This window comes from Sorex fumeus, unplaced genomic scaffold (assembly GCF_029834395.1).
Source record: "Sorex fumeus unplaced genomic scaffold, SorFum_2.1 ptg000081l, whole genome shotgun sequence".
In the NCBI taxonomy this organism is placed as follows: Eukaryota; Metazoa; Chordata; class Mammalia; order Eulipotyphla; family Soricidae; genus Sorex; species Sorex fumeus.
In genome coordinates this window covers 18,356,620-18,478,515 of record NW_026606138.1, presented here as the reverse complement: position 1 = coordinate 18,478,515, position 121,896 = coordinate 18,356,620, and the positions used below count along the sequence as shown (strand labels likewise).

Sequence of the window (121,896 nt, the reverse complement as noted above, 5' to 3'; positions counted from 1 at the left end):
AATAAATTTTAAAAAATAAATGACCCATTTAACCACTTGTCCATTTCCCTCTGCTGTCTCATCACCTCTGTTCCCTTTCTCCCCCTATGTCCCAGGAATGTTTATGCAGCCATCCATGGAAAGTCATTCTTTCAGGGGCTGGGGAAGTCGTAGAACTGGTACTATCTTGTCTTGTACACAGCTGAGCTGGGTTCAATCCCTGGCACCCCATGTGGTACCCTGAGCCCAGAGCCATGGTAAACCCTGAGCATGGCCAGGTGTGCACCCATCCACCCCGAAGGAAAAAAACTTTCAGTGAATCTAAGGAACAAATGATGACTTTATTTTTTTTTGTGGGAGTAAAAAAATTTAAAACTATTAAAAAATTTTAAAACAAATATTGAACTGTTTCTTCTCGTTAATCATGGCAAGCTGTGTCTGATTCAGAAATCTGAAGAGAACTCAATTGTAGCTACTCTCAGGATCTTCATCGGCAGGTAGAGATTGTAAAGGATTTAGATGTAGGTCTGAGTGTGATGGTACATAAAGTGCTAAAAGGAATTTGCTCTGCTCTCAGGTTGAAAGCCTAGAAGGGTTTAGGTCCAGTTTCCCTGGGTTCATGCAGAAACCGCTGCCTGCCCTCAAGGGCCTTGTTGGCATGCAGTCCTGATGGTGGAGGCTCTCTCCATCCTGGGCTCCCACATGGAGGCGCAGAACTGCTGCCTCTGAGAGAGGACGTCGCCTACACTCACCCAGCCCCTGGGTTTGCTGCGGGTTTTCCCCAGACTGTTGTTATCTCCAGCGTAGCTGCACGCGATGTGTGCCAAAGGTGAAAGTTAGCGTTTCTTTCGGGAGGTTGTCTCCAAGTTAGGTTTTCAGACAGGTTGAAAACAGGTCCAGATCTGTCGGGATGGGAGATTTGTGATGAAAGTAGATAATGGACCAAACATGATGACCTCTCAGTGTCTGTATTGCAAACCATAATGTCCAAAAGTAGAGAGAGAGTATGGGGAATATTGTCTGCCATGGAGGCAGGGGGAGGGTGTAGAAGGGGGCGGTATACCTGGGAGATTGGTGGTGGGGAATGTGCACTGGTGGAAGGATGGGTGTTTGATCATTGTGTGATTGTAGCCCAAACATGAAAGATTGTAAGTTTCTCATGGTGATTCAATAAAAATAAATAAAATTTAAAAAAAAATAAATAAATGAATAAATAAATAAATAAATAAAAGAAAACAGGTCCAGCTGCGGAAGGCAGGGCCAGTCCTGCCCTGCTCCGACCACTGCGAAAGCCCAGAGCAGACGGGGGCGGGGTGGTCCTGTTCGGCGTATCCCACTTCCCTGACGGCCAAGGACAGATACCAGAACCAGAATGTCAGGCGCGGGCTTTGGTCAGGAACTCTGCGGGGCCCGGAGGCAGCCTCCGCGGTCCTGAGCTCACTGTGGGTGCTGATGTCTGGCTGTCTCTGCGCTCACGCGCTGCCGTGCTCACCTCACCCTCTCTTTTTCCTCCCACTCCTGCTTCCTTTGCTCTATCTGTGTGTCTTTGATGGAAAGACTAAAGAAACTCTATCCACGTTATAATAAATTTCATATATTTTTTTAGTTTCTAATATTTGGTTCTTGTTTTTTGCATTTTGAAAGGCTGCCCAGTAACACTTTAAGGCATTTGCATCATGACTGAGATTTATTTCTTATGAAAGTCGTAAGGAAAGAATCTGGATAGTGTGATCCTTTGGGAAAGGTTTCTGGTCCCGGACACCTCCCTTCCGGCTCTCCTCCCTCTGCTGTTGCTCATGACACCAAATCTAAAGCGTGTGGCTTTAAAGGGGCCCACGTATTTGTGACTCGGGCATCGGTAAAGAGGCCCGATGTCCTCCAGCCACTTGTGGATTGCACGGTAGAAGTCAGAGCTGAGAAGAGACCAAAGGAATTAGCCGTGAGGACTGGTCAACAGGAGCAGCTGCCGGGGTCTGTTTGGCCGTGTCCATGTAGGGGTCGCCACACGTGCCCACTCGAGGAAAGGCTGCCAGGTGATTGTGCAATGTTCCAGGCTTGTGTCAGGAACGCGCCAAGGAAGGTTCCCTCCCATCCTGCCTTAGAGCTGATGGCTCAGGCTAGTTGGATAGTCCTGACCAAAGAATGGGAATGTGGGACTGGAGCGACATTCCAGCGTGGAGAGCGTTTGCCTTGCACACGGCCAACTTGGGTTCGATCCTTGGCATCCCATATGGTCCCCCAAGCACTGCCAGGAGTAATTCCTGAGTGCACAACCAGGAGGATCCCCTGAGATCTCTCAGTATGACCCCCTCCCCCCAAAAAAAAATCGGAATCTGCTCACGATCACGATCACAACCATCCTGTTGTTCGTCGATTGCCTCGAACAGGCCCCAGTAATGTCTCCTTTGTCCTAGCCCTGAGAATTTTTTAAAAAGTGCCATATTCAAGGCTCTTTCCGCGTTAGTAGAACGAGCCTCATCATTGTTACTGGTATTTGGCATATTGGGTAAGCCACGGGGAGTTTGCCAGACTCTGCCGTGTGGGCAGGTTACATTCGGTAGCCTGCCAGTTTGTCCAAAAAAGAATGAGATAATAAAATGCTTCCGGGAGCTGGGTTTTATAGTCTCTGGGTCTTGGCCGTTGATGGGATTACAGGGCACAAGGGGGGCAGTTGGTGGGTGTAACCCCTGCCTACAGGAATATGGAGGGTCTGAGTGGAGGATGCTCAGCCCCAATCTGAGCAGGCTTGGAGATCTCAGCCCCAGGACACGCATGCCTTTGTTCCTCTGCCAGTACCTTCATGCCTGTGGAGAGTGGTCTCAGCATGGTGGTGGCTGGTTGTAGAGGTCTTCGGCTGCCGGAGCCCTGGTCGGGGTGGGGAGGGAAACTCAACCTGCTCCCCTCCAAAGGGTCCCGGCGAGGACAGCCAGGCGCGGGGGCAGGAGACTCTGCTCATCCTCCTTAAACCCCTTCACTTTGAATAAACATTTAAAATCAGACTTTCTAAGTATGTGTTAGATTTAGAGCAAGGAACTCTTAAAATAATCTTATGGTGGGATCAGTTACCAAGTACGTTTGTTTTGTTTTGCTTTGGGGACACAGTGCTCTTCAGTCATTCCTGCCTCCAGAGACCATGCAGTGCTGGGGACCAACCCAGCTCTCCTGTCTGTGAAGCGTAGACCCCAGCCCAGCCCCAAACACATGCCATAGGAAAGTCAAGATTCCTGACCCACAGGTTCGCATCAGAGATTTCCTTTCCACTAAAACGCTCTTATTTCCACCTAAACAAGATCCTATTCCCTAGCGAGGTGTTGCTCATGTAATAGCTTAACTGCACAGAAGTCCACCCTTTCCGGTGTATTTCCAGCCCTTGGGTGTTGAATTCAGGAGATCTCTATTAGTCTCAGATTCTTTGCTTTCTATTTAATGATCTGGAGTGTAAGTGTGAGCCAGGCGCTGAGAGAAATACACACTTCTCTTTTCATCTCTGTGAGAATTCCCGTTTGCCGTAAACCCATGAGAATTCTGTAATGTGTGTGCGGATATCTTGGGTCTCACTAACCAGACATACATTCTGCCATTTCTAACGTGGGCCTCAGTCTCCGATTCCTCCTGTCAGTTTTGGGAGGCATCTGACACTCGGAACATGCTCTTCGTTCACCCACTCACCCGGGGACCAGAGAGACTCGGCTTGTTGCTGTAAGTTATGCCTCATTCAATGTGTCACCTGCCCGCATCACTGGTGCTATGGCCCAGAGCATGTGATCTAAACATGCATGACCCAGTGCCGCAAGGTGGGTTGGAGGGAATACCCAGTGGCCCTCCCAGTTTCTCCCAGGGGTGCACATTCCCTCCATCCCCAAGGCACACAGATTCGAAACACTGAGTAGGACACGAACATCCACTGCTGTCCTGGACCCCAGACTTTAATGAGATCCCCCACTTCACACGCACCTCTGTCTCTCTCCCAATATGCATCCCACGAGCCACACTTCTGTCCCCTCTCATGTCCTTTCCAGGCTGTGGCATTGCCCAGTCTTGACTGAACGTCCGTCCCCACCCTGTGCTCCCCCCCACACGTCCTTTTGTGTGTGTTTTAATTGTTGTCATTGCTCGGTAATAATTTATTCAAGAAATAGCACTTCTTCCTGGGATTAGGTGTTTAAAAGAATTCTTTTTTGGGGGGGTGGGGTGGGGCTGCAACAAGTTCTTTTTTTTTTCTTTCTGTTCTCCATCTTGCAAAGGTATTAACTTGTTTCTTTAAATTCAAATGGACACAATGATACGCTGGTTCTGGCATGTACACACAGGCAAACTTTTTCTCCCTCATAGTCAGTAAAATTTCACTAAACTTGTGTAAGCATCAAAGCCTGGGCCCCTCCCCCCGCAATAGTCCTGGGAGCCGTTGAGCGGGGGTTCTAGGGCAGTTGTGCACTGGCCTCTCTCTGGGTTGATTTCTGGCACAGGAAGCGAAGTCGAGGCCCCAGGGGCCATGAGGACCCTCAGGGCCTGTGACCAGCAGTCCTTGGCCAGCGGGCCCTAGGAGGCTCAGTTGGCTGGGGGTTTTCCCACCTGGAGTGGAGGGTGCCCCCTAGCAGGCGAGGGGGTGCGTGGTGAGTCTGGGGCGGGGGCGCTGCAGCGGGGACAGCCCCCTGCCGGCAAGTGCGGGCCGCCCATGTCGCCTCTGACCCCCATCTCCTAGACCGCGCTGGGCAGGGTGCCCCCCCCCCCACGAGGGAGATGAGGAGCCCGAAGCCTGAGCCCAACGCCACCGCTGGACCCAGACCCAAAGCCGCACGCCAGGGGCCCCCGCCCGCCCCGCCCGAGGGGCCGGGATCCCAGGCTGCCGTCCAGTCCTGCCGCCCCCGCCCCCGCCGCCAGAGCCCCGCGGACAGATGCCTCAGTTCTGAGACCCCCCCGCGCCGGGGGTCCGCGCCCGCGGCCCAGGACTCGCGCGCCCTGCGCTCCCCGCCGCCCGCCCGCCGCTGCCCCCAGGAAAGACGGTCACGTGGCCTCGGTGTGCGCCTCGATGGGCGCCGGGGGCTGGGGTCCGCCCCGCGCGGGGAGACGGGCGCCGGGGGTCGCCCGCCGGGAGTCGCGGGCCCTGCTCCGGCCCCCGCCAACCCACCTGGCGCCTCAGAGCTCAGGCATCCGGCCGGAGGCCCCCCAGGGACCGCTGCGCGGGCAGCGCCACCTCCTGCGGCTCCGCAGCCACGGGCCGGCCACTGAGGGGCGGGTAGGGAACCCTCGGGACGGGGGGACGCGGCCTGAGCAAGGCGCTGTTGGGTGCTGGTGGGCGGGACCCCCCCCCCCCCCCCCCCCGCCCGGCAGGGCCCCGCACCTGTGCAGTTCGCACAGCGGCCAGCAGAGGGCGCAGCGAGTCGCTCACCGGCCTGCTGGGGCTGCTGGTCGGTCCCTCACTGGGCAGGACCCGGTGATAGCCAGGGGAACCCGAGGACCCCCTGAGACCGCTCCCAGGAGCCGGGGTGGGGCAGGGGGGGGGAACAAGCCCTCGCAAGGCCAGCTGGCAGTGCAGGGGAGATGACACCAGGGCGCCCTTGTTCCCCCGTCCCCAGCTTCCCGGGAGGGTCCCTCCAAGGGAGCAGAGGCAGCGCTGTGCCCCTGCTCTGCTGGGGGTCTGGGGGGTCTGTACAGCCCCCGGGAAGCGCTGAGTCTCGGAAGCCTGTGCCCTGGCTCCGTGGGGCACCCCCGGCGCCCCTAGCGGTATGGAGGGAGATGAGGGGGTGTGATGTCACTATTTTCACGTGACCGCGGCGTCACGTGGCGGCGGGGCCCAGTGGAGCCAAGGCCACGCACCTGTGGTCAGGCGGGTGAACCTGAACGTGCTGCGCGAGTTCCTGGACATGTGCGCGGGCAGCAAGCTGACAGCCGGGGCGGGTGGCGGCCTCTGGGTCTGGGGGCGCCACCCAGAGTTGGCAGCCCCGAGAGAGGGGGCGTTGCACTCCCCGCCCCTGTGGCCTGACTCTGGGAAGGAAAATGGGAGTGACCTGAGTCCTTCTCAGCAGGACGATTACAGCCCCGCGTCCAGGCACTCCCCGCTGTCCCCGTGTGCGGGGTGGCGCTGCATGCTACCCTGGGTACCACTTCTCCCAGCTGCCTGTTCCTCCACGGTTCGTCCAATCAGTTACGCCAAATGGGGAAAAAGGACCCTGGTGTCGCACAGGCGAAATGCTCACAGGCCGCTTGGCATTCGTCCTGGCCCCCAGTGACACCATCCTTGCCTAGGTAGAGGCGAAGGTCAGCTGGAGGCCTGACTCTCTCAGAGGCACCTGACATTGTCCCAGCTTTCCAAATACTCTCTCAGAATTAAGATACCTATGGGATACCTAGACGAGAGGTTTTCATTTGATTGATGCTGGATTATATGACGCCTGTTACATGCTGGGTTGAACGGTTTCCTTGGCAGTTCACCCACGGGGTTCATGACCCCAGTCTGACCCCAGGACACTGCATACACACTCTTTGTGGATGACAGTGAATGTGCTTCCATGGCCAGTAGCGCCCCTTGCCCTGACGCTGTTTTTCTTCAGGCCACAAAATAGGAGTGTGGATAGCTATTGCTAACAGCAAGTTTTGTTTGTCCAGAGTTTGCAAATGACTGTTGTTTGCTGTTGGCCGTTATTGAAATCCCTTTTACTAAAAGAATGGGATGCTTCTCTCTCCCGCAGGCAATAGTTTGAGATGAGTATCTCACAGGACCATTTGGCTTGATTGCACAGTACTCACTTCTAAAGGTAAAAAGGTTTTGGTTATTATTATTTTTTTGAAACTGTCATTCTGGACTCTAGCAAGAGTAATATGATGTTCCACTTCTGGAGTAAGTGGTGTGCAGAGCTGTCTGGTTTTTAGAATCACTGACGCTGTTATGAGTGGTAAATGTTTTATCTTCTGTGGACCTTTTGTTTATTTTTTTTTATTTTTTTTCCCTTTATTTTATTTTATTTTTTTTAAAGTTGTAGATTTACAATTTTTTGTGCTTTGGTTTCAATTATACAATGATCAGATACCCATCCCTCCACCAGTGCCCATTTTCCACCACCATGGATAATATCCCTCCCACCCCCATCCCCCCATCCCCCCTGTCTCTGTGGCAGGGCAATCCCCTGTGTTCTCTCTCTCCTTTTGGGTGTTGTGGTCTGCAAAAGAGGCATTGAGTGGCAAACATGTTCAGTCCATAGTCTACTTTCGACATGCATCTCCCCTCCTGGGAGGATCCTCCAAACATCCTTTATTTGGTGCTCCCTTCTCTATCTGAACAGCCCTTTCCTCTAGGATACCCGGCTGGCCTCTAAGTTATGGACCTTTTGTTTATTTATTTGAAGTAAAAAAAAACATTTTATTTGGTTACCTTTAGGAAGAGGACCAGCGGAGAGAGAGAGTAACATTTCAGGAGAGACCGTGGGCTTCTCCAAAGACAGAGAGAGCCCCTACACACATCCCAACATTAGAAAGGAAAGCACAAAAGTCCCCATCTCAAGGAGAGCTGCGCGCACCGCATTTGCTCGGCTACATGGGCACAAGCAACTCAGGGGCTCGGGCAGCATAGGAGCCTTCAGTGGACCTTTCAAGGGTGGGTGTGCACCCCCCTCTTCTCCTTGACGGAGCGGCATGTCTTCTGATTGTTACTTCATGTGGCTCAAAGTTTTTCAGACACAGGATTGGTTACTTCAGCCTGAATTTATACACCTGCCTTTGGGGAATCTAAATTTTTATACTAAAGTGGTTTTGAATTTTATTTGGGGGCTCGTGCCAGGCAGTGTTCAGGACTTACTCCTGGCTTTGCACTTAGGATCACTCCTGTCAGTGCTCAGTGGACAGTATGGGGTGCTGGGGATAGAACCCCGGGTCAGTTGAATGCAAAGCAAGCACCTTCACCACTCTACTTTCTCCCTAGCCCCAGGTCTCCTGAGCACTGCCCCTGGGCACCTCCTGGTGGTGAGTCTTAGCAGTTCGATGAAGCTTGGCGCTGTGGTGGCAGGGATATCCCAGGCCACTCCAGTGGCCTCTCTTGGGATGCACATGGCAATGCTTGAGACCCTTGTGGTGCCAGGGGGCGAAGTTGGCAGTCATGTGTCAGGCATGTACCGTAACCCCTGCATTCTCTGACTCAACACTAAGTCTACTGTGCTTTGGAGTGGGAGTGTTAGAACACCTGAGTTTTTGTTGTTGGTCTGTTTGGTTTGGGCCACCCCTGGCAGTGCTCAGACTTACCCCTAGCTCTGCACTCAGGAATGACTCTTGGTGGTGTTTGGGGACGGTGTGGGAGGCCGGCAATCCAACCCGGGTTGGCTGCCTGCAGTGATGTCCGTGTTTGGGTCGGCTGCTAAGCTTTAGGGGTTCTGTTCACCATTTGTATGTGTGCTTTGCTAGGAACATGAGGTGGAGAAAATGTTCACACTCAAAGGAAGCCGCTTGCAAGCAGCGGATGTCAAGAATATCATTTTTTTCGTCAGACCCCGGCTAGAACTGATGGATATAATTGCTGAAAATGTGCTTAGGTATCTCAGAACTGATGCTTGGTCCATACGGAATCATTCCTCTAGTGGTTTTAGTGCTCATCAGGACACCTTTGCTTGCCAGCGCTTTAGGAAGTGGATCTTTGGACAGATGTGAGAGTGTGTCGGAGGAGAATGGGGGGTCAGGGGTAGGATACTCTGCAGCCAGACAAGGATAGATCCTCGGAACCCAGTGTGGTCCCCAAGTTTTCCAGGAGTGACTTCTGAGTGCATAGCCAGGAGTTATCCCTGAGCACCTGCAGGTGTGGCCCAAAAACTATAAATAGAGAATGGGAAACTTTGTGGGTTGAGGCTTGGGGAGGCAGGGCAAACCACAGAAACCCACTCTCTCAGGACAGTAGGAAGCTCCGGCCTGTCTCAGTAGAAGGACCCAGATTTTTTTATAAAAAGAAAAACAGCTAGTGGTTCTTTTTCAAGTACTGAATACCATATGCTCAAATTTCATAAGCAACGTCAGGAGAAGCTGATTAAAATTTAATGCTGCAGCATTTATGGAGGAAGTGCACCAGCCCAGTCTGCATTACGTTTGATCGACGTGGCCCCTACGGACGGACTTAAAAGCATGCGGGGTATTTGCGCAAGATCGGGCATGGTGTGAAGCAACCATTTATTTTCCTAGAGACATCGCTTGATGAAATAGAAACATTTTTTTTTTTTCGGCAAGAAACAGATGTCCATTGCAATAACCCTGAGAGGTTTTTGCGGTTTTTTTTTCTCTTTTTGGGTGACACCCGGCAATGCACAGGGGTTACTCCTGGCTCTGTACTCAGGAATTACCTGCGGTGGTGCTCAGGGGACCATATAGGATGCTGGGAACTGGGAATCGAATCCGAGTCAGCCGCGTTCAAGGCAAACGCCCTACCCGCTGCGCTGTTGCTCCAGCCCCAACCCTGAGAGTTTGCATGTCCCATCAATGGCCCAAGAGAAGCAGCACTGCCCCTTGGCAGAGCACAGGTCAGCGGTTTCCAGAAAAAGCATCACATCAAGAGAGCAGGAAAACTCAAAACTTGGGCCGAGTCAGTAGTGGGGGTTTAGCTGATAAGCGTCTCTTTAGAGCCCACTGTGTGTCAGGCACAGGTGGGGCCCTGGGGAGCAGTCCTCGCGTCGGGGCCTCGGGACAACGCACAGTCCTTCTCTTGCAGTGAAGACAGACGTGGCCCCACAAGAGATTTCCACATTTTGTTTGTGCCCCGGCGTAGCCTGCTGTGTGAGCAGCGGCTTAAGGACCTGGGCGTCCTGGGCTCCTTCATCCGTAGGGAGGAGTACAGCCTGGACCTCATTCCCTTCGATGGGGACCTTCTCTCCATGGAGTCGGAGGGCGCCTTCTGAGTAAGTTCAGTGTTTGCCCTTTGAACTTGACACTCGTTTCTGCCTCGTTTGTGATGGTGACACTCACACTGGCATTTTAGTGATTCCTGGAAGTGTCCAGTTTCTTCCTTTTGGGGAGAGATGGGAGTTGGTCCACACCCAGCAGTGCTCAAGGTTTACTCCTGGTTCTGTGCTCAAGGATCACTCCTGCACATGCTCGGGGACCATATGTGGTGCTGGGGCTAGAACCCAGATTGGCTGCGTGCAAGACCAGCGCCTTCCCCTGTGCTGTCTCTCCGGCCGCTGCTCCTCTTGCTTATGGAGAACCTCCTGTTCCAACAAATTTGCTTAAAATTGTCGTTGCCCTTACTGAATACTCAACATTCTGAACATCGAATGCTGTTCGATGTTTGTCCTTGTGCCCGTCCCACCCTGAATTCACTGTGGCTGTGGAGGAAGCTTTGAGAGTGGAAGGCAGGGCCGCTCCAGCCAGAAAGAGTCAAGTCTGTCACTGCGTTTTTCCAGTTAGCCCTTTGTGAGTGATTTTGTTTCCATGACTCGCCTTTCCCCTTGATTGAGTCTTGGCAAGACCTGAAGACTTTTCTCTTACATTTTCATTTTCTAGAAATAAAATTGCTTACATTTTTCATTCAAACTCTTGAGGTTCTGCAGTGTGACCTCAGGGCTGGGTGCAGGGTGTGCGGGAAATTCTGTTTCTCCCACACGCCCGTCCCAGCCCATTTCCTACTGGTTATTTTCAGCACATATTTATTTGTGATTTATTTGAGATCTCCAAGCCTGCACGGTTTGGGACTGGACCTGTCAGTAGCTAGACAGTTACACCCTCCAACTGCCGTGTAAACCCAACAACGGCCAGGATCCAGAGATTATCACAACAAGCTCCCGGGAGCGCGCGGCCGCGAACATTATTTACTTTTCTCTAAGTTTTCAGGGTACCTTAAATATCCAACCCACACGGCAGAGCCTGGCAAGCTATCCGTGGTCTATGCCTAATAGACCAAATTGATATGCCAAATCCAGTAATAAATGGATCTCATTTCCCTAACCCTGAATATGCAGAGTCGAGAAGGATATGGAAGGAGAGGCTGATAAAACACCAAGGCAGACATAGGCTGCCAAAACGCAGAAAAACAAAAATGATTGTCTGTACTTTTAATGCTCGTACGCTGGCATCTACTGCATCCATTGAAGACCTTATGGTACAAGCGCGAAAGATCAAGTACGACATCATTGGTCTGACCGAAACGAGAAGACATCAATCCCATCATGCTGTTTTCGACACCGGAGAAGAACTGTTCCTTGGAACATGTGATAAAAGAGGCGTCGTTGGTGTTGGTATCCTTGTCAATACAAACTTAGTCATGAGCATTGATTCATTCGAATGCCTAACAACCCGAATCGGACGATTACACTTGAATAAATGTGGCTCATTACCGGAAGTTTCTATCTTTGCTGTCTATGCACCAACATCCAGTTATGGTGAAAGAGAAACTGAGAAATTCTACATGGAGCTGGAGAAGTTCTATAAAGAAGATCACACCTTCTACAAGATCATTGTCGGTGATTTTAATGCCAAGATAGGACCAAGAAGATCAGTCGATGAACTGCACATCGGAACCCATGGCCTGGAATGGAACAAACAGGGTGACAGACTGTCTGAGTTCATCATGTCAACCAAAACCTTCCATGGTAACTCACAATTCCAAAAGGCTGAATCTAAACGTTGGACATGGGAGTCTCCCGATGGACGGTTCCACAATGAAATAGACCACATCATATTCAATCGGCGGTTTTGCCTAACCGATGTTGCTGTTGTCCCAAAATTCCAAACGGGATCAGACCACCGTCTTCTTCGTGCAAAATTCTACCTCACAGAACAAGGAGAAAAGAATGCAAGGTTTAAGAAGAGGACTCCCAGAACAACCACCAACTGGGAGCTCTTTGGCTCTATTGTGGCAACATGGGAAGATGCCGTCATTGACAACATTGATGAGGAATACCATCGAATGATTCAGCACCTCCATGATTGTGCAAGGAATGCCAAGAGATAGATAACCACAAAAAACCGTCTTTCTTCGAACACTCTTGAACTTATTCGCCAACGTGGCTTGGCACATGCCTCAGGCAACCACAAGCGAACATCCGAACTGGCAAAACAGTGCAGAGAAGCCATCAAGGATGACCTCAAAAACAGGAGAGCTGCAGTACTGGTAGATGCAGCAGAAGCTGGGAAAAACATTCGTAATGCCCGCCTGTCCTTCACCAACTACAAAACCAAGATGACTGCCCTCCGACATCATGATGGATCTATCACATCTTCCAGAAGGGCAATGGAGAAGATTATTCATGACTTCTACTCAGATCTCTTTAATAGCCACATCCACTTGCCCACATACCACATACCACATGATGGATATGTCGTTCCCAATGTTCTCCCTTCCGAAATCCAACATGCCATCTCGTCGGTAAAGAAACAAAGAGCACCTGGTCCAGACAAGATCAGACCTGAACAACTGAAGAACTTACCATCAGTACTCATCAATACATTGGCTCGACTCTTCACACGCTACCTGTCTGAATGCAAGGTTCCATCCCAATGGAAAACCAGCAGGACTGTACTACTATACAAGAAAGGAGACACCCACGACATTGGCAACTATCGCCCAATCTGCCTATTGTCTGTCATCTACAAACTATTCACTCGAGTCATCCTGAATAGGATTAGCAGAACGCTAGGTGAAGGAAAACCATGTGAACAAGCTGGATTCCGAAAAGGATTCAGTACCATCGACCATATCCACACAATAACCAAGCTCATTGAGGTCTCTCGGGAGTTCAAGATGCCGCTCTGTCTAACGTTCATTGATTTAAAGAAGGCCTTTGATTCTGTTGAGACGGAAGCGGTCATGGAAGCCCTAGCCAATCAGGGCGTACAAACTCAATACATCAGGATCCTTCGTGAGCTCTATTGCGGATTCACTACCAAAATCTCACCATTCTACAAAGAAGCAATCATCCATATCAAGAGAGGGGTTCGGCAGGGTGATACCATTTCACCAAAACTCTTCAGTGCCACCCTCAAGAACATCATGCGACGATGGAATGGGAAAACATGGGAGTGAAGATAGATGGTCGGCAACTACACCACCTCCGCTTTGCTGATGACATCGTTCTAATAACACCAAACATCAGCCACGCGGCACAAAGGTGAACGAATTTGACCGTGAATGTGGAAAGGTCGGACTACAGCTGAATCTTACGAAGACAATGTTTATGAGAAACAGCCTAGTTCCTGGCACTCCATTCGCTCTCAACGGAACCACCATCTCCGAATGCAACGGTTATATATACCTAGGTCAAGAAATCAACATGATGAATGACCTGGCACCTGAGTTGCGCAGGAGGAAGAGAGCGGCTTGGAATGCCTTCAAGAGCATTGAAGAAATAACTAAAAGGACAAAGAACCTCCAGCTACGAACACACCTCTTTGATTCCACTATTCTTCCTGCATTAACATATGCCTCAGAGACCTGGACCCTACGAAAACAGGATGAGAACGCTATTCGGGTCTCTCAAAGAGGAATCGAAAGAACTATGCTTGGAATATCATGATTCACTCAAATGAGAGATAGAATCCGGAGTTCTGATCTTCATCAACGCTCAAGAATCAGGGATGCTGTCTCATTTGCCAAGACATCAAAAATCTGATGGGCTGGACACGTAATGAGGTTTACAGACAACCGCTGGACTAGAGCCATTACTGATTGGATTCCACGAGACATCAAAAGATCACGTGGACGCCCACCTATAAGATGGTCAGACTTCTTCGTCAAGACCCTAAATGATCGGTTTAAGGCTCTGCATGTTGCTAGAACGAACAGATACCATTGGGCTACGCTAGCACGCAACCGGGATGAATGGAGACATTACTGGCACCCGCTCGAATAAATCGATGAATAACGGGGATTAAGTGATTAAGTGATAAGTGATTTATTTGTTTGCTTTGCTTTGGTTTTTGCTTGGGGCCTCACCTGATGATGCTCAGGGGTTACTCTTGGGGGTCCTCAGGGGTCCATATTTGACTCTTTGATGCCAGGGAAGCACCTTCCCACTATACTATCTATCTGGTTCCCGGAGTTTTTCTTTTTTAAATATTGTCTTTTTCTGAAAGGTTGTGTTTTGTTTGCAAATATGATTTTATATGTTTTGTTTACTATCTTTATGACAGGGAGCACTTCTGAAAAATTTCTCTTTCAAAGTGTCAGGTTGGCTCTTAGGGGCGCCCGGGCCAGAACTCTGGCTCTTTCTTCTGTGGGGTGAGGTTTCTCCATGCTGAGTGCCTTAAGATAATCTGTAGACCCAAAAGCATTGATTTATTTGAGTTTTCACCCAGATGTTTTTCCTATGGCACATTCTTCACTGGAAATAGGGAAAATTGGGCATGGCTGGAGTTCTGGCAGAACGAGTGGGGACCCCCCCCCGAAGTGTGTAACCACCACCTAGAGTGTGCGACCCTCAGCCTCAGCAAGAAAGGGAGGGAAAGGGAAAATAAATACCGGAATGAAGGGGAAGATGCAAGGGGGAAACACATCAGCTTGATAATGTCTTCTCAAAACAGCGTACTGGACCAGAGAGATAGTAATGTGGGTAGGGCACTTGCCTTGTCCCTTGCAGACCCGGGTTTGTTCCCTGGCACCCCATACGGTCCCCCAAGCCCCACCAGGTATGACCCCCAGTGCCAAGCCAGGGAGTCAGCCGGAACCCGTGCACGGCCCCAACGCTCCCAGTGCCTGTCTGTGCCCTCTGCGCCCTCTATCATTGGAAGCTTGTGCAGGTGTGTTTGAGACGCGACCACATTTCCCTGCATTCCTTGGGCGTGTGAGTTGATTTGTGGTACTGCTGCTGCTGGTCTCAAGACACGACCTTTCGAGAACGCAGGTGCATCACCAGATTTCCAGGCCCCATTTCCCCTCGGCATGTTGGTCTCAGCAGCACCTTAAGAGAAAGAACCTGGGGCTCGCTTTGGTTCTGGGCTGTTGTCACCCAGCTCCCTGTGGGTTTGCTCACGTCTCTGGGCTTCATCCTGCGAAATCCAGAACTTTCCTGGGCTCCCCGATGGTCTCTCCCCACCCCAGTCATGAAGCAGGGAGGGGCTTGCATGGCCTTGTTTGGTGACAGGACACAGGCCTGCATGCCCCTCTGTAGTAATAGGGTACGGGCCAGCCTGCCCCTGTGTGGTGACAGGACTAGGGGTTGCCTTCCATCCGAGCCATTGCAGGTCTGGGAGCGGCCCCTCTGCTCCCTTTCCCAGTCAGCAGTGCAGAAGCGTTGAGGAAGCGGCTTGGTCACCCCAGCTGAGGATAGGAGCTGTCTCGTTCACACCCAGGGTTGCTCCTGGCCCTGCGTGGGCGGGGCAAGGCCATCCCAACAGACAGACCCAAGACAGGTCCTTGCCACGGGCCCCACATCCGCCCGTGGATGCTGCATTCATGCCTTCTCTCTCGCCCTGAGCCACAACGGCCCCCGAGCCCGCATCACCTGGGGAGCCCCGAGTTCAGGGCAGGAGGGACCCACACACCACCAGTTATGACCCTAGTGGCTGTTAAAGAGGAATTGCAAGGGCTGGAGCTATATACATTCGGAGGGCATTTGCCTTGCACGCAGTTGACCCAGGTTCAATCCCCGGCATCCCATATGGTCCCTGAAGCACCACCAGAATAATTCCTGAGTGCAGAGCCAGGGGTATCCCCTGAGCCTCGCCGGGTGGGAGTTGTTAGAGGTGTCTCTGTAGTAATACGCCGTTTTTCAAAATGAATGTTTTGTTTGGGTGCTCGGGGCTGGGCAGGGCCGGGCAGGAGCCGGCTTAGCTGTCCGCAGGCAGACACAGTTTCCACTCTGAACAGTCACCTGTGCCCCTGAGCAGTTTGAAAGAGGCCCCCTAATGCTTTCCTTCCACTGAATCTTCCTCTCTGCTCTGCTCCAATGCGGAGATTCTGGTCGTTTTCTGAGGACTCTTTGGACATCCCGACCAGGATATTTTGGACTGAAGTGTGAGGCTGCACCCCAGACTTGGCAGAGACATCCTACATGATCTTTGGGGATGTTATGCTCAATCTGTGCCAGGCTCTCTGGGAGGTCTCCCTCTCTACCCCGCCCTCAGTCTGCACCCCTCGTCCTCACGCCTCTGCGGTGCACGCCTGTTGGCTGCTGCCTTAGACAGGGTCAAAGATTCCACGATGAGGGGCTGCAGCAATAGCACAGCAGGTAGGGCGTTTGCCTTGCATGCGGCCGACACGGGTTCGATTCCCAGCATCCCATATGGTCCCCCGAGCACCACTAGGAGTAGTTCCTGAGTGCATGAGCCAGGAGTAACCCCAGTGCATTGCCGGGTGTGACCCAAAAAGAAAAAAGATAAAAAGAGAGTCCCGCGATGGGCACCAGCAGTGCCGCCCCATCAGGTGGAGTGCAGGTGAAGCGCGTTGCGTGATTTCCCTCCTCTGCTCTCCGCACTTGCTGGATGAAGGGATTGAGGCACAGGAGAGATCTTGAGGCCCCGCTGGGGACCATGTGTGCTCTGTCAGCCCTGCTGAACCACCCGGCTGGGCGGCGCGTGCGTGCTCTTTGCTCTTTCTGGGCCAAAGATGTTTCTTTTTGTCTGTGTGTTAAATGGACCTTGTGGCCCTTCTCCGAGACCGTGGCTGCCCTCCTGCTGTCCCCTGTGACACTCGCTGCTGTATGTGGGAGAGGCTGCCTGCCCTTCCACAAGCCCAGAGTGTTCTGCTGTGTGGTCACGCGGGCAGGCGGAGGCCAGCCTTTCCTCGCCCGCCCAGCAATGCTTGCCCCCAGTAGAGATGCTGCCTTGAGGCCTCGGTGCTGACTGAGAGCCTGTGCCCACGCGCCGGGCCCTCTCCCACAGGAGTGCTGCCTGGACAGCGACCAGACGGGCCTGTACCACGCGACCAAGGGCCTGATGAAGCTGCTGGCCTGTACGGGACCATCCCCTAGATCTTCGGCAAGGGCGAGTGCGCCAGGGTGAGCCGGGGCGGGGAGAGAGGCCTCTCTCCTGCGGGTGGGGTTTGGGGCTCCACCTCGCAGTGCTCTTGGCTCTGTGCTCGGGCCACCAAATGAGTCTGTCTGCGTGCAAGGCGTGACCCCTGGCCCCTCTGCTGTCTCCCAGCCCTCTTTCCTTTTCTCTTTTCTGTTCTTTATCTTTTCTTTTCCATCCCTACTCTCCCTCCCTCTCTCGCCCTCTCCCTCCTCCCGCCCTCTCCATACCCTGCAGTGCTCGGGGCTCACTCCTGGCAGGGTTTGAGGGATCTTACGTGGTGCCAGGAATTGAACCTGTGTCAGCCACCTGCATGGCAAGCATCCTACCCACCATACTGTCTCGGGCCTATCTTGCTTTATTTTATTGTTCCATTTTTTTCCGCCTTATTTTTAAATTTTGGATTGCCGGGGTCTTTTTAGCTTCATTTTAAAATCCGCCCATTGCTAAAAAGGCTCTCCCTGACTCTGTACTTTGTTCCCAGCAAGTGGCCAATATGATGATGAGGATGAGGAGAGAGTTTACAGAAAGTCAGAATTCAATATTTCCTGTTTTTGATAACCTATTGTTGCTTGATTGAAATGTGGATTCATTAACGCCCCTTGCGACTCAGCTGACATACAAAGGACTCGTCGATGAAATTTATGGCTTCCAGAACAGTAAGTGAAGCGACATCATTTACTAATAAGTTAGCTGAGTAAAATCAATCTCAAAAGTGTCTGTTTTTAAAGGTGTGGCATTTGTGTATAAGTCAGAATACTTGAAAATGTCAGGCACTGACTTTCAGCCCAAGGTTAAAGAGAGCTCGAGCCAGGACACCATCGGGGAAACTGAGGCGAAGGCCTTGTGCAGAGGGCCATGCGGTGTGCAGCCCCGCTGCTCAGGCCGCCCAGGGAGGCGTGAGGAATAGAGCGTTTCTGAGGGGTGCCTGGGTCTGAGGTCAGGGGACTTTGGCCCCGGGTGTTAGATTCTGTAGCATTTCAGATCTGAGTGGGGGCTAGGAAAGCTCACGGGGCTAGTGCCAGGCGCACAGCCAGCGCTCGATTCCATCCACGCTCCTGCCTCATCCAGTGAGCACTGAGCTGGGAGTAGCTCCTGCTGGGATACAGTCTGAGAAGTTTCCCACAGTCTGATTGTGTCTTTTCTTCAGAACAGGGAGCCCTAGGCTGAAAGAGGGTTAACTCCGGTGACTTCAGGAGTGGCCCTGGCCGGGGGCTGGGGAAACAGCCCTGGGGATAGAGCCCCGGTCTGGAAGGACGGGGATGCAGCTAACTGCATGGGGTCTCTCTGGGGACACAGAGCCCTGCAGCTGCTGAGTGTTGGCCAAGTCCAGACAGTGCTGTCTGTCCAGTGTGCCAAGCTGGATATCGCAGAGTGGATTGCGATGGTGTGTGTGTGTGTGTGTGTGTGTGTGTGTGTGTGTGTGTGTGTGTGTTCGTGTGTGTTAGTGTGTATGTCACTGCAGTGGTGAATGCGTGGCTCAGTGACAGCGGCCACGGAAGCAGAACAGGACCACACATGGAGGCATTTCCACACAACAAAGCGTTTTCCTGCTCTTTCATGATTATGGGGGTGTTTCCGGTTTGTTTTTTACCAGTTGTTCCAAAGGATAACTTCTTAAGTTGCTTCCTTTTGTGGGGACAGTCGTAAGCAGTGCCCAAGTCACTGTGGGGCTGATCTCGGTGATTTTCTGCTCTGTGGGGCCACTCCGTGGCCCTGGGGCCACCGGGGCTGTGCCTGGCAGCGGCTGGGGGTGATGCCACACACACAGTCCCTCCCCAGACTCCTGCTCCGAGCTTTCACTGGCACGGGAGCACCCCGTGCGAGGGGTCCCCACCTCCTGGTGCTTCTGCAAGTCCCTCGAGGGATCTGGCAGAGGTGCTGGGGTGGCTGGTGCGGAGGTGTGAGAGATGGGGCTTGTGGGGTGCCTCCGGGGGGAAGGCGTTTTGGGAGCTCACAGTCTCTTCACATCACACACTTACTTCTGATGAAACATTTAATTAAGGGAGAGGGCTGGAGTGATAGTACAGCGGGTAGGGCATTTTCCTTGCACGCGGCTCAGCCCGGGTTCGATTCCCAGCATCCCAGAGTGTCCCCTGAGCACCACCAGGAGTAATTCCTGAGTGCAGAGCCACTAGTGACTCCTGTGCATTGCTGGGTGTGACCCCCCCAAAAAAGAAAAAATTAAGAGAAATCTGAAAAACAAGGAGAAATTGGGCTTCCCCATAACCCCCCAGCTCTGCGCCCGTGGCTGGACCGAGGGCGATGGCAGGCCCGTGCAGGAGCTGCGTGCAGGCTGCCTGGGCCAGCGGCTGCCCCTCTGCTTTGAGCTGGAATGCGAGGTCTGGCCGACCTCGTGTATCTCAGCATATGCTCAGGCCCCGGGTCCCGCGGCCACCGTGGCGTGCTGTCTCCAGACGCTGGTGCCCGGGCTGTTCCGAGGGGCTTAGGATTTGGAAAGCATCCGAGAAGTATTTTTCTTCCGTCGGTCACTTTCTCTCCCCACATTCTCTGAGGCAGGAGTTCTTGTTGTTGCTTTATGATTCTCAGTACCCACCCCACAGTGCTCAGGGCCCTCACGGGGCAGTGCTCAGAGGAACAGACAGCTGGACTTGAGCGTGCGCTGCCCTCGATGACCTGTCTCTCTGGACCCACAGCAGTGGAGCTGATTGTGTGTAGACACGTCGGGATTTGTGTTGAAAGTGGAGGAGATGATTTTTTGAAAGGAACCAACTTGGAGCTAGAGGCAGTGCAGCAGTTAGGGTGAGTTTGGTCCCCAGGACCGCATATGGTTCCCTCAGTCACTGCCAAGAATTAGCCCAGAGCACAGAGCCAGGAATAAGCCTTGAGCACTGACAGGTTTGGCCCCAAAATCAGAGAAAGGAAACAGAAAGGAAAGAAGCCGTCAGAGCTGTCTCCCGCCCTCAAGCAAACTTCCATGCTGAAATGATTCCTGGGATCTTGTTTTTGTTTTTGTTTTTCTTTTTCTTTTGACTTTTCTTTTTCTTTTTTGGAGAGTATCTTGCCTGCATGGCAAAGTCTGGCAAGCTACCCGTGACGTGTTCTATATGGCAAACACAGTAACAAGTCTCAAAATGGAGACGTTACTGGGCCCGCTTGAGCAAAATCGATGAACAATGGGAGGACAGTGACAGGGGTCACACTTGGCAATGCACAGGGGTTACTCCTGGTGCTGCACTCAGGAGTTACTCCTGGCGGTGCTCAGGGGCCATATGGGATGCTGGGACTCGAACCTGGGTCTGCCCCGTGCAAGGCAATCACCTTCCCTGCTGTGCTATCACTCCAGCCCCATCCTGGGCTCCTCTTGGCTTGTTGAAATGTCGGTATAGACGGCATGCACTTGCATGCGCCAGCAGGACAGACCTGCAGTTAGGCCGCCCTGGGGCATGTTTCCTCGGGTGGCCCCATCCTGAGTTCAGTTCGGGCTGGCAGTGGCAGGAGGTGTCCCGCGGGCCAGGCCAGGGAAGCCGTGAGTGGAAACCGTGAGCGTCCTACGCTCGTGCGCATCTAGTGACTCAAAGCCCAGTGCTCTCCCCTGACAGGAAGTCTCTGGAGTCTCACTTGGGTGTCCCCTCCCGTGCAGGTCATGTAAAGCTGCTACCCGAGAAATTCGCCCTGAAGAGGCAGGGTGACGGGCAGGACCTGCCCACGGAGTCCAAGAAGCTGCCGCTGAACTCAGCCGAGGAGCTCTACGCTGAGATCCAAGACCGCAACTTCAACGCCGTGGGCGCCGTGCTCAGCAAGAAGGCCAAGGTGATCTTGGCCGCCTTTGAGGTGACTGGGGCCTGGGGCCAGGCGGCAGGCGGGCTGTGGGCGCCCGGGGAAAGGTGGTGCCAGGCCCTCTCCTGGTGTCAGGTCCTTTGCCAGTCATCATCTGCACTCCCTGTCCCTCCCACCTTCCTCCCAGCTGCTGGCGGTGGCGGCATCTCCACTAGCTCCTGCATCTAGGGAATCCGGGTTCAGCCGGAGCAGGCTGGGAAGGCGTGTGATAATGAGAGCACAGTCCCCGGCCCCCAGCTTCGTTAGCACCTCGCGCCCTCCTGCTGCTCATTTAGTTTGGGTTCAGCTCACTTTTGAAACCTGAATCAGTAAAATGATAGAAGCTGAATTTTTTAACTCTGGGGGAAGTTTTTAAAAATCACTTTTTCCCTTGAAGGGTGATTTCCTGATTTCATCTTTTTTAGGAGTTATCTCCACTATATCAGTATTTGTATTTCTTTGGGTTTTTTTTGTTTGTTTGTTTTTTGAGGGGAGGCACACCCAGAGGTGCTCAGGGCTAACTCCTGGCTCTGCGCTCAGGGATCACTTCTGGTGGGCTGAGGCAACCACATGGGATGCTGGGGATTGAACCCAGGCTGGCCGCATGCAAGGCAAGCACCTCGCCACTGTTCTGTCACTCTGACCCCATGGTTGTTGTATTTCTGAAGTTGCTTTTGTCTCACTTGGGTTTTGTTCCTCAATTTTTTATTTCCTCACCGTGACTTATAAAGCTATGGATAAGAAGTGTCAGGCATTCACTGTTCCAGCTCCGAGCTCGCCATGGTGTCCAGTTCCCTCCCTTCCCGCTGCCAGTGCTCAGGGCTGGCTCCTGGCAGGCCTCGGGGTTCTGTGGGGAGGCCGGGCACTGAGCAAGCGCCTCCCACACTGTATAGCTTGGACCCAGTAAACGTTTTACACTTGATTTGCTATTGTTGAGGTCTCAGGCTATACGATCGTTAGCTTTTGTGGCTTCAAGGCACAGTTTGCTGAGCTCCACATCCCTGGCAGGAACCATGCAGTGTCAGGTGTGGCCTGCGTGGGCCCTGGGCTCCCTCCCGTCCACATGGTCTCCCAGTGCTGCAGGATGTGGCTGTCGCAGTACCTGGACCCACCAACCTGCCTTTTCTATTTTCCTGTGGCTGTGGGATCTGGTTATAGTCTAATTCGTTTTGTGTCCATTTCTCACACTAAAAATTAAGTTGGAGGAGCCGGAGTGATAGCACAGCAGGTAAGGCGCTTACCTTGCATGCAGCTGACCTGGACTCACTCCCCAGCCTTCCATGTGGTCCCGGTGCATGCCAGGAGTGATCCCTGAGTGCCAGGCCAGGAGTAAGGCCGGGGCACTGCCTTGCACGTGATTCAAACATGCCCTGGGCAACCCAAAGACCCAAATTCTTAAAAATGCACTCTTGGCAACCAGGGCTGGAGCTGGGGCACATTGTGTGTGTGTGGGGGGCGTGGGAGGGTGGGTGGCCTGGGTGCATTCCCAGCACTGCTTTGGCTGTGTCTGGGGCATGCCCCGTGTGTGTGTGTGTGTGTGTGTGTGTGTGCGTGTATGTGTGTGTGTGTGTGTGTGTGTGCGTGTATCTGTGTGTGTGCGTGTGCGCACACGCACACACACAGGTGTGCGAGGCCCTGAGTGCTGTCCCCAGTACTGTCGTTACCTTCTCCCCTCCCTCAGGAAAGGCACAATGTCAAGACGGTGGGCGAGATCAAGCAGATTGTCTCCCAGCTACCCCACATGCAGGTGACATGGGGCTCCCTGGCCAACCACACCTCCATCGCCGAGCTCCTCAGGGACGTAACGAGTGAGTGCCCTGCCCCGGGCTCAGGCTCAGGGTGTGTCACTGGCTCCCTGCTACTTCTGGGGGTCCCGGCTACTGTTTCACTTGTGCATTGTTCCCTGTGCCAGCCGCTGTGTCCTCACAGGAATGTTCCGAGTGTGACTGTTGGGTTCTGCGGGGTCAGGTGGTGCAGCAGGACTCTCCCAGGCTCTGGGTGGTGCCAGCACTGCTTCGCCAGACCTGGCAATACTTGCTGAGGTTGGTTTCAGTCTGATGTGGCAAGGAACTGTAGTTGGAGCGGTACTGCAGTGCCTGGCACACAGCCGGCCCGGGTTGGATCCCGGAGTCCCATATGGTCTCCGAAGCCTGCCAGGCGTGATCCCTGAGCACCACCGGGAGTGGCCCCCAAAGTAACCAAAGTAAAATGCCCTTGGGAAATTGCTTTAATTAGTGTGAAGGGGAAGCTGCTAGGGCCCAGGCCCTGGGGCTCTGTGTCTAGGCGCACCTCGGGGCACAGGCTGTCAGCCTCTCTGTTCTGGAATGTGCCTTCCTTGTGATGACTTAAACTTGGTGCTTGCTTGCTACTTTGCATGCCTTTGGGAGAAATGAGCATTTATCCCACTTCTGAGTTGCTCGTGTGTTAATTATGTTTCAGCATCTGAAGACTTCTTTGATAAGTTAACCGTGGAGCAGGAGTTTATGTCTGGAATAGACACTGATCAGGTACGTGAACACTAAAACTGTTTTAGCCGATAGTTAACGAGATTGGCAAACAGAACTGGAGGTAGGAAAGGAATCGCTTTGATTCCTGTGTCTGGCCTATATACCTGTCAGGGCAGTGCAAAATGTGCGGAAAGAGATTCTGCCAAGGGATAGGTTTCTGTTGACCGGGGGTGGTGTGTGTGTGTGTGTGTGTGTGTGTGTGTGTGTGTGTGTGTGTGCGCGCGCATGTGTTCCATTCCTGTTTGCTGTCCTCAGAGAAACAAGACCCAGCCCTGAAGCCCAAGACTATTGAAGCCCATCACGGATTATTTAAGAGCATGGGTTATATGATCCCTTTTCCTGTCTGCCTGTCAATAAATCCCGCATTCTCACTTGCAGCAAGCAAGCACCCAAATTCCCCACAGTCCCTGCTACTTTACTGATGCTGCTCAGGTGTTGCTGACAAGTGGGACAGTTGCACCCGCCCGTAGCCCCTGGAGCTTAGGTTGTCCAGGGAGTGTGGGCAGGAGCGTGAGCCAATCTCCAGCCTCTCCTTGATTGGGCCTCTCAGGGGCCGGGGAACGCCCAGGACTGCAGGCCCAGACCCGGCTCTCACACATGAATCTGCCACGACTCTAGGTCAACAGTTACATGGAGGACTGCATCGTCCAGAAGCATCCACTCATCAAGGTGCTCAGGCTCATTTGCCTGCAGTCGGTGTGCAACAGTGGGGTCAAGCAGAAGGTTCTGGATTATTACAAAAGAGAAATTCTCCAGGTCAGTGTTTCTAAGTGACTCATTTGCCAAGGAAGAAATTTATCAAAAAGGCAGTTGGCCTTGCATGTGCCCACCTGGGCTCGATCCCCGGCACCCATATGGGTTCCCTGAGCCCCACCAGCACTGATCCCTGAGCACAGGAAGTGGGGGTGGGGCAAAAGCAAACAAAACAAAGGAGACATCTGGACAATAGCATGTCAGGAGGTGTGGTTGGCCTCCTTTTCTTACTCAGTTATTTCAGTACACTGTCATCTATCTTCCTTACGTTGGGCCCATGCATTCTGACTTTAAAGTGAAAATGTGGGGTCCAAAGAGCTAGAAAGGGGCTGGAGCAATAGCACAGCGGGTAGGGCGTTTGCCTTGCACGCAGCCGACCCTGGTTCGATTCCCAGCGTCCCATACGTTTTCCAGAGCACCGCCAGGAGTGATTCCTGAGTGCAAAGCCAGGAGTAACCCCTGAGGATCGCCTGGTGTGACCTGAAAAGCAAAACAAACAAACAAACAAAAAAAACCCAACAAACCAAGAGCTAGAAAGGGGTAAGGCACTTGTCTTGCATGCTGCCGGCTATGACTCAAAATCAATAGTATCAAAATGAGAATGAAAATGTTGGCTCCCTCTTCGGAAGTGGGAGATCTAGCAGGCTCCCCAACTTCTCTGGCAGACATACGGCTACGAGCACATCCTGACGTTACAGAACCTGGAGAAGGCCGGGCTGCTGCGGCCCCAGCAGGGGGGCAGGAACAGCTACCCCACCATCCGGAAGACCCTGCGCCTCTGGATGGACGATGTGAATGAGCAGGTGAGCCGAGTCTTCATGCACACGCATGCACATGCACGCCATCTAATAGACGAGCTGAGCCTTCACGCACATGCATGCGGACCAACATACACACACAGACACATACATAGACATACACACACACACACTTCCCCAGTGGTGTGGCATCCTGCTGGTGGGAAGGCGCTGCCCTTGCAGAAGCCAGGACTGAGAGGGGCTTTTTGGGGGATGCTCTTTGAAAATGGGGGCTGGGGGGTGGGAATCGGGGGCCCTTGTCCACTTAGGCCTCAGGGCGGGGGAGGCTGGTCTGGACTCAAGGAAGCCTCTTGTAAGGGAAAAGGCCAGCCTCAAGTAAGAGGATTGGGGACCAACACAACTGACTCACTGTGGGCAGTTGGGGCTGCTGGATTCAGAGTCACTGTTAGGGGGGGTGTTTCAGACTGGGGGTGACTGTGATGCTGGGGGCTGTCACTCTCACCCTTGGGAGATTTGGGCTTGGCTGTGCCCTGGGGCCTCGCCCCCTGGAAGAATGCCTGAGAGTAGCTTGGCTGGGCTTAGAGCTCTCCACATTCCCTCCCTCCTGTGGGCCGAGTTTCTATAGGAGAAGTTTCTCACCAAATCGATGAACAGTTTTTCCTCTGTGGGGGTCGGATGGAATCTTTCCCGGGCAGACAGTTGAATGTTCAGACCCAGCGGTGCTGGGGTTTGGCCACGCACCTGCCCTCTGCACGGGCTGCCGGGCACTGGCACCTTCCAGCACAAAGGGGCACCAAGCAGCTTTCTGAGATTGGTTTGAGACAGGACTCAGGGCCAGGAGAGGTGAGGGCAGAGCCATGCGTCAGCTCTGCACCACCAGGTCTGATCCATAAAGCTGTAGGGGCGGGGGTGGGGGGAGAGAGAGAGAGAGAGAGAGAGAGAGAGAGAGAGAGAGAGAGAGAGAGAGAGAGAGAAGGAGAGAAGGAGAGAAGAGAGAGATTGGGAAATTGGGTAGAGGGTGGAGATGGCAGGGCTGAGCGGGGTAGGCTGGAGCACACTGTGTTCCTCCCCAAAGTCAAATCCAGGATGGCAGCGTGGAGGATGTTTGCCTTTAATGCGGCCAACCCAGGTTGTGATCCCTGAGTGCAGCACCAGGAGGGAGCCCTGAGCACCGCAGGGTATGGCCTCCGCCGAAACAAACAAACAAAAAGAGATCCCATGGCCCATTGGGCAGAGAGGAGTTGGTTGACTCCAGGTGTCGCTCTCGAATCCTCTGCAGAACCCCACGGACATCTCGGCTATGCCTCCCTCAGCATGCGGCTGGCCCAGGTGCTCTCCCGGCCTGGTTGGCGCAGAATCGAGGAATTTCTGCACATCCTCCCGGGTCCCCACTTCGAGGTGCGGCAGCCGCTGCCCAGGTGCCTGCAGAAGAAACGTAGGTTTGTGAGTGATTTTGTGAGTGATTTTGTTTTCGTGACCCGCCTTTCCCCTTGATTGAGTCTTGGCAAGACCTGAAGACTCTTATCTTACATTTTCATTTTCTAGAAATAAAATTGCTTACATATTTCATTCAAACTCTTGAGGTTCTGCAGTGTGACCTCAGGGCTGGGTGCAGGGTGTGCGGGAAATTCTGTTTCTCCCCCACGCCCGTCCCAGCCTGTTTCCTACTGGTTATTTTCAGCACATATTTATTTGTTTGCTTTGCTTTGGTTTTTGATTGGGACTTCACCTGGTGATGCTCAGGAATTACTCTTGGGGGTCCTCAGGGGTCCATATTTGACTCTTTGATGCCTGGGAAGCACCTTCGCACTGAATTATCTGTCGGGTCCCCGGGACATTTTCTTTTTTAAATGTTGTCTTTTCCTGAAAGGTGGATTTTTGTTTACAAATATGATTTTATATGTTTTCTTTACTATCTTTATGACACGGAGCACTTCTGAACAATTTCTCATTCGAAGTGTCAGCTTGGCTCTTAGGGGCGCCCGGGCCAGAACACTGGCTCTATCTTCTGTGCAGTGAGGTTTCTCCATGCTTAGTCCCTTAAGAGTATCTGTAGACCCAAAAGCATTGATTTATGTAAGTTTTCAACCAGATGTTTTTCCTATGGCATATTCTTCACTGGAAATAGGGAAAATTGGGCATGGCTGGAGTTCTGGCAGGCCGAGTGAGACCCCCCACCCCTCAAGTGGGTAACCACCATCTAGAGTGTGCGACCCTCAGCCTCAGCGAGAAAGGGAGGGAAAGGGAAAATAAATACTGGAATGAAGGGGAAGATGCAAGGGGGAAACACATCGGCTTGATAATGTCTTCTAAAAACAGCGTACCAGGGCCAGAGAGATAGTAAGGTGGGTAGGGCACTTGCCTTGCCCCTGGCAGACCCGGGTTCGTTCCCAAGCACCCCATACGGTCCCCCAAGCCCCGCCAAGTGTCACCCCCAGTGCCAAGCCAGGGAGTCAGCCTGAACCCGTGCACTTCCCCAACGCTTCCGGTGCCTATCTGCGCCTTCTGCGCCCTCTGCCATTGGAAGCTTGTGCAGGTGTGTTTGAGATGTGACCGCGTTTCCCTGCTTTCTTGTGTGTGTGAGTTGATTTGTGGTACTGCTGCTGCTGGTCTCAAGACACGACCTTTCTAGAACGCAGGTGCATCACCAGATTTCCGGCCTCTTTCCCCTCAGCATGTTGGTCTCAGCAGCACCTTAAGAGAAAGAACCCGGGCCTTGCTGTGCCATCGGCCCCTGGGGTTAACGTAAACAAATTTTTTCTTAATACGGAATTCTGGCTGGAGCGATATTACAGTGGCAGGGGATTTGCGTTGCACGCAGCCAACATGGCCGACCCGAGTTCGATTCCTCCACCCCTCTCGGAGAGCCCGGCAAGCTACCAAGCGTGTCTTGCCTGCCCGGCAGAGCCTGGCAAGCTCCCCGTGACGTATTCGATATGCCAAACTCAGTAACAACAAAGTCTCCAATGGAGACGTTACTGGGCCCGCTCGAGCAAATGGACGAACAACGGGAGGGCCTTTACTTTTTTCACTTTACTTACGGAATTCTGGGTGGTGTGGAGATAGCTTAGAGGGCTAGAGCCCCAGCATCACCTGGGGAGCCCCGGGTTCAGGACAGGAGAGACCCACACACCACCAGTTATGACCCTAGGGACTTTTAAAGAGGAATTGCAAGGGCTGGAGCTGTATACATTCGGAGGGCATTTGCCTTGCACGCAGCTGACCCAGGTTCAATCCCCGGCATCCCATATGGTCCCCGAAGCACCACCAGAATAATTCCTGAGTGCAGAGCCAGGGGTAACCCCTGAGCCTCGCCGGGTGGGAGTTGTTAGAGGTGTTTCTGTAGTAATATGCTGTTTTTCAAAATGAATGTTTTGTTTGGGTGCTCGGGGCTGGGCAGGGCTGGGCACAGCCGGCTTAGCTGTCCGCAGGCAGACACAGTTCCCGCTCTGAACAGTCACCTGGGCCCTTGAGCAGTTCGAAAGATGCCCCCTAATGCTTTCCTTCCCCTGAATCATCCTCTCTACTCTGCTCCAATGCAGAGTTTCTGGTCCTTTTCTGAGGACTCCTTGGACATCCTGACCAGGGTGGCTTAGACTCAAGTGTGAGGCTGCACCCCAGACCTGGCGGACCCATCCTACAGAATCCTTGGGGATGTTATGCTCACTCTGGACCACTCTTTGGGAGGTCTCCCTCTGCACCCCGCCCCCAGTCTGCACATCTCCACGGTGTTATATTTTTATTGTTAATTTTTTCACTCGGTGATGCACAGGGGTTACTCCTGGCTCTGCACTCAGGATTTACTCCTGGCGGTGCTCAGGGCACCATGTGGGGTGCTGGGATTCGAACCCACGTTGGCTGCATGCAAGGCAAATGCCCTCACTGCTGTACTATCGTTCCAGCCCCAATACTAGAAGCTTCGGCCTGGGATTCTTGTTCCTTCGGGTCTTTTGCATGGAAGGGCGGGTGTGAGTCAGAACTGAGCGACTGTGGGCGTTGGGGGGATTCTATAGCATGTGGGGTGCCCGTGAGTCTTCCGAGGCATGTGAGGTCGCCCCCGGCAGGTTCTGCAGGGCAGCTGGGGCTAGGACCTGGGTTAGGCCAGAGACCTGCCTCACCTCCGGTCACCTTCTCTCAGTCCTGTTTGCCGGCTTGCTCTTCTCTTCAAGCTCTTGCTAACTCTGATTTTTCCCCCTTACATGTGACAATTTCCTCTATCTGGATATTTTGAAGTTGAATGCCAGCGTGAGGTGGGTGACTGGGCTGGCTGATGACATTGAATAGATGCCGTTTGCATATGTCCTGTGCCTTCAGGCTATATATAGTCTTGAACTGTGTCTGCAGCTCCTGACATTTTGTTTGGAACGAAAGCCTGATTTTTATGTAACTTCCTCATAGAACAGTGTGTGGTGCTGCCCATCACGCCACAGCTCCCAGGGCTGGTGTTTCCCTGTCCAGAAGACGCTGGACAGATGTGAGCCAAAGCTCTAGCTGGGAGGAAGCATTTGTACCGTGGGATGAAATAGAACCGCCTTTGAGTCAAGCTGACATTTTCAAGAGATACAAAACAGACTTTTTTCCCCCCCATTTTTAGTACCAGAGCAGATAATCCCCTAAGGTTATTTGCTTCCCTGAAAGATATTTAGCTTGCCCTTTCAAAGTTCATTTAGAGCAGATCTTGGCGTTCAATCAGAGTTGGGTGGTAACTGAGGTCAGAGTGTTTGCTTATTTGTGGCCTTCTTTGTCTCTTAAGAGGAACCGTAGTTAGAGGCCACCAGAGAAAACAAAACACAAGCACCCGCTTCCTCCCAGCTTGGTTCTTCTGTTCTCAACCCCCGGCCATTTGTCTATACATCTTCCCCAGAACAGGCGGGGGACAGAGGTAGAGGGAAGGTCTGAGAAGCCCCTGCATGGTGCTCCCTGAGCAGTGCTCCCCATCTTTGTGGCTTCTGTTGAGGTTCTGAAATGAGTCATCAGGTGCTAGTGACAAATGTGTCATGTACGGCGTGACACAAAGATGGAGTTTGTGCCATCAGTCCCTAGGGTGGGAGGAGGGAGCATCGGGTTTTGGGGGTCAGTGGCAGGAGGATGTGACCCATAGCGTGTCGGCTTTATCTCGGGTGGGGGAAAACGGATCGTTTGGGGAGAAGTGTGCTTGGGGTACAGATTTGCCGCATTTTTCTGGATTTCTCTCTCTCTCTTTTTTTTTATGTAGGAGTACTGCTATTTATCCAGCCACTGATTAGCTGATTGAATTGTGCATGAACTCCACCTTACTTTTTTTTTTCACTTTTTATGATTTTATTTATTGAATCACCGTGAGAGCAGTTACAAAGCTTTCAGGTCTAAGTCTCGGTCATACAATGAAACACCCGTACCTTCACCAGTGCCCATTCTCCACCCCCAACAACCCCAGTATATCCCCATCCCACACCCTCCCCCTAGCAGTGGGGCAGATGATTTCCACATTACTCTCTCTCTACTTTGATCACATTCAATATTTTGACACCAGACCCACCATTATTATTTGAGATTTTGCCCCAACACTCAGATCTGCTGAAAAGGCAACAGTAGACAATTTGTTTTCTATTGCTGGTTATGAATAACATATGATGTTTCGTGGCTGCAGTACTGGCCGCACGATTTTGAAATTCTGACATTTGAACACTTAAATCTGGAGGGATTTCTGTCAAAACCTGTTGGGTTCCCGAGAATTGCTCCTGAGTCTCTGGGATCATGGTCGTTAAGCAGCTTGATCAGGAGCCAGAAAGGCCGTTCGTGGGCAATGACTTGGGGTCTCTTGGGAACGGGGAGGACAGGACTGGCTCCACCCCCATTCTGTGAGGCCCAACAAGTTTTGTCACTGAGGTCCCAAGTCTGACTGTCCAGTGGCCTCTGGAGGATGGCGGCCACCGGGCCACCAGAGGGAACAGGCCAAGGCACGAAACCGTGGGCCCAGCACTGCAGGGACCAGACGCATTTCTGCCAAAAGCCACTGGGTTTCGAGATTTGTTTCTGAGTCTCTGGGATCATGGCCATTAAGCAGTTCAATCAGGACCTAGAGAGGCCATGCCTCCAATGATACAGCTGAGCCGGAGGTGATTTGTGGGTGTGTTTTCCACATACCTAACTTTTGGCCATTTACTTTCTAGGTAAACTTTGCCCCAAGTTTTTGAGGTCTGGCCAAAGGCATAACAGCAATTTTGGGGTATCTGGAAGTGTGGAGGCGCCATCAGGCTGCTGATGCACTCGCCTCACAGGTACAGTGATTTTTGTTTCATGGTTTGTGTTTTTATGTAGGAGTACTGCTATTTATTCAGCCACTGATTAGCTGATTGAATTGGGCATGAACTCCACCTTACTTTTTTTCCATAATTTTCTTTCTTTCTTTCTTTCTTTCTTTCTTTCTTTCTTTCTTTTTTCTTCTTATATTTATTTATTGAATCACTGTGGGAAAAGTTACAAAGCTTTCAGATTTAAGTCTCGGTCATACAATGATCAAACACCGTCTTCTTCACCCTTCACCAGTACTCATTTTTCACCACCAAGAACCCCAATATACCCCACCTCCCACCCACCCAATGCCTATGAGGCAAATGATTTCTAACTAACTCTTCTCTACATTGATTACATTCATTATTTCGACAAAAGATGCAGCATGATTGCTTAGAATTTACCCCCCAACAATCAGAATGGCTGAAATGGCATTGTGAAATACATTGTTTTCTATATAAGGTTCGGAGTTCCGGGGCTGGAGAGATAGCACAGCGGGTAGGGCGTTTGCCTTTCACGTGGCCAACCCGGGTTCGAGTCCCAGCATCCATATGGTCCCCTGAGCAATGCCAGGAGTAACTCCTGAGTGCAGAGCCAGGAGTAACCCCTGTGAGTGCAGAGCCAGAAATAACCCTTGTGCATCGCCAGGTGTGACCCAAAAAGCAAAAAAAAAAAAAAAAGTTTGGAGTTCCTCCCCTCCAAGTTTCGCTCAGCAAGCAGAAGGAAAGCAAAGAGCTTGGTCCCGGTGGTTGATGCAGATTGCTGGGCCAGGCCGTCGATCAAGGGAGATTTGGGGATCTCTGGGACCCATCCTCGGGCCCAGTGCTCTCCGGGGCCCCTAGCTTGGTCGTGTCCTACGAGTTGGGGGCGAGCCTGGCCTTTGGGCTCGCGTTGTGTTTGGACGGGCAGGTGGGGTGTTCAGGGCCCAGCTGCTGACACCTGATCCCGCCCTGGCCAGGTGGGAGGACGGAGATTGGCGGCTGGCCCCTGAGATGCCCAAGATAACCAGTCAAGGAGATAACCAGAGTCAATCCCAGTCGAGTTGGGTGATAGGCTGAGATGACGCACCGAGCCGCTGAGGCAGATCCTGTCTGGAGACACTCGGGCACCTTGATCGCAGGCAGGCCTGACCTGGCGGGGGGCGGGGGCGAGTGGGCACCAACCTCGGCGTTTCCGTGGCTCGGAGCTTCCGTGCCCTTCGGCTTGCTCTGCTGTAGTTTTGTTTTTGGGTCACACCTGGACGTGCTCCGGGGTCACTCTTGGCTCTGCACTCAGGACTTACTCCTGGAGGTGCTCGGGGGTCCCTATGGGATGCCGGGATTGAACCCGGGTCAGTTGTGTGCAAGGCAAATGCCCTCCCCGCTGTACTAGACTTCTGGCCCCAAGGCCCAAAACTTAAAGAAAAATCCTTGCTGGGGATTCCCAGACCCTGGCGTCCTGTCAGCCTCGTGGGTCTGCACACGGCTTGTGCGACTGCCTCGAGTGGCCAGTGACAAGGGCGCCCGCGTGTCCTCCTGCTCCCCAGGGCTGCTCTCTGCCCGGTGCTCCCGGCCCTGCAGCCCTCAACTCCTGCCCTGTGTTCACTCCTCCTTTCTGTGGTGTCCCCCTCCTCTCTCGGTGGCCCTCCCCCTGGGGTCACCCCCCTTCCTGCGTGGTGCTGGGACAGCAGAGCTGCCGGGTTTGTGCCGGCTTTGTGCCAGGTGCACGGTTGACCCCGGGGGCTTGGATTCAGGACCTTATGCTTGTGAGGCAGTGCTCAAAACCCCCTCTCGTACATTCCTCCCCTCCAAGCTGAAGGAACGGACTTGACCCACGTTCAGGCTCACACTTCTGCTTCCTGCCGAATCACTGCCGGCCGCTAGCAGGCCAGGACCCGTGTGCCACGCCTGTGTGAAGCAGGGACGTTCCAGGGCGTGAGCCTGCTAGCGTCTTTGTCATGGACACACGTGGTCCCATCACAGGATTTAGGGTCAGGGTCCAAACACAGGAGCATGGGGGTGGGGGGGTGGGGGCTTGTTCAGGCCGGAGACTCTACTAGGCTCACACACAGCATTGAGTGCTCAAGTCTCAGGGAGACAGTGAGGCTCAAACACATTTTCTTTTGCGCTGTTTTTTTCTCTCTTTTTTTTTTTTTTTGGCTTTTTGGGTCACACTCAGTGATGCTCAGTGTTGCCTACTGACCAAGTAAAAGAATGCTTGATTTTTCATTCCCCCTTTGTCCTGCTGAAAGCTTGGCAACTCCCCAGTACAGGAGGTTTCAGTTTGGGGAAAATGCACCCTCGTAAATGATTTGTAAATGATGTATGAGGAACAGCACAATCTTTGCAGATATGTCAAAACTATATCAAAGCAGGTCGTTCTGACCAATAGCATTATGCCGAAAGGGTCACCAGGTGGCTGACCGACAGTGCATGGCTCTGCTCATTGTCCCATCCACTGTCCCACGTCCCATCCCCTTTCCTTCTTTTGGGTGGGCTGTGGAAACATACTTAAGTCTGTACTTATGCTCTGAATAAATGCGCGCATTCGTGCCATCTCCTGAATGACGAACCCTGTGTGACTCGAGTGCTGATTTCACCCTGACGGCCCTCCCCTGGCTCGGCCCCGCAGCACCAGACGTGGCACTCAGGAATTACTCCTGGCAGTGCTCAGGACTGGTGATTGAATCTTGGTGAGCCGTGAGCAAGGCAAACCCCTCCCCACTGTGCTCTCACTCCAGCCCCTCCTTTTGCATCTTTTTGTGTTTTTTTCAGAATTGATTGATTTCCAAGTAGCGTTTGCTGGCCCTGGCGTTCTCTGTAGAGTCCCTTGTTGCACACAGTGTTTCGTGGGCACCTTGACATGAAGACTTGGCGCTTGCCTGGTGCATTGCTGACCCCATAGGTCCCCTGAGCACTGCCAGGAGTGATTTCCGAGTGCAGACCCAGGCGTAACCCTGAGCACTGCCGAGTGTCCCAAAAAACAAAAGGAAAGAAAGAAAATACGTATCCTTGCCTGGAAGGGTAGCCCAGGGCCAAGGAGCCTGCCTTGCTTGTGGATGACCCCACCCCACCCTGTACGTCCCTCCTCACCCAGGTCCTGCCAGGATGAGCTCCCATGACTGGATCAGAGTCAGCCCTGAGCACTGTCAGATGTCCCATCCTCAGCCCCCAGATTAGGTCACTCCGCCCTCCCCACCTCCCCCCCACTCCCCGGTTCCCGCTCACTCATCCTCGAGGGGACCCGCACTCATTCAGCTTGTGCTTCCATCCGGAGCAGGCCAGGCCATACTCCTCTGTACAGCTCTCAGGCCTTAGTGGGCTGGGCCACTCCCTAGCCAAAGTGCGGCCGGTGTTGCTCACAGCACTGGGGTCACAGAGAGCAGGGCTGTCAGGGTAGAGCTCAGGGCCCCTGCCCTGTCGCTCTGCCCCCCCCCCCGATCCCCACCCCCAGCGGCTCACAGATTTCCTGGCCCGGCTCCTGAGGAGGGCCCTGGGTAGTGTGACTGGGTCCAGGTCCCACTCGGGGGATGCTGAATGACCTCAGTTGGAGATCTGTAACTGACAAACATTTGTCAAAAGTTTTCTGAAACCACTTTCACAGGGCCCGGGGATCCAGAACTGGGCCCCGCAGGGACCAGAGGCTCGTTGGCCATGTAGTGCTGATGTCTGCAGGGCAGCCCTCCGGAGCCTCAGCCAAACACTGACATCACGAAGGGTGGCGCCTGCCCCTTTAAGAATGGCCCATGATGCCCTCCTCCTTGCTGAATTCTACTTTTACATCAGAACATTCTAGACTCCAACTGCCATTTTCAGTCTCTCCACGAGACTAGCATGAGCCTGTTTGGCAGAGCTCAGTACTGAAGCTGCGAGTGCAGTGTGACACAGGTGAATCTGAGTCTCTGGGCTTTCTGCCTGCGTGCGGGCGGCTTTTTTCTCTAACAGTTCTTTAGTGTATGATAGTTTTTAATCTTTAGTTAGTTTAAGTTTTTTTTAATAGTTATATATATATAATTTTGGGGGTGGGGTGGGGGTGGGGTGGGGTGGGGTGGCCATACCTGGCTGTGCCCAGGGGTGACCCTGGCCGGCTAACGTCCCTGTGCTGACGGACATCGAGCCCAGGACAACTGGATATAAGGCAAGTGCCCTCCCCACTGTCCTGCCTCTCTGCCCCTTGCGGACTTCTCTATTGAAATATGGAAAGACTCTGAAGTCAGTGGGCCCTCATGGGGGGCTGATGAGAAGCAGAGGAGAAGATATCACTCCCCCGGGACTGGCTGGAGCGCTGGCACTGCTGAGTGCAATGAGCTCCGCCAGCCCCACGACGCCCACTAGGCCTTCCCAGGGTCTTGGACCGGAGTGAGGGGTTGCCCTTTTCAGGGAAAGGGAGTCGATCCTCGACCTCCTCAGGCCCCCGGGCCTTTGTGCTTCTCGCAGAAAAGCATTTCAGGAGATGAGCATGAAGCAGAAACATTTTATTTGGAGGCATTTAGGAAGGGGAAGGAGGGAGGGATTAACACGCTCGAGAGAGAGTGCGGCTTCTCCAGAGGTGCAGAAAGCCACTGAACATGTTATGTTGCTAGGTTGCATTCGGTCTGAAAGTCCACACCTCAGGAGGGGAGATGCCCGTGACATGATGGACCTCATAGGCAAGAGCAGTACCTGGGCTCGGGCACACTTGAGCGCCCTCCCTTGGTTCAAGGTGGCTAATCTAGGGATTTCCCCAGGCTGCCCCTGGTGGGAGTTTCTAGCTACCTAGAGTCCGTTGCTAGGGTGGTTGCCAAGGGGGTAGAGTTGAGTGGTCCATGGTCCTCTTAGAAATTCCTTTCCTGGGCTTTGTCCCTATCCCCTCGGGGGGTCCAGCCTGCTCTGGGCCTCCTAATGTGGGTTAATTTTGACCAGACTTTGGGTTCCGTGCCCTCAGGTGGTCTTTTGGTGGCCATGAAGCTTTTGTTGACTTCCTCGGAGTTCCATTGCCATGGCGACGCTTCCCCCATCGACCTGTCTGCCTCAGTCCTGTGGGTTAAGAAATGGAGTTAATTCTGCCTTGTGGTTATCCAACTTGGGCAGCGTCACAAGGAACGTAGGAAACGCCGAAAACTCCTTCGCTCCCTCTGCCGCAATTTTTTTTTTCTTTTTGGGTCACACCTGGTGATGCACAGTGTTTACTCCTTGGTCTGCACTCGGGAATCACTCCTGGCAGTGCTTAGAGGACCATATGGGATGCTGGGAATCGAACCTGAGTCGGCCGCGTGCAAGGCAAATGCCCTTCCCACTGTGCTATCGCTCTCCAGCCCCCCATGGCGCAGTCTTGCTGGCCCCTTTTCCCTGGTAGTTCTCAGCCCATAGAAAAAAGTGTGCCTGTTGCTTACCTTAGCTTCTACGTGTAACCCCGGGCCTCTCACACATACACATACGCACACACGCACACAGAAGACCAGCCATCACTGCTGAGTCGCCTGCTGGCTCGTCAGTGTCTGGACGGGGAGGTAGTCAGTGACACTCGCGGTGCTCAGGGATGATTTCTGGCTCCTGAATGTGTTTGGTGGTGGGAGTGATGGCAGGGAGGGCGTGATGGTCCTCTGCCCGCAGGGCAGTACCTGTCCCCTCTGCTCTCTGGCCCTGAATCTGCAGTTGTTTGTTTGTCTGTTTTGGATTGAGTTTTTGCGCAGGAATGACACTTGGTGGGCTCAGGGGGCTGTGCGGGAGACTGGGGGTCGCACTCGGGGTGGCGAGTGCCAGACTGGCAGCTCTCTGGGCTCCGGAAGCTGCTGTGGTCGCTCGCCTGAGACAGACTCTCTCCTCTGCTCTTCAGAGATTTAGTCCTGAGAACGAGTGTGCCTCAGAAGGCCCCGCAGTGGGCTCGATGGTCGGGGCCTGGTAGTGGCCGCGGCAGCGTCTGACCGCCTGACCATGAGTCTGCTGAGGCCCAGCGGGCTGAAGGCCCCCACCAAGATCCTCAAGCATGGGAGCTGGGCCCTGAAGGCACCCTCGGCCGGTAAGTGCGCTCAGCCCAGGCCAACGGAGACTCATTCCCACCCGGGAACCCCATCCCGAGTCCTCGCCCGGGAAGGGCTCCCTGAGCTGTAGACACGTCCGTGGCTCTGGGGACAGCTCTCACACACGAGTGTCACGTTCTGTGAGTTTAGTGTCACGGCAACCGGTGAGGGCTGAGGCGACCAACACGCTCCCTTCTAACTGGTAGCTCCCTTGCCCAGGCTTGGGGACAGGCTTAGGGAGGTGGACTCACCTGGACTAGAGGGCCTCATTGCCGGCCAAAGCCACAGTACAGTGGGGAGGGCAACTGGCACCCCATGTGACTCTCCACCCTCAACCTCACCATGAGTAACCCTGAACGGAGAACCAGAAATAGGCCCTGAGCATTGGCTGGGTTGCTCCCCGCCCAAAAGAAAAAGAAGATGGGCCAGTGGACACAGCAGAAATAAGACACTGGGTTCGAGCTTTCACCTGGCTTGGTCCGTAGTATCACGGGGTGTATCCAAAGATTTCCCCTGAGCTGCCCAAAATATGACTGCGGCCTGGGATGCAGCGGTAGGTGAGCACGTCCGCTTCACGGCAGGCCCAGCCAGGCTTCGCCACAAGCAGCCCCCGTCATTGGCTGGGAGTAATCCCGAGCACTGCTGGGTGTCCCTCCCCCCCAACCACACTTTAACTGGACCTGCACAGGCCCTTCCTGTCCCTTCTGACCCTTCTGACCCTTTCTGCTGTTCCAGCGGCTGCTCCCGTTGAGAAGACCATGCCTGGGGAGAAAACACCCAGCGCCCCCTCCTCGGAGATGCAGGAGGAGTTTGTGGGCGACTTCCAGGTCGGGGAACGAGTCTGGGTGAACGGGAACAAGCCTGGATTCATCCAGTTCCTCGGGGAGACCCAGTTTGCCCCTGGTCAGTGGGCCGGGATCGTCTTGGACGAGCCCATGGGCAAGAACGACGGCTCGGTGGCGGGTGTGCGCTACTTCCAGTGCGAGCCGCTGAAGGGCATCTTCACCCGGCCGTCCAAGCTGAGTAGGAGCTTGCAGGCCGACGATGAGACCAACTGCCGGCAGCCAGCGCCTGCCGCCTGGGCCACACCGCCCCTGTCGGCCTCCCCGGCCCCTGCCGGCACCGCGAAGGTGCCCCAGTCCCCCGCGAAGGAGTCACCGGCCACCCCTCACATCAGCAGCCTGACCAGGACGGCCAGCGAGTCCATCTCCAACCTCTCTGAGGCCGGCTCCCTCAAGAAAGGGGAGCGGGAGCTGAAGCTCGGGGACCAGGTGCTGGTGAGTGCCGAGGGCAGCGGTCGCGGGTGGCTGTCCATTCGCCTGTCTGGTTCATCAGCTCCTCCAGACTCGCGGTTTGGGTGGAAGCACGAGCAGCTGGGACGCCTGGTCCTGCAGTTTCCAGCGTGATGGATGCGTGCGGGGATGCTGCCAGTTTTACCAGTTTAGCCAAAACAGGGTGGAGGGGTCATGCCGTGGGGAGGGGTCATGCTTTGCACGCCTCTGACCCAGGGTTTAAGTCTTGGTCCCATGTACAGTCCCCCAAGCACATCCCGAAGTGATCCCTGAGCACCAAGCCAAGAGTAAGCCCTGAGCACTCTGACTGTGACTCAAAAACAAACCAATGAACAAAGTTGGAAATCGGTTCTATTTCTCTGGTTTTCTATGTTTCTGTGTGGGGCGTCACAGGGTGGTCGCACACAAAGCCAGTGCCCTTCCCCCGTTGCTCCAGCCCTGTTTGTCAGCATTCCCGTCAGTGTCCAGCGCTGTGATTCTGTTTTGCTCTGTGTCCCGGGAGCCAAGCGTCAAGCCAAGGCATAGTGAAGGAGAACTGGAAGATCGAACTCTGCTAAGATACGAGAACAGTCATTTTCCTTTAGCTGGTTTCTGGCTTAAATGTTCTCCAGCGGTGGGGTTGCCAGTGCTCCACTCCCACACCCAAGGGGCAGCGACCCCCTCGCCACACCAGGTGGCTGGCCTGGGTCAGAGATTCCCGGGGGTGTGGTCAGCCAGGCCACCGGTGACAGCGAGTGGGTGTGAATGCCGCTGCCTTGCCTGGACACTGAGCAGCAGCGTCTGCTCACCCTGTAGGGGTTGCGGGGAGAAATGGCACCTTGACCTTTGGGGTTTCTTCAGGAAATCCCGACTCTGAAGCCAGAATGTTCGTTTGCGGGGGTGGGGGCGCTGTGCGCAGTCCAGGGTGCCTGACCCACGTCCCTCCATCCCTCCGGCAGGTGGGAGGCATGGAGGCCGGTGTGGTGCGCTTCCTCGGGGAGACGGACTTCGCCAAGGGGGATTGGTGCGGCGTAGAGCTGGACAAGCCACTGGGCAAGAACGATGGTGCCGTGGCCGGAACGAGGTGGGTCCCCCTGCCCCCCCAGACAGCCTGGGGCCATGCACGGTGCCCGGGAGGCGCTGAGGGGACTGCAGGCCACTTCTCTTGGTTCTTAGGCGGGGCCACTTCCGTTGGCACTCGGGGACCCTGCAGGGATGTGGGGACAGCCTGGGGCCCCCACATGCAGCTGTGCTCGGGCCGCAGGAACCCCCCGGGCCTGCTGTCGCCCTTCAGATGCCAGGGAGGCTGCTTGGAATCGCCCTTGGTTTGCGTGGTGGGGGTGGGCGGCGTGCGAGAGAGTGTGGGTGTCAATGTATGAGGGAGTGTGTATGTGAGCGTGTGAGTGTGGGGCTGTGAGAGTGTTGGTGGGGGCGTGGGCATGAGAGTGTTGGTGGGGGCGTGGGCATGAGAGTGTTGGTGGGGGTGTGAGCGTGTTTGTGGGGGAATGAGAGCGTGTCAGTGTTGGTTTGAGAGCGTGCAAGTGTTGGTTGGGGTGTGCGTGTGTGTTACTGTGGGGCTGTGGGTGTGTGGAAGTGTTGGTTGGGGTGTGAGTGTGTGTGGGTGTGGGAGTGTCGGTGGGGTGCGAGTGTGAGTGTGTGTTGGTTTGGGTGTGAGTATGTGTGTTTCTGGGGAGTGAGTGTGTGTGAGTGTGGGGCTGTGGACATGTGGGAGTGTCTGTTGGGGTGTGAGTGTGTGTGTTTGACGGGGTGGGAGTGTGAAAGTATGGGAATGTTGGTTGGGGTGTGAGTGTGTTTGTTGGGCTGTGCGAGTGTGGAAGTGTGGGAGTGTTGGTTGGGGTGTGAGTGTAAGTGTGTGTTGGTTGTGGTGTTTATGTGTGGGAGTGTTGGTTGGGGTGTGTGTGTGTTTGTTGGGTTGTGAGTGTGTGTGAGTGTGGGCTGGTGGAGGGTATGATGTTTGTTGGGGAGTGAGTGTGAGTGTGGCGCTGTGGAAATGTGGGAGTGTTGGTTGGGGTGTGAGTGTGAGTGTGTTTGTTGGGGTGGGAGTGTGAGAGTGTGGGAGTGTTGTTTGGGGTGCGTGTGTGAGTGTGTTTGTCGGGGTGTGAGTATGTGGGCATGTGGGGCTGTGGGAGCGTGCTCGTTTGTGGGGGTGTGAGACTGTGGGACTCAGTGGACTTCTGGGTCGGCGCTTGTGTCTCTTGCCGAAGGTGTTTTTGTCCCCCCCTCCTCGTTGTCCGCAGGTACTTCCAGTGTCAGCCCAAGTATGGCTTGTTTGCTCCCATTCACAAAGTCACCAAGATCGGCTTCCCGTCCACGACGCCGGCCAAGGGCAAGGAGGCCGCCGTGAGGTGTATGATGGCCACCACCCCCGCCAGCCTGAAGCGCAGCCCTTCGGCCTCCTCGCTCAGCTCCGTCAGCTCCGGGGTCTCATCCGTGAGCAGCAGACCCGGCCGCACGGGACTAGTAAGCAGCCCCCCACCACTGCGGGGTGCTCGGGCCCCCACAGACTCCCACAGCCCCAGGGGCGAGAGGCGGAGCAGGAGCACGTGGGCTGAGCAGCTCCGGGTGGCAGGCGAGTGGCTTCCCAGCCACCACCAGTGACAGGAGCAGGGATGGGCCTTTCCTGGGGTGCTCAGGGCTCCTCTCTGGCCTCAGGCCACCTTAGGGATGAAGTGGGGTAGCTGAAGGGGGCGCCTGAGGGTCAGAGCAGGGCCCAGAGACTCTGGGGAACGCTTGGCCCTTCATCTTGCTTCTTTGCTCTCTCCGTCTCTCCCTGCTCCCTCCTGTCCCTCTGCACCGCTGTCCACATGCAGAGTGGCCTGGACTTCTGTCCATTGCGGGGCCGCAAGTCAAAGCTGGGGCCTCGTGGCTTCTCCCCTCACGTCTATCTGAGTCATAAACACTAAAGTGTGTCCTAATATGCAAGGGTATCCTGAGATATTGTCCACAGGGAAACGGGCCCACGATGGAGAGGGTGTCCCGGGGGGCTGACTTTGCTGGCGGCTGCGCTTCCTGCCGCTGCCTCTGCTCCGTGCATTGACCCTCGATGCGGAAGAGGAGGGAGTGAGTGTGTGTGCAACGGAAGATACAAAACAGATGACACGGGAACAGAAGCCAGGAGGCCACGCGCCGTGGGCACAGGCCTGGGGCCAGTCCTGTCTTGCTCGACCACCACCAGGTTTCCCTGACCCATGTGCATCCTCGCGTCCGACTCCTCCTTCCCTTCGCCTCACCATTTAGGAGGGGAGCAGACTCAGAAGCCCCTCTCCTTCCCTCGCGAACCAGCCCATTTGTGGAATTCGGTTTTGTTTTTCTGCTTGACTGTGGGCCATACCCTACAGTGCTTCAACGGGCCGTTTGCAGTGCTGGGGTTGTGCCGGGGCCTCCCACCTCCAAGCAAGAGCCCTACGCCTGAGACCTATCTCCAGCCTCCCCCCACTATCTTGTTTTTTTCTGTTTTGGGGTCACACTTGGCAGAGTGCAGGGCTTTCTCCCACCTCTGTGCTCGGGATTATTCCTGGCGGGCCTCCGGGATTGAGCCTGGGTAGCGCTGGGGCTTCGCTCTCCAGCTCTTTGGCCCCTGCCTTGCATATCTTTATGCAGGGTGGAGCTCACTCCTAAACTGAACATCACCGTTAGCGTCTATGACGGGAATATAGAAAGATTCTGTGTGACTTCACGGAAGTATACCTCGACAACATAATTCCATAAGTGCACACACAAGCGTTCATACACACAGTCACTCATACATGTACACGTAGTGCATACCGTATATACACAGGCTTATGGGTATACACACACAGGCACATACATGCATAAACACAACGCACGCATGCACACAGGTGCGTGTAGACATTCGCACTGGAACATACATGCACGCATACATACATGCACACGGGTCCGTGCGTGCCCTGTGGAGGCCTCCCTGTTCGTCTGTTGGCTGAGTTGCTCTTCTGAGGTACCAGGCTCCCACAGAAGGCCTGGCCTTGCTGGGATGGAGCCTGGGGCCTCACAAACCACACGCAGGGCAGAGGATTTGGCATCAGCATCCTGAGTTCAGCTCGTGGCCCCGACCTTGCCCAGCCCCTCAGCACGCGCCTCCCCCCATGCTAGGGGTGCTGCTTTCTCCCTGCTCCGGCACCTGAACCTCACAGTCTCGTCTCCATAGTTGGCTGAAAGAAGCCCATCGCTCCTGTGCTGGTTTCCTCAGGGAGCTGTCTCGGGCCCAGGAAGCGCGTGCGTCTGGCCTGCCCCACCCGCTTAGGCCAGGAGGCTCAGGGAACACCGCCGCCCGCCTTTCCTAGTTTTTATTTTTGCTCTTTGGGGTTCACCTGGCAGTGCTCTGGGACTCCAGGCGTGGTGCTTGGGGGCTGCTCCCGGTGGAGGGGGGTTGAGCCCAGGTCTTCGTGTTAGACCCCCAAGGCTGCCAAGCTCTTCCCAGCCACCCCTTGAAATCTGAGTTGACTGCAGTTCCCGGGAGCACTGCACATGGCTGGCCCGAGAGCTCGTGTGCTCCTAGAAATTTTAGTTATTATTTGGTTTGGGGGGCCACACCCAGGGGTGCTCAGGGCTTATTCCTGGCTCTCTGCTTGGGGGGTGGGGTCACTCCTGATGGTGCTGGATCTTGAACCTCTGCAAGCACCTTCCCCCACCCCCCCAACAGACTCTTTGGCCCTGGGGAGGGCATTTAATCGGAACAGATCTACTTTAAGTGTATCGGGAAATCACGGCCAGGTCCTTACACACAGGCAAGGATGATTCCGCTCTCCGGACAGAACCAGGTGGCTCGAGAGCTCCCAACAGGCAAAGCAGCAGTGGACAGTCTGGGCCCTGCTGGGCCCGACGGTCAGGAGGCATTTGGCAGCAGCTCAGATGATGCGGGGAAGCGGCAAGAGAACCTGCGGCTGGACCGCAGCAGGGCGATGGAACAGGGATGGCCGGGCAGAAGGAGCGGAACTCCTGGCCATCGCTGCTGCAGCCCCCGCCACCGTGTGCCCGAAGAATGAAGATCAGGTCCCGCCTTGCCCCCTCCTGCAGGGGCCGTTGTGCAGAGAGGGATCTGGGTCTGCAGAGCGACCATGAGTGACCACGAGCCCAGGATAGAACGGACAGGACCCCTGGTCCCCGCAGCCCTTCAGCCCACTCCCCTCCCCTCCTCACTGTCTTTGCCTCTTCTCTCCTTCCCTTTGTGCTTGGTCTTTCCCTGAGCTGCCCTTGCTGTCCTGCTTGCTGGGCGTGAGCCCTCACACATTCTCACCCACCACTTTTTCCTTTTTTTTTTCCTGGACTTTGGCCATGCCCCAGCAATACTCAGGACTTACTCCGGACTCTGCACTCAGGAGTCACTCCTGGTGCCCTCGGGACCCTGTGGGGTGGGTACCTGTTATCCAGCTCGGGTCAGCGGCGTGCAAGGCCAGCGCCTTTCCCGCAACTTTATCATTCTAGCCTCTCATGCCCCATTTTCGAAGGCAGATGGCACAGGGGTCTTTTATAGGGTCGCACCCAGTGACCCCCGGGGGCACGGGGCCATTCCCAGAGACAAAAGTCTCTGGTTGCTGCTATTCAGGCATGGGGCGGGTGCCCGGGAGAGCGAGGTGAGCTGGAAGGAAGAGGAAGAGAGAAGGGACAGGCTGCCCAGGGAGACCCTGACGGACCTGCAAGGCTGAAGATGCTGGAGCTGGACTCAAGCTCAAGTCAAGGGCTCATCCTTAAGGAAGCTCAGGCCAGAGCGGGCTGTGGAGGGGGCTGCCTCCAGCTCTGCAGAAGAGCCTCTGGATTCCCACGAGGCCCGAAGCCAGAGGAGCCCAGGTCCCGTCCAAGGATCTTTCGGAAGGTTTCAAGACGTTTCTGCTGAGAGTCGCTGGCCTATATGCAAGGATGCAGCACTGCTGCATGTGCTTTGCCGAGGATCACCGCGTGCGTGCCCGTGTCGGCCGCCCCCATCCCCTTCACGTTTCTTTTTCCTTTGCAGTTGCCCGAAACCTCCTCCCGCTACAAGCACAAGATCTCCGGCACCACGGCCCTCCAGGAGGCGCTGAAGGAGAAGCAGCAGCACATTGAGAAGCTGCTGGCCGAGCTGGACCTGGAGCGGGTGGAGGTGGCCAAGGCCACGAGCCACGTGGGGGAGATAGAGCAGGAGCTGGCCCTGGCCGGAACGGGCACGACCAGGTGACGTCTGTGCAGACGGCAGTGCCGGGGCCGAGAGACGCCAGTGGTAGAGGCTGGGCGCGAGCTTGGTGCAGGCGGTGCAGGGAGAGGCCGTGGATCCCCGTCTGCCGTTGTTGCGGTGGCGTCCGGCGCATGGTTTGATCGCATGCGCCTTCTGCTCGCCCTGTGGGGGTTTAGGGAGTGCCAAGCTGTCCGCGCCGGTGCTTTCGTGGTGTGGTTCCCCTCTGGCCTTCCAGAAACGCTGTAGCTTAGGTGGGAGATGCATTTAGCTTCCGTGGTGACAGGTGGCGATGCCAGCCCACAAAGGGCTGTTGGGGGCGGGCGAGGCCACTCACGGGCCGTTGCCTCTACAGCACGTCCTGGAGCTGGAGGCCAAGAACGACGAGCTGCGGGCCATGCTGGAAGCGACCGACTGGGAGAAGGTAGAGCTGCTGAACCAGCTGGAGGAGGAGAAGAGGTGAGGCCGTGTCCGGAGCTGGGGGCTCCCTCGGGTGGGGCACTCCTGGCCTTCCAGGGCTTTGAGAACCAGAAACCAACGGGTGCCCAGTCCTGAGCACGTCCTCACCGGGAGGGCTGGGGGGGGAGCTCAGTGGAGCCAAGCCACCCCCGGCCCTCCCTGCTGTGTCCACCTGGCTTGGTATTCAGGAGGCCTGTGCTGGGTGGCAAGGAACTGTCCTAACCCAGTGGGACCCTGTGGGAGTCCCTGTGGTTAAGTCCCAGGCGGGAGGAAACCCACAGTACTCATGGGGCACGACAGCAGACAGACAGGGCTCAGGCTAGGCTGCAGACAGACGGACGTGGTGCTCAGGCCGGGGTGTAGACAGACAGACATGGGGCTCAGGCCAGGCTGCAGACAGACGGACGCGGGGCTGAGGCCTGGCTGCAGACAGATGGACACGGGGTGCTGGCCGAGACCGCCTTTTCAGATGGGCTCCCGGCAGTGTGGTGCCCAGGGGCACTGCCAGTGCCTGGCTCAGCCCCTCAGCTCCACATGCCGACTCGACAGTCACTGGGAGCCCCTCCCCCCCCCCCCCCCCCCGCCGCCGAGTCGTTGGCTGCTTCTCCCCCAGGGGCTCAGTTGTTGTCCCAATGTGGGGACAGGCGCTGGCTGGGAGGGACTGGCAGGCGCGCGGGTCAGTTTTAAACCACCTCTGTTAGCTGCGAGGCAGAAAGAGTTGATATGACACTGCACCTGGCATTGGCTTGGCCTAGCTTCCTCCTGTAGCCTGTGGGTCCCACCCAGTGCTCGAAGGTGAGGGGACTCGCTGACTTTCTTTTTTTTCTTTTTGGGTCAACCCAGCGATGCTCAGGGGTTACTCCTGCTTCGGCACTCAGGAATTACTCCAGGCATTGCTCCGGGGTCCATAGTGGTATGCTGGGAATTGAACCCGGGTCGGCCACGTGCAAGACAAACGCTCTGCCTGCTGTACTCTCGCTCTGGCCCTCCCCGACTCTCTCAGCCCTCCTGTGTGTGGAGCCGGGGGCTGGGTCAGGCGCATCTACAAGATGGTGGCCCTCATGGGGGGCAGCAGTGACGCCCCTCACAACGTCTCCCTCTCCCCCACAGGAAAGTGGAAGACCTCCAGTTCCGAGTCGAGGAGGAGTCCATCACCAAAGGCGACCTGGAGGTAAAGCCCGGGCAGGTCCCGGAGGCTTGCAGGGTGCAGGCAAGGATGCGGGGCGGCCTGGCCAACCCCGCCGGGACCACTTCTGCTGGAGACTCCGAATCAGACAGGGATACCTGGGTTCATGCACCTGGCAGGGCCTGGCTGACACATCTCTGCTGCTTGGGGCTGGAGGCTGTTCTTGATGAGCGTTTTTCTCTCGTTCTGACAGTCGGGTCTATGCCTTTGCCTCAGCTTTGATTTTCAGTCGAGCAGCACAAATCAAATCCTTTAGAACCCCATTTTTTGGAAGCTTTTCCTTAAAACAAGAAGAAGCAAAGAGTCAGTTTGGAAAAGAAAAATTTCTATTTCTGCTTCTTTTCCTTCCTGTTTTAAGTTCATGGAAATTTTGTTTTCCCACCAGAAGGAGGTGAAGTCCCTGCAGGCGGCCTCTGAGAAGCTCGGCAAGGAGAACGAGTGCCTGAGGACCAAGCTGGACCATGCCAACAAGGAGAATGCGGACGTGATCGCCCTGTGGAAGTCCAAGCTGGAGACGGCCATTGCCCTGCACCAAAAGCCCATGGGCGAGCCGAAGGCATCCGTGAGCCAGGGCGTGGGCGCCGAGGCGGCCGAGCTGGCCGAGCTCAAGATGCAGATCGAGAGGCTACAGTTCGAGTACCAGCAGGAGGTGGAGAGCCTGAAGGCCCAGCAGGCGGCTGAGCGTGCAGCGCACGCCTCCGAGCTGCAGACGCTCAGGTCGCGGCTGTTCAGGACGGCCCAGGAGCAGAAGAACAGCCTGGAGGCCGCACGGGCCAAGCTCGAGCAGATCGAGGACCAGCACCTGGTGGAGATGGAGGACGCCCTGAACAAGCTGCAGGAGGCGGAGACGAAGGTAAAGCACCTGGACGGGTTGCGGGCCGTGTGTAGTCAGCAAGCCCAGGCCCTGGCCAATGCCACGGCACAGCTGGAGGCCACCCAGCAGAAGCTCTTGCAGCTCGATGGGCTCCGGAAGGCCAGTTCCGAAGGTCAATTGGGAATGGAGAAGCTCAGGCAGCAGCTCCAGGTGGCTGAGCGGCAGATTCAGGAGTTAGAGAATGCAAAGCGGGCCGAGAGCTGCAGGTTGGTACTCGGGCGCCCTCGCCCACTTCCACGCTCGCTCCCTGCATGCTGTGTGTCAGTCTGCTCGCCGCCGTTTTCCGGCTTGGTGCTGACAGGTCTCCCGGTCACGTCCCGTGCGGTTCCCTCTTAGGGGACTGAGAAGGAGTCGGCATGATTCAGGGGCTGTCAATGGTCCCCAGCACCCGGATGCCGTGCTAGCCTTGGCCCCGGCTAATCGGGCCCGTCTGAGGTCTTTCTGAAACAGAGAATTCTTCACGAGGCCATTGAGAAAACAAGATAGGAGCCCCCAGAGCAGACCTCTGCCCCCCACCCCTTGGGCCCGCTGCATACTCGCCGAGTTCGCCCAGACACTTGGGCTCGAGTCAGGCCGCGAGGGTCTTTCCCTGACCTTGCTGACCACCTGCTCGTGTGACGGGCTTTGCCATCCTCTCCCCGAGGCGCCTCAGTTCCCAGCTGGTGCTCGATGCCTCTGAGCCTCTGAGCTCCCTCAGGGCTGGTGACGTGGCCCATCTTGGTATTTCTCATTGCCAGCCCCTCCGTCCCTGCAGCACAAGCCCCCACCCAGCCCTGCAGAGATTTCATCCCTTTCAGCCTCTAAGGGGTGCTTGGGCCAAGTCCGCTTTCCAGCATGGCCCCCTGCTGGCCACAGGCATGGACTCTCATGGTAGCCCTGACCCTGGGGAAGGACGAGACAGTGAGATCTGGGCCAAGCCGAGGAAGCTGCAGTTCTCACCAAGGAGCCCCGAGAGATGCCCTTTTCCTCCTATAGGATTGTGGTGGCAGGGACGTGCCCTCACCCCCCCCCCCCCGCTCCTCCGCGCTGGGCACTTTGTTGGAGAAACTTCTCTGTTGGCCAAGATGGAAGGGCTGTGGGCTTTGTAGACAGGACTGACAGACATAACAGAAGGGCCCCGAGATCCCTGGGAGTTCCCTTCAGGACTCAGGACTCCTTGGCTGGCATTCCAGAAACACCGCCTGAAACAAATGGAATCAATTCCTAGGACACAGCAGGGGATAGCTGACCCACTTGTTCGCATCAAGATGTAACAAACGTCAAGTTCGTGTGACTGCTGTCTAGTGGATTAGAGGTTCTTCATTTTAAATTTCATATTGAAACCCCTCAAACTTTTAAAGTCACAGGAAAGAAACTACAAGAAAGTAAATCTTGGGGGCCGGAATGATAGTACAATGGGAAGGGCATTTGCCTTGCACGCGGGTTCGATCTCCATCATCCCATAGGGTCACTGTCATTGTCTCTACCCTCCCATTGTTTATCGATTAGCTCGAGCGGACCCAGTAACGTGTCCATTGTGACACTTGTTACTGTGTTTGTCATATCAAATACATCACGGGGAGCTTGGCAGGCTTTGCCGTGCAGGTGAGATACTCTCGGTGAGCTGGCCGGGTTACTGACAAGGAGAAATTCCTGAGCATTTAGGGTGACCGAAAAACCCAAAAGAAAAAAAAAAGATAACCTTTTTTTCCCTTCCTCCCCTCCCTTTCCCTTTCTTCCCTGTTTCCTCCCTCCCTCCTTCCTATCCTTAGCTTCCCTCCTCCCTTGCTTTCTTCCTTCTTCCTCGCCAAGCTATGCTCTGGGCTCTGGGGTCCTCCCGCCCAGCAGTAGTGGGGCTTTTCAGCTTGTGGACCGATCTCAGTCTCGCCCAGTGGTGCTGTAGTTCCAACTTGGGCCTGGTGTGTACTCCAGCCCTTTGTGCCGTCTCCCCGCCCCTGGAAAGTCAGTCTTTCTCATAGGCTTTCTTATTTTCTGGTCACGCCAAAGTTAGGTCTAGAAAACACCTCTGTTAGGGCCATTTTCAATAACCACTAGACAGTCATCACCAGAACTGCCGGCGCCAAGGCCTTGGCTTCGCAAGCTTCAGGCAATCACGCTCACCTCACGCCTCTGTTCTTTGGGGTTGTGTTGGGTCATGGGCTTCTCATACGTGTTTTCTGTTTTGTTTTCCCCTTCCCGTTCCTATTTGTCTCCTTGGTCCATTCACTCTATCCTTGTGACTCTGGTAGGCCGATAGCCTGGCCGAGGAGCTGCAGGGGAAGGGGCTAGCGCTTCGTAGTCTTCAGGAGAACTTGAACGAAAGCGGCCGAGCTGAGGGGCCGTGTGTGCACGCGTGTGTGTGTGCATGTGTGTTTGTGTGTGCATGCTGGTGAGCAGAGTAGAGGGGCCGTGTGTGTGCGTGTGTGTATGTTTGTGTGTTTGCATTGTGTTCGTGTTTGTTCGTGTGTGTGCGTGTGTGCTGGGAGCGGGCAGGGGGCCGGCGGCTGACGGTGGCCCCCGGCTCCCCACAGGAGGAGAAGGTGGACGTGAGCCGCAGCCAGTGCCAGGCTCTACAGGCCGAGCACGCCAAGGCCAGCGTGGAGATCCAGGGGCAGCACGAGGAGGCACCGCAGGCCCTTCAGCAGCTGCTGCTGCAGGCGAAGGAGAAGCTGCAGGCAGTGCAGGCGGAGAACGGGAGCCTGCTGCGGGAGGTGGCCGAGCTGAAGACGCAAGCCGACAAGGCCAAGGTGGGTGGGCGCAGGGCAGCGCCGCGGCTGATGGCGGCCGTGGCCCGTGTGTGTGTTGGTGCCTGGCCGCTTTCCAAAACGCACCGCAGCCAGGGCTACGTCTCCTCTCTGGACCACCTGCTGGCCCAGTTCTGTGGCCAGCAGCCTCGTGTGCACGCTCAGGTCAGTCCCATTCCGGTAACATGGCCGTCAGCGGTCAGCTGCCCAGCACACACCAGTAGCCTGCTGCGGCTCATGGCTGCTGAGCTGGACAGAGAAGATAGCCCTTGCTGCAGAAAGTTCTGGAAAGTACATGGCGGTTCAACTGTGGTGTGCATTGAGACTCAGAAATGAAAACGCACAACCCGTTGCTGACGGGCAGGGAGAGCAGGTGAGGGAGACCCTGACCCGTGTGCGGCCAGTCCTCCTGGAGCCCCTGGGCCCCTCCCAAATGACTGCAAACACTGCTCTCCCATTGCTCATCGATTGGCTCGAGCGGGCCCACTAATGTCTCCATTTTGAGACTTGTTACTGTGTTTGGCAAGCAAAAACTGTTGGCTTCAGTCTCCAAAGCTTGGTGGATTCGTCTGGATTTTCTATAAAGTGTATAACTTTGGGGGCTAAGTCCATTTCCTGCCTCTGTGTGTCCCTGTGAAAATCGTTTGACAAGCAGTGGTTGCTTTTCCCTTCCCCTCCTGCTCAAAGTTCCAAAACAAAATACTTTTTGTAGTTCTTTGAATTGTATTGAAAACTAGTTTTTGAATGCATCCCTTCTAGGACAGAGTGATGGATTTTATAATAGAAGAATTGAAGTGGGGGGAAAAATCTTATGCCCCAATGTCAAGATCCAACTGTACTTACACCTTCCGGGGAGCTGTCAGGAATCATTTCAGACAGCATTTCAAAAATCAACTCGGCTGATAGTAGAATGGGTAGGGTGCTGCCTTGTACTCGGCCAACCCGGGGTTGATCCCCAGCATCCCGTATGGTCCTCCGGCCCTGCCAGCAGTGATCCCTGAACACAGAACCCTGAGCGAGACCCGAACACCAGCAGGTGTGGGGCCCCCATCCACAAAATAGGCAGGTAGTTATGTTTACGCTAAGAAGCTAACTGTGTTTGAGCCTCTCCATCCTGCCTGTGTGTGTACATGTGTGTGTGAGTGTGTGCGCGTGCGCGTATACACGCGTGTGCAGGTAAGACTACTCTGCCATTTTCATTTCTGGTATTTAGGCCACATGAAGTGCTTGGCTTGCTTGTGCCTGCTTGATCTCATTCTTGTTTCCATTCTTCCCCGCTTTTTGTTTCTGCAGTCCTTAACTTGCTTATTAAGCTCGGCCAAAGAAGAGATGGAGCTGATGTCAGAGGATCGCAGGGCCCTGAGGTCAGAGAATGAATTGCTGGCGAAGGAGAAGCTCTGTCTGAAGTCCGAGAGAGGGTGGTTTCAATTGAAACTCAGAGAAGCGGAGGCCAAAAACTCTTCGCTGCGGGAAGAGCAGAGGAAGCTCTGGCTGTTGAACCAAGCGATTCGCTTGGATAAGGAGAAGGTCATCGAGGCCAGGTGGGCCGCGGAGAAGCTCTGCCAGCAGGAGCGGCTGGACCGAGAAGCCCTCGAGGCGGAGAAAGAGAAAGTGCTGGAAGAGGGCAGGGCGGTGCAGGAGGAGCTCCAGAGGGTGGGCGCGGAGAAGGACGCACTGCAGGTCGCCAAGCTGGGGCTGCAGGCCCTGGTGGAGGAGCTGCAGATGAGCAAGAGCAGCCTGGTGGCCGAGTGCAAGAAGGGCCTGGAGGAGAGGGGCCAGCTGGAGGAGCATGTCAAGAAGCTGGTTCTGGAGAACTTATCCCTGGCCAAGGACAACGACAACATCATCCAGAAGCTGCAGTGCTCCTACGAGGAGCTGGCTCGGGATCAGAAGTCGCTGGTGCAAGAGATCGAGGAGCTCACGGCTGAGAAGGAGGAGGCCGCCCGCGTGGAGTCGGCCCTGCGTGAGCAGCTGAACAGCCTTGGCTCTGAGAAGGAGCTGCTGGGCCAGAAGGCCACGAAGCTCCAGCGGCAGCTGCACTGGCTGCTGAAAGACCAGGCGCTGCTGGAGGCGCAGCAGACCGAGCTGCTGGCCGAGCGGGAGGCGTCCCTGCAGGCCCTGGCCTCCCTGGAGGACACCAGGAACACCAATGCGATGATGCAGAGTAAGGTGGGTGATGGTAGTGACCAGGGCTGTGTAGGCCCAGCCTCAGCCCTGAGAGAAAACATATCCTGGGCCATAGTGATAGCACAGCGGGGAGGGCGTTTGACTTACACACCGAATTCCCAGGTTCAATCCCCGGCATCCCATATGGTCCCCTCAGCACCGCCAGGAGTAATTCCTGAGTGCAGTGCTAGGTGAGCCAGTGCCCTCTGACCTCACAGCCCCACTTTCCCGGCTCGAGTGACTGCTGACAGCCTGAGCTGTTCCACCCTAGCCAGGAGTGATCCCTGAGCACAGAGCTAGGGTTTTTCCCTACCCCACCGGGTGTGGCCCCAAACAAACCAAACTGACTACCCACAAAGGTTCTAGATAAGCATGTATACATACACAGACATGTATATATGTATATATGCGTGTATGCTTCAAAAGAGTCGGGAAATATCTACCATTTAAAATATCCGAGAATGATGCTGGAGCAATAGCATAGCAGGTAGGGTGTTGGCCTTGCACATGGCCAACCCAGGTTCCATCCCCGGCATCCCATATGGTCCCCGAAGCACCGCCAGGAGTACTTCCTGGGTGCAGAGCCTGGAATCACTCCTGAGCAACGCCGGATTGTGACCCAAAAACCCCCTCCCCAAATTAATTGATTAATTAAAATAACAGAAGCCAAAAAGAGGGAAGCTGAAGAAGAAGGGGCTGTGCTCCCCTGGCGCCCGTGAGAAACAGGGGCCGCGCACATGCTGCCGGAACCCCACCCCCACACGCTCCCAGCACAAGAGGTGATGCTTAAGGAGTGAGAGGCCCCATGGACAAGGACACATCCCTTCAGTCAAGGGGTCATGTCCTTGCCAGAGCCCTCCAATGCCCTTCCTCTTGCTGCTCTCCCAGAACCTGGGCTTCGGGCTCCCATCACATTGGCAAATCTTCACTTTGCCAGAGTCGAACACCACTTTGGAGTGCTTCTTCCCTGCCAGGAAGGTTCAGTCGCAAACGGAAACGCCCACCAGCATGTGGCTTTTCCAGCCTCTTTGCGCATGCTCTAGGCCCAGAGCTGGGGGAGTCTGGTCCTCTGGGCTGCCTTCCTGCTTCTTGCTCCTGTCAAGGGAGACAGCTGGGTGGGGTCCTCCGGGGTTTGCACACTTGGCTGCAGTCCGATGCCCGCACCTACCATCACCAGGCTCGGGTCTGGCCTGCAGCAGGAGTCAGCCTTGGGGCCTCCTTGATGTCTCTCCTTCCCCAACCCTCCTTCCATCCCACCCGTGTCTGCAGCGCTTTATCGTTTGAATCCTCTCCGAGGAAGTGGACCATCTGGGTCCCAGTGCCCTGAGGAGTTCCCGCACACCCTCACTTCCTGCACTTCTGTACTTAACAGCAGGTGGCCCTGGAGGGCACTTGTGGGCTGAAATGAACTTTGCATGTGGGCTGTGCAGGTGGACCCTGTATGGGTTTGTTGGGAACTGAACATTTCCATGTTTTGTTTTGTTTTGTTATGTTTTGTTTTAAGCTGGAGGAAGAGAGATCTGTGTTTCTTGGCTGTAGTGTGGGATGGCCTGGGCACTCTCAGAGACTGGCCATCAGAACTTGCCCTGAGGGAGAAAAAGAATCAGTCTGTTTTTCTGGTTTTATTTACACTTTCTTTGGGGGCCACACCTGGCGATACTCCAGGCTTCCTCCTGGCTCTGCACTCATGAATCACTCCTGGCTGCTCTCCGGTGGCCCCTATAGGATGCCAGGGATCAAACCTGGGTTGGCTGCGTGCGAGGCAAGCACCTTTCCCGCTGTGCTATCACTCAGACCCAACGCGCCTGCCAGTTTTCAAGTGAAACATGAATGTTTGTGCCTACAGTCATGCTTGCTTTTGTAAAGTGGGATTTCCCCCCGCCCCATTCATTTGAAAGAAGTGAGTTTGTCTTTGTAGGAGAGGGAAGACCCCTCTTGACTCCCTGCTCTGAGAAGAACCGAGGGGTACCAGCATCTCCTCCTGGGGTCTTCCCTGGGCACCCGGGAGCTTGCGCTCAGGAAGGGAAAGGGGAGCTCTGGCTGCCTCCAACCCTGGGGTGGGGACTGGAAGCGGGGCCCAGCCTCCTCTGTGGCGGGCTCCCATGGCTCCCGCAGATGGCTCACCGTCTCACGCTCTCCTTGAACACAGATTGATTTCCTGAATTCCGTGATTGTGGACCTCCAAAGAAAGAATCAGGACCTCAACATGAAAGTGGAGATGATGTCCGAGGCGGCTCTCAAAGGGAACGGGGACGACCTCAACAATTACGACAACAACAACTTCGGCCCGGCCACCTCATTCTCTGCACTCTGCAGAAATCTCCAGCAGTTCCTGGATTAGATAGCAAGCTACTTGTGAAACACCTACAATAACCAATTTACTGTCTTTACAAAGTTTACTTTTTTTCACTGTGTTTTTAGATGAATGTATGATGAGAAATTCAACATTAATAATTTTCGATTTTCTTATCAGAAAAAATTAAATGAAGGACCTGAACCATCAGAAGGTGATCATCCAATCTGAATCTATTTATGTTCATTTGAATGTTTTCTAGTTCTGTAAAACGTGATAAATAATGTACCATCAGGGCTACATGGATTATAAGAACTTCTATAATTGTATATATGCTTTTGATGTATTTTCCTCTGGAGATTATCAAGTGTCTCACCAGTGAAAGATCGTAATCCATTGACATTTTGAGTAATAAACACGATTGAAATTGTTTCACAAACTATGTAAAGCAGTATTAAAATTTGAGCAAACAATGTTCTATATCTACTTGAATAAAATTATTTCCTTTTTGCCAGTGATAACTGATTATTCTCCGGTTTATTTATAAAAGATTTTTGGCTAGCAATCAAGAACTATAGAGTCAAATAAGTCAAAGAGTTTCTACAATGGAATCCTGATACACCAATTTCTTTTTGTTTCTTTATGTTTGTGCCACACCTGGTGATGTCTTAGGGCTTATTCATGGCTCTGCACTCAGGAATCACTCCTGACAGTGCTTGGGCAGACTATACGGAACGTCAGGGATTGAAGCCAGATTGGCCAAAGCACATGCCCTGCCAGCTGAACTATTGCTCTGTGCCTGTATACCATTTTCTTAAAAGTGTTTATCTTGGGCTAAAGAGGTAGTACAGTGAGTAGGGTTCTTACCTTGCATGTGGCTGATCTGGGTTCAATCGCAGGAATCCCATGCAGTCATCTGTGCCCCGGCAGGAGCAATCGCTAAGTGCAGAGGCAGGAGTAAACCGTAAGAAGCACTGGGTTGGGGGTATGGTGCCACCAGCAGGTCAGTCTGTACCTGTGAGGCGAGTGCATCAGCAGCCTGATGGCGCCTTCAGACTTCCAGGTACCCCCAAATTGCTGCCATGTCTTGGGCCAACCCCCAAAAATTTGGGGCAGAGTTTACCAAGAAAATAAACAGGCAAAAGTTACATACATAGCACAGAGGGTAGGGCGTTTGCCTTGCACGCTTCCTACACAGCCGACTAGAGTTTGATTCCTACGCCCCTCTCGGGGAGCCTGGCAAGCTACCTAGAGTATCTCACCTGCATGGCAAAGCCTGGCAAGCTACCTGTGATGTATTCGTTATGCCAAATACAGTAACAAGTCTCACAATGTTACTGAGCAAAATTGATAAATTGATGAACAATGAGAGGACATTGACAGTGACATAAAATAAGAAGGGAGCCTGAGGCTAGTCAGGGTCAGATACACAGTATCCCACAGTTTCTTTCCTTTTGTTCCCACCTGCAGTGCTCAGGGCACGACTCTGTGGGTGCTGGGGGCGTGGTTCTGTGGCCTGTGAGGAAGGCTGCGCTCCTGCTCCTCCTGCATCTCTCAGCCTCCTGCCCCCCGTGCCTCCCGCAGCCCTCCTCCCAGTTGAAACTGTGAGTTCCGGTGGCGGGGTGGGTGACTCTGGTGCCTGATCCAGGAGCTTGGAATCAAATCCGTGGACTCAGACCTGCAAGGCCGGTGCTCCGCCGCCCAGTTACACCCCTGCCCCCAAACTTTATCTATTTAGCTTGCCCACTCCTCCAATCTTGTTTTTTTCAAAAATTTTTGTTTGATGTGCACACCCTGGATCTCGGGTCCAACCCCTGGCTCTGCGCTCAGGGTCACTCCCAAGTCCCCTTGGGGAGTCCTTAGGGTGCCCGGGGGGGGGGCGGTGGGTCCTGGTGGGCCTCGTGCAAGACAAGCGCCCTCCCCGCAGTAAATCGATTCTAATCCCGATGCACATCGCTCGGGTGGAAGCTGCTTGGGACCCCACGGGCCTGTTTGGATCCCTCGGGCCCCTACGCAGCGGTTCACCCATTCCCTGCTGGCCGTCTGCGGTATCGCAGTTCGGAGCCCGTGTGGTCTCTTTGCCGCGGTGCGCCCACCCTCTGCTGGCCGTCTGCGGTATTGCAGTCTGGAGCGCGTGTGGCCCCTTTGCCGTGGTGGGCCCGCCCCCTGCTGGCCGTCTGTGGTATCGCAGTATGGAGCGTGAGTTCAAGGTGGGAGGTCTGTGAGTTGTGTGTGCGCCTGCAAACCCACCCAGTCTGCCTCCCATGGGTGCAGTCGCTGAGCCCACCCCTGCTTGCACCTACAGGAACCATAGTGACATTATGGACCTGAAAGGAGGAGACACAGGATGGAAGGACTCTTTCCGTGTTTTTGGGCTCGTAGATACCAGGATTTGCTCGAGCGGGCCCAGTAACGTCTCCATTGGAGACTTTGTTGTTACTTTGTCTGGCATATCGAATACTCTGGTAGCTTGCCGGGCTCTCCGAGAGGGGCGGAAAAATCGAACTCCGGTCGGCCATGTTGGCCGCTTGTAAGGCGAAACAGTGACACTCTCTGTGACTGTCCACAGCGCCCCAGCTGCCCAAAGCTCACCGTGGTTGTCGTAGACTCTTTGAACAATCATTTATACTCTTAGAAACATGGGGCCGGAACGATAGCACAGTCGGAGGATTTAATCCTGACTCTGCATTCAGAAGTCGCTCCTGGAAGGCTTAAGGCAAACCTATGGGATGATGGGGCTCTAGCTCCAGCCAGCCTCGTGCAAGGGAAACCCTCTACCCAATATGCTCTCTCCAGAACCTTCCTACTATGGTTCTTCCTTCCTTAGGAAGGGTTCTTTGGATGTTGTTTTTTTTTGTATTTTTTTCTTTTTTGGTCAAAACTGGCCAAGCTCGGTGGTTCTTCCTGGCTCTGCACTCAAGAATTACTCCTGGAGGTGCTCAGGGGACCCTATGGATGCTGGAAATCAAACCGGGGTTGGCCGCATGCAAGGCAACCCTCCTCGCTGTACCATGCTCTGGGTCCAGGCTCTGCAGAAGCGTCTTCAATATTAGGGGTTAAGAGTCAGCTGAAGGGTTGCAGCAGAACCTAGAAAGGGAAGCCGTCTGAGCCCTGCCCTCTTCTGGCTCAGCTACTTCCCATCCTCTCAAGTCTCCACCCATCCCCCAGCTCAGAGGCTCTCTCAGACCAGACAGTCTGAGTGTTCTGGAGCTTCAGTACATTGGCCCTTGGTGAATTATTGGGTCAAGCCCTGGGCAAATCCAGGGAGGTCTGGAAGATGCAACCTTTGTTTACTTTGGTTTCCCCTGACAAATGACCTTCACAGCCTGAGTGACTTAGCGACTTTCCCAAAAGTGCTTCCTTCACAGAACCAAGAAAACTTCCCAGGGCTTTAGAGATAGTATTGAGTGAAGGTGCTTGTCTTGCTAGTGACTCTGAGTACAGAGCCAGAAGTAGGCTTGAGCATGGCTGGTGTGCCCCAAACTCCCTCCCCACGAAAACCAATCAGACTACAAAAGAAGCAAAGATAAATTAGAAAAAGCCCTTGCTGGGGTTCCCTGTGCTAGGAATAAGGGTAAATAAAGAATACGATTTTGTACTATAAATCACGGTATCAGGGAATTAGCTAAACAGGTTGGGGTGCAGGCTTGCTTCCCAGTATTCATGGTCCCGGAGTATAGCCGGGAGCAGTGCTTGAGCACTAAGTTGGGAGCTGCCACGAAGGACTGCTGGGGGTGGCCACATATTCTGGCCACACCACTGGGAGCTGTGGGGGGGGTGTATGTCAGTATTAGAAAGGAGAGAAATCACTGGGGCTTAGTTGGTAATTTGGGGGAAGGGTCTGAGGAATTGGAGGCTGTGGTTGGTATCAACCTCAGGGGATTGGACCCATGCCGGTATGTGCTCTACGATGAAGCCACACACCCCCATCTCTCAATGCACTTATCTGGTTCTAAGGAGAGGCGAGACTCAGCTATCATTGCAAAGAAGCAGCAGTTTCCGATGTTGGCGGCGATAGAGGGAAAGTGGGCTTTCATCGGTGGCACTAGGCTCCTGTTGGTTTGTTGCTGGTTTGCTGCATTTTTCCAGAGTCTCAGGGAAACATGATCTGGGCTTGGAAGTCTGTGGAACTGTTTATGTCTAAAAGAACAGCATGAGCCAGAGAGGATTACAGAAGGCAGGACTCTTGCTTTGCATGCAGCTGACCTTGGTTCTATCCCCTGCATCATATGTGGTCCCTGATTCCTGCCAGGAGTGATCCCTGAGCACACCCTCCCAAACAAAACAAAACAAAAACAAGACCAAATATGTTTGCTCTGTCAAATAGATTGTTTTCTTTGATAGGTCATTGTAAAAAGTCCAAATCTGGGGTAATTTTTATTCTTGGCTATAGTTGAGGAGTGGTGAAAGTTTCTTCTTTTTTTGGGGGGGGAGGGGAGTGAGCACTCCTGGCAGGGGTCAGGGGACCTGGGGAACCCAATGGATGTGTTCAAGGCCATCACCTTACTGAATGTACTGTCTCTCTAGCTCCCAAAGATTTTTCAGAACTTCTAGGACCTCAAGTAACTTTTGCACCAAGGAAGTCATATGTAGGCTGGAGAGATAGAACAGGGCTTAAGGTTCTTGCCTTATGTGGGCCCAATCCCAGGTTCATCCCCCACGCCTCGTGTGGCTCCCTGGGCATCACCAGGAGCAATCCTTGAGCACAGAATGAAAAATAACTCTTGAGCACTGTGTTGTCAAGTATGGCCCCCTCCACACCCCAAGTGGAAACAAAATGAAGTAGTAGATAGATTGTCAGCAGGAACCCTGGGCAATGACTTCTTGGGAAGTAATGAAACCAAGATGGGGTTTGAAGAAGTGACTCTTTCTCCAACTCTAAAGTAGAAAAACATATTATGGCTGGACCCACTTTGTGGACACAGGAACTAAGGCCTGCTAAGACTCTAAGTGGCACCAGCCCAGGTCCAGTAAAGGCTGGACCCCTTTTCGGAAAGAAGATCCAGCAGGAGAATGTGATAGGAAATGAAGATGGACCATCGAACGTTTCAAATGTTGGGGCCCAAGCTATAGCACAGCGGGAGGGCCCTTCCTTGCACAGGGCCGAACCCAGTGCGATCCCAAGTGGTCATCCGAGCCCCGCTAGGAAAGATTCCTGAGTGTAGAGTCAGAAGTAAATCCTGAGCACCACTGGGTGTGGTCCCAAAACAAAAACAAGCAAACTGAAAATTAAGCAAAACAAACCAAAACAACAATACCAAGGTTTTTTTTAATCTAGTGTGAAAATCCCACACATGGCGGTTTGGGAGAAAACCTACATAATTATTCTGCAAGGCAAACAGTGTGCCCCCAATACTGTGTGTGGGGGTGGGGGTGGGGTGGGGTGGGAAATATAGGGTGACTGACTAAAAAGCCCAAGTTCTCTCTTGAATGCATCTCTCTCTCATTCTCTCTCTCTCTCTCTCTCTCTCTCTCTCTCTCTCTCTCTCTCTCTCTTCTCTCCTCTCTTTCTCTCTCCCCTTTAACTCTAAGTTAAAACTTTTTGACTTCACTATTTGTCTCTTTCTGAAATTCTTTTCTGGGAGGGAAGGCAGCATTCCTGGTAAGTCTGGGTCAGACTTAGGCCTGCCTTTCTTTTCCTGCCAAGAGTAACCCCTCTCTCCACTCTGGGCCCCGCAGCTCCCAGAGCTGGGAGGTCGGACCAAGGACCTTGTAAATTCTTTCCCGCAACACTAATGCTATAGAAAATCAATGGTGATGTGTGTGGTGTTGGAATTATGTGTCCACGAAAGCACCAAGAACAGTGTTGTGAATCATAGAACTATCATCCAAACAAATATATTAACAATAATATAGTTTTGGGCTGGAGTGATAGCACAGTTGGTAGGGCATTTCCTGTGCATGCAGCTGACCCAGGTTTGATTCCCAGCATCCCATAGAGTCTTCTGAGCACTGCCAGGAGTAATTCTTGAGTGCATGAACCAGCATCGCTGGGTGTGACCCCCCAAAAATTATTTTTATTTTTTGCTTTTTGGGTAACTCCTGGCTATGCTCAGGGATTCCTCCTGCCTTTACACTCAAAGATTACTCCTGGCAGTGCTTGGGGAACCCGATGGGATGCCTTGGATAGAGCCTGGGTTGGTCTCATGCAAGGCAGCATACCTTTGTACTATTCCTCCACCCCTAAAAATAAAATAAAATAATAAAAGAGCATTAGTAAGACGGAAAGAAATTGAAAGACATTTGAGCACAGAAACACACATCAGTGATGTGGAGGAGTGGCCCAGCTCTAGAGCCAGTCCCGAGTCAATAACACGGAAAATGCCAGATCCAGATTATGACTGCCAAACTCAAAACGCGCCTGTCCAAGTGGTGGGCTGGAGGGTGACAGTGAACCTGGGGACTCCAGTGGGGCGATGGTGATTCTGGTAGTGGGATCCGTGGTGGGATGTTGCATGTCTAAAACTCAACAATCCCCTGTCATGGAACTCAACATTGCTTTAATAAGCCGGAGGATGGTAGAAGACAGTGCGCAAGCTGCCTCGGGTTCAGAAGACGACTGGGGTCCTGACCATTCTGCAAATGTCAGCTTGGTCTTTCCTGTCTCATCCAGGGAGGGTCAGTGGGGACCCCCCTCCCGTTACCCATAAAATGTGGTTCTGAGATGCCTCTCACCTCTGCCTATGGGGTTTGTTTCTCGCTGCCTCTCTCCAGACTTCTGCCTGACCCTTTTGTCAAAACACTTCAAACATTTCCTCCTAATCCTGTTTCTTCTAATTGGCTACCTATGGAATAAAGAATTTTGAAATTTTTGCTTATTTTATGATCCTTAAAACAAAATTGGAAAAAAACTCAACACAAATACAATTTTGAAAAAAAAACCCTTATCTATTAATATCTTTGCAAATCACGGTGCTTTATTAAAAACAAACTGAAATAACTTGGAAATTGCAGGGCAGTGTGTATGCGTATATGTGTGTATGTTTGTATATGTGTATGGTCATGTATGTTTGTGTGTGTTGTATGTATGCTTGTCTGTGTACATGTGTATGTGTTTGTATTTGCAAGTGCGTGTTTGTATTTGTGCATTTTTATGTGTTTGTATATATTAATTGTGTATACTTGTTTGTGTTTGTATGTGTTCATATGCATATATGTGTGGCTTGTAGTTATGTGTTTGTGTTTGAAGTGTTTGTGTATGCTTGTGTTTATGTGCATGCATGTGCATTTGTGTGTTTGCATGTATGTGTATGTGTTTGTAAGTGTGCATTTGTATTTGCTTGTGTATGTGGTTTGCATGTAGGTGTGTTTGCATGTGTGTGAGAGTGTACGGACAGAGCATGTGAAAAGTTGAGGGTGGAGATCGCAGGTCTGGCCTCTCATTAGCAATGTTAGCAGCTCCCTAGAGTTCTGAGGAGCTTGCCAGGAGCTTGTAAGTGCTCGGGTTCCCTCGGCAGCTCTGAGGCACTCAGAGGCGCCTCACGCCCTGGGGCATCCCTGCTGGCCCATTAGCGCTGTAGGCTCTAATAAGCAAACAAGCAAGCAATGCCCACCCGCCTCCCAGGAGGGCCTGTCACTTCCTGCGCTTGTCCCCACCTGGGAGGACAGCCAGGGCCCTGGGCACCTTGGGGACATGGGGCTCCCAGGGGCCCCTCTGCAGGCGGAGGAGTAACTGCTGAGCTCCTGAACCTGTTCCACTGGAGGGAGGCGTGGCGGAGCTGGCAGCCTCCTACAGGGCCCTCACTCAGTTCTCCACTGCGTGTGCTACTTCTCTTTTTAAAAATATAAACATAATTTTAGGACTTTATTTTTTTATTAAAAATTATCTTGGATAAAAACCATATGATCATATCAATAGATGCAGAGAAAGCATTTGACAAGATCCAGCACCCATTTATGATGAAAACCCTCTCCAAAATGGGGAGAGAGGGGACTTTCCTTAATATAGTTAAAGCCATTTACCACAAGCCTACAGCAAGCATCATCCTCAATGGGGAAAAACTGAGAGCCTTCCCCCTAAGATCAGGGACGAGACAAGGATGCCCACACTCTCCACTGCTGTTCAATATAGTACTGCAATAGCGGTTAGGCAAGAAAAAGATATTAAGAGCAGTCAGGTAGGAACGGAAGAAATCAAGCTCTCACTATTCGCAGATGATATGATACTATACTTAGAGAATCCTAAAACCTCTACCAAGAAACTCCTAGAAACAATAGACTTGTATAGTAAAGTTGAAGGCTGTAAAATCAATACCCAAAAGTCCAGGGCTTTCCTATATGCAAATTGTGAGAGAGAAGAAAGTGACATGAAAAAAACAATCCCATTCACAATTGTGCCCCAGAAAATCAAGTACCTAGGAATCAGCTTAACTAAGGAAGTAAAGAAACTGTACAAAGAAAACTACAAAACTCTACTTCATGAAATAAAAGAGGACATGAGAAAATGGAAAGATATCCCCTGCTCATGGATCGGGAGAATTAACATTGTCAGAATGGCAATACTTCCCAAAGCATTGTACAAATTCAGTGTGTGATCCTTATAACGATACTCATGACATTTTTCAACTAAAAATGGAGCAAACACTCCTGAAATTCGTATGGAACAATAAGCCCCCAAGAATAGCTAAAGCAATTCTTGGGAAAAAGAAAATGGAAGGAATCAACCTCCTTAACTTCAAACTCTACTACAAAGCAGTAACAACTAAAATAGCATGGTACTGGAACAAAGGCAGGGCTGCAGACCAGTGGAACAGAGTTGAATATACTGACATCTTCCCCCAGACATATGATCATCTAATCTTTGAGAAGGGAGCAAGAAATGTGAAGTGGAGCAAGGAAAGCCTCTTTAACGAATTGTGCTGGCAAAACTGGACAGCTACATGCAAAACAGTGGGCTCAGATCTCTGCCGAACACCATGTACAAAAGTAAGATCAAAATGGATGAAAGACCTCTACATCAGACGGGAATCCATAAGTATTGTCAGAATGGCATAAGGTACATTGAAGACAAGGTTGGCAAAACCCTCCATGACATCGAAGCGAATGGTATCTTCAAAGATGTCATGCCACTGGTCAAGCAAGTGAAAACAGAGATAGATCAATGGGACTACTTTAAACTAAGAAGCTTCTGCACCTCAAAAGAAACAGTAACCAAAGTACAAAGACAGTCTACAGAATGGGAAAGGATATTCACCCAATAGACATCCAACAAAGGGTTGATATCAAGGATATACAAAGTACTGGTTGAACTCCACAAGAAGAAAACATTGAACCACATCAAAAATGGGGCGTCGAAATGAACAGAAACTTTCTCAAAGAAGAAATCTAAGTGACTAAAAGGCACATGAGAAAATGCTCTACATCATTAATCATCAGGGCGATGCAGATCAAAACCACAATGAGATATCATCTCACACCACACAGACTGGCCCACATCCAAAAGAACAAAAGCAACCAGAGTTGGCGCAGAAGTGGCGAGAAAGGGACCCTCCACTGCTGGTGGGAATGCCGGCTGGTTCAGCCCTTTTGTAAAACAGTATGGTCGATTCTCAAAAAATTAGAAATTGAGCTTCTATTTGACCCAGCAATACCACTCCTGGGAATAAATCCCAGAGAGGTCAAAATGTATACTCGAAGTGACATCTGCACTTGTTTGTTCATTGCAGCACTGTTTACAATAGCCAGAATCTGGAAAAAACCTGAGTGCTGAGAACAGATGACTGGTTAAAGAAACTTTGGTACATCTACCCAATGGAGTACTATGTAGCTGTTAGAAAAGATGAAATCATGAAATTTACATACAAATGGTACTACATGGAAAATATCATGCTAAGCGAAATGAGCCAGAAAGAGAGAGGCAGACATAGAAAGATTGCATTCATCTGGGGAACATTAAGTAACAAAATAGGAGACTAATACCCATCCTGATGGCACCTTCAGACTTCCAGGTACCCCCAAATTGCTGCCGTGCTTTGGGCCAGACCCCAAAAACGTGGGGCAGAGTTTACCAAGAAAGTAAACAGGCAAAAGTTAGGTATGTGGGAGACACACCCACAAAACATCTCCAGTTCAGCTATATATTTGGAGGCATCGCCTCTCTGGTTCCTGATTGAACTGCTTAATGGCCATGATCCCAGACACTCAGAAACAAATCTCGAAACCCAATAGCTTTTGGCAGAAATGTGTCGAGTCCCTGCAGTAAGTTACAGGCGCTGGTCCACTCCAGGTGGGAATAGATTTTGTGCCTTGGCCTGTTCCCCCTGGCACCCCTCTGGCTGCCATCCTCCAGAGGCCACTGGACAATCAGGTTTGGGCCCACAGTGACGAGACACGTAGGGCCTCATGGGATGGGGGTGGAGCTGGCCCTTTCCTCCCCAATGAGATCCCAAGTCGTCACCCACAAACGGCCTCTCTGGCTTCTGATCAAGCTGTTTAACAGCCATGATCCCAGAGACTCAGAAACAAATCTCGAAACTCAGCAGCTTTTGGCAGAAATGCGTCAGGACCGCACAATAGGTTACTGTTGCCGGGCCGCCCGAGGGGAGAACGGGTGCTGTCCCTGCGCCTGCTCCCCCTTGGCGGCTCAGTGGCCACCATCCGCCAGAGGCCATTGGACAGTCAGGTTTGGGCCCACAGTGACCAGATACGTGGGGCCTCATGGGATGGGGGTGGAGCCGGCCTTTTTCTCCCAGTCTCAACAAGACCCCAAGTCACCACCCACGAATGGCCTCTCTGGCTCCTGATTAAGCTACTTAATGGCCATGATCCCAGAGACTCCGAAACAAATCTAGGAATACAGTGGCTTTTGGCAGAAATGCATCCAGACCCTGCAGTAGGTTACTGTCGCTGGGCCATTCCAGGGAGGAAAGGGTGCTGTCCCTCCACCTGCTCCCCCTTGGTGGCTCGGTGGCCGCCATCCTCCAGAGGCCATTGGACTGTCAGGTTTGGGCCCTCAGTGATGAGACATGTGGGGCCTCACGGGATGGGGGTGGGACCAGCCCTTTCCTCCCCATCCCAACAAGACCCCTAGTCACCGCCCACTAAAGGCCTTTCTGGCTTTGATCAAGCTGCTTAACGGCCATGATCCCAGAGACTCAGGAACAAATCTCGGAACCCAGCAGGTTTTGGCAAGAAATCCCTCCAGATTTAATTGTTAAAATTTTGGAATTCCAAAATTGCGCAACCACTACTGCAGCCACATGACATCATATGTTATTTAAAACCAGGAATAGAAAACAAATTGTCTACTGTTGCCTTTTCAGGAGATCTGAGTGTTGGGGTAAAATCCAAAATAATAATGGTGGGTCCGGTGTCAAAATTTTGAATGTAATCAAAGTAGAGAGAGAGTAATGTGGAAATCATCTCCTCCACAGGTAAGGAGAGGGTGTGGGATGGGGGTATACTAGGGTTTTTGGTGGTGGAGAATGGGTACTGGTGAAGGTACGGATGTTTCATTGTATGACCAAGACTTAAACCCGAAAGCTTTGTAACTGGTCTCATGGTGATTCAATAAATAAAATTATAAAAAATGAAAAAAAAACCACTGGTGAGGTTTAAAGGTAAAAAAAAGTCAAAACAGGGGGCTGGAGAGATAGCACAGCGGGTAGGAGGTTTGCCTTGCACGCAGCAGACCCGGATTCAATTCCCAGCATCCCACATGGTCCCCTGAGCACCGCCAGGAGTAACTCTTGAGTGAAGAGCCAGGAGTAACCCCTGTGCATCACCAGGTGTGACTCAAAAAGCAAAAAAAAAAAAACCCAAAACAAATAAAACCTTTATTGTATTATTGCAAAGCTTCCAAATAAACGTAGCCTAAAATGAATACCTTCAGTGATTCTCCATAGCTATTTCACGAGATGAAACTAAAAAGACACCATGCAGTACAAACACCATCAATCCATAAAGTCTGGGAAAGAAACTGGAAGTTGCTATATCATTAACCCAAATTAACAGATTCAAAGATGTTTATAAGCACCAACTCCTGTACGTTTGACGCACGTCTCCTCAGGTTGATTTTTCTAGAGAAAGAGCTTGAGCAAGACCGTTACTTTTAGCCTACATAATACCCAATAGCAGTCCTTGACTTTAGAATCTATGGTAGGGAATCCAAACGGTCTATACATGAATCATGGTTACTTTGCAGGATATCCAAATATTACATCGTACTGTGAATATTCTGTAATACTAGGTTGTAAGTCAGTAAACTCTAGATTGGAGAGAGAGCCCTGGGGCAAGGCTGATGCCTAGCAAGCAGCAAACCCAGATTCCTTTCCCTGGCACTTCATATGGTCCCCAGTATCCCCTCCAGGAGTGATGCCTGAGCAGAGCCCGGAGGAGCCTCAGCACTGCTGGATATGATTCCCAAGTCCCTTCACAAATATAAGTAAGCACCCATTTTGTGGAATATAATATATATGGTCACGGTCCTACCGTTGTTCACCGATTTGCTCGAGCGGGCCCAGTAATGTCTCCATCGTGAGACTTGTTGTTACTGTGTTTGGCATATTGAATATGTCACAGTTAGCTTGCCAGGCTTTGCCTTGCGGGCGAGATACTCTCGGTAGCATGCCAGGCTCTCTGAGAGGGGCGGAGGAATCGAACTCGGGTCGGCCATGTTGGCTGCATGCAAGGCAAACGCCCTACCCACTGTGCTATGGCTCCAGCCCATAATACACACACACACACACACACACACACACACACACACACACACACATATGAGATTGATATCCAAGGCTAGGAAAATGGGGGCTAGAAGTCCTTGTCAATGGTTGGTAAAAAACACAAGTGTAGGGGACAGAGGATACTTAGGATAGAGTAGGGACCAGTAAGTCAATAATGGTTGTGATGTAGGCAGGTAGATAGGGAAAGGCCCTTTGCAATGAAACAAAGTTTCATGGAAGAAGATTTCTAGGAATGAGCCACCTTGTGGATACAGAAAGCAAAGGCCCGATAAGACCATTTGCAGACACTGAGGATATAGGCCTCCCCATGAAATTCCTCTTTTTGGACCTCCCTGGTAACCTCCTTAGCAACAGACTTTTACCTGGGAAGAAGCCTCAGGTGGGGGCAGGTTGGAGAAACCCTATAAAGGCCACCTTGAACAAAGGAGCCCATGTGCTGCTTGCGCCCACGTGGCCCAGCTCATGTGGTGCCCGAGCACATGTGTCACCCGCATCTCCCCTCTTGAGATGTGTACTTTCATGCATTCGTGTCTAATGCTGGGATGTGTGCAGGGGCTCTCTCCACCCTCGGAGAAGCCCGCGTTCTCTCTGGACCCTATACTCTCTCTCTCTTACTCTCCATTCCCCCGCTTATCTGCTTATCCCTTTCTCTCCCTCTCCAAAAATCCTCCATATAAAATCTATTTGTTTCACTGCTTGTCTACTCCTGAAATTCCTTTCTGCGAGGTGAGACAAGAACCCAGTAATCCTGGGTCCCGGGTGGAAGAGGCGGCTGGGGAGAAAGTGACCGTCTTTCTCCTCCCCGCTTCACATAAGTCACCCGTGGGACTCACCGACATCAATATCACAGTGGGAGGGTCTTGCCTTGCTTTTTGTCTGACTCACGTTTGATTCCCGCACTCTGTATGGTCCCCCGAGCACCGCCAGGAGTGCTCTCTGAGCACAGAGCCAGGAGTAAGCCCCAAATACCGCCAAATGTGCCACAAAAAAGAACTATCTTGTTACAGATTCGTTTTCTACATTTACTGTTATGACTAAGGAGAACAAAAACTTCAACCAGCGTATCAGGAGAAAAAGACATAATTTAACAGAATGGAAAAAAATCTTGAACTGAGGTGGAGCAGATAAGCCCAGAATTTGAACTTCCTGCAGAAATGCAAACGAAAGTCAGAATGAAAAGGACAAATAGGGGAATTGCAGGATAGCACAGCAGGCAGGGAACTTCCCTTGTTGGAGGCCAACCCAGTGTCGATCCCTGGAATCCCAGGTGGACCCTCCCCCCGCCAGGAGTGATCCTTGAGCGCAGCGCCAGGAGAAAGCCCCTCACATCACAAGGTGTGGCCCCAAAACAAAAGAAAAGAAAAAGGCAGATGGGCCTAAGCATATCTGAGCTTTGCTCTGAAGTCTGGGGCCACAGGGAGCACAGGCTTTGCAGGAGGCAGAGTTCCCTCCCTCCACCCAGCCCCCAGCAAGGAGCCAGGAGTATCCCCAAGGCCAGCCCATTGCCAGGCTGCCGAAGATGGAGGACACAAGGACGGGAAATGCGTTTCCCATGAAATCTACTGTGCTGTAATTCCCTGTGACACAGCGCACCCCCCACCCCACCCCCACCATCTGTTCTGGTTGTGGGGAGACCCCCTCCTCTGTACTCTTGAGTGGCGATTGTCAGGGTCTGTTGCGCGTCCACGGTTGCCTCCCATCTCAGGTCCTTCCATCCGCTCATCCTCCCAGCCCCCACAGCTGGTCCCAAATGGTCGGTTCATCCCTGGTGCTATTTGAAGGAGACAACTCCCAAGTTGGGGGCACACAGACACCAGAGTCCCATCCTCTCCCGCGCTCCCCACAACGCACAGCCCCCCAGAATCAAGGCTGGCGCCCCTGGCTTGAGGAGGAACCATCCGTTAGAACGGGAACCAGTTTTTTGTTTCATTTTGGTTTTGTTTTTTTAAGACACTCGTCTTGGCATGCAACTTAGTGCTGGAGCGGTAGCACGGCGGGGTATGGCCTTGCTCGCGGCCGACCCGGGTTCGATTCCCAGCATCCCATATGGTCTCCTGAGCAACACCAGGAGTAATTCCTGAGTGCAGAGCCAGGAGTAACCCTGTGCATCGCTGGGCGTGACCCCCGGCAAAAATAAATACATAAATAAATTCTAAAATCAAATGACCCATTTAACCACTTTTCCATTTCCCTCTGCTGTCTCATCACCTCTGTTCCCCTTCTCCCCCTATGTCCCAGGAATGTTTATGCAGCCATCCATGGAATGTCACTCTTTCAGGGGCCGGGGAAGTCGTAGAACTGGTACTATCTTGTCTTGTACACAGCTGAGCTGGGTTCAATCCCTGGCACCCCATGTGGTACCCTGAGCCCAGAGCCAGGGTAAACCCTGAGCATGGCCAGGTGTGCACCCATCCACCCCGAAGGAAAAAAACTTTCAGTGAATCTAAGGAACAAATGATGACTTTATTTTTTTTTTGTGGGAGTAATAAATTTTAAAACTATTAAAAAATTTTAAAACAAATATTGAACTGTTTCTTCTCGTTAATCATGGCAAGTTGTGTCTGATTCAGAAATCTGAAGACAACTCAATTGTAGCTAATCCCAGGATCTTCATCGCCAGGTAGAGATTGTAAAGTATTCAGATGTAGGTCTGAGTGTGATGGTACATAAAGTGCTAAAAGGAATTTGCTCTGCTCTCAGGTTGAAAGCCTAGAAGGGTTTAGGTCCACTTTCCCTGGGTTCATGCAGAAACTGCTGCCTGCCCCCAAGGGCCTTGTTGGCGTGCAGTCCTGATGGCGGAGGCTCTCTCCATCCTGGGCTCCCACATGGAGGCGCAGAACTGCTGCCTCTGAGCGAGGTCGTCGGCTACACTCACCCAATCCCTGGGTTTGCTGCGGTTTTTCCCCAGACTGTTGTTATCTCCAGCTTAGCTGCAAGCGATGTGTGCCAAAGGTGTGTCTCTGCACTTTGTGAAAGTCAGCGTTTCTTTCGGGAGATTGTCTCCAAATTGGGTTTTCAGACAGGTTCAAAACAGGTCCAGCTGCGGAAGGCAGGGCCAGTCCTGCCCTGCTCAGACCACTGCTAAAGCCCAGAGAGGATGGCTGGGGGGGGGGGGAAGTCCTGTTCAGAGTCCCCCACTTCCCTGACGGCCAGGGACAGATACCAGAACCAGAATGTCAGGCTCGGGCTTTGGTCAGGAACTCTGCGGGGCCGGGAGGCAGCCTCCGTCGTCCTGAGCTCACTGTGGGTGCTGATGTCTGGCTGTCTCCGCGCTCACGCGCTGCCGTGCTCACCTCACCCTCTCTTTTTCCTCCCACTCCTGCTTCCTTTGCTCTATCTGTGTGTTGTTGATGGAAAGACTAAAGAAACTATCAACGTTATAATAAATATCATATATTTTTTAGTTTCTAATATTTGGTTCTTGTTTTTTGCATTTTGAAAGGCTGCCCAGTAACACTTTAAGGCATTTGCATCATGACTGAGATTTATTTCTTATGAAAGTCGTAAGGAAAGAATCTGGGTAGTGTGATCCCTTGGGAAAGGTTTCTGGCCCCGGAGACCTCCCTTCCGGCTCTCCTCCCTCTGCTGTTCCTCATGACACCAAATCTAAAGCGTATTTGTGACTCGGGCATCGGTAAAGAGGCCCGATGTCCTCCAGCCACTTGTGGATTGCACGGTAGAAGTCAGAGCTGAGAAGAGACCAAAGGAATTAGCCGTGAGGACTGGTCAGCAGGAGCAGCTGCCAGGGTCTGTTTGGCCGTGTCCATGTAGGGGTCGCCACACGTGCCCACTCGAGGAAAGGCTGCCAGGTGATTGTGCAATGTTCCAGGCTTGTGTCAGGAACATGCCAAGGAAACTGCCCTCCCCTCCTGCCTCAGAGCTGATGGCTCAGGCTAGTTGGATAGTCCTGACCAAAGAATGGGAATGTGGGACTGGAGCGACATTCCAGCGTGGAGAGCGTTTGCCTTGCACACGGCCAACTTGGGTTCGATCCTTGGCATCCCATATGGTCCCCCAAGCACTGCCAGGAGTAATTCCTGAGTGCACAACCAGGAGGATCCCCTGAGATCTCTCCGTATGACCCCCTCCCCCCAAAAAAATCGGAATCTGCTCACGATCACGATCACAACCATCTTGTTGTTCGTCGATTGCCTCGAACAGGCCCCGGTAATGTCTCCTTTGTCCTAGCCCTGAGAATTTTTTAAAAAGTGCCATATTCAAGGCTCTTTCAGGGTTAGCAGAATGAGCCTCATCATTGTTACTGGTATTTGGCATATTGGGTAAGCCACGGGGAGTTTGCCAGACTCTGCCGTGTGGGCAGGTTACATTCGGTAGCCTGCCAGTTTGTCCAAAGAAAGAATGAGATAATAAGATGCTTCCGGGAGCTGGGTTTTATAGTCTCTGGGTCTTGGCCATTGATGGGATTACAGGGCACAAGGGGGCCAGTTGGTGGGTGTAACCCCTGCCTACTGGAATATGGAGGATCTGAGTGGAGGATGCTCAGCCCCAATCCGAGCAGGCTTGGAGATCTCAGCCCCAGGACACGCATGCCTTTGTTCCTCTGCCAGTACCTTCATGCCTGTGGAGAGTGGTCTCAGCATGGTGGTGGCTGGTTGTGGAGGTCTTCGGATGCCGGAGCCCTGGTCGGGGTGGGGAGGGAAACTCAACCCGCTCCCCTCCAAGGGGTCCCGGCGAGGACAGCCAGAAGCGGGGATAGGAGACTCTGCTCATCCTCCTTAAACCCATTCACTTTGAATAAACATTTAAAATCAGATTTTCTAAGTATGTGTTACATTTAGAGCAAGGAACTCTTAAAATAATCTTGTGGTGGGATCAGTTGCCAAGTAAGTTTGTTTTGTTTTGCTTTGGGGACACAGTGCTCTTCAGTCATTCCTGCCTCCAGAGACCATGCAGTGCTGGGGACCAACCCAGCTCTCCTGTCTGTGAAGCGTAGACCCCAGCCCAGCCCCAAACACATGCCATAGGAAAGTCAAGATTCCTGACCCACAGGGTCGCATCAGAGATTTCCTTTCCACTAAAGCGCTCTTATTTCCACCTAAACAAGATCCTATTCCCTAGCGAGGTGTTGCTCAGGTAATAGCTTAACTGCACAGAAGTCCACACTTTCCGGTGTATTTCCAGCCCTTGGGTGTTGAATTCAGGAGATCTCTGCTAGTCTCAGATTCTTTGCTTACTACTTAATGATCTGGAGTGTAAGTGTGAGCCACGCACTGAGATAAATACACACTTCTCTTTTCATCTCTGTGAGAATTTCCGTTTGCCGTAAACCCATGAGAAGTCTGTAATGTGTGTGCGGATATCTTGGGTCTCACTAACCAGACATACATTCTGCCATTTCTAACGTGGGCCTCAGTCTCCGATTCCTCCTGTCAGTTTTCGGAGGCATCTGACACTCGGAACATGCTCCTCGTTCACCCACTCACCCGGGGACCAGGGAGACTCGTCTTTTTGCTGTAAGTTACGCCTCATTCAACGTGTCACCTGCCCGCATCACTGGTGCTATGGCCCAGAGCATGTGATCTAAACATGCATGACCCAGTGCTGCAAGGTGGGATGGAGGGAGTGCCCAGTGGCCCTGCCGGCTTCTCCCAGGGGTGCACAGATTCGAACCACTGAGTCGGATACGAACAGCCACAGCTGTCCTGGGCCCCAGACTTTAATGAGATCCCCCACTTCACACGCACCTCTGTCTCTCTCCCAATATGCATCCCAGGAGCCACACTTCTGTCCCCTCTCATGTCCTTTCCAGGCTGTGGCATTGCCCAGTCTTGACTGAACGTCCGTCCCCACCCTGTGCTCCCCCACACACGTCCTTTTGTGTGTGTTTTAATTGTTGTCATTGCTTGGTAATAATTTATGCAAGAAATAGCACTTCTTCCTGGGATTAGGTGTTTAAAAGAATTCTTTTTTGGGGGGGTGGGGTGGGGGTGCAACAAGTTCTTTTTTCCTTTTTTCTTTCTGTTCTCCATCTTCCAAAGTTATTAACTTGTTTCTTAAAATTCAAATGGACACAATGATACGCGGGTTCTGGCATGTACACACAGGCAAACTTTTTCTCCCTCACAGTCAGTAAAATTTCCCTAAACTTCTGCAAGCATCAAAGCCTGGGCCCCTCCCCCCCGCAATAGTCCTGGGAGCCGTTGAGCGTGGGTTCTAGGGCAGTTGTGCACTGGCCTCTCTCTGGGTTGATTTTGGCACAGGAAGGGAAGTCGAGGTCCCAGGGGCTGTGAGGACCCGCGGGGCCCTTGACCAGCAGTCCGTGGCCGGAGGGTCCAAGGAGACTCAGTGGGCTGGAGGTTCCCGGAGGTTCATGCCCAGCTGCAGTAGCAGCAGAGCGCGGTGTGGAGAGGACGGTGGCCCCCTGCCCAGACCCGCCCCCGGAACGGCGGGCAGAGGTCGGGCCTCTCCTCCACGGAGAATGGGATGCAGGAGAGACCCCCGACCACGGGGTCAGAAGAAGCCGAGCCGTCTAGGCTTCGCTGCATACCTTTGAGCCCGTTTCCCCACCTGGAGTGGAGGCCGACCCCCCCCAGCAGGCGTGGGGGTGCGTGGTGAGTCTCGGGCGGGGGACGCTGCCGCGGGGACAGCCCCCCCTGCCGGCACGTGCGGGCCGCCCGGGCCTCCGTTGACCCCCATCTCCTTGGCCGCGCGGAGCCGGGCGCCCACGAGGAGGAAGACGCGGAGCCCAAAGCCTGAGCCTGAAGCCACCGCCGGACGGGACCCCGCGCCGCATGCGAGGGACCCCCGCCCGCCCCACCCCGCCCGACTGGGCAGACGCCGAGGCCGCGGTCTAGTCCTGCCGCCGCCACCGCCGCCCGCTCCCTCGGACAGACGCCTCTGGACTCAGACCCCCGACACGGAGGGGGGGGGCCGCGCCCACGCCCCAGGACTCGCGCGCCCTGCGCGCCCTGCGCTCCCCGCGGTCCGCCCGCTGCTGCCCCCCAGGAAAGACAGTCACGTGGCCTCGGGGTGCGCCTCGCTGGGCGCCGGGGGCCGGGGGCTGGGGTCCGCCCCGCGTCGGGGAGATGGGCGCTGGGGGTCGCCCGCCGGGAGTCGCCGGCCCTGCTCCGGCCCCCGCCAACCAACCTGGCAACACGGAGCTCGGGCATCCGGCCGGAGGCCCCCCAGGGACCGCTGCGCGGGCAGCGCCCCCTCCTGCGGCTCCGCAGCCACGGGCCGTTCCCGAGGGGCCGGCAGGGAACCCCTGGGACTGGGGACGCGGGCCTGAGCGAGGTGCTGCTGGGTGCGGGTGGGCGGGACCCCGAGCCAGGCAGGGCCCGGCACCTGTGCAGTTCGCACGGCGGCCAGCAGAGGGCGCCGCAATCCGCTCACCAGCCTGCTGGGGGTGCTGGTGGGTCCCTCACTGGGCAGGACCCGGCGATGGCCAGGGGAAACCGAGGACCCCCTGAGACCGCTCCCAGGAGCCGGGGCGGGGCGGGGGGGGAACATGCCCTCGCAAGGCCAGCTGGCAGTGCAGGGGAGATGACGCCAGGGCGCCCTCGTCCCCCCGCCCCCAGTTTCCCGGGAGGGTCCCTCCAAGGGAGCAGAGGCAGCGCTGTGCCCCGGCTCTGCTGGGGGTCTGGGGGGTCTGTACAGCCCCGGGGAGCGCTGAGTCTCAGCGGCCTGTGCCCTGGTTCGGTGGGTGGGGCACCCTCGGCGCCCCTAGCGGGACAGTGGGAGATGAGGTGGCATGGGGCCCTGGGGTCAGAGCTGGGGGCTCTTCTGCTTCCGTATGGGGGTCACAGAGACCTTGGTGACCTGGGCCCTCTGGGCTGGGGGCCACCTGCAGCCCCTGCTGTAGTCTGGGCGGGAGAGTCGCGGGGGCCATCCCAGCTGCAGCAGTGCTTGGGAACCATGTGGTGCAGACCCCTGTGCTGCCTCTCTGCCCCCATGTTCTTGATTCTTTCAAAGAAGCGTGTGGGAGCCAGAGACACTAGAGCAGACAGGGCACTTGCTTGGCGTGCAGAAGACTCGGGGTCGAATCCTGGCACCCCATAAGGCCCCCCTGGGTCTGCCAGGAGTGGCCCCTGAGCATCGCCAGGCGTGGCCCCAACGGTCCCCGTCACTGACACTGTTCATCGATTTGCTCGAGCGGGCCCAGTAACGTCTCCACTGTGACAATTGTTACTGTGTTTGGCATATCGAATAGGATACGTCACGGGTAGCTTGCCAGGCTTTGCTGTGTGGGTAAGATACTCTCGGTAGCTTGCCGGGCTCTCAAGAGAACTCGGGTCGCCATGTTGGCCGCTTGCAAGGCAAACACCCTTATTTTGGATCACACCCGGCAGTGCTCAGGGCTTACTCCTGGCTTTGCACTCAGGAATTACTCTTGGTGGAGCTCAGGGACCCTATGGGAAGCCGAGGATTGAACTCAGGTTGGGTCATGTGCCAGGCAAACGCACCTGGGCATTTGTGCCTCTCCCTCTGCCCCCACCCCCAAGAAAGACGTTTTCTCCCTCACAGTCAGTAAAATTTCACTAAACTTCTGCAAGCATCAAAGCCTGGGCCCCTCCCCCCGCAATAGTCCTGGGAGCCGTTGAGCATAGGTTCTAGGGCAGTTGTGCACTGGCCTCTCTCTGGGTTGATTTCTGGCACAGGAAGGGAAGTCGAGGCCCCAGGGGCCCTGAGGACCCTCAGGGCCTACAACCAGCAGTCCGTGGTCGGCGGGTCCTAGGAGGCTCAGTGGTCTGGGGGTTTTCCCACCTGGAGTGGAGGGCGCCCCCGAGCAGGCGTGGGGGTGCGGGGTGAGTCTGGGGCGGGGGCGCTGCAGCGGGGACAGCCCCCTGCCGGCACATGGGGGACGCCCGCGCCGCCACTGACCCCCATCTCTTAGACCACGTGGAGCAGCGCGCCCCGGATGAGGGAGACTCAGAGCTGGAAGCCTGAGCCCTATGCCACCTCCACCAGACTAGGACCCAGCCCCGCCCGCCCGAGGGGCCAGACACCGAGCCTGCCTTCCAGTCTGGCTGCCGCCGCCGCTGCCCGGACCCCGCGGACAGACGCCTCTGGTCTCAGAGCCCCGCGCCCCCGCGTCCCAGGACTCGCGCGCCCTGTGCTCCCCGCTGCCCGCCCGCCGCTGCCCCCAGGAAAGACGGTCACGTGGCCTCGGGGTGCGCCTCCCTGGGCGCCGGGGGCTGGGGTTCGCCCCGCGTCGGGGAGATGGGCGCCGGGGGTCGCCCGCCAGGAGTCGCCGGCCCTGCTCCTGCCCCCGCCAACCAACCTGGCGGCACGGAGCTCGGGCATCAGGCCGGAGGCCCCCCAGGGACCGCTGCGCGGGCAGCGCCCCCTCCTGCGGCTCCGCAGCCACGGGTCGGCCCCCGAGGGGCGGGCAGGGAACCCCCGGGACGCGGGGACTGGCCTGATTGAGGCGCTTCTGGGTGTGAGTGGGCGGGACCCCCGCGGCAGGCAGGGCCCGGCACCTGTGCAGTTCCCACGGTGGCCAGCAGAGGGCGCCTCGAGCCGCTCACCGGCCTGCTGGGGCTGCTGGTCGGTCCCTCACTGGGCAGGACCCGGCGATGGCCAGGGGAACCCGAGGACCCCCTGAGACCCTCCCGGGAGCCGGAGCAGGGGGTGGGGGGCGGGGAACGTGCCCTCGCAAGGCCAGCTGGCAGTGCAGGGGAGATGACGCCAGGGCGCCCTCTCCCTCCACCCCCATCTTCCTGGGAGGGTCCCTCCAAGGGAGCAGAGGCAGCGCTGTGCCCCGGCTCTGCTGGGGGTCTGGGGGGTCTGTACAGCCCCCGGGGAGCGCTGAGTGTCGGCGGCCTGTGTCCTGGCTCGGTGGGGCACACCCGGCGCCCCTAGCAGGATGGAGGGAGGTGAAGGGGTGTGATGTCACTCTTTTCACGTGACCGCGGCGTCACGTGGCGGCGGGGCCCAGAGGCGCCAAGGCCACGCACCTGCCGTCAGGCGGGTGAACCTGAACGTGCTGAGCGAGTTCCTGGACATGTGCGTGGGCAGCAAGCTGAGGGCCAGGGCGGGCAGCAGCCTCTGGGTCCGGGGGCGCCCCCCAGAGTCGGCAGCCCCGATAGAGGGGGCGTTGTGCTCCCCGCCCCTGCGGCTCGGCTCTGGGAAGGAAAACGGGGGCGACTGGAGTCAGTATCAGCAGGACGAGCCCAGCCCCAGGTCCAGGCACTCCCTGCTGTCCCCGTGTGCGGGGTGGCGCTGCATACTTCCCTGGGTACCACTTCTCCCAGCTGCCTGTTCCTCCACGGTTCGCGCAATCAGTTACGCCAAATGGGGAAAAAGGACCCTGGTGTCGCACAGGCGAAATGCTCACAGGCCGCTTGGCATTCGTCCTGGCCCCCAGTGACACCACCCTTGCCTAGGTAGAGGCGAAGGTCAGCTGGAGGCCTGACTCTCTCAGGAGCACATGACACTGTCCCAGCTTTCCAAATACTCTCTCAGAATTAAGATACCTATGGGATACCTACACGAGAGGTTTTCATTTGATTGACGCTGGATTATATGACGCCTGTTACATGCTGGGTTGAACGGTTTCCTTGGCAGTTCACCCATGGGGTTCATGACCCCAGTCTGACCCCAGGACACTGCATACACAGTCTTTGTGGATGACAGTGAATGTGCTTCCGTGGCCAGTAGCACCCCTTGCCCTGACGCTGTTTTTCTTCAGGCCACGGAAAATGAGTGTGGTCAGCTATTGCTAACTGCAAGTTTTGTTTGTCCAGAGTTTGCAAATGACTGTTGTTTGCTGTTGGCCATTATTGAAATCCCTTTTACTAAAAGAACGGGATGCTTCTCTCTCCCGCAGGCAATACTTTGAGATGAGTATCTCACAGGACCATTTGGCTTGATTGCACAGTACTCACTTCTAAAGGTAAAAAGGTTTTGGTTATTATTATTTTTTTGAAACTGTCATTCTGGACTCTAGCAAGAGTAATATGATGTTCCACTTCTGGAGTAAGTGGTGTGCAGAGCTGTCTGGTTTTTAGAATCACTGACGCTGTTATGAGTGGTAAATGTTTTATCTTCTGTGGACCTTTTGTTTATTTATTTGAAGTAAAAAAAACCATTTTATTTGGTGACCTTTAGAAAGAGGACGAGCGGAGAGAGAGTAACATTTCAGGAGAGACCGTGGGCTTTTCCAAAGACAGAGAGAGCCCCTACACACATCCCAACATTAGAAAGGATAGCACAAAAGTCCCCATCTCAAGGAGGGACCGCATTTGCTCAGCTACATGGGCACAAGCAGCTCAGGGGCTCGGGCAGCATAGGAGCCTTCAGTGGACCTTTCAAGGGTGGGTGTGCACCCCCCTCTTCTCCTTGACGGAGCAGCATGTCTTCTGATTGTTACTTCATGTGGCTCAAAGTTTTTCAGACACAGGATTGGTTACTTCAGCCTGAATTTATACACCTGGCTTTGGGGAATCTAAATTTTTATCCTAAAGTGGTTTTGAATTTTATTTGGGGGCTCGTGCCAGGCAGTGCTCAGGACTTACTCCTGGCTTTGCACTTAGGATCACTCCTGGCAGTGCTCAGTGGACAGTATGGGGTGCTGGGGATAGAACCCCGGGTCAGCTGAATGCAAAGCAAGCACCTTCACCACTCTACTTTCTCCCTAGCCCCAGGTCTCCTGAGCACTGCCCCTGGGCACCTCCTGGTGGTGAGTCTTAGCAGTTCGATGAGGCTTGGCGCTGTGGTGGCAGTGATATCCCAGGCCACTCCAGTGGCCACTCTTGGGATGCACATGGCAATGCTTGAGACCCTTGTGGTGCCAGGGGACGAAGTTGGCAGTCATGTGTCAGGCATGTACCGAAACCCCTGCATTCTCTGACTCAAAACTAAAGTCTATTGTGCTTTGGAGTGGGAGTGTTAGAACACCTGAGTTTTTGTTGTTGTTCTGTTTTGTCTGGGCCACCCCTGGCAGTGCTCAGACGTACTCCTAGCTCTACACTCAGGAATGACTCTTGGTGGTGTCTGGGGACGGTGTGGGAGGCCGGCAATCCAACCCGGGTTGGCTGCCTGCAGTGATATCTGAGTTAGGGTCGGCTGCTAAGCTTTAGGGGTTCTGTTCACCATTTGTATGTGTGCTTTCCTAGGAACATGAGGTGGAGAAAATATTCACACTCAAAGGAAGCCGCTTGCGCGCAGCGGATGTCAAGAATATATTTTTTTTCGTCAGAGCCCGGCTAGAACTGATGGATATAATTGCTGAAAATGTGCTTAGGTATCTGAGAACTGTTGCATGGTCCATACGAATCATTCCTCTAGTGGTTTTAGTGCTCATCAGGACACCTTTGCTTGCCAGCGCTTTAGGAAGTGGATCTTTGGACAGATGTGAGAGTGTGTCGGAGGAGAATGGGGGGTCAGGAGTAGGATACTCTGCAGCCAGACAAGGATAGATCCTCGGAACCCAGTGTGGTCCCCAAGTCTTCCGGGAGTGACTTCTGAGTGCATAGCCAGGAGTTATCCCTGAGCACCTGCAGGTGTGGCCCAAAAACTATAAATAGAGAATGGGAAACTTTGTGCATTGGGGCTTGGGGAGGCAGGGCAAACCACAGAAACCCACTCTCTTAGGACAGTAGAAAGCTCCGGCCTGTCTCAGTAGAAGGACCCAGATCTTTTTATAAAAAGAAAAACAGCTAGTGGTTCTTCTTCAAGTACTGAATACCATATGCTCAAATTTCATAAGCAACGTCAGGAGAAGCTGATTAATATTTAATGCTGCAGCATCTATGGAGGAAGTGCACCAGCCCAGTCTGCATTACGTTTGATCGACATGGCCCCTAAGGACTTAAAAGCATGTGGAGTATTTGCGCAAGATCGGGCACGGTGTGGAGCAACCTTTTATTTTCCTAGAGACATAACTTGATTAAATACAAACATTTTTTTCCTGCAAGAAACAGATGTCCATTGCAATAACCCTGAGAGGTTTTTGGGTTTTTTTTTTCCCTCTTTTTGCGTGACACCCGGCAATGCCCAGGGATTACTCCTGGTTCTGTACTCAGGAATTACCCCCGGTGGTGCTCAGGGGACCATATAGGATGCTGGGAACTGGGAATCGAATCCGAGTCGGCCGCATGCAAGGCAAACGCAATACCCGCTGCGCTGTTGCTCCAGCCCCAACCCTGAGAGTTTTCATGTCCCATCAATGGCCCAAGAGAAAGCAGCACTGCCCCTTGGCAGAGCACAGGTCATCGGTTTCCAGAAAAAGCGTCACATCAAGAGAGCAGGAAAACTCGAAACTTGGGCCGAGTCAGTAGTGGGGGGTTAGCTCATAAGCGTCTCTTTAGAGCCCAATGTGTGTCAGGCACAGGTGGGGCCCTGGGGAGCAGTCCTCGCGTCGGGGCCTCGGGACAACGCACAGTCCTTCTCTTGCAGTGAAGACAGACGTGGCCCCACAAGAGATTTCCACATTTTGTTTGTGCCCCGGCGTAACCTGCTGTGTGAGCAGCGGCTTAAGGACCTGGGTGTCCTGGGCTCCTTCATCCATAGGGAGGAGTACAGCCTGGACCTCATTCCCTTCGACGGGGACCTTCTCTCCATGGAGTCGGAGGGCGCCTTCCGAGTAAGTTCAGTGTTTGCCCTTTGAACTTGACACTCATTTCTGCCTCATTTGTGATGGTGACACTCACACTGGCATTTTAGTGATTCCTGGAAGTGTCCAGTTTCTTCCTTTTGGGGAGAGATGGGAGTTGGTCCACACCCAGCAGTGCTCAAGGTTTACTCCTGGTTCTGTGCTCAAGGATCACTCCTGCGCATGCTCGGGGACCATATGTGGTGCTGGGGCTAGAACCCAGATTGGCTGCGTGAAAGACCAGCGCCTTCCCCTGTGCTGTCTCTCTGGCCTCTGCTCCTCTTGCTTATGGAGAACCTCCTGTTCCAACAAATTGGCTTAAAATTGTTGTTGTCCTTACTGAATTCTCAAAAATCAATTGTCCTTAAATGTGTTGATTTCTGGTGTTTCTCTGCTGCTGTTCGATGTTTGTCCTTGTGCCCGTCCCACCCTGACTTGACTGTGGCTGTGGAGGAAGCTTTGAGAGTGGAAGGCAGGGCCGCTCCAGCCAGAAAGAGTCAAATCTGTCATTGCGTTTTTCCAGTTAGCCCTTTGTGAGTGATTTTGTTTCCATGACTCGCCTTTCCCCTTGATTGAGTCTTGGCAAGACCTGAAGACTTTTATCTTACATTTTCATTTTCTAGAAATAAAATTGCTTACATTTTTCATTCAAACTCTTGAGGTTCTGCAGTGTGACCTCAGGGCTGGGTGCAGGGTGTGCGGGAAATTCTGTTTCTCCCACATGCCCGTCCCAGCCCGTTTCCTACTGGTAATTTTCAGCACATATTTATTTGTGATTTATTTGAGATATCCAAGCCTGCACGGTTTGGGACTGGACCTGTCAGTAGCTAGACAGTTTCACCCTCCAACTGCCGTGTAACCCCAACAACGGCCAGGATCCAGAGATTATCACAACAAGCTCCCGGGAGCGCGCGGCTGCGAACATAATTTACTTTTCTCTAAGTTTTCAGGGTACCTTAAATATCCAACCCACACGGCAGAGCCTGGCAAGCTATCCGTGGTCTATGCCAAATAGACCAAATTGATATGCCATATCCAGTAATAAATGGATCTCATTTCCCTAACCCTGAATATGCAGAGTCGAGAAGGATATGGAAGGAGAGGCTGATAAAACACCAAGGCAGACATAGGCTGCCAAAACGCAGAAAAACAAAAATGATTGTCTGTACTTTTAATGCTCGTACGCTGGCATCTACTGCATCCATTGAAGACCTTATGGTACAAGCGCGAAAGATCAAGTACGACATCATTGGTCTGACCGAAACGAGAAGACATCAATCCCATCATGCTGTTTTCGACACTGGAGAAGAACTGTTCCTTGGAACATGTGATAAAAGAGGCGTCGGTGGTGTTGGTATCCTTGTCAATACAAACTTAGTCATGAGCATTGATTCATTCGAATGCCTAACAACCCGAATCGGACAATTACACTTGAATAAATGTGGCTCACTACCGGAAGTTTCTATCTTTGTTGTCTATGCACCAACATCCAGTTATGGTGAAAGAGAAACTGAGAAATTCTACATGGAGCTGGAGAAATTCTATAAAGAAGATCACACCTTCTACAAGATCATTGTCGGTGATTTTAATGCCAAGATAGGACCAAGAAGATCAGTCGATGAACTCCACATCGGAACCCATGGCCTGGAATGGAACGAACAGGGTGACAGACTGTCTGAGTTCATCATGTCAACCAAAACCTTCCGTGGTAACTCACAATTCCAAAAGGCTGAATCTAAACGTTGGACATGGGAGTCTCCCGATGGACGGTTACACAATGAAATAGACCACATCATATTCAATCGGCGGTTTTGCCTAACCGACGTTGCTGTTGTCCCAAAATTCTAAACAGGATCAGACCACCGTCTTCTTAGTGCAAAATTCTACCTCACAGAGTGAGGAGAAAAGAATGCAAGGTTTAAGAAGAGGACTCCCAGAACAACCACCAACTGGGAGCTCTTTGGCACTATCGCGGCAACATGGGAAGATGCCGTCATTGACAACATTGATGAGGAATACGGTCGAATGATTCAGTACCTCCATGATTGTGCAAGGAATGCCAAGAGATAGATAACCACAAAAAACCATCTTTCTTCGAACACTCTTGAACTTATTCGCCAACGTGGGTTGGCACATGCCTCAGGCAACCACAAGCGAACATCCAAACTGGCAAAACAGTGCAGAGACGCCATCAAGGATGACCTCAAAAACAGGAGAGCAGCAGTACTGGTTGATGCAGCAGAAGCTGGGAAAAACATTCGTAATGCCCGCCTGTCCTTCACCAACTACAAAACCAAGATGGCTGCCCTCCGACATCATGATGGATCTATCACGTCTTCCAGAAGGGCAATGGAGAAGATTATTCATGACTTCTACTCAGATCTCTTTAATAGCCATGTCCACTTGCCCACATACCACATACCACATGATGGATATGTCGTTCCCAATGTTCTCCCTTCCGAAATCCAACATGCCATCTCGTCGGTAAAGAAACAAAGAGCACCTGGCCCAGGCAAGATCAGACCTGAACAACTGAAGAACTTACCATCAGTACTCATCAATACATTGGTTCAACTCTTCACACGCTACCTGTCTGAATGCAAGGTTCCATCCCAATGGAAAACCAGCAGGACTGTACTACTATACAAGAAAGGAGACACCCACGACATTGGCAACTATCGCCCAATCTGCCTATTGTCTGTCATCTACAAACTATTCACTCGAGTCATCCTGAATAGGATTAGCAGAACGCTAGGTGAAGGAAAACCATGTGAACAAGCTGGATTCCGAAAAGGATTCAGTACCATCGACCATATCCACACAATAACCAAGCTCATTGAGGTATCTCGGGAGTTCAAGATGCCGCTCTGTCTAACGTTCATTGATTTAAAGAAGGCCTTTGATTCTGTTGAGACGGAAGCGGTCATGGAAGCCCTAGCCAATCAGGGCATACAAACTCAATACATCAGGATCCTTCGTGAGCTTTATTCCGGATTCACTACCAAAATCTCACCATTCTACAAAGAAGTAATCATTCATATCAAGAGAGGGGTTCGGCAGGGTGATACCATTTCACCAAAACTCTTCAGTGCCACCCTCGAGAACATCATGCGACGATGGAATGGGAAAACATGGGAGTGAAGATAGATGGTCGGCAACTACACCACCTCTGCTTTGCTGATGACATCGTTCTAATAACACCAAACATCAGCCAAGCAGCACAAATGCTGAACGAATTTGACCGTGAATGTGGAAAGGTCGGACTACAGCTGAATCTTACGAAGACAATGTTTATGAGAAACAGCCTTGTTCCTGACGCTCCATTCGCTCTCAACGGAACCACCATCTCCGAATGCAATGGTTATATATACCTAGGTCGAGAAATCAACATGATGAATGACCTGGCACCTGAGTTGCGCAGGAGGAAGAGAGCGGCTTGGAATGCCTTCAAGAGCATGGAAGAAATAACTAAAAGGACAAAGAACCTCCAGCTACGAACACATCTCTTTGATTCCACTATTCTTCCTGCATTAACATATGCCTCAGAGACCTGGACCCTACGAAAACAGGATGAGAACGCTATTCGTGTCTCTCAAAGAGGAATCGAAAGCACTATGCTTGGAATATCACGATTCACTCAAATGAGAGATAGAATCCGGAGTTCTGATCTTCGTCAACACTCAAGAATCAGGGACGCTGTCTCATTTGCCAAGACATCAAAAATCAGATGGGCTGGACACGTAATGAGGTTTACAGACAACCGCTGGACTAGAGCCATTACTGATTGGATTCCACGAGACATCAAAAGATCACGTGGACGCCCACCTATAAGATGGTCAGACTTCTTCGTCAAGACCCTAAATGATCGGTTTGAGGCTCTGCATGTTGCTAGAACGAACAGATACCATTGGGCTACGCTAGCACGCAACCGGGATGAATGGAGACATTACTGGCACCCGCTCGAATAAATCGATGAATAATGGGGATTAAGTGATTAAGTGATAAGTGATTTATTTGTTTGCTTTGCTTTGGTTTTTGCTTGGGGCCTCACCTGATGATGCTCAGGGGTTACTCTTGGGGGTCCTCAGGGGTCCATATTTGACTCTTTGATGCCAGGGAAGCACCTTCCCAATATACTATCTATCTGGCTCCCGGAGTTTTTCTTTTTTAAATATTGTCTTTTTCTGAAAGGTTGTGTTTTGTTTGCAAATATGATTTTATATGTTTTGTTTACTATCTTTTTTTCCCCTTTATTTTATTTTATTTTTTTTAAAGTTGTAGATTTACAATTTTTTGTGCTTTGGTTTCAATTATACAATGATCAGATACCCATCCCTCCACCAGTGCCCATTTTCCACCACCATGGATAATATCCCTCCCACCCCCATCCCCCCATCCCCCCTGTCTCTGTGGCAGGGCAATCCCCTGTGTTCTCTCTCTCCTTTTGGGTGTTGTGGTCTGCAAAAGAGGCATTGAGTGGCAAACATGTTCAGTCCATAGTCTACTTTCGACATGCATCTCCCCTCCTGGGAGGATCCTCCAAACATCCTTTATTTGGTGCTCCCTTCTCTATCTGAACTGCCCTTTCCTCTAGGATACCCGGCTGGCCTCTAAGTTATGGAGTAATCCTCCTGGTGCTGATCTCAGCTATTCTTGGGTATTAATCTCATACTTTGTTACTTTGACAGAGGCCCAGCTCTGGGCAACAAAGCTGAACGGCTCCAATTCCAACAGGTACAGCCCGCCCCCAAGGGCCTGGGTTCCTCTCTGGGCACGCGCAGCTAGAAACAGCCCCTAGACAGCCGGTTTTCAACCCCTGATCTGCGTGGGACGGGCACAGAGGCCCAGCTCTGGGCAACAAAGCTGAACGGCTCCAATTCCAAACAGGAGACATTCCCAACTCCTCGCCCAGTGCCAGGGACTTTTTCCGGAGCCGCGGCCGCGTTATGCCATAGGAACCATATCCCAATAAATATGCATAGGAACCATAAGCTAACTTCTTAGATGGAAACTTCTCTATTTTAGCTCAGCCATTAGAAACACAGTAGCCAATAACTCATAAGTCTATCTTAACTCACACTGCATATCAAGCAGAATAGTAACAGTGAACGTGAAGGACTAAACCACACCTCTCACAATGGTAAAGCAACGGAAAAGCCCACCAAACTTTGTTTACTATCTTTATGACAGGGAGCACTTCTGAAAAATTTCTCTTTCAAAGTGTCAGGTTGGCTCTTAGGGGTGCCCGGGCCAGAACTCTGGCTCTTTCTTCTGTGGGGTGAGGTTTCTCCATGCTGAGTCCCTTAAGATAATCTGTAGACCCAAAAGCATTGATTTATTTGAGTTTTCACCCAGATGTTTTTCCTATGGCACATTCTTCACTGGAAATAGGGAAAATTGGGCATGGCTGGAGTTCTGGCAGAACGAGTGGGGACCCCCCCCCCCAAGTGTGTAACCACCACCTAGAGTGTGCGACCCTCAGCCTCAGCAAGAAAGGGAAGGAAAGGGAAAATAAATACCGGAATGAAGGGGAAGATGCAAGGGGGAAACACATCAGCTTGATAATGTCTTCTAAAAACGGCATACTGGACCAGAGAGATAGTAATGTGGGTAGGGCACTTGCCTTGTCCCTTGCAGACCCGGGTTTGTTCCCTGGCACCCCATACGGTCCCCCAAAACCCGCCAGGTATGACCCCCAGTGCCAAGCCAGGGAGTCAGCCGGAACCCGTGCACGGCCCCAAAGCTCCCAGTGCCTGTCTGCGCCCTCTGCGCCCTCTATCATTGGAAGCTTGTGCAGGTGTGTTTGAGACGCGACCACGTTTCCCTGCATTCCTTGGGCGTGTGAGTTGATTTGTGGTGGTGCTGCTGCTGCTGGTCTCAAGACACAACCTTTCGAGAACGCAGGTGCATCACCAGATTTCCGGGCACCATTTCCCCTCGGCATGTTGGTCTCAGCAGCACCTTAAGAGAAAGAACCTGGGGCTCGCTCGGGTTTTGGGCTGCTGTCACCCAGCTCCATGTGGGTTTGCTCACGTCTCTGGGCTTCATCCTGTGGAATCCAGGACTTTCCTGGGCTCCCCGATGGTCTCTCCCCACCCCAGTCATGAAGCAGGGAGGGGCTTGCATGGCCTTGTTTGGTGACAGGACACAGGCCTGCATGCCCCTGTGTGGTGACAGGACAGGGGCCTGCCCGGCCCTGTGTGGTGACAGGACTAGGGGTTCGCCTTCCATCCGAGCCATTGCAGGTCTGGGAGCGGGCTCTCTGCTCCCTTTCCCAGTCAGCAGTGTGGACGCGTTGAGGAAGCGGATTGGTCACCCCAGCTGAGGATAGGAGCTGTCTCAGTCACACCCAGGGTTGCTCCTGGCCCTGCGTGGGGGGGGCAAGGCCATCCCAAATGACAGACCCCAGACAGTTCGTTGCCACGGGCCCCACATCCGCCCGTGGATGCTGCATTCACGCCCTCTCTCCCGCCCTGAGCCACGACGGCCCCCGAGCCCGCATCACCTGGGCAGCCCCGAGTTCAGGACAGGAGGGACCCACACACCACCAGTTATGACCCTAGTGGCTGTTAAAGAGGAATTCCAAGGGCTGGAGCTATATACATTCGGAGGGCATTTTCCTTGCACGCATCTGACCCAGGTTCAATCCCCGGCATCCCATATGGTCCCCGAAGCATCACCAGAATAATTCCTGAGTGCAGAGCCAGGGGTATCCCCTGAGCCTCACCGGGTGGGAGTTGTTAGAGGTGTCTCTGTAGTAATACGCCGTTTTTCAAAATGAATGTTTTGTTTGGGTGCTCGGGGCTGGGCAGGGCCAGGCAGGAGCCGGCTTAGCTGTCCGCAGGCAGACACAGTTCCCTCTCTGAACAGTCACCTGTGCCCCTGAGCAGTTTGAAAGAGGCCCCCTAATGCTTTCCTTCCACTGAATCTTCCTCTCTGCTCTGCTCCAATGCGGAGTTTCTGGTCCTTTTCTGAGGACTCTTTGGACATCCCGACCATGATATTTTGGACTGAAGTGTGAGGCTGCACCCCAGACTTGGCAGAGACATCCTACGTGATCTTTGGGGATTTTATGCTCAATCTGGGCCAGGCTCTCTGGGAGGTCTCCCTCTCTACCCCGCCCTCAGTCTGTACCCCTCGTCCTCATGCCTCTGCGGTGCATGCCTGTTGGCTGCTGCCTTAGACAGGGTCAAAGATTCCAGGATGAGGGGCCAGAGCAATAGCACAGCAGGTAGGGCGTTTGCCTTGCATGCGGCCGATGCTGGTTCGATTCCCAGCATTCCATATGGTCCCCCGAGCACCACTAGGAGTAGTTCCTGAGTGCATGAGCCAGGAGTAACCCCAGTGAATTGCCGGGTGTGACCCAAAAAGAAAAAAAATAAAAAGAGAGTCCTGCGATGGGCACCAGCAGTGCCGCCCCATCAGGTGGAGTGCAGGTGAAGCGCGTTGCGTGATTTCCCTCCTCTGCTCTCTGCACTTGCTGGATGAAGGGATTGAGGCACAGGAGAGATCTTGAGGCCCCGCTGGGGACCATGTGTGTGTGCTCTGTCAGCCCTGCTGAACCACCCGGCTGGGCGGCGCGTGCGTGCTCTTTGCTCTTTCTGGGCCAAAGATGTTTCTTTTTGTCTGTGTGTTAAATGGACCTTGTGGCCCTTCTCCAAGACCGTGGCTGCCCTCCTGCTGTCCCCTGTGACACTCGCTGCTGTATGTGGGAGAGGCTGCCTGCCCTTCTACAAGCCCAGAGTGTTCTGCTGTGTGGTCATGCGGGCAGGCGGAGGCCAGCCTTTCCTCGCCCGCCCAGCAATGCTTGCCCCCAGTAGAGATGCTGCCTTGAGGCCTCGGTGCTGACTCACAGAGCCTGTGCCCACGCGCCTGGCCCTCTCCCACAGGAGTGCTACCTGGACAGCGACCAGACGGGCCTGTACCACGCGACCAGGGGCCTGATGAAGCTGCTGGCCTGTACGGGACCATCCCCTAGATCTTCGGCAAGGGCGAGTGCGCCAGGGTGAGCTGGGGCGGGGAGGGAGGCCTCTCTCCTGCGGGTGGGGTTTGGGGCTCCACCTCGCAGTGCTCTTGGCTCTGTGCTCGGGCCACCAAAATGAGTCTGTCTGCGTGCAAGGCGTGACCCCTGGCCCCTCTGCTGTCTCCCAGCCCTCTTTCCTTTTCTCTTTTCTGTTCTTTATCTTTTCTTTTCCATCCCTACTCTCCCTCCCTCTCTCGCCCTCTCCCTCCTCCCGCCCTCTCCATACCCTGCAGTGCTCGGGGCTCACTCCTGGCAGGGTTTGAGGGATCGTACGTGGTGCCAGGAATTGAACCTGTGTCAGCCACCTGCAAGGCAAGCATCCTACCCACCATACTGTCTCGGACCTATCTTGTTTTATTTTATTGTTCCCTTTTTTTCCGCCTTATTTTTAAATTTTGGATTGCCGGGCACCTTTTAGCTTCATTTTAAAATCCGCCCATTGCTAAAAAGGCTCTCCCTGATTCTGTACTTTGTTCCCAGCAAGTGGCCAATATGATGATCAGGATGAAGAGAGAGTTTACAGAAAGTCAGAATTCAATATTTCCTGATTTTGATAACCTCTTGTTGCTTGATTGGAATGTGGATTTATTAACACCACTTGCAACTCAGCCGACATACGAAGGACACATCGATGAAATTTATGGCATCCAGAACAGTAAGTGAAGTGACATCATTTACTAATAGGTTAGATGAGTAAAATCAATCTCAAAAGTGTCTGTTTTTAAAGGTGTGGCCTTTGTGGGTAAGTCTTGAAAATGTCAGGCACTGACTTTCAGCCCAAGGTTAAAGCGAGCTCGAGCCAGGACACCATCGGGGAAACCGAGGCTAAGGCCTTGTGCAGAGGGCCATGCGGTGTATAGCCTCGCTGCTCGGGCCGCCCAAGGAGGCATGAGGAATAGAGCGTTTCTGAGGGGTGCCTGGGTCCGAGGTCAGGGGGGTTTGGCCCCGGATGTTAGATTCTGTAGCATTTCAGATCTGAGTGGGGGCTAGGAAGGCTCATGGGGCTAGTGCCAGGCGCACAGCCAGCGCTCGGTGCCATCCGCGCTCCTGCCTCGTCCAGTGAGCACTGAGCCGGGAGTAGCTCCTGCTGGGATACAGTCTGAGAAGTTTCCCACAGTCTGATTCGTTTCTTTTGTTCAGAACAGGGAGCCCCAGGCCACAAGAGGGGTAACTCCGGCGCCTTCAGGAGTGGCCCTGGCCGGGGGCTGGGGAAACAGCCCTGGGGATAGAGCCCGGGTCTGGAAGGACAGGGATGCAGCTAACTGCATGGGGTCTCTCTGCGGACACAGAGCCCTGCAGCTGCTGAGTGCTGGCCGAGTCCAGACAGTGCTGTCTGTCCAGTGTGCCAAGCTGGTTATTGCAGAGTGGATTGCGATGGCGTGTGTGTGCGTGTGTGTGTTCGTGTGTATTAGTGTGTATGTCACTGCAGTGGTGAATGCGTGGCTCAGTGACAGCGGCCACGGAAGCAAAACAGGACCACACATGGAGGCATTTCCACACAACAAAGCGTTTTTCTGCTCTTTCAGGATTATGGGGGTGTTTCCGGTTTGTTTTTTACCAGTTGTTCCGAAGGATAACTTCTTAAGTTGCTTCCTTTTGTGGGGACAGTCGTAAGCAGTGCCCAAGGGACTGTGGGGCTGATCTCGGTGATTTTCTGCTCTGTGGGGCCAGTCTGTGGCCCTGGAGCCACCGGGTTTGTGCCTGGCAGCAGCTGGGGGTGATGCCACACACACAGCCCCTCCCCAGACTCCTGCTCCAAGGTTTCACTGGTACGGGAGCACCCCGTGCGAGGGGTCCCTGCCTCCTGGTGCTTCTGCAAGTCCTTCGAGGGATCTAGCAGAGGTGCTAGGGTTTTGGGTGCAGAGGTGTCAGAGATGGGGCTCGTGGGGTGCCTCCGTGGGGAAGGAGTTTCGGGAGCTCACAGTCTCTTCACATCACACACTTACTTCTGATCAAACATTTAATTAAGGGAGAGGGCTGGAGTGATAGTACAGTGGGTAGGGCGTTTGCCTTGCACACGGCTCAGTCCGGGTTCAATTCCCAGCATCCCATATGGTGCCCTGAGCACCGCCAGGAGTAATTCCTGAGTGCAGAGCCAGGAGTGACTCCTGTGCATTGCTGGGTGTGACCCCCCCAAAAAGAAACCATTAAGAGAAATCTGAAAAACAAGGAGAAATTGGGCTTCCCCATAACCCCCCAGCTCTGCGCCCGTGGCTGGACCGAGGGCGATGGCAGGCCCGTGCAGGAGCTGCGTGCAGGCTGCCTGGGCCAGCGGCTGCCCCTCTGCTTTGAGCTGGAATGCGAGGTCTTGCCGACCTCGTGTATCTCAGCATGTGCTCAGGCCCCGGGTCCCGCGGTCACCATGGCGTGCTGTCTCCAGACGCTGGTGCCCGGGCTGTTCCGAGGGGCTTAGGATTTGGAAAGCATCCGAGAAGTCTTTTTCTTCCGTCGGTCACTTTCTCTCCCCACATTCTCTGAGGCAGGAGTTCTTCTTGTTGCTTTATGATTCTCAGCACCCACCCCACAGTGCTCAGGGCCCTCACGGGGCAGTGCTCAGAGGAACAGACAGTTGGACTTGAGCGTGCGCTGCCCCCGATGACCCGTCTCTCTGGACCCACAGCAGTGGAGCTGATTGTGTGTAGACACGTCGGGATTTGTGTTGAAAGTGGAGGAGATGATTTTTTGAAAGGAACCAACTTGGAGCTAGAGGCAGTGCAGCAGTTAGGGTGAGTTTGGTCCCCAGGACCGCATATGGTTCCCCCAGTCACTGCCAAGAATTAGCCCAGAGCACAGAGCCAGGAATAAGCCTTGAGCACTGACAGGTTTGGCCCAAAAATCAGAGAAAGGAAACAGAAAGGAAAGATGCCCTCGGAGCTGTCTCCTGCCCTCAAGCACACTTCCATGCTGAGATGATTCCTGGGATCTTTTTTTTTTTTTTCTTTTTCTTTTTCTTTTTCTTTTTCGGAGAGTGTCTTCCCTGCATGGCAAAGCCTGGCAAGCTACCCATGACGTGTTCTATATGGCAAACAAAGTAACAAGTCTCAAAATGGAGACGTTACTGGGCCCGCTTGAGCAAAATCGATGAACAATGGGAGGACAGTGACAGGGGTCACACTTGGCAATGCACAGGGGTAACTCCTGGTGCTGCACTAAGGAGTTACTCCTGGCAGTGCTCAGGAGGGCATATGGGATGCTGGGAATCGAACCTGGGTCTGCCCCGTGCAAGGCAAACACCCTCCCTGCTGTGCTATCACTCCTGCCCCATCCTGGGCTCCACTTGGCTTGTTGAAATGGCGGTATAGACGGCATGCACTTGCACGCGCCAGCAGGACAGACAGTGGGCCGCCCTGGGGCATGTTTCCTCGGGTGGCCCCATTCTGAGTTTGGTTAAGGCTGGCAGTGGCAGGAGGCGTCCCGCAGACCAGGCCAGGGAAGCCGTGCGTGAAAAGCGTGAGTGTCCTACGTAGGTGTGCATCTAGTGACTCAAAGCCCAGTGCTCTCCCCTGACAGGAAGTCTCTGGAGTCTCACTTGGGGTGTCCCCTCCCGTGCAGGTCATGTAAAACTGCCACCCGAGAAATTCGTCCCGAAGAGGCAGGGTGATGGACAGGACCTGCCCACAGGGGCCAAGAAGCTGCCGCTGGACTCAGCCGAGGAGCTCTACGCCGAGATCCGAGACCGCAACTTCAACGCCATGGGTGCTGTGCTCAGCAAGAAGGCCAAGGTCATCTTGGCCACCTTTGAGGTGACTGGGGCCTGGGGCCAGGCGGCAGGCGGGCTGTGCGCGCCCGGGGAAAGGTGGTGCCAGGCCCTCTCCTGGTGTCAGGTCCTTTGCCAGTCATCGTCTGCACTCCCGGTCCCTCCCTCCTTCTTCCCAGCCGCTGGATATAGGGAAAATTGAGCATGGCTGGAGTTCTTGCAGGCCGAGTGAGACCCCCCCCCCCCCCCCGACGTGAGTAAGCACCACCTACAGGGTGCGACCCTCAGCCTCAGCGAGAAAGGGAGGGAAAGGGAAAATAAATACTGGAATGAAGGGGAAGATGCAAGGGGGAAACACATCGGCTTGATAATGTCTTCTAAAAACAGCGTACCAGGGCCAGAGAGATAGTAAGGTGGGTAGGGCACTTGCCTTGCCCCTGGTAGACCCGGGTTCATTCCCAAGCACCCTATACGGGCCCCCAATCCCTGCCAGGTGTCACCCCCAGTGCCAAGCCAGGGAGTCAGCCGGAACCTGTGCATTGCCCCAATGCTCCCGGTGCCTGTCTGCGCCCTCTGCGCCCTCTGCCATTGGAAGCTTGTGCAGGTGTGTTTGAGATGCGACCGCGTTTCCCTGCTTTCTTGGGCATGTGAGTTGATTTGTGGTACTGCTGCTGCTGGTCTCAAGACACGACCTTTCGAGAACGCAGGTGCATCGCCAGATTTCCGGGCACCTTTCCCCCTCAGCATGTTGGTCTCAGCAGCACCTTAAGAGAAAGAACCCGGGCCTCGCTTGGGTTCTGGGCTGCTGTCACCCAGCTCCCTGTGGATTTGCCCATGTCTCTGAGCTTCAGCCTGTGGAATTCAAAACTTTCCTGGGCTCCCCCGATGGTCTCTCCTCACCCCAGTCAAGGAGCAGGGAGGTGCTTGCATGCCCTTGTGTGGTGACAGGACATGGGCCTGCCTGCCTCTGTTTGGTGACAGGACAGGGGCCTGCCCGACCCTGTGTGGTGACAGGACTCGGGGTTCACCTTCCATGCGAGTCATTGCAGGTCTTGGAGAGGCCTCTCTGCCCCTTCTTTTCCCAGTCAGCAGTGCAGAAGCGTTGAGGAAGCGGCTTGGTCACCACAGCTGAGGGTAGGGGCTGTCTCGATCACACCCACGGTCACTCCTGGTCCTGCGCGGGTGGGGTGGAGTCATCCCAACAGACAGACCCGAGACAGTTCGGAACCAAGGGCCCCACATCCCCCTGTGGATGCTGCATTCTTGTCTTCTCTCCCGCCCTGAGCCACGATGGCCCCCGAGCCTGCATCCCGGGGGTGTGGGGGGAAGTCACGGCTCAGCTCACCTGAGCTGCTCTCAGGGGCCCGCACTCCGGGTAGTCTGCTCGAGGGACCCCAGAACTTGGGCACCCTGGCGTGCGTCATGTGAGCAGTCAGATTGGGCTCAAGGTGCTGGGGGGCTCGCCCCGCCCGGGTGGAGATTGCCAAGGGCCCCGGCGCCGTCACCAAGGTCCATCTCTGAGGCTTCCTCGTGTGAATATGAGGGATCTTCCAGCAGTCACAGGATGGAGTCTGCTGCTTGTGTCCGACCCCCCCCCCCCACACACACAGACTGATTTTTATGTAACTTCCTCATAGAATGGTGTGCGGTGCTGCCCGAGGGGAACAAGGGGTCCTCAGTGTCCTAAAGGGGGAAAATGACCCAAATTGAGGTGTTTCCTGTGTGCCAGTGTCCCATCACGCCACAGCTCCCAGGGCTGGTGTTTCCCTGTCCAGAAGACGCTGGACAGACGTGAGCCAAAGCTCTAGCTGGGAGGAAGCATTTGTACCGCGGGATGAAGTAGAACTGCCTTTGAGTCAAGCTGACATTTTCAAGAAATACAAAACAGACTTTTTCCCCCCATTTTTAGTACCAGAGCAGATAACCCCCAAGGTTATTTGCTTCCCTGAAAGATATTTAGCTTGCCCTTTCAAAGTTCATTTAGAGCAGATCTTGGCGTTCAATCAGGGTTGGGTGGTAACTGAGGTCAGAGTGTTTGCTTATTTGTGGCCTTCTTTGTCTCTTAAGAGGAACCGTAGTTAGAGGCCACCAGAGAAAACAAAACACAAGCACCCGCTTCCTCCCAGCTTGGTTCCTCTGTTCTCAACCCCCGGCCATTTGTCTATGTATCTTCCCCAGAACAGGCGGGGGACAGAGGTAGAAGGAAGGTCTGAGAAGCCCCTGCATGGTGCTCCCCGAGCAGTGCTCCCCATCTTTGTGACTTCTGTTGAGGTTCTGAAATGAGTCATCAGGTGCTAGTGACAAATGTGTCATGTACGGCGTGACACAAAGGTGGAGTTTGTGCCATCAGTTCCCATGGTGGGAGAAGGTCGGGTTTTGGGGGTCAGTGGCAGGAGGATATGACCCATAGCATGTCAGATTTATCTCGGGTGGGGGAAAACGGGTCGTTTGGGGAGAAGTGTGCTTGGGGTACAGATTTGCCGCGTTTTTCTGGATTTCTCTCTCTCTCTCTCTCTTTTTTTATGTAGGAGTTCTGCTATTTATCCAGCCACTGATTAGCTGATTGAATTGTGCATGAACTCCATCTTACTTTTTTTTTCACTTTTTATGATTTTATTTATTGAATCACCATGAGAGCAGTTACAAAGCTTTCAGGTCTAAGTTTCGGTCATACAATGAAACACCCGTACCTTCACCAGTGCCCATACTCTACCCCAAATAACCTCAGTATATCCCCATCCCACACCCCCCCCCTACCAGTGGGGCAGATGATTTCCACATTACTCTCTCTCTACTTTGATGACATTCAATATTTTGACACCAGACCCACCATTATTATTTGAGATTTTGCCCCAACACTCAGATCTGCTGAAAAGGCAACAGGAGACAATTTGTTTCCTATTTCTGGTTATGAATAACACATGATGTTTCATGGCTGCAGTACTGGCCGCACAATTTTGAAATTCCGAAATTTGAACACTTAAATCTGGAGGGATTTCTGCCAAAACCTGCTGGGTTCCCGAGAATTGCTCCTGACTCTCTGGGATCATGGTCATTAAGCAGCTTGATCAGGAACCAGAAAGGCCGTCTGTGGACAATGACTTGGGGTCTCTTGGGGACGGGGAGGACAGACTGGCTCCACCACCATCCTGTGAGGCCCAACAAGTTTTGTCACTGAGGTCCCAAGCCTGACTGTCCAGTGGCCTCGGGAGGATGGCGGCCACCGGGCCACCAGAGGAAACAGGCCAAGGCATGAAACCGTGGGCCCAGCACAGCAGGGACCAGACGCATTTCTGCCAAAAGCCACTGGGTTTCGAGATTTGTTTCTGAGTCTCTGGGATCATGGCCATTAACCGTTCAATCAGGAACCAGAGAGGCCATGCCTCCAATGATCTAGCTGAGCCGGAGGTGATTTGTGGGTGTGTTTCCCACATACCTAACTTTTGACCGTTTACTTTCTTGGTAAACTTTGCCCCAAGTTTTTGGGGTCTGGCCAAAGGCACAACAGCAATTTGGGGGTATCTGCAAGTGTGGAGGCGCCATCAGGCTGCTGATGAACTCGCCTCACAGGTACAGTGTTTTTTGTTTGTTTGTTTGTGTTTTTATGTAGGAGTACTGCTATTTATTCAGCCACTGATTAGCTGATTGAATTGGGCATGAACTCCACTGTCAAAAACTACGCACGCAGAAGGTTGTGTGTTCGTGGGCTCTCTGGACGGCTCTATCTCACCGCCTGTGTTCAGTGCCCTAGAGCCACTGTGTGTGGCCTGCATCGGGATGGCTGTTGGCCAAGGCCAGATGAAGGAAGAGATGAGGGCACGACTGGTTGATTTTTGTAGCAGTTTATTACAAGGAAGTTTATCCCATAGAAGAAATTTATGTTATGGTGGGCCTAGATTCTCTCAAGCACAAGTTCTCCTTGCTAGTCTCTTAGTAGTCCATCTTTCAGCCCTGCTCTTTCATTCTCCAGCTCCCTTCTAGTCTGGGCTGACACTCCACCCAGTCAGGTAGCCATATCAACATAAGAAAGCCCTTCCTGACTGCTCAAGGGCAAGATACCTCTTAAGGTGTTTTTCTCTTTTCCTCAGTCCAATAAACTATCAACTATTCCTGAGGTTGTGCAGGAGGGACAGAACAGTGTTATCCTACACTCCACCTTACTTTTTTTTCCATAATTTTCTTTCTTTCTTTCTTTCTTTCTTTCTTGCTTCCTTTCTTTCTTTCTTTCTTCTTATATTTATTTATTGAATCACTGTGGGAAAAGTTGCAAAGCTTTCAGATTTAAGTCTCAGTCATACAATGATCAAACACCGTTTTCTTCAACCTTCACCAGTACTCATTTTTCACCACCAAGAACCCCAATATACCCCACCTCCCACCCACCCAATGCCTATGAGGCAAATCATTTCTAATTAACTCTTCTCTACATTGATTACATTCATTATTTTGACAAAAGATGCACCATGATTGCTTAGAATTTACCCACCAACAATCAGAATGGCTGAAAAGGCATTGTGAAATACATTGTTTTCTATATAAAGTTCGGAGTTCCAGGGCTGGAGAGATAGCACAGGGGTAGGACGTTTGCCTTTCACGTGGCCAACCCGGGTTCGAGTCCCAGCATCCATATGTTCCCCTTAGCAATGCCAGGAGTAACTCCTGAGTGCAGAGCCAGGAGTAACTCCTGAGTGCTGAGCCAGGAGTAAACCCTGTGAGTGCAGAGCCAGGAATAACCCTTCTGCATCGCCAGGTGTGACCCAAAAAGCAAAAAAAAAAAATGTTTGGAATTCCTCCCCTCCAAACACAGGTGTGATGCCCTGTGTTTCGTTGAGCAAGCAGAAGGAAAGCAAAGAGCTTGGGCCCAGTGGTTGATGCAGATTGCTGGGCCGGGCCGTCGATCAAGGGAGATTTGGGGATCTCTGGGACCCATCCTCGGGCCCAGTGCTCTCCGGGGACCCTAGCTTGGTCGTGTCCTACGAGTTGGGGGCGAGCCTGGCCTTTGGGCTCGCGTTGTGTTTGGACGGGCAGGTGGGGGTGTTCAGGGCCCAGCTGCTGACACCTGATCCCGCCCTGGCCAGGTGGGAGGACGGAGATTGGCGGCTGGCCCCTGAGATGCCCAAGATAACCAGACAAGGAGATAACCAGAGTCAATCCCAGTCGAGTTGGGTGATAGGCTGAGATGACGCACCGAGCCGCTGAGGCAGATCCTGTCTGGAGACACTCGGGCACCTTGAGGCGAAGGTCAGCTGGAGGCCTGACTCTCTCAGGGGCACCTGACACTGTCCCAGCTTTCCAAATACTCTCTCAGAATTAAGATACCTATGGGATACCTACACGAGAGGTTTTCATTTGATTGATGCTGGATTATGTGACGCCTGTTACATGCTGGGTTGAACGGTTTCCTTGGCAGTTCACCCACGGGGTTCATGACCCCAGTCTGACCCCAGGACACTGCATACACACTCTTTGTGGATGACAGTGAATGTGCTTCCGTGGCCAGTAGCGCCCCTTGCCCTGACGCTGTTTTTCTTCAGGCCACAAAATAGGAGTGTGGTTAGCTATTGCTAACGGCAAGTTTTGTTTGTCCAGAGTTTGCAAATGACTGTTGTTTGCTGTTGGCCGTTATTGAAATCCCTTTTACTAAAAGAACGGGATGCTTCTCTCTCCTGCAGGCAATAGTTTGAGATGAGTATCTCACAGGACCATTTGGCTTGATTGCACAGTACTCACTTCTAAAGGTAAAAAGGTTTTGGTTATTATTATTTTTTTGAAACTGTCATTCTGGACTCTAGCAAGAGTAATATGATGTTCCACTTCTGGAGTAAGTGGTGTGCACAGCTGTCTGGTTTTAGAATCACTGACGCTGTTATGAGTGGTAAATGTTTTATCTTCTGTGGACCTTTTGTTTATTTATTTGAAGTAAAAAATCATTTTATTTGGTGACCTTTAGGAAGAGGACGAGCGGAGAGAGAGTAACATTTCAGGAGAGAACGTGGGCTTCCCCAAAGACAGAGAGAACCCCTACACACATCCCAACATTAGAAAGGAAAGCAAAAAAGTCCCCATCTCAAGGAGAGCTGCGGGCACCGCATTTGCTCGGCTACATGGGCACAAGCAGCTCAGGGGCTCAGGCAGCATAGGAGCCTTGAGTGGACCTTTCAAGGGTGGGTGTGCACCCCCCTCTTCTCCTTGACGGAGCGGCATGTCTTCTGATTGTTACTTCATGTGGCTCCAAGTTTTTCAGACACAGGATTGGTTACTTCAGCCTGAATTTATACACCTGGCTTTGGGGAATCTAAATTTTTATCCTAAAGTGGTTTTGAATTTTGTTTGGGGGCTTGTGCCAGGCAGTGCTCAGGACTTACTCCTGGCTTTGCACTTAGGATCACTCCTGGCAGTGCTCAGTGGACAGTATGGGGTGCTGGGGATAGAACCCCGGGTCAGCTGAATGCAAAGCAAGCACCTTCACCACTCTACTTTCTCCCTAGCCCCAGGTCTCCTGAGCACTGCCCCTGGGCACCTCCTGGTGGTGAGTCTTAGCAGTTCGATGAGGCTTGGCGCTGTGGTGGCAGGGATATCCCAGGCCACTCCAGTGGCCTCTCTTGGGATGCACATGGCAATGCTTGAGACCCTTGTGGTGCCAGGGGGCGAAGTTGGCAGTCATGTGTTAGGCATGTACCGTAACCCCTGCATTCTCTGACTCAACACTAAAGTCTACTGTGCTTTGGAGTGGGAGTGTTAGAACACCTGAGTTTTTGTTGTTGATCTGTTTTGTTTGGGCCACCCCTGGCAGTGCTCAGACTTACCCCTAGCTCTGCACTCAGGAATGACTCTTGGTGGTGTTTGGGGACGGTGTGGGAGGCCGGCAATCCAACCCGTGTTGGCTGCCTGCAGTGATGTCCGCGTTTGGGTCGGCTGCTAAGCTTTAGGGGTTCTGTTCACCATTTGTATGTGTGCTTTCCTAGGAACATGAGGTGGAGAAAATGTTCACACTCAAAGGAAGCCGCTTGCGAGCAGCGGATGTCAAGAATATCATTTTTTTCGTCAGACCCCGGCTAGAACTGATGGATATAATTGCTGAAAATGTGCTTAGGTATCTCAGAACTGATGCATGGTCCATAAGGAATCATTCCTCTAGTGGTTTTAGTGCTCATCAGGACACCTTTGCTTGCCAGCGCTTTAGGAAGTGGATCTTTGGACAGATGTGAGAGTGTGTCGGAGGAGAATGGGGGGTCAGGAGTAGGATACTCTGCAGCCAGACAAGGATAGATCCTCGGAACCCAGTGTGGTCCCCAAGTTTTCCAGGAGTGACTTCTGAGTGCATAGCCAGGAGTTATCCCTGAGCACCTGCAGGTGTGGCCCAAAAACTATAAATAGAGAATGGGAAACTTTGTGCATTGGGGCTTGGGGAGGCAGGGCAAACCACAGAAACCCACTCTCTCAGGACAGTAGGAAGCTCCGGCCTGTCTCAGTAGAAGGACCCAGATTTTTTTTATAAAAAGAAAAACAGCTAATGGTTCTTTTTCAAGTACTGAATACCATATGCTCAAATTTCATAAGCAACGTCAGGAGAAGCTGATTAAAATTTAATGCTGCAGCATTTATGGAGGAAGTGCACCAGCCCAGTCTGCATTACGTTTGATCGACGTGGCCCCTACGAACGGACTTAAAAGCATGCGGGGTATTTGTGCAAGATCGGGCACGGTGTGAAGCAACCATTTATTTTCCTAGAGACATCGCTTGATTAAATAGAAACATTTTTTTTTTCTGCAAGAAACAGATGTCCATTGCAATAACCCTGAGAGGTTTTTGGGTTTTTCTTTCTCTTCTTGGGTGACACCCGGCAATGCACAGGGGTTACTCCTGGCTCTGTACTCAGGAATTACCTGCGGTGGTGCTCAGGGGACCATATAGGATGCTGGGAACTGGGAATCGAATCCGAGTCGGCCGCGTGCAAGGCAAACGCCCTACCCGCTGCGCTGTTGCTCCAGCCCCAACCCTGAGAGTTTTCATGTCCCATCAATGGCCCACGAGAAGCAGCACTGCCCCTTGGCAGAGCACAGGTCAGCGGTTTCCAGAAAAAGCATCACATCAAGAGAGCAGGAAAACTCGAAACTTGGGCCGAGTCAGTAGTGGGGGGTTAGCTGATAAGCGTCTCTTTAGAGCCCACTGTGTGTCAGGCACAGGTGGGGCCCTGGGGAGCAGTCCTCGCGTCGGGGCCTCGGGCCAAGGCACGGTCCTTCTCTTGCAGTGAAGACAGACGTGGCCCCACAAGAGATTTCCACATTTTGTTTGTGCCCCGGCGTAGCCTGCTGTGTGAGCAGCGGCTGAAGGACCTGGGCGTCCTGGGCTCCTTCATCCGTAGGGAGGAGTACAGCCTGGACCTCATTCCCTTCGACGGGGACCTTCTCTCCATGGAGTCGGAGGGCGCCTTCAGAGTAAGTTCAGTGTTTGCCCTTTGAACTTGACACTCGTTTCTGCCTCGTTTGTGATGGTGACACTCACACTGGTATTTTTGTGATTCCTGGAAGTGTCCAGTTTCTTCCTTTTGGGGAGAGATGGGAGTTGGTCCACACCCAGCAGTGCTCAAGGTTTACTCCTGGTTCTGTGCTCAAGGATCACTCCTGCGCATGCTCGGGGACCATATGTGGTGCTGGGGCTAGAACTCAGATTGGCTGCGTGCAAGACCAGCGCCTTCCCCTGTGCTGTCTCTCCGGCCGCTGCTCCTCTTGCTTATGGAGAACCTCCTGTTCCAACAAATTGGCTTAAAATTGTTGTTGCCCTTACTGAATTCTCAAAAATCAATTGGCCTTAAATGTGTTGATTTCTGGTGTTTCTCTGCTGCTGTTCGATGTTTGTCCTTGTGCCCGTCCCACCCTGACTTGACTGTGGCTGTGGAGGAAGCTTTGAGAGTGGAAGGCAGGGCCGCTCCAGCCAGAAAGAGTCAAGTCTGTCACTGCGTTTTTCCAGTTAGCCCTTTGTGAGTGATTTTGTTTCCATGACTCGCCTTTCCCCTTGATTGAGTCTTGGCAAGACCTGAAGTCTTTTATCTTACATTTTCATTTTCTAGAAATAAAATTGCTTACATTTTTCATTCAAACTCTTGAGGTTCTGCAGTGTGACCTCAGGGCTGGGTGCAGGGTGTGCGGGAAATTCTGTTTCTCCCACACACCCGTCCCAGCCCGTTTACTACTGGTTATTTTCAGCACATATTTATTTGTGATTTATTTGAGATCTCCAAGCCTGCACGGTTTGGGACTGGACCTGTCAGTAGCTAGACAGTTACACCCTCCAACTGCCGTGTAACCCCAACAACGGCCAGGATCCAGAGATTATCACAACAAGCTCCCGGGAGCGCGCGGCCGCGAACATTATTTACTTTTCTCTAAGTTTTCAGGGTACCTTAAATATCCAACCCACACGGCAGAGCCTGGCAAGCTATCCGTGGTCTATGCCAAATAGACCAAATTGATATGCCAAATCCAGTAATAAATGAATCTCATTTCCCTAACCCTGAATATGCAGAGTCGAGAAGGATATGGAAGGAGAGGCTGATAAAACACCAAGGCAGACATAGGCTGCCAAAACGCAGAAAAACAAAAATGATTGTCTGTACTTTTAATGCTCGTACGCTGGCATCTACTGTATCCATTGAATTCCTTATGGTACAAGCGCGAAAGATCAAGTACGACATCATTGGTCTGACCGAAACGAGAAGACATCAATCTCATCATGCTGTTTTCGACACTGGAGAAGAACTGTTCCTTGGAACATGTGATAAAAGAGGCGTCGGTGGTGTTGGTATCCTTGTCAATACAAACTTAGTCATGAGCATTGATTCATTCGAATGCCTAACAACCCGAATCGGACGATTACACTTGAATAAATGTGGCTCACTACCGGAAGTTTCTATCTTTGTTGTCTATGCACCAACATCCAGTTATGGTGAAAGAGAAACTGAGAAATTCTACATGGAGCTGGAGAAGTTCTATAAAGAAGATCACACCTTCTACAAGATCATTGTCGGTGATTTTAATGCCAAGATAGGACCAAGAAGATCAGTCGATGAACTCCACATCGGAACCCATGGCCTGGAACGGAACGAACAGGGTGACAGACTGTCTGAGTTCATCATGTCAACCAAAACCTTCCATGGTAACTCACAATTCCAAAAGGCTGAATCTAAACGTTGGACATGGGAGTCTCCCGATGGACGGTTCCACAATGAAATAGACCACATCATATTCAATCGGCGGTTTTGCCTAACCGATGTTGCTGTTGTCCCAAAATTACAAACGGGATCAGACCACCATCTTCTTCGTGCAAAATTCTACCTCACAGAACGAGGAGAAAAGAATGCAAGGTTTAAGAAGAGCACTCCCAGAACAACCACCAACTGGGAGCTCTTTGGCTCTATTGCGGCAACATGGGAAGATGCCGTCATTGACAACATTGATGAGGAATACGATCGAATGATTCAGCACCTCCATGATTGTGCAAGGAATGCCAAGAGATAGATAACCACAAAAAACCATCTTTCTTCGAACACTCTTGAACTTAATCGCCAACGTGGCTTGGCACATGCCTCAGGCAACCACAAGCGAACATCCGAACTGGCAAAACAGTGCAGAGAAGCCATCAAGGATGACCTCAAAAACAGGAGAGCTGCAGTACTGGTAGATGCAGCAGAAGCTGGGAAAAACATTTGTAATGCCCGCCTGTCCTTCACCAACTACAAAACCAAGATGACTGCCCTCCGACATCATGATGGATCTATCACATCTTCCAGAAGGGCAATGGAGAAGATTATTCATGACTTCTACTCAGATCTCTTTCATAGCCACATCCACTTGCCCACATACCACATACCACATGATGGATATGTCGTTCCCAATGTTCTCCCTTCCGAAATCCAACATGCCATCTCGTCGGTAAAGAAACAAAGAGCACCTGGTCCAGACAAGATCAGACCTGAACAACTGAAGAACTTACCATCAGTACTCATCAATACATTGGCTCGACTTTTCACACGCTACCTGTCTGAATGCAAGGTTCCATCCCAATGGAAAACCAGCAGGACTGTACTACTATACAAGAAAGGAGACACCCACGACATTGGCAACTATCGCCCAATCTGCCTATTGTCTGTCATCTACAAACTATTCACTCGAGTCATCCTGAATAGGATTAGCAGAACGCTAGATGAAGGACAACCATGTGAACAAGCTGGATTCCGAAAAGGATTCAGTACCATCGACCATATCCACACAATAACCAAGCTCATTGAGGTCTCTCGGGAGTTCAAGATGCCGCTCTGTCTAACGTTCATTGATTTAAAGAAGGCCTTTGATTCTGTTGAGACGGAAGCGGTCATGGAAGCCCTAGCCAATCAGGGTGTACAAACTCAATACATCAGGATCCTTTGTGAGCTCTATTGCGGATTCACTACCAAAATCGCACCATTCTACAAAGAAGTAATCATCCATATCAAGAGAGGGGTTCGGCAGGGTGATACCATTTCACCAAAACTCTTCAGTGCCACCCTCGAGAACATCATGCGACGATGGAATGGGAAAACATAGGAGTGAAGATAGATGGTCGGCAACTACACCACCTCCGCTTTGCTGATGACATCGTTCTAATAACACCAAACATCAGCCAAGCGGCACAAATGCTGAACGAATTTGACCGTGAATGTGGAAAGGTCGGACTACAGCTGAATCTTACGAAGACAATGTTTATGAGAAACAGCCTTGTTCCTGACGCTCCATTCGCTCTCAACGGAACCACCATCTCCGAATGCAACGGTTATATATACCTAGTTCGAGAAAACAACATGATGAATGACCTGGCACCTGAGTTGCGCAGGAGGAGGAGAGCGGCTTGGAATGCCTTCAAGAGCATTGAAGAAATAACTAAAAGGACAAAGAACCTCCAGCTACGAGCACATCTCTTTGATTCCACTATTCTTCCTGCATTAACATATGCCTCAGAGACCTGGACCCTACGAAAACAGGATGAGAACACTATTCGGGTCTCTCAAAGAGGAATCGAAAGAACTATGCTTGGAATATCACGATTCACTCAAATGAGAGATAGAATCCGGAGTTCTGATCTTCATCAACGCTCAAGAATCAGGGACGCTGTCTCATTTGCCAAGACATCAAAAATCAGATGGGCTGGACACGTAATGAGGTTTATAGACAACCGCTGGACTAGAGCCATTACTGATTGGATTCCACGAGACATCAAAAGATCACGTGGACGCCCACCTATAATATGGTCAGACTTCTTCGTCAAGACCCTAAATGATCGGTTTAAGGCTCTGCATGTTGCTAGAACAAACAGATACCATTGGGCTACGCTAGCACGCAACCGGGATTAATGGAGACATTACTGGCACCCGCTCGAATAAATCGATGAATAACGGGGATTAAGTGATTAAGTGATAAGTGATTTATTTGTTTGCTTTGCTTTGGTTTTTGCTTGGGGCCTCACCTGATGATGCTCAGGGGTTACTCTTGGGGATCCTCAGGGGTCCATATTTGACTCTTTGATGCCAGGGAAGCACCTTCCCACTATACTATCTATCTGGCTCCCAGAGTTTTTCTTTTTTAATATTGTCTTTTTCTGAAAGGTTGTGTTTTGTTTGCAAATATGATTTTATATGTTTTGTTTACTATCTTTATGACAGGGAGCACTTCTGAAAAATTTCTCTTTCAAAGTGTCAGGTTGGCTCTTAGGGGTGCCCGGGCCAGAACTCTGGCTCTTTCTTCTGTGGGGTGAGGTTTCTCCATGCTGAGTCCCTTAAGATAATCTGTAGACCCAAAAGCATTGATTTATTTGAGTTTTCACCCAGATGTTTTTCCTATGGCACATTCTTCACTGGAAATAGGGAAAATTGGGCATGGCTGGAGTTCTGGCAGAACGAGTGGGGATCCCCCCCAAGTGTGTAACCACCACCTAGAGTGTGCGACCCTCAGCCTCAGCAAGAAAGGGAGGGAAAGGGAAAATAAATAGCGGAATGAAGGGGAAGATGCAAGGGGGAAACACATCAGCTTGATAATGTCTTCTAAAAACGGCGTACTGGACCAGAGAGATAGTAAGGTGGGTAGGGTACTTGCCTTGTCCCTTGCAGACCCGGGTTCGTTCCCTGGCATCCCATACGGTCCCCCAAGCCCTGCCAGGTGTGACCCCCAGTGCCAAGCCAGGGAGTCAGCCGGAACCCGTGCACTGCCCCAAAGCTCCCAGTGCCTGTCTGCGCCCTCTGCGCCCTCTATCATTGGAGGCTTGTGCAGGTGTGTTTGAGACGCGACCACGTTTCCCTGCATTCCTTGGGCGTGTGAGTTGATTTGTGGTACTGCTGCTGCTGGTCTCAAGACACGACCTTTCGAGAACGCAGGTGCATCACCAGATTTCCAGGCACCATTTCCCCTCGGCATGTTGGTCTCAGCAGCACCTTAAGAGAAAGAACCTGGGGCTCGCTTGGGTTCTGGGCTGCTGTCACCCAGCTCCCTGTGGGTTTGCTCATGTCTCTGGGCTTCATCCTGTGGAATCCAGAACTTTCCTGGGCTCCCCGATGGTCTCTCCCCACCCCAGTCATGAAGCAGGGAGGGGCTTGCATGGCCTTGTTTGGTGACAGGACACAGGCCTGCATGCCCCTGTGTAGTAATAGGGTACGGGCCTGCCTGCCCCTGTGTGGTGACAGGACTAGGGTTTCGCCTTCCATCCGAGCCATTGCAGGTCTGGGAGCGGCCCCTCTGCTCCTTTTCCCAGTCAGCAGTGCGGAAGCGTTGAGGAAGCGTCTTGGTCACCCCAGCTGAGGATAGGAGCTGTCTCGTTCACACCCAGGGTTGCTCCTGGCCCTGCGTGGGCGGGGCAAGGCCATCCCAACAGACAGACCCAAGACAGGTCCTTGCCACGGGCCCCACATCCGCCCGTGGATGCTGCATTCACGCCTTCTCTCCCGTCCTGAGCCACGACGGCCCCCGAGCCCGCATCACCTGGGCAGCCCCGAGTTCAGGACAGGAGGGACCCACACACCACCAGTTATGACCCTAGTGGCTGTTAAAGAGGAATTGCAAGGGCTGGAGCTATATACATTCGGAGGGCATTTGCCTTGCACGCAGCTGACCCAGGTTCAATCCCCGGCATCCCATATGGTCCCCGAAGCACCACCAGAATAATTCCTGAGTGCAGAGCCAGGGGTATCCTCTGAGCCTCACCGGGTGGGAGTTGTTAGAGGTGTCTCTGTAGCAATACGCCGTTTTTCAAAATGAATGTTTTGTTTGGGTGCTCGGGGCTGGGCAGGACCAGGCAGGAGCCGGCTTCGCTGTCCGCAGGCAGACACAGTTCCCGCTCTGAACAGTCACCTGTGCCCCTGAGCAGTTTGAAAGAGGCCCCCTAGTGCTTTCCTTCCACTGAATCTTTCTCTCTGCTCTGCTCCAATGCGGAGTTTCTGGTCCTTTTCTGAGGACTCTTTGGACATCCCGACCAGGATGTTTTGGAATGAAGTGTGAGGCTGCACCCCAGACTTGGCAGAGACATCCTACATGATCTTTGGGGATGTTATGCTCAATCTGGGCCAGGCTCTCTGGGAGGTCTCCCTCTCTACCCCGCCCTCAGTCTGCACCCCTCGTCCTCACGCCTCTGCGGTGCACGCCTGTTGGCTGCTGCCTTAGACAGGGTCAAAGATTCCACGATGAGGGGCTGCAGCAATAGCACAGCAGGTAGGGCGTTTGCCTTGCATGCGGCCGACACGGGTTCGATTCCCAGCATCCCATATGGTCCCCCGAGCACCACTAGGAGTAGTTCCTGAGTGCATGAGCCAGGAGTAACCCCAGTGCATTGCCGGGTGTGACCCAAAAAGAAAAAAGATAAAAAGAGAGTCCCGCGATGGGCACCAGCAGTGCCGCCCCATCAGGTGGAGTGCAGGTGAAGCGCGTTGCGTGATTTCCCTCCTCTGCTCTCCGCACTTGCTGTATGAAGGGATTGAGGCACAGGAGAGATCTTGAGGCCCCGCTGGGGACCATGTGTGCTCTGTCAGCCCTGCTGAACCACCCGGCTGGGCGGCGCGTGCGTGCTCTTTGCTCTTTCTGGGCCAAAGATGTTTCTTTTTGTCTGTGTGTTAAATGGACCTTGTGGCCCTTCTCCGAGACCGTGGCTGCCCTCCTGCTGTCCCCTGTGACACTCGCTGCTGTATGTGGGAGAGGCTGCCTGCCCTTCAACAAGCCCAGAGTGTTCTGCTGTGTGGTCACGCGGGCAGGCGGAGGCCAGCCTTTCCTCGCCCGCCCAGCAATGCTTGCCCCCAGTAGAGATGCTGCCTTGAGGCCTCGGTGCTGACTCACAGAGCCTGTGCCCACGTGCCTGGCCCTCTCCCACAGGAGTGCTGCCTGGACAGCGACCAGACGGGCCTGTACCACGCGACCAAGGGCCTGATGAAGCTGCTGGCCTGTACGGGACCATCCCCTAGATCTTCCGCAATGGCGAGTGCGCCAGGGTGAGCCGGGGCGGGGAGAGAGGCCTCTCTCCTGCGGGTAGGGTTTGGGGCTCCACCTCGCAGTGCTCTTGGCTCTGTGCTCGGGCCACCACAATGAGTCTGTCTGCATGCAAGGCGTGACCCCTGGCCCCTCTGCTGTCTCCCAGCCCTCTTTCCTTTTCTCTTTTCTGTTCTTTATCTTTTCTTTTCCATCCCTACTCTCCCTCCCTCTCTCGCCCTCTCCCTCCTCCCGCCCTCTCCATACCCTGCAGTGCTCGGGGCTCACTCCTGGCAGGGTTTGAGGGATCGTACGTGGTGCCAGGAATTGAACCTGTGTCAGCCACCTGCAAGGCAAGCATCCTACCCACCATACTGTCTCGGGCCTATCTTGTTTTATTTTATTGTTCCATTTTTTCCGCTTTATTTTTAAATTTTGGATTGCCGGGGTCTTTTTAGCTTCATTTTAAAATCCGCCCATTGCTAAAAAGGCTCTCCCTGACTCTGTACTTTGTTCCCAGCAAGTGGCCAATATGATGATGAGGATGAAGAGAGAGTTTACAGAAAGTCAGAATTCAATATTTCCTGTTTTTGATAACCTCTTGTTGCTTGATTGAAATGTGGATTCATTAACGCCCCTTGCGACTCAGCTGACATACGAAGGACTCGTCGATGAAATTTATGGCTCCAGAACAGTAAGTGAAGCGACATCATTTACTAATAGGTTAGCTGAGCAAAATCAATCTCAAAAGTGTCTGTTTTTAAAGGTGTGGCATTTGTGTATAAGTCAGAATACTTGAAAATGTCAGGCACTGACTTTCAGCCCAAGGTTAAAGCGAGCTCGAGCCAGGACACCATCGGGGAAACTGAGGCGAAGGCCTTGTGCAGAGGGCCATGCGGTGTGCAGCCCCGCTGCTCAGGCCGCCCAGGGAGGCGTGAGGAATAGAGCGTTTCTGAGGGGTGCCTGTGTCCGAGGTCAGGGGACTTTGGCCCCGGGTGTTAGATTCTGTAGCATTTCAGATCTGAGTGGGGGCTAGGAAAGCTCACAGGGCTAGTGCCAGGCGCACAGCCAGTACTCGGTTCCATCCACGCTCCTGCCTCATCCAGTGAGCACTGAGTCGGGAGTAGCTCCTGCTGGGATACAGTCTGAGAAGTTTCCCACAGTCTGATTGTGTCTTTTCTTCAGAACAGGGAGCCTTAGGCCGCAAGAGGGGTAACTCCTGCGACTACAGGAGTGGCCCTGGCCGGGGGCTGGGGAAACAGCCTTGGGGATAGAGCCCCGGTCTGGAAGGACGGGGATGCAGCTAATTGCATGGGGTCTCTCTGGGGACACAGTGCCCTGCAGCTGCTGAGTGCTGGCCGAGTCCAGACAGTGCTGTCTGTCCAGTGTGCCAAGCTGGTTATCGCAGAGTGGATTGTGATGGCGTGTGTGTGTGTGTGTGTGTGTGTGTGTGTGTGTGTGTGTGTTCGTGTGTGTTAGTCTGTATGTCACTGCAGTGGTGAATGCGTGGCTCAGTGACAGCGGCCACGGAAGCAGAACAGGACCACACATGGAGGCATTTCCACACAACAAAGCGTTTTCCTGCTCTTTCATGATTATGGGGGTGTTTCCGGTTTGTTTTTTACCAGTTGTTCCAAAGGATAACTTCTTAAGTTGCTTCCTTTTGTGGGGACAGTCGTAAGCAGTGCCCAAGGGAATGTGGGGCTGATCTCGGTGATTTTCTGCTCTGTGGGGCCAGTCCGTGGCCCTGGGGCCACCGGGGCTGTGCCTGGCAGCGGCTGGGGGTGATGCCACACACACAGTCCCTCCCCAGACTCAGGCTCCGAGCTTTCACTGGCACGGGAGCACCCCGTGCGAGGGGTCCCCACCTCCTGGTGCTTCTGCAAGTCCCTCGAGGGATCTGGCAGAGGTGCTGGGGTGGCTGGTGCGGAGGTGTGAGAGATGGGACTTGTGGGGTGCCTCCGGGGGGAAGGCGTTTTGGGAGCTCACAGTCTCTTCACATCACACACTTACTTCTGATGAAACATTTAATTAAGTGAGAGGGCTGGAGTGATAGTACAGCGGGTAGGGCATTTTCCTTGCACGCGGCTCAGCCCGGGTTCGATTCCCAGCATCCCATAGTGTCCCCTGAGCACCATCAGGAGTAATTCCTGAGTGCAGAGCCACTAGTGACTCCTGTGCATTGCTGGGTGTGACCCCCCCAAAAAAGAAAAAATTAAGAGAAATCTGAAAAACAAGGAGAAATTGGGCTTCCCCATAACCCCCAGCTCTGCGCCCGTGGCTGGACCGAGGGCGATGCCAGGCCCGTGCAGGAGCAGCGTGCAGGCTGCCTGGGCCAGCGGCTGCCCCTCTGCTTTGAGCTGGAATGCGAGGTCTGGCCGACCTCGTGTATCTCAGCATGTGCTCAGGCCCCGGGTCCCGCGGCCACCGTGGCGTGCTGTCTCCAGACGCTGGTGCCCGGGCTGTTCCGAGGGGCTTAGGATTTGGAAAGCATCCAAGAAGTATTTTTCTTCCGTCGGTCACTTTCTCTCCCCACATTCTCCGATGCAGGAGTTCTTCTTGTTGCTTTATGATTCTCAGCACCCACCCCACAGTGCTCAGGGCCCACACGGGGCAGTGCTCAGAGGAACAGACAGCTGGACTTGAGCGTGCGCTGCCCCCGATGACCCGTCTCTCTGGACCCACAGCAGTGGAGCTGATTGTGTGTAGACACGTCGGGATTTGTGTTGAAAGTGGAGGAGATGATTTTTTGAAAGGAACCAACTTGGAGCTAGAGGCAGTGCAGCAGTTAGGGTGAGTTTGGTCCCCAGGACCGCATATGGTTCCCCCAGTCACTGCCAAGAATTAGCCCAGAGCACAGAGCCAGGAATAAGCCTTGAGCACTGACAGGTTTGGCCCCAAAATCAGAGAAAGGAAACAGAAAGGAAAGAAGCCGTTGGAGCTGTCTCCGGCCTCAAGCAAACTTCCATGCTGAAATGATTCCTGGGATCTTGTTTTTGATTTTGTTTTTCTTTTTCTTTTGACTTTTCTTTTTCTTTTTCGGAGAGTATCTTGCCTGCATGGCAAAGTCTGGCAAGCTACCCGTGACGTGTTCTATATGGCAAACACAGTAACAAGTCTCAAAATGGAGACGTTACTGGGCCCACTTGAGCAAAATCTATGAACATTGGGAGGACAGTGACAGGGGTCACACTTGGCAATGCACAGGGGTTACTCCTGGTGCTGCACTCAGGAGTTACTCCTGGCGGTGCTCAGGGGGCCATATGGGATGCTGGGACTCGAACCTGGGTCTGCCCCGTGCAAAGCAATCACCTTCCCTGCTGTGCTATCACTCCAGCCCCATCCTGGGCTCCTCTTGCCTTGTTGAAATGGCGGTATAGACGGCATGCACTTGCACGCGCCAGCAGGACAGACCTGCAGTTAGGCCGCCCTGGGGCATGTTTCCTCGGGTGGCCCCATCCTGAGTTCAGTTCGGGCTGGCAGTGGCAGGAGGCGTCCCGCGGGCCAGGGCAGGGAAGCTGTGCGTGAAAAGCGTGAGCGTCCTACGCTCATGCGCATCTAGTGACTCAAAGCCCAGTGCTCTCCCCTGACAGGAAGTCTCTGGAGTCTCACTTGGGTGTCCCCTCCCGTGCAGGTCATGTAAAGCTGCCACCCGAGAAATTCGCCCTGAAGAGGCAGGGTGACGGGCAGGACCTGCCCACAGAGTCCAAGAAGCTGCCGCTGAACTCAGCCGAGGAGCTCTACGCTGAGATCCAAGACCGCAACTTCAACGCCGTGGGCGCCGTGCTCAGCAAGAAGGCCAAGGTGATCTTGGCCGCCTTTGAGGTGACTGGGGCCTGGCGCCAGGCGGCAGGCGGGCTGTGGGCGCCCGGGGAAAGGTGGTGCCAGGCCCTCTCCTGGTGTCAGGTCCTTTGCCAGTCATCATCTGCATTCCCTGTCCCTCCTTCCTTCCTCCCAGCTGCTGGCGGTGGCGGCATCTCCACTAGCTCCTGCATCTACGGAATCCGGGTTCAGCCGGAGCAGGCTGGGAAGGCGTGTGATAATGAGAGCACAGACCCCGGCCCCCAGCTTCCTTAGCACCTCGCGCCCTCCTGCTGCTCATTTATTTTGGGTTCAGCTCACTTTTGAAACCTGAATCAGTAAAATGATAGAAGCTGAATTTTTTAACTCTGGGGGAAGTTTTTAAAAATCACTTTTTCCCTTGAAGGCTGATTTCCTGATTTCATCTTTTTTAGGAGTTATCTCCACAATATCAGTATTTGTATTTCTTTGGGTTTTTTTTTTGTTTGTTTGTTTTTTGAGGGGAGGCACACCCAGAGGTGCTCAGGGCTAACTCCTGGCTCTGCGCTCAGGGATCACTTCTGGTGGGCTGAGGCAACCACATGGGATGCTGGGGATCGAACCCAGGCTGGCCGCATGCAAGGCAAGCGCCTTGACACTGTTCTGTCACTCTGACCCCATGGTTGTTGTATTTCTGAAGTTGCTTTTGTCTCAGTTGGGTTTTGTTCCTCAATTTTTTATTTCCTCACCGTGACTTATAAAACTATGGATAAGAAGTGTCAGGCATTCACTGTTCCAGCTCCGAGCTCGCCATGGTGTCCAGTTCCCTCCCTTCCCGCTGCCAGTGCTCAGGGCTGGCTCCTGGCAGGCCTCGGGGTTCTGTGGGGAGGCCGGGCACTGAGCAAGCGCCTCCCACACTGTATAGCTTGGACCCAGTAAACGTTTTACACTTGATTTGCTATTGTTGAGGTCTCAGGCTATACGAGCGTTAGCTTTTGTGGCTTCAAGGCACAGTTTGCTGAGCTCCACATCTGTGGCAGGAACCATGCAGTGTCAGGTGTGGCCTGCGTGGGCCCTGGGCTCCCTCCCGTCCACATGGTCTCCCAGTGCTGCAGGATGTGGCTGTCGCAGTACCTGGACCCACCAACCTGCCTTTTCTATTTTCCTGTGGCTGTGGGATCTGGTTATAGCCTAATTCGTTTTGTGTCCATTTCTCACACTAAAAATTAAGTTGGGGGAGCCGGAGTGATAGCACAGCAGGTAAGGCGCTTACCTTGCATGCAGCTGACCTGGACTCACTCCCCAGCCTTCCATGTGGTCCCGGTGCATGCCAGCAGTGATTCCTGAGTGCCAGGCCAGAAGGAAGATGGCAGAGCCATGCGTCAGCTCTGCACCACCAGGTCTGATCCATAAAGCTGTAGGGGCGGGGGTGGGGGAGAGAGAGAGAGAGAGAAGGAGAGAAGAGAGAGATTGGGAAATTGGGTAGAGGGTGGAGATGGCAGGGCTGAGCGGGGTAGGCTGGAGCACACTGTGTTCCTCCCCAAAGTCAAATCCAGGATGGCAGCGTGGAGGACGTTTGCCTTTAATGCGGCCAACCCAGGTTGTGATCCCTGAGTGCAGCACCAGGAGGGAGCCCTGAGCACCGCAGGGTATGGCCTCCGCCGAAACAAACAAACAAAAAGAGATCCCATGGCCCATTGGGCAGAGAGGAGTTGGTTGACTCCAGGTGTCGCTCTCGAATCCTCCGCAGAACCCCACGGACATCTCGGCTATGCCTCCCTCAGCATGCGGCTGGCCCAGCTGCTCTCCCGGCCTGGTTGGCGCAGAATCGAGGAATTTCTGCACATCCTCCCGGGTCCCCACTTCGAGGAGTGGCAGCCGCTGCCCAGGTGCCTGCAGAAGAAACGTAGGTTTGTGAGTGATTTTGTTTTCGTGACCCGCCTTTCCCCTTGATTGAGTCTTGGCAAGACCTGAAGACTTTCATCTTACATTCTCATTTTTAGAAATAAAATTGCTTACATTTTTCATTCAAACTCTTGAGGTTCTGCAGTGTGACCTCAGGGCTGGGTGCAGGGTGTGCGGGAAATTCTGTTTCTCCCACACGCCCGTCCCAGCCTGTTTCCTACTGGTTATTTTCAGCACATATTTATTTGTTTGCTTTGCTTTGGTTTTTGCTTGGGGCTTCACCTGGTGATGCTCAGGGATTACTCTTGGTGGTCCCCAGGGGTCCATATTTGACTCTTTGATGCCTGGGAAGCACCTTCGCACTGAACTATCTGTCGGGTCCCTGGGACATTTTCTTTTTTAAATGTTGTCTTTTTCTGAAAGTTGGTTTTTGGTTTACAAATATGATTTTATATGTTTTGTTTACTATCTTTATGACAGGGAGCACTTCTGAAAACTTTCTCATTCGAAGTGTCAGCTTGGCTCTTAGGGGCGCCCAGGCCAGAACTCTGGCTCTATCTTCTGTGCGGTGAGGTTTCTCCATGCTTAGTCCCTTAAGAGTATCTGTAGACCCAAAAGCATTGATTTATGTGAGTTTTCAACCAGATGTTTTTCCTATGGCATATTCTTCACTGGAAATAGGGAAAATTGGGCATGGCTGGAGTTCTGGCAGGCCGAGTGAGACCCCCCACCCCCCAAGTGGGTAACCGCCATCTAGAGTGTGCGAACCTCAGCCTCAGCGAGAAAGGGAGGGAAAGGGAAAATAAATACTGGAATGAAGGGGAAGATGCAAGGGGGAAACACATCGGCTTGATAATGTCTTCTAAAAACAGCGTACCAGGGCCAGAGAGATAGTAAGGTGGGTAGGGCACTTGCCTTGCCCCTGGCAGACCCGGGTTCGTTCCCAAGCACCCCATACGGTCCCCCAAGCCCGCCAAGTGTCACCCTCAGTGCCAAGCCAGGGAGTCAGCCTGAACCCGTGCACTTCCCCAACGCTTCCGGTGCCTGTCTGTGCCCTCTGTGCCCTCTGCCATTGGAAGCTTGTGCAGGTGTGTTTGAGATGTGACCGCGTTTCCCTGCTTTCCTGGGTGTGTGCGTTGATTTGTGGTACTGCTGCTGCTGGTCTCAAGACACGACCTTTCTAGAACGCAGGTGCATCACCAGATTTCCGGGCACCCTTTCCCCTCAGCATGTTGGTCTCAGCAGCACCTTAAGAGAAAGAACCCGGGCCTCTCTGTGCCATCGGCCCCTGTGGTTAACGTAAACAAATTTTTTTTAATACGGAATTATGGCTGGAGCGATATTACAGTGGACGGGCGTTTGCGTTGCACGCAGCCAACATGGCCAACCCGAGTTCGATTCCTCCACCCCTCTCGGAGAGCCCGGCAAGCTACCAAGCGTATCTCGCCCGCCCGGCAGAGCCTGGCAAGCTCCCCGTGACGTATTCGATATGCCAAACTCAGTAACAACAAAGTCTCCAATGGAGACGTTACTGGGCCCGCTCGAGCAAATGGACGAACAACGGGAGGGCCTTTACTTTTTTCACTTTACTTACAGATTTCTGAGTGGTGTGGAGATAGCTTAGAAGGCTAGAGGCCCAGCATCACCTGGGGAGCCCCGGGTTCAGGACAGGAGGGACCCACACACCACCAGTTATGACCCTAGGGGCTTTTAAAGAGGAATTGCAAGGGCTGGAGCTATATACATTCGGAGGGCATTTGCCTTGTACGCAGCTGACCCAGGTTCAATCCCCGGCATCACATATGGTCCCCAAAGCACCACCAGAATAATTCCTGAGTGCTGAGCCAGGGGTATCCCCTGAGCCTCGCCGGGTGGGAGTTGTTACAGGCGTCTCTGTAGTAATACGCCGTTTTTCAAAATGAATGTTTTGTTTGGGTGCTCGGGGCTGGGCAGGGCTGGGCAGGAGCCGGCTTAGCTGTCCGCAGGCAGACACAGTTCCCGCTCTGAACAGTCACCTGGGCCCTTGAGCAGTTCGAAAGATGCCCCCTAATGCTCTCCTTCCCCTGAATCATCCTCTCTACTCTGCTCCAATGCAGAGTTTCTGGTCCTTTTCTGAGGACTCTTTGGACATCCTGACCAGGGTGGCTTAGACTCAAGTGTGAGGCTGCACCCCAGACCTGGCGGACCCATCCTACGGAATCTTTGGGGATGTTATACTCAGTCTGGGCCACTCTTTGGGAGGTCTCCCTCTGCACCCCGCCCCCAGTCTGCACATCTCCACGGTGTTATATTTTTATTGTTAATTTTTTCACCCGGTGATGCACAGGGGTTACTCCTGGCTCTGCACTCAGGATTTACTCCTGGCGGTGCTCAGGGGACCATGTGGGGTGCTGGAATTCGAACCCACGTTGGCTGCATGCAAGGCAAATGCCCTCACTGCTGTACTATCGTTCCAGCCCCAATACTAGAAGCTTCGGCCTGGGATTCTTGTTCCTTCGGGTCTTTTGCATGGAAGGGTGGGTGTGAGTTAGAACTGAGCGACTGTGGGCGTTGGGGGGATTCTATAGCATGTGGGGTGCCCGTGAGTCTTCCAAGGCATGTGAGGTCGCCCCTGGCAGGTTCTGCAGGGCAGCTGGGGCTAGGACCTGGGTTAGGCCAGAGACCTGCCTCACCTCCGGTCACCTTCTCTCAGTCCTGTTTGCCGGCTTGCTCTTCTCTACGAGCTCTTGCTAACTCTGATTTTTCCCCCTTACATGTGACAATTTCCTCTATCTGGATATTTTGAAGTTGAATGCCAGCGTGAGGTGGGTGACTGGGATGGCTGATGACATTGAGTAGGTGCCGTTTGCATATGTCCTGTGCCTTCAGGCTATATATAGTCTTGAACTATGTCTGCAGCTCCTGACATTTTGTTTGGAACGAAAGACTGATATTTATGTAACTTCCTCATAGATCGGTGTGTGGTGCTGCCCATCACGCCACAGCTCCCAGGGCTGGTGTTTCCCTGTCCAGAAAATGCTGGACAGACGTGAGCCAAAGCTCTAGCTGGGAGGAAGCATTTGTACCGCGGGATGAAATCGAACTGCCTTTGAGTCAAGCTGACATTTTCAAGAGATACAAAACAGACTTTTTTCCCCCCCATTTTTAGTACCAGAGCAGATAATCCCCTAAGGTTATTTGCTTCCCTGAAAGATATTTAGCTTGCCCTTTCAAAGTTCATTTAGAGCAGATCTTGGCGTTCAATCAGAGTTGGGTGGTAACTGAGGTCAGAGTGTTTGCTTATTTGTGGCCTTCTTTGTCTCTTAAGAGGAACCGTAGTTAGAGGCCACCAGAGAAAACAAAACACAAGCACCCGCTTCCTCCCAGCTTGGTTCCTCTGTTCTCAACCCCTGGCCATGTCTATACATCTTCCCCAGAACAGGCGGGGGACAGAGGTAGAGGGAAGGTCTGAGAAGCCCCTGCATGGTGCTCCCTGAACAGTGCTCCCCATCTTTGTGGCTTCTGTTGAGGTTCTGAAATGAGTCATCAGGTGCTAGTGACAAATGTGTCATGTATGGCGTGACACAAAGATGGAGTTTGTGCCATCAGTCCCTAGGGTGGGAGGAGGGAGCATCGGGTTTTGGGGGTCAGTGGCAGGAGGATGTGACCCATAGCGTGTCGGCTTTATCTCGGGTGGGGGAAAACGGATCGTTTGGGGAGAAGTGTGCTTGGGGTACAGATTTGCCGCATTTTTCTGGATCTCTCTCTCTCTCTCTCTCTCTCTCTCTCTCTCTCTCTCTCTCTCTCTTTTATGTAGGAGTACTGCTATTTATCCAGCCACTGATTAGCTGATTGAACTGTGCATGAACTCCACCTTACTTTTTTTTTCACTTTTTATGATTTTATTTATTGAATCACCGTGAGAGCAGTTACAAAGCTTTCAGGTCTAAGTCTCCGTCATACAATGAAACACCCGTACCTTCACCAGTGCCCATTCTCCACCCCCAACAACCCCAGTATATCCCCATCCCACACCCTCCCCCTACCAGTGGGGCAGATGATTTCCACATTACTCTCTCTCTACTTTGATCACATTCAATATTTTGACACCAGACCCACCATTATTATTTGAGATTTTGCCCCAACACTCAGATCTGCTGAAAAGGCAACAGTAGACAACTTGTTTTCTATTGCTGGTTATGAATAACATATGATGTTTCGTGGCTGCAGTACTGGCCGCACGATTTTGAAATTCTGACATTTGAACACTTAAATCTGGAGGGATTTCTGTCAAAACCTGTTGGGTTCCCGAGAATTGCTCCTGAGTCTCTGGGATGATGGTCGTTAAGCAGCTTGATCAGGAGCCAGAAAGGCCGTTCGTGGGCAATGACTTGGGGTCTCTTGGGGACGGGGAGGACAGGACTGGCTCCACCCCCATCCTGTGAGGCCCAACAAGTTTTGTTACTGAGGTCCCAAGCCTGACTGTCCAGTGGCCTCTGGAGGATGGCGGCCACCGGGCCACCAGAGGGAACAGGCCAAGGCATGAAACCGTGGGCCCAGCACTGCAGGGACCAGACGCATTTCTGCCAAAAGCCACTGGGTTTCGAGATTTTTTCTGAGTCTCTGGGATCATGGTCAATTAAGCAGTTCAATCAGGACCCAGAGAGGCCATGCCTCCAATGATCTAGCTGAGCCAGAGGTGATTTGTGGGTGTGTTTCCCACATACCTAACTTTTGGCCATTTACTTTCTTGGTAACCTTTGCCCCAAGTTTTTGGGATCTGGCCAAAGGCACAACAGCAATTTTGGGGTATCTGGAAGTGTGGAGGCGCCATCAGGCTGCTGATGCACTCGCCTCACAGGTACAGTGATTTTTGTTTCATGGTTTGTGTTTTTATGTAGGAGTACTGCTATTTATTCAGCCACTGATTAGCTGATTGAATTGGGCATGAACTCCACCTTACATTTTTTCCCATAATTTTCTTTCTTTCTTTCTTTCTTTCTTTCTTTCTTTCTTTCTTTCTTTTTTCTTCTTATATTTATTTATTGAATCACTGTGGGAAAAGTTACAAAGTTTTCAGATTTAAGTCTCGGTCATACAATGATCAAACACTCTCTTCTTCACCCTTCACCAGTACTCATTTTTCACCACCAAGAACCCCAATATACCGAACCTCCCACCCACCCAATGCCTATGAGGCAAATGATTTCTAACTAACTCTTCTCTACATTGATTACATTCATTATTTCGACAAAAGATGCTCCATGATTGCTTAGAATTTACCCCCCAACAATCAGAATGGCTGAAATGGCATTGTGAAATACATTGTTTTCTATATAAGGTTCGGAGTTCCAGGGCTGGAGAGATAGCACAGCGGGTAGGGCGTTTGCCTTTCACGTGGCCAACCGGGTTCGAGTCCCAGCATCCATATGGTCCCCTGAGCAATGCCAGGAGTAACTCCTGAGTGCGGAGCCAGGAGTAACCCCTGTGAGTGCAGAGCCAGGAATAACCCTTGTGCATCGCCAGGTGTGACCCAAAAAGCAAAAAAAAAAAAAAAGTTTGGAGTTCCTCCCCTCCAAGTTTCGCTCAGCAAGCAGAAGGAAAGCAAAGAGCTTGGGCCCGGTGGTTGATGCAGATTGCTGGGCCAGGCCGTCGATCAAGGGAGATTTGGGGATCTCTGGGACCCATCCTCGGGCCCAGTGCTCGGCCCCTAGCTTGGTCGTGTCCTACGAGTTGGGGGCGAGCCTGGCCTTTGGGCTCGCGTTGTGTTTGGACGGGCAGGTGGGGTGTTCAGGGCCCAGCTGCTGACACCTGATCCCGCCCTGGCCAGGTGGGAGGACGGAGATTGGCGGCTGGCCCCTGAGATGCCCAAGATAACTAGACAAGGAGATAACCAGAGTCAATCCCAGTCGAGTTGGGTGATAGGCTGAGATGACGCACCGAGCCGCTGAGGCAGATCCTGTCTGGAGACACTCGGGCACCTTGATCGCAGGCAGGCCTGACCTGGCGGGGGGCGGGGGCGAGTGGGCACCAACCTCGGTGGTTCCGTGGCTCAGAGCTTCCGTGCCCTTCGGCTTGCTCTGCTGTAGTTTTGTTTTTGGGTCACACCTGGACGTGCTCCGGGGTCACTCTTGGCTCTGCACTCAGGACTTACTCCTGGAGGTGCTCGGGGGTCCCTATGGGATGCCGGGATTGAACCCGGGTCAGTTGTGTGCAAGGCAAATTCCCTCCCCGCTGTACTAGACTTCTGGCCCCAAGGCCCAAAACTTAAAGAAAAATCCTTGCTGGGATTTCCCCGTCCCTAGCGTCCTGTCAGCCTTGTGGGTCTGCACACGGCTTGTGCGACTGCCTCGAGTGGCCAGTGACAAGGGCGCCCGCGTGTCCTCCTGCTCCCCAGGGCTGCTCTCTGCCCGGTGCTCCCGGCCCTGCAGTCCTCAACTCCTGCCCTGTGTTCACTCCTCCTTTCTGTGGTGTCCCCCTCCTCTCTCGGTGGCCCTCCCCCTGGGGTCACCCCCCTTCCTGCGTGGTGCTGGGACAGCAGAGCTGCCGGGTTTGTGCCGGCTTTGTGCCAGGTGCACGGTTGACCCCGGGGGCTTGGATTCAGGACCTCCTGCTTGTGAGGCAGTGCTCAAAACCCCCTCTTGTACATTACTCCCCTCCAAGCTGAAGGAATGGACTTGACCCACGTTCAGGCTCACACTTCTGCTTCCTGCCGAATCACTGCCGGCCGCTAGCAGGCCAGGACCCGTGTGCCACGCCTGTGTGAAGCAGGGACGTTCCAGGGCGTGAGCCTGCTAGCGTCTTTGTCATGGACACACGTGGTCCCATCACAGGATTTAGGGTCAGGGTCCAAACACAGGAGCATGGGGGTGGGGGGGTGGGGGCTTGTTCAGGCCGGAGACTCTACTAGGCTCACACACAGCATTGAGTGCTCAAGTCTCAGGGAGACAGTGAGGCTCAAACACATTTTCTTTTGCGCTGTTTTTTTCTCTCTTTTTTTTTTTTTGGCTTTTTGGGTCACACTCAGTGATGCTCAGTGTTGCCTACTGACCAAGTAAAAGAATGCTTGATTTTTCATTCCCCATTTGTCCTTCTCAAAGCTGGGCAACTTCCCAGTACAGGAGGTTTCAGTTTGGGGAAAATGCACACTCGTAAATGATTTGTAAATGGTGTATGAGGAACAGCACAATCTTTGCAGTTATGTCAAAGCTATATCAAAGCAGGTCGTTCTGACCAATAGCATTATGCCGAAAGGGTCACCAGGTGGCTGACCAACAGTGCATGGCTCTGCTCATTGTCCCATCCACTTTCCCACGTCCCATCCCCTTTCCTTCTTTTGGGTGGGCTGTGGAAACATACTTAAGTCTGTACTTATGCTCTGAATAAACGCACGCATTCATGCCATCTCGTGAATGACGAACCCTGTGTGACTCGAGTGCTGATTTCACCCTGACGGCCCTCCCCTGGCTCTGCCCCGCAGCGCCGGACGTGGCACTCAGGAATTCCTCCTGGCAGTGCTCAGGACTGGTGATCGAATCTTGGTCAGCCGTGAACAAGGCAAATCCCTCCCCACTGTGCTCTCACTCCAGACCCTCCTTTTGCATCTTTTTGTGTTATTTTCAGAATTGATTGATTTCCAAGTAGCGTTTGCTGGCCCTGATGTCCTCTGCAGAGTCCCTTGTTGCACACTGTGTTTCGTGGGCACCTTGACATGAAGACTTGGCGCTTGCCTGGTGCATGGCTGACCCCATAGGTCCCCTGAGCACCGCCAGGAGTGATTCCCGAGTGCAGACCCAGGAGTAACCCTGAGCACTGCCGAGTGTCCCAAAAAACAAAAGGAAAGAAAGAAAATACGTATCCTTGCCCGGAAGGGTAGCCCAGGGCCAAAGAGCCTGCCTTGCCTGTGGTTGACCCCACCCCACCCTGTACGTCCCTTCCCACCCAGGTCCTGCCAGGATGAGCTCCCATGACTGGATCAGAGTCAGCCCTGAGCACTGTCAGATGTCCCGTCCTCAGCCCCCAGGTTAGGTCACTCCGCCCTCCCCACCTCCCCCCACTCCCCGGTTCCCGCTCACTCATCCTCGAGGGGACCCGCACTCATTCAGCTTGTGCTCCCATCCGGAGCAGGCCAGGCCATACTCCTCTGTACAGCTCTCCGGCCTTAGTGGGATGGGCTACTCTCTGGCCACGGTGCGGCCGGTGTTGCTCACAGCACTGGGGTCACAGAGAGCAGGGCTGTCAGGGTCGAGCTCAGGGCCTCTGCCCTGTCGCTCTGCCCCCCGCGCCCCCCCCCCCGGCTCACAGATTTCCTGGCCCGGCTCCTGAGGGGGTCCCTGGGCTGGGTCACTGGGTCCAGGTCCCACTCGGGGGATGCTGAATGACCTCAGTTGGAGATCTGTAACTGACAAACATTTGTCAAAAGTTTTCTGAAACCACTTTCACAGGGCCCGGGGATCCAGAACTGGGCCCCGCAGGGACCAGAGGCTCGTTGGCCATGTAGTGCTGACGTCTGCAAGGGCAGCCCTCCGGAGCCTCAGCCAGACACTGACATCACGAAGGGTGGCGCCTGCCCCTTTAAGAATGGCCCATGATGCCCTCCTCCTTGCTGAATTCTAGTTCTACCTCAGAACATTCTAGACTCCAACTGCCATTTTCAGTCTCTCCACGAGACTGGCACGAGCCTGTTTGGCAGAGCTCAGTACTG

The 121,896-nt window shown here is 53.2% G+C and overlaps 1 protein-coding gene and 1 pseudogene across 1 annotated transcript; both read left to right on the top strand.

The window, feature by feature from the left end:
* The first annotated feature begins 5,008 nt into the window (after positions 1–5,008).
* On the top strand, positions 5,009–36,288 carry LOC130038915 (vacuolar protein sorting-associated protein 33A-like; annotated as a pseudogene).
* A 496-nt stretch (positions 36,289–36,784) lies between these two features.
* On the top strand, positions 36,785–93,158 carry LOC130038914 (CAP-Gly domain-containing linker protein 1-like). Its single transcript, XM_056130708.1, is given in 14 exon segments — positions 36,785–36,937; positions 37,674–38,215; positions 39,169–39,293; positions 40,468–40,690; positions 44,199–44,373; positions 44,376–44,395; positions 44,749–44,852; positions 45,963–46,107; positions 46,313–47,107; positions 49,429–49,632; positions 56,152–56,304; positions 88,222–88,291; positions 91,908–92,098; positions 93,138–93,158. Coding segments are annotated over 14 exon segments (2,853 nt in total). The 5' UTR covers positions 36,785–36,852.
* The last annotated feature ends 28,738 nt before the right edge of the window (positions 93,159–121,896 follow it).